The 140,448-nt window shown below is 29.0% G+C and overlaps 7 protein-coding genes across 18 annotated transcripts; 3 read left to right on the top strand and 4 right to left on the bottom strand.

Annotated features, from left to right (window-relative positions):
- Nucleotides 1–19,327: 19,327 nt before the first annotated feature.
- LOC127264981 (GPN-loop GTPase 3) lies at nt 19,328–25,768 on the bottom strand. The gene is made up of 10 exons (XM_051294601.1): nt 25,369–25,768; nt 23,450–23,640; nt 23,162–23,270; nt 22,970–23,051; nt 22,707–22,792; nt 21,791–21,894; nt 21,562–21,692; nt 21,345–21,438; nt 20,663–20,718; nt 19,328–19,661 (listed from the first exon to the last, which is right to left on the bottom strand). The coding sequence occupies exons 2-10, from the start codon at nt 23,492–23,494 to the stop codon at nt 19,568–19,570; spliced, it is 801 nt and encodes a 266-aa protein (XP_051150558.1). The 5' UTR covers nt 23,495–23,640; nt 25,369–25,768; the 3' UTR covers nt 19,328–19,567.
- A 7,061-nt stretch (nt 25,769–32,829) lies between these two features.
- Nucleotides 32,830–44,628, top strand: LOC127264780 (alpha-aminoadipic semialdehyde synthase). 10 transcript variants are annotated; one of them, XM_051294305.1, is made up of 26 exons: nt 32,830–32,959; nt 33,669–33,739; nt 33,888–34,149; nt 34,237–34,323; nt 34,397–34,526; nt 35,014–35,187; nt 35,516–35,598; nt 36,322–36,438; nt 36,581–36,656; nt 37,767–37,938; nt 38,224–38,320; nt 38,418–38,581; nt 39,214–39,271; nt 39,550–39,690; nt 40,418–40,756; nt 40,857–40,937; nt 41,023–41,088; nt 41,303–41,420; nt 41,687–41,816; nt 42,322–42,401; nt 42,548–42,706; nt 42,906–43,143; nt 43,608–43,716; nt 43,789–43,950; nt 44,027–44,096; nt 44,471–44,628. In XM_051294305.1, the coding sequence occupies exons 3-26, from the start codon at nt 33,901–33,903 to the stop codon at nt 44,521–44,523; spliced, it is 3,153 nt and encodes a 1,050-aa protein (XP_051150262.1). In that variant the 5' UTR covers nt 32,830–32,959; nt 33,669–33,739; nt 33,888–33,900; the 3' UTR covers nt 44,524–44,628. The 10 variants fall into 10 exon arrangements, with proteins under 10 accessions (XP_051150262.1, XP_051150258.1, XP_051150257.1 ...); XM_051294301.1 differs by having other exon boundaries at nt 33,669–33,745; XM_051294300.1 differs by having other exon boundaries at nt 33,669–33,758.
- Nucleotides 44,629–50,487: 5,859 nt separating this feature from the next.
- Nucleotides 50,488–57,829, bottom strand: LOC127265071 (uncharacterized). 2 transcript variants are annotated; one of them, XM_051294744.1, is made up of 6 exons: nt 57,142–57,829; nt 56,666–56,763; nt 53,161–53,185; nt 51,741–51,795; nt 51,522–51,656; nt 50,488–51,095 (listed from the first exon to the last, which is right to left on the bottom strand). In XM_051294744.1, exons 1-6 carry the CDS (start codon nt 57,632–57,634, stop codon nt 50,897–50,899), a joined length of 1,005 nt encoding a protein of 334 aa, XP_051150701.1. In that variant the 5' UTR covers nt 57,635–57,829; the 3' UTR covers nt 50,488–50,896. The 2 variants fall into 2 exon arrangements, with proteins under 2 accessions (XP_051150701.1, XP_051150699.1); XM_051294742.1 differs by having other exon boundaries at nt 51,741–51,861; nt 57,142–57,827.
- A 6,174-nt stretch (nt 57,830–64,003) lies between these two features.
- On the top strand, nt 64,004–70,987 carry LOC127264908 (uncharacterized). Its single transcript, XM_051294500.1, has 10 exons — nt 64,004–64,130; nt 64,814–64,870; nt 64,948–65,015; nt 69,136–69,343; nt 69,411–69,505; nt 69,786–69,861; nt 69,961–70,020; nt 70,104–70,154; nt 70,234–70,312; nt 70,665–70,987. Exons 1-10 carry the CDS (start codon nt 64,050–64,052, stop codon nt 70,748–70,750), a joined length of 861 nt encoding a protein of 286 aa, XP_051150457.1. The 5' UTR covers nt 64,004–64,049; the 3' UTR covers nt 70,751–70,987.
- Nucleotides 70,988–80,685: 9,698 nt separating this feature from the next.
- Nucleotides 80,686–83,554, bottom strand: LOC127264950 (organic cation/carnitine transporter 7-like). 2 transcript variants are annotated; one of them, XM_051294563.1, is made up of 6 exons: nt 83,343–83,554; nt 82,662–83,077; nt 82,185–82,422; nt 81,579–82,089; nt 81,302–81,504; nt 80,686–81,222 (listed from the first exon to the last, which is right to left on the bottom strand). In XM_051294563.1, exons 2-6 carry the CDS (start codon nt 82,928–82,930, stop codon nt 80,992–80,994), a joined length of 1,452 nt encoding a protein of 483 aa, XP_051150520.1. In that variant the 5' UTR covers nt 82,931–83,077; nt 83,343–83,554; the 3' UTR covers nt 80,686–80,991. The 2 variants fall into 2 exon arrangements, with proteins under 2 accessions (XP_051150520.1, XP_051150521.1); XM_051294564.1 differs by having other exon boundaries at nt 82,662–82,969.
- Nucleotides 83,555–122,941: 39,387 nt separating this feature from the next.
- Nucleotides 122,942–127,261, top strand: LOC127264926 (beta-amyrin 28-monooxygenase-like). Its single transcript, XM_051294524.1, has 3 exons — nt 122,942–123,979; nt 125,652–125,839; nt 126,608–127,261. The coding sequence occupies exons 1-3, from the start codon at nt 122,989–122,991 to the stop codon at nt 126,938–126,940; spliced, it is 1,512 nt and encodes a 503-aa protein (XP_051150481.1). The 5' UTR covers nt 122,942–122,988; the 3' UTR covers nt 126,941–127,261.
- A 9,315-nt stretch (nt 127,262–136,576) lies between these two features.
- LOC127264670 (beta-amyrin 28-monooxygenase-like) lies at nt 136,577–139,039 on the bottom strand. Its single transcript, XM_051294165.1, has 3 exons — nt 138,031–139,039; nt 137,038–137,225; nt 136,577–136,948 (listed from the first exon to the last, which is right to left on the bottom strand). Exons 1-3 carry the CDS (start codon nt 138,995–138,997, stop codon nt 136,649–136,651), a joined length of 1,455 nt encoding a protein of 484 aa, XP_051150122.1. The 5' UTR covers nt 138,998–139,039; the 3' UTR covers nt 136,577–136,648.
- Between the last annotated feature and the right edge of the window lie 1,409 nt (nt 139,040–140,448).

Below are 140,448 nucleotides of genomic sequence, written 5' to 3'. Positions count from 1 at the left end.
GGCTGACGCAAAGGTTTTGGATGACCTTAAGCTCATTGCACAGTGGCATGACTATATATTTATTTATTTATTATTTAAAAAAAAAAAGCGTATTGTTGCGTGATTGTTTTTGACAAGAGAAAGTAAATAATTAGAGAGGTTATAGAGGGAGTTTTTTTTAAAAAAAAAAAAAATAAAAAATACTAGAATATATTTTTTTTTAAAATTAATATAGTATACAGATTTATTATTTTTATATTATTTATATAATACTCTGTATTTTACATTAAAAAAAAAACTCTTTAAATCAAAATAAACAAACAAACAAACCCCATGCTTATTTTAAAGGTTATTTATTCCATATTTAAGTTTGTATAGTATTTTATAGATAAAATAATATAATTTTCTTTTAAATTTATAACCTTTTGATTATAAATCTATTCGCTTCTCTCACTCTATATTGATAACATCGAAATCCAAGTTCATTTTTTGTTTACCCAATTTATTTTTTAACACGATTTCTAATATATATATATATATATATATATTTTATCTCTTTGCAAAAATCAATAGTCATATTTTGAACAAGGTTTTTTATATTTCACGTCAAAAAATTTTTCAAATCAAATACTAAACAAACAAACTCATTTAGCTACACGTTGATTAAATTGATATTTTTACACTTGAGTTTATTTAATATATATAGATATATAGAATAATAAAAATTGATTAAATAAAATAAGTATTTAATATAATAAAAATATGTTGAATGTAACCATTTAAATAGAAATTAAGATCTGAATATAATATTTAAATGAATAACTCTCTCTCTCTCGTGTTAACTTATGCATAATTTATTTATTGTAAATGACAGTCTCTTCGTCCGACAAAATTTGTCCATTCTTTTTATTTTGGTCCTTCATGTATAATTTATCATTTATTTTTTTTGGAAATATAATTATACACTTTGTTCGCATTATAAAGAATTCATTATATATAATTTTTTATTTTAATTAAATTATTTAGTCATATTAATTTTAACCTTAATTTTAATTCATAACTATTTTTACTAATATATTTTTTAGTTACTTACTAATTATGCAATACAAACTCTGTACTTCAACTAAAGTGAACAAATTAGCTGAAATTAAGAGAGTATTATTCACAAGCAATTTATTAGTAATTCTTTAATAAATTTCCTATAATACTCTCACTTTATTTATTTATTTTATTTATTTATTTATTTTACTTTTATATTAAAATAGTATTATTATTTTTGTCTATGAATATTGTTATATAATTAGCTCGGAGTAAGTATATTTTAACATTGATTTATTCTTTTTTAAAAAAAACAAATTATTTATGAACGGTACAAAAACAATTTTGAAAAAATAGAGAATAACTTTAGTTTTGCTAAATAAAGTAATTCTTTTTTTCCAAAACTATAGTTTTTGTTGTGTTTGACACGATATTTAATAAATATTGATATTATATTGTTAGTGGGTAAAAATATATGTAAAAGATTTTTTTGTCCTTTGTGAGTGTATTAGTGTAAAAAATAGTGGCAATTGTTGAATAATAATAAAAAAATAAAAGTAGTTTTAAAATGGTACGATTATTTATGAAAATGAAACTATTATTTTAAGACGAATAAAAACTATAAACAGAACTATTGTATTGAGCCGTAGGATTATATATATGAATGCAAGAGAAGAAATTTATTAGACAGGATTGAATTAAAGGAAGGAAATGATGGATGAAATTTTGTTTTATAATGTGTGCATTCCATTACAATGACAAACTGTGTATTTAATTAATTTTATTTACAGGCATTAGACTGTATGATGTATTGATTAGAAACTAGTCATAACTATGAGGTGATTGGCAAATAGCTTTTTGAAAAATTTTTAGCTTATTGAATAACTTTTAGCTGTTTGACCAGTCAAAAAGCTAATTTAGGTGTTTGGTAAATTAGCTTTTTGGAATAGCTTTTTGGACCAAAAAAGTTAATTTCTGAAAAGCTAACTTACCCAACGTTTTGAAATAACTTTTTCTGTAAAAATATTTTATTCATTATATGCCCTTAAAAATTTATTATGTATTTTACACAAATAAATATATTTTGATTATTTATTAATTATATTAGAATATTTTATTATAATATAGTTTTACTTTTATAAATTTAAAATAATTAATTTTTATATAAAAATTATTTTAATAGTAAAATATATAAATTTATTAAAATCAACATAAAATAGAAAATATAAATATTAATAATTTACTTTTATATTAAAATTACATTATATAAATTTTATACTAAAAATAAATTAAATAAACTAAATTTATTGAAAATTATAAATATAATGAACAAATCGATAACTAACATAATAAATATATACACGAAAAATTTATTATTTTATATTTTACATCATTTTCAATAGAAAAAACTATTTATATATTTTAATAAAATATATTATTTTTTTAAATATAACTGTAATAAAAATAAATACTTTTATAACACTTTTACAATTTTCAATAACTAATAACAAAAAATTTTAAACATTTTAAACTCAAAAGAACATAATTGAATATATTATAAACAAAAATAAAATAAAAATGTCATCAATTGTCATTTTACGTATAAACAGCTAATATCAAACAGTTGTTTTACCAAACATTTTAATACAAATAGCTAATCGAATCAGCTAGTTAAACCAGCTAATTGATTCAGCTAACAGCTAACCGCTATCAGCTAATTGCCAAACACGCCCTATATTTAATAAAATTGAATTATGTGTTGCTTTCAAATGCATTAATATATTACTCTATTTACTCTGTAAGATTTTACCAATGATTTTACTTTTATTTTCTCTTAGAAAATATCAAATCAAATACCTAATTTTAATTTATTCTATTACACTAAAATCTAATTTTACATTCAAAACATCACATCAATACATATTTATATCACATCAAACAACTATTTCAATTCAAAATTTTACTATTCAAAATCAAATCCCAAAACAAAAATCTTACAAGTAAACGCTAGTAAGAATATGTTTTTTTTGGATGCAGAGGTGTAAAAATAATAATAACACGAAAACATCTTGAAAATATGTGTTTGGAAGAATAAATTCGGGTGGCTGTAAGTGAAGCATTGAAACTAAGCATGGCAAAAATTAACCCGAATTGATAACTCGACCTGAATCTGACCTAAAATAATTGAGTTTGGGTTGAGATTTTTGATGCAATTAATAATTGGGTCAAATCCGTTTAACCCATTTAATTAAATGGGTCAGGTTAAGGTCTACATTTTCGACCTGAAAATAACCCGTCTAACCTGTTTAATTAATATTATTTTAAATTTAAATATATTTTTTAAATTTTATCGATACAATTCAATATTTATGGCCAATTTTATAAAAATAAACAATAAAAAATAAAGGATTGTGTTGTGTATTATTATGTAGTGTTTGTTAATTCAATTCTTGAATATCGGTTTCATGATATGAATAAATAATTTTTTGCTTTAATATGTATATATACTATGCATTTAAATTTTTTTTTAGTATAAATTGTAATTTTAAATTTAAATTTAAATATTTTATATTTAAACGGGTTATATGAGTCAATTCAAGTTGACCCGATTAATAAAAGGCCAGGTTAAGGTTGCAAATATCAACCCATTTAATTAAATGGTCAGGTTCAGGTCAAGAGTTTTGTAACTCATTTAAGCTGACCTGAACCTGAACTCGACCCGATTTGATCCGTTTGCCAGCCCTAATTGAAACTGTATTTATTGATTGAAACTGAACGGATAGTAGAAATACTGGAGAAGATATTAGTTGCTGCAGCAGCACTTAAAATCATGAATTTATGTTACTTCTCTTATGTTAAAATCACCTATTATTAAGTGAATGATATTTGTAAGGAAATAATTTAACTTAACTAGAATATGTTAAAATCTATTATTATTATAACTTAGAGTTAAAGAAGATATACGGTAAATATTCGGTAACGTAGAGATGATAGAAAGAACAAATTTATTGTTTTTTTCTGTATAGTGTGTGATAGTAAGTTTAATATTAATGGGCGGAAAATTTGATTAGGTTAAAAAATTTTATTAAGATATTTATGATATGATTTTGTTGGATAAAAGAATTTACTCAAGTTAATTATATGCTTTTTTAGGTGAAAATTAAAGTTTTGAAGTGTGTTTTATACTGTATATGTGAAATATTACTAATAAATATGTCATGAGTGAATTATATATATATATAGTTCATATACATTAAGATTGTTTCCTAACTTAATTGTAGTAAAATTAGAGGATTATAAAACTTTATTAGTAGATACGCATATTTTATTTTATTTTCAATAATTTCAAATACTACTCGAAGATAGATCTGAAGAAGAATCTCCAAAAAATTATTAATACAAAATAGACAATAATGTGTTTCAAAAGTCTTACTTCTGAAAGTAATAATATATTGTATAGATTCATTCTTGGACCATATTACGCTTTGGGTTCCTCGTAAAATAGTACTTTTGCCCCTCAATTTTTTTTTTATTTTTTTATTTATAAATGTTAAACCTTTCGATTTCCCTCATTTCGTTTGAAACGAAATTGAAAGTTTTTGTAAGAGATCTAAGTTATTTATCGATATCTTTTGCAATTGTGGACATCCTAATTTGATTTTTTAAGTTGTTTTAAGTAAACCCAGGTACACCCATTTGATTCAATAGATGGTGTTTTGGTTTGATTGTTTATTTTTTACCATAGGTTGCGCGAAATAGATAGGAGAGTTTTCCCAAATTCTTTGTGTGTTTCTCGCATATTGTATGCATATTTCTCTCTTTTGTAAGAACATTTCTACTTTGTCCAAATGAGCGTGCTTTCTTGTGGGAAAATTGTTTATTTTCATATAATTTTATATCGAAACTATCACCTAGAACATTGCTTACATGTTCGCAATATCATTTATGTGATAAGGCTTAAATATTAATCTTCGATTGAATAATGTATAAATAAGTTAATGAACATGTAATTCGAACATTTAGTACCACTCATTGTTATTTTGCAAAAAAAAAAAAAAATTAATATTGTTTACATAAATAAGGGTTTTTGTTGTGAAATTCAAGTCCTACATTGGAAATTGTGAAGAAAATTACACACTTTATAAGTCCTAAGTGAACTCCACTGGTATGAAACATTTTGGAGAATATTCAAAAACAAATCTGTGCGGATTTAGCCTGTACAGTTTTAAATTACAATAGGTATATAGAACTATAAATAAAATAGGGCAAATTGAAAGTTTATAAGTAAAAATATATAAAATTATAAATAGAGAATTAAAAAGAACAAATATACTGACAAGAAAAATAATTTGTAAATTAAAAATTTTAGAAGAATTAACCTATAAATAAAAATAATAAACAATAAAAAATATATATATATATATTTAAAGAAAGGTACGATGTCCGCATCGTATGATGAAACCAATCAGAATCATTATAATAAAGTGCATTTATGGTAAAGGCCTACATAAAGTTTCTATGAACATTATATATTATTTATTTTTTATGGAAATTTGTGAAATGTCCTCAAGTCTCTTCACTCCAGAAATTGCTCCAACTGTTTATTTCTTTTATTCATAAATAAATAATAATAATAATAATAATAATAATAATAATAATAATAATATTTTCTCTATTATTCAAATTTATTTTTATTTTTTTTATTTAAATTTATTCTTATTTTTTTAATAAAAAATACCATTTTTTTTACCAAAAAAAATAAAAATTTCTATTCTTATATATATATATTTTTTAAACTCATGTTAGGTTAAATGAACACACAATTGAATGACCGAGTGTAATAATCTTGTAATGAAAGGCATAATTAATATCATCGAACTAATTTAACGAAATTCATTTAATGAGTAGCCATAAATTCCTCTTTTGGGTAATTCTTGAAGACTGACAAGTCAATGAAGGCATGTTTAACGTTGCGAAATAATTTAAATATATATTATTATTAATATATGCGGTTTTGACACCTGACTTACCTATTTTGTCCTTGTCTAAATTATCTATTTTGCCCTTGTCCAAATGGCTGAACAACCATTTGTACAGACGATCCATCGATCGTCCACTCAAGCGACCACCATCCAGTCCCTTCAATCCGCTGAATAATCATCCGTACAGACGATTTAATCGATCACCCAATCAAGCGACCAACTGACCGCCCAATCAAGCGACCACCATCCAATCCCTTCAAACGGCTGAACACCCGTCCGTCCAAACGACCGACCAATCAGTCGACCAAACGATTCATTTAATCGCCCCATCAAGCGACCAACCGACCGACCTTTTAAACAACTGAAACGCCGTCTGACCAAACGACCGACCATTCACTCACATGATTAACAGGTCGCCAAATCAGGCGACCGATTACCTGGCCTTCTTCAAATGAGCCTTTAGAAGCCCACTTTTTTTTTGACCAACCTCCATATCGGCCGTCTCATCTTTCTTCCCCCGACTTCCTTTTGTCCGACCTCCGTGTCTGCCATCTTATCTTTCTTCCCCCGACTTCCTTTTGTCCGACCTCCGTATTGGTCGTCTCATATTTCTTCGTCCGACTTTCTTTTGTCAGATTCCGTATCGGCCCTCATCTTTCTTCCCCCATCTTCCTTTTGACCGACCTCTGTATCGGCCGTCTCATCTTAATCACAGGTTTCTCCTAAAAAGACCCATTTCTTAATAACATTTGGGCCATTTGGATTATATTAAGACCCATTTAGGATCCCACTGCCATTAACAGGCCCATTGACCGTCTGGACGAATGGTTGTTCAGCCATTTGAAGGGACCGGATGGTGGTCGTTTGATTAGGCGACGAATGAAACGTTTGAGGGGACTGGATGGTGGTCGCTTGATTGGGCGATCAATGAATCGTCTGGACGAATGGTTGTTCGGCCGTTTGAAGGGACCGGATGGTGGTCGCTTGATTGGGCGACCAATGAATCATCTGAACGAATGAATGGTTGTTCAGCCGAGTGAAGAGACTAGATGGTAGTCGCTTGATTGGGCGATCAATGAATCGTCTGAACGAATGAATGGTTGTTCAGCCGAGTGAAGAGACTAGATGGTGGTCGCTTGATTGGGCGACCAATAAATCGTCTGGACGAATGGTTGTTCAGCCGATTGAAGGGACCAGATGATGGTCGTTTGATTGGGCGACCAATGAGTCGTTTGGTCTAGCGACCAGTTAGTATCTCAGACATTTTATTTTATCAAATTTGAAGATAATTTTCTATTTTCAAATTTTATTTTTTATTGTTGAAAATCGACATCAACATTTACATTAAAAAAATTAAAGTTTTTTAAATTGGTTGGTTGCACAGTTATAAAAAAAAACTATTTATATAATTCATTCTCTTTATTTCTCTCTTTTTTTTTTCAATCCCACCAATAGGTCAGTCACTTTCTTTTTATTTCAAAATATCTATATTCATATTATTTATTTATTTAAACTTATATATTCATATTCATATAATATAGTAATTTTAAAAATTTTATTAAAAATTAGAAATATATTAATAAATAAATTTCAAATTATATTATATTATACTTTTTTTTCCTGTATTATTTTTTTTTTAAAAAAAAATTGTCTACAAAATGATATATATTTCAAATTTGAATATGAATATATAAATTTAAATAAATAAAGAATATAAATATAAATATTTTGAAATAAAAATGAAGTGGTTGAGGGAATTGGTCGGTTACCACTTGAGACTGGCCCAAATTCGGATGTCTTCTATTTCTATAAGATCAACCATCCAGTCGGACTAAATTTTTTTTTTGTTTTGTGTGCCCAACAAATTCGAAAACCCCTGCATTAGTTTCAAATGCATTTTTTTAATATATCATAGATTTAAACTATTATAACTAAATTATTATATTAAAGTAAATTTTACGATCTACAAAATGATTTCCATATCAATATATTTTCTACAACTAAATCACTACAAATTAACTAATGGAATTGGAAAAACACAAACCTCAACAACACCCAATATCCCAGTATAACTGACAACAGTGGTGGTCATTTGATTGGGCGACCAATTAATCATTTGAAGGGACTGGATGGTGGTCGCTTGATTGGGCGGCCAATGAATCGTCTGGACGAATGGTTGTTCAGCCGTTTGAAGGAACCGGATGATGGTCGCTTGATTGGGCAACCAATGAATCGTCTGAACGAATAAATGGTTGTTCAGCCGAGTGAAGAGACTAGATGGTGGTCGCTTGATTGAGCGACCAACTGACCGCCCGCCCCCTCAAGCGACTGAACTACTGTTTGACCAAATGACCAGCCAACCGATCAGGCGATTAACAGGCCGCCTAATTAAACGACCAATTAATAGACCTTTCTTTTTGCCCGACCTCCTTTTGACCGACCACCATATCGGCTGTCTCATCTTTCTTCGCCCGACTTCCGCTTTTGACCGACCTCCGTATCGGCCGTCTCATCTTTTTTCGCCCGACTTCTCCTTTTGACCGACCTCCGTATCAGCCGTCTCATATTTCTTCGCCCGACTTCCTCTTTTGACCGACCTCCGTATCGGCCGTCCCATCTTTCTTTGCCCGACTTCCTCTTTTGACCGACCTCCGTATCGGCCGTCGCATATTTCTTCGCCCGACTTCCTCTTTTGACCGACCTCCGTATCGGCAGTGTCATCTTTCTTCGTCCGAATTCCTCTTTTGACCGACCTCCGTATCGGCCGTCTCATCCTTCTTCGCCCGACTTCCTCTTTAAACCGACCTCCGTATCAGCCGTCTCATCTTTCTTCACCCGACTTCCTCTTTTGACCGACCTCTGTAAAGACCCTGCTACCATTATCAGGCCAATTGGACTATATATCAATCCAATTTATAAGGCCATTCTCAAGAAACCCTATACATTGTTTTTTCCTTACATAACAATTATATTGCACCAGCGCGGCGTAGCACGCTGCGGGTACTAGTATATATATCATGACTTTATTTTAACATAAATATTACTTCCCCCATCTCACATACCATGTTCAAGTTGCCGTTTCTGTCCATCTCACATTCTATGTCACTTTCCTTTTTTGAAAAATAATTATACACTTTAATCTCATTTTAAATTTTTTAATATATTTTTTTAATTTTAATTAAACTAATTAGTTATTTTAATCTTAATTTATAATTATTTATATTATAAGATAATTATTTTCACTAATATATTTTTAATTATCTACTAATTACATCCCTCGTAAAATACTGTATCTACAATATAGCAGACACGTACGTGGGACGGAGGGACTATATTAATGTATAACATCCTTGATTTAATAAAATACATGCTCGCATATCAAACAGTATGACAATCTTTTTTCTTTCAAATAAATTATCATACCTACGAAGAGATTTATGGTTTTTTAAAAAATAAAAATATAAATAAAAATAATTGGGTGTATTCCTTTATAATACTCACACAAAGGTGTGAGTTGAATGCTATGTTAATTATACACAGAATGGAGATTTTGTGTAGATTTTTTAATATTATAATATGCAATAAATTAAATATTTCATCCGTTCGACATAATTTCTTCATATTTTTTATTTTCATCTGTTCCACGTAATTTGTCCTTTCTTTTTTTGAAAATATAATTATACACTTTAATCACATTTTAAATTTTAAATTTTATAATTTTTAAAATGTTAATTAAACTATTTAGTTATTTTAATCTTAATTTATAATTAATTTTACTAATATACTTTTTAATTATTTACTAATTATACTTTACCTAAATTATCGTGTCTACAGTAACACATCCAAATTACATGGGACGGAGAGTATATAAGATTATGTTCAAAGCATTTGAGTATCACAAGCGTTTGGATTAGAATTTATTCTTATTTGTAATGTAAAAAAAAATCACAATTGTAATGGTCCTTAATTTGTTTTTGCTTAAGATCCCCTAGATGATATGTTCCTTTTGTATCTACATATATATTACTATTTAAATAATCAGAACGCAGAAACTGTGCTGAAGCACTTAAAAATCTAATTACATGATTTAGTTTATTAAATAATATAATTAATATAATTATACAAATTAAAATATAAGTGTTCAGCATTGTGCTGAAAATTCATTTTCAGCTTGATCCAATCTGTTAAATAATTATGTTGTTTTAGCAAAACATGTTTAATGAGTATTAACTATGTATTATTTATATTTATACATTTTCTCGGTCTCAACTCAAAGTAATTTTTTTTATTATTTTCGTCAATCTCAGTCAAAAGTATTTTATTTTCTAATTTAATAAAAAGTAATCATACAATAATATCAAAATACTCATAATTTTTATCTAAATTAGCATAAAATTACATATACAATTAATTTATACATAAAATCAAATAGCAAAAACATCACAAACTTCTTATGCACATCCATTAACCAATAAAATATTGTATTAAAGTGGAACTGATGGAGTATTTTGCATTGTTTATATATGTTATTGTAAAATTATAAATTTATAATGAAATTACAATTTTTACTATTAATTATTGATTATCATTGGGATAAAAAGGTAATTCATTTATTTGTGGACAATTAGCATTGTGAAATAATTTAGGAACATTAAACTAATTGTATTCTCAAAGCATAGATAATTAATGCAAATTCAAATCACCATTATTAGTGCATTTAATTTTTTTCAACACTGATGGCGACTTTGGCATTATTATTATTATTATTATTATTATTATTATTATTAGGTTAAATTGCACAAAATCCACATGTGATTTTACGAAATTGCACGAAATTTTCCGTACTTTTAAAATTGCGTCAAACTTTCTTGTGGTTTCATAAACTCTACGTCTAACCCATCGACCCTTCTTATTTAACGTTGTTTGATCTGCACGAGCACAAAATGCGAATAAGTTTCAAAATCTTCATTTCTAAACCCTTAAAATTACGAATATAGTCATTATTCTTATTATTTGACCTTAAAAAAACAGTAAATATACTAAATAAGATAGTTATTTTTATCTGATTTTAAAAGTGTTTTTTTTACTGTTCTTTTAAGACTAAATATAAGATAAATGAATATACGTATAACTTTAGGAGTTTATAAATGAGTATTCTGAAATTCATTCGCAGTTTGAGCACTTATAAGTAAAAAACAGATAAATAAGGATGACCAAGGGGAGTTAGATGCAGAGTTTATGAAACTGCGAGTGAGTTTGACGCAATTTTAAAAGTACGGAGAATTTTGCGCAATTTTGTAAAACTACGAGTAAATTTTATGCAATTTAATCTTATTATTATTATTATTATTATTTTTCACTCTGGTTTTTTTTACAAAGACAAAATTGGGATGAAATAATCCGATTACGGTAGGTATGCTATTTAAGGTGTTGTTAAATAAAATGGGGCCTTTTGTATATATACATTTAAATAAAATCAAATCAAAGAGAAATTAATATATAATTGCCACATACTCTAGAAAAGAACATTTCTGGAAAATCATGTCTGTTTGTTACTTCAGATTTGTCCAAAGCCATCTCTTATCTTTCTTTAGTATTGTCAATGGCCCCATTTTACCTTTATTATTATTATTATTATTACATTAAAAAAAAAATTAAAACCTTAATTAACTTATCGAGTGTCGTTTTTTTTTTTTTTTTTTTTTTTGGGAACTTAATTTGGAGTGAGAAAAAATGTATACAAATAATATTAACAAAAACTATATGCATAAAACTATAACCTGCACTCACATCATTATTCATCAAGACAAATAAGATTCCGAATTGGAGACTGATGATCGGACAGAAAAAACGATAATAAAAAACTAAGAGTTTCTTTTCTTTTTCAGCAATAAGTATGAATCTTTTCTATATTTATTTATATTTTCAATATAACATAAATTATAGATAATTAAGTTTAAATATAAATTTTGTAATTGAAATTTAATTTATAATTTGCATTATTTAAGTTTGATCTACCAACAAAATCTCTTACCATTTTATTTTCAATAGTGAAATTTTAATTTGATCTACGTTTTGTTCATGAGTATGCAAATTTTAAAAGCAGTGCCCACCACAACTACGTACTTCATATTGCGAAAAAGGTTCAAAATAGCTTTCTATACCCAATACAAAATTTAAATAAAACAACTTTACTTTTTTCGAATATAAATCAAGTATCAAAATTATATAAAACACAAAATACCAAAAAAGAAAAAAATATGTATACTAGATGTTAAAATATATATTGTTTTTGAAAAAAAAAAAACAAAAAAAAATCGTTTTAATATAGATAGAAAATTTTACGAAAATAAAATCAGTACACCCTTTATTTTTTGGGCTTGAGTTGACCCGGGCTTAGTTCTTAGAACGGTTGTGTATGTACATATTGAATTGAAGTGAATATTGCAATATTTGATTTGTAGTTATGATAAAATTATTTAACTATTCGATTTGATATTTGATTCAATTAAATTTTAGTTAAGATTCTATTTGATTATAGTTTTAAATATATTTATAACAATAATATTTGAATATTTGATTAAAAATTTAATTTATTTTTTCCCTATTTGATTCGATTTGTAGCTATTTGATTATAAAATCTATAATTGTATTTTTCAAAAAATAATATCAAGAAGATTTCATAAAAAATACAAGCATATACTTGTCATGGTCTTATATATATATATATATATATATCACTACAAAAAAAAAATATTATATTTGTAACGGAATTCCGTCACTAAAGATCAATAATTCCATCATTAATTCCGTCTCTAATATCATTAGTAACGGAAAAAGTGAATTTAAAGACGAAAAATCTCGTTACAGAAATGATATTTTTTTGTAGTGTATATATATATAATATTATATTAGCAATACTTTCTTCGTCCGTCTCTAGAAGAGTCATATTTATATTTTGTGTCATCGTATTTTTAATATTAAAAGATCTTTATATTTATATAATTTTTTGTAGAAATATATTTCTATTAGTATTATAAAACACTAATGCAAGTAGTTTTGCAATTTTTTTTTTAATTTGTACTATATTTTTTGATATAATAATTAATATTTCAATATCAATATGTAAAAAAAAAAGTAAATGAGACATTGGAACCGAATGGAAATAATATATACGAGGGTGTATGTTTTAACTAACATTTGCAAACTGGCATTTGGTTGGCTGGCAGTGGACGAAATATCCTTCTCCAACTTCAAATCACTTCACTTCATTAATAATTGAGCAATTAATTAATTAGTTAATTAACGATGCCTCTCTTTCTCTCTCTTTCTTTTTCTCTCTCTATGTGGAATTGGCAATAAAGAAAAGAGTAATTGGGTATGTTTTTTGAAATAAGTTTGGGAAAATTTTGGTGATATTATTAAAATAATGTATAATAAAATATTTTGTTAAAAAAAATACTCTATCCGTCGTTCAAATCTATTATCACTTTCCTTGTTTGGTTGTCATCCAAATTTATTTCCCTTTTTTTTTAAGAAAAAATACTATTTTTCTTTACCAAAAAAAGTAAAAATTTCTATTCTTATATATATTTTTTAAAATCCGATCAAATGAGCACAAAATTGGATTACGAAAGGAGTACAAAATTTAAATAATAAAAACTTGAGGTTTAAAAATTAAAGAAACAAACCATTAATTTTATAGTACATGTAGAAGCACAGCCTCAAACTGAGAGTCTATTTGACTGCAAATGCAAATGCACTTTTTCCGACATCAATCAATCAATCAATAATCTAGAAAAAAATTATGCCCCCATTTTTTATATTCCTTCGGTCTTGTCACTGTGTATCTATTTATTTTTTTTTACGCAATTTTAAAAATATTAGTATTATATTGGGATATAATAAAAATAAAGTAGAAATTACTAAAATAATCTTATTAGTATTGTATGATATAAATATAATGATATTTGTGTAATATATTGTAAATTGTAAAGGTATTTGTAATGTTAGTTAGACAATATAGTTACTAAAAAATGAAATTAATAAAGACTAAAATAGAAAAATGTATAGTTTGTTATGAGACGGAGGGAATATAGTACTCTCTCCGTCTCAGATACGGTGTCCCGTTTACTACAAACATGAAAATTTAGGAGAAGTGTAATTAGTAAATAATTAAAATGTATCAGTGAAAATAATTACTATTTAATAAAAATACTTTTAAATTAACATTAAAATAACTAATTAATATAATTCAAATCTAAAAAAATTAAATTAAAATTTTTTAAATGAGATTATAGTGTATAATACTTTTCCAAAAACAGAAAATGACAGAATAAGTGGGACAAACGAAAATAAAAAAATGGATACGGTAAGTGAGACGGAGGGAGTATATCGCACTTGACTGTTCTCGGATGCGTTTGGAGATGATGTATTATGATACTTAAAATCAAAATGGTAAGTATTATCAAGAATAAAGTATACAGTGTGTGTTCATTCAATAAGATTTTTTTTTCATTTTTTTTTATACTAGTATCTTTTTCAATTTATACGATTATAAAAAGATAATATATATTGTCTCATACAGTGTAATATTTAATTTTCAGCACAATAATTTAGACAATAGTGTTAAATACTCCATCCGTCCAACTCCAAAGGGTAATAGATTAAAAAATAATACTCAATTCGTCCCACATAATTTTTTTTCTATTTTTTATTTTCATTCATCCTACATAATTTTTTATTTTTTTTTTTAGATATATAATTATATACTTTAATCATATTTTAAATTTTAAATATTATAATTTTTTTAAAAATCTTAATTAAACCATTTTGTTGTCTTAATCTTAGTCTATACTTATTTTTACTAATATATTTTTTAATTTCTTACTATACAACATATGAGTGTTGATAAAAATACAGTATTTCATATTTGTTCACTGTGTGTTTGTTCGAGGGTTTGTATTTTGAGTTGGGATTTGAATAGTAAAAATTTTGAATTTGAATAGTTGTACGATGTGATATAAATAGGTATTGATGTGATGTTTTGAATGTAAAATTGATTTTTAGTATAATATAAAAAATAAAAAATAGGTGTTTGATTTGTTTTTTTTTTCAGGAAAAAAAATGGGATGAATAATGTATTTAAAATTCAATCCTCCAAACAAATACACCCTTAGTGTTTTTAGGTAGTACAATTTCTTATAAATATTAATAAAAAATATAATATACATATATTAACACAATATATAATATATACTTGTTATATAAATCTATATTTTTTAACTATAATAAAAAATATTATTGCCTTTTTAAAATAAAATAATAGTATAATTTTTTTACTATAAAAATTAAAAACTATACTCTCTCCGTCCCATTTAGTTTGTCCATTCGTCGTGAAAAATATAATTATATTTATAATTTTTTTAATTAAACTATTTGTCATCTTAATTTTAATTTTAATCTATAATTATTTTTATTAAATTATAATTATTTTCACTAATATACTCTTTAATTACTTATTAATTACACAACATCTAAAATTTCGTACCTAAATTAAATAAGACAATTTAGCCAAGATGGAAAGAGAGAGAACATTAAAATTACTATTAGGATAAAAAAATAAAATAAAGCAAATAGTAAATAAAATTAAACTCTAAAAAGACATAAGCAAGCATTATCCTCTTCTTGGTACGTTCACATCAATGAAATGAAGCTTCTTTTTTTTTTTTTTTTCTTTTTTTTAAAGTTTGGGTATTATCATTATCATTATCATTATCATTATTTGACAACAAATTAAGTAATCATGTGCGTATGTAACTTTCTCCTTATTATCATCAAACGGTTCCATCTGGTACGTACAGTGTGCTGCTGTACGGTCGAGATTGTACCATATAGCTCTCTGCATTTCGGGACCGATTTTGATGTTTATTCATTTTCAATTTATTAAATATCGTATTATTTTTTATTTTTTTTTTAGTAAATGTATTATTTGTTTAACATTACAAATATCTTTACAATTTACAATATATTACACAAATATCATTACTTTTATATCACACATACTAACAAGGTTATTTTAGTCATTTCTGTTTTATTCCTACTATATCCCAATATAATACTAATATTTCTAAAACTACTTGCAAAAAGCAAATAGATACTTATTTTTGGGACTGAAGGAGTATCATTCATCTCAGAATAGATTAATCAACTTATATAAGAAATAGGAAGAATGATTCGAAACTAATTGTAATTATAATATATAGTGACCATATAATTTAAAAAATGAAAGCCATCTTATACATAGACTACAGAGAAACACAACATTGTACAAATTATAATGCTATTACTCGCGTGCGGTCCACAGCAGGAGCATGATCAACAATTGCTCAGGACCCCTATTAATTAATAAATGATCCATATTTTAAAAAAAATATTATCTACTATTATTATTAAATTTTAAAATTAAAATTTAATTTTTAGTTTATATGTTTTTTTCATAGTTATTCAATTTAATATAATTCTAACCATATATTTTTTTTTATATATCATTCTTTCTAACTACGGTTTCACCTTATCTTTTCAAATTTTATTGTTGTCTAAATTTCTTTATGTTGATATGCCTTGAATCTAGGGATATGATTTGGATATTAGGTATTATATTCTAGAGATATGATTTGGATATTAGATAATATATAATTTAGATATAATATCCAAATCATATCTCTAGGATATAATTGTTAGAATAGGAATACATGTCTATTTATAACATAAGTCTATGTCAATAATATCCAAATCATATATCTAAATCTAGCATATAATATCTAATATCCAAATCATATCTCTAGGATATAATACTTAATATAATATCCAAATCATATCCCTAAATTCAAGGCATATCAATAAATCACTTCTTGACTTGAATCCCACTCCAGATGCATCATTACAATGCCAGATGAACAGACTCCTCTATTCTGCCTCAAATTTGCTTATCCTCGGACAACTACCAAGATGCATCATTACAATCTCAGATGAACAAGTGGCAAACTAGCTTCAAGACATCTCTACCTTGACTTGAATCCCACTTCCAGATGCATCATTACAATGCCAGATAAACAAGTGACAAACTAGCTTCAAGACATCTACATCTTGACTTGAATCTCACTTCCACATGCATCATTACGATGTCAGATGAATAAGTGGCAAACTAGCTTCAAGGCATCTCCACATTGACTTGAATCCCACTTCCAGATGCATCATTACGATGCCAGATGACAGATTTCTCCATTCTGCTTTAGATTTGCCCCTCAGTTTTCCAGATAGCGGCGCCCACAAACCCTGTTGCTTCAGCAAAGATCGCATCTTGATCTGCCATAAGCCAAAACTATTCATCCCGGTGAATTTGTCAATCTTTACGTTGAAAGCAGACATTGTTGATCGACTTACGAAACCCTAACAGTGCGGAAATAAACAAAACCCTGATCGAAACGACCAGACTCTGATACCAGTTTGTTGTGACGGATTAGGGTTAATGATCGAATAACAAACAAAAAACGTAAATAAGACATATTTACGTGGTTCATAAAAAACGAGTTGGCTACCTCCATAGACAGAGTCGGAGAACAAATTTTATTGCCATAAGGCCAGGCCATGCGGCTAAGCGGCTCAAATCCTGCAATAAAATCTATTCTCCGTTTCTGTCCATGGAGCTAGTCAACTCGTTTTTGGTGAACCACGTAAATCTGTGTCTTATTTACGTTTTCTATTTGTTATTCGATCATTAACCCTAATCCGACACAACACTTTACCTCACAGTCGCATTGCGTCCACCAACTCATACCAAACCCGCCTCACATTCTCTTTCAGTCTTTGTTTTTCAAACTTTCGGACATACCATATTTCATCTTCTTTCCTCAAATTGATATTGTCCAGACAGCCACGTTCAACCTCTTGTCAAATCGACGTCAATCAGTGACATTATTTTAAATATATATTTTAATCATATGTTTATAAAGGCCTATAATTTATTTTCGCTCAGAGCCCCAAAAAAGTTCGAGACGGCCCTGGTATAACTACAAAGTAAACGTTGAGTCAAGATTAAAACAATACAACCATCGATATCATCCAAACCGTCTATAGTTGAAAGATGTTGCGCTTCTCGTCGTCTCGTACATTGACTTCTTCAACCAAAATATAGTGATATTAAAGGTCTCTCGTCCCATATAGAACAACAAAACAACTTCACCTATTTTAAATATAGATTGGACTCCATTATTTTTGCATGTTTGAACTTAGACTATATTAAAAGTCAAGATTGAGGTAATTTCTTGATCTATCAATTCTCTTTAAGCTATCGGTGGTGGGTTGAATTCATGTGCAATGCGATGTTCGAATTCTGTGTTATTTGATTTGATTTGACTTTTTTTGTTTGGATTTTCTACCATCTCATTTTTATGCTTTATTTTCCCAAACACCGACAAACAACACAAATTGTAGGAGAAATACAAACAAAAGATTAAAAAAAAAAAAAATCATGGAGAAATTGTGGATAAAGAGCATATAAGAGAATGAGTAATTATAACAAGGTAGATGGAACCCTAATTAAGGTCTAAAAAAAAAAAAAAAAAACAAAAGAATATGTATAGTGGTAGCTCAAGTGTGGCAAAGGTAACCCAAAGATATATCATATCATATCATATCATAAATGGGCTCATGCCCAACCATTAAGGCCCAAGGATGATAGGTCTACTAGCTTTCAACATTCTTCCTTAAACAAAATCTGTCACACATGGTTCGTCTAGTGTAATTTTTTCGTCGGGGCCTGATTTGCAGGAGATTAAGTTCGACCGGGGTTTACCCGTGTGCACTTTCAGATAGCGGCTGCGAGTTCCCACGTCATCAAAAAAATAAAAATAAAAATGAGTTGAAGCAACAAAAGTCTACAAATCGTCTAATTGACATCAACGAGTAATATCTTCTCGGACATAGTAACAATAAAGAGTCCGCTGAACTATTAGTAGAGATCAAAATTAACGGTCTTTTTGAATAAAATATCAAGTAGGGATCTATTATAATATTTTAATGTTAAAATAGGTAGGTAGGGATACTATGAGAAATTTGTTAAATGATTGGTAAAAATGTCGAGTAAATAAAAAGTAGTAGTAAATAAAAAAGTAGTGATCCATTAAAATATGAGTACTAAAATATGAATGAATAAAATTATTTATTATAAATAAATTGTGTATAAGTATAGTAAACAACCCAAAAATAAATATTAACACCATCTCACATTATGATTTTATGAATTGATTTGCTATTAATTGATAATGTTTTCATATCTTAAATATATATATATATATATAGATTGTACTCAGAAGCCAAAATAATTGGAGGCTATAAAACTTGTGTTTCCTCATCCGTTAGAAAAATAAAATGTAACATTGCCAAGGATATCAAATCTTCTCTGGATCAGCCAGAACAACCAATGAATGGCAGACGACACCGGCAGAAGTAGAACAATGATCAGTTAAGAAGCATCACTCCGATGCTGTACAAGAAACATGAAGACTTCAATCATCCTCGGGGTCGAAATCCTTAACCTTCACATCAGCATCTTCTCCATACTGAATGCAGCTGTCAATCTGCGACAGAATGTACTGAATGCTGCGTGTAGAGAGTAGGAAAAATATCGGATTAGTTCAAGGCCTACAATAGTCATAACCGACGCTAAAATTGTGCTTAAGATATATGGAGGTAGAGTATAGTGATCGCATGAATCATCATTTGGCAAATTTGGACAAAGTGTTGAAAGATTTTGGCTTTGTTCAATTGTATTTTCAACATTCCGTTCACCATATGCAATCAACAGTATAAATTATTTCGCACATAAAAATATCACATTCAATCTCTATTTTTAGCTCAAAGTAAATCAAATTCTAAACCACCAAAAAAGCCTAAACATCAAGATAAACAAGAAAACATACCCCAATAATTCTAGATCAACTTATATTACAAACAAATAATATAAAACATGTGACTTAACTAACCAGAAAAAAATTACCCATAAAGAACACATTCATTGCTCAAATACCTGTTGAACTGAAAATGAACTGGCCTGGGGATAACTCGTATTTCAATCAAGGAATAATAGTTACATCAAGCAGGATAACCATATTCATGTTATGACGTTGACTAGTATTAGTAATTGATCCACGCATGGTAGAAGGCAGGAGTTGACATTTTAAATTGTAGACAACTAAAGACACATTTGGTAAAACTGAATGCTAACCGTTGAATGCTTGATGCATTATGACTGTTTAGTTTTAAAGGTTATAGACTGTTTATTTGATAATTGTAATATTAATATTATACCATCCTTGAGAGTAAACATACCCTAAGTTGTTTGTATATAAATTTATTCAGTTGTTAGATGCTTTTCTCATACAGGTAACAGAACGTACCATTATTTAACTCAACTTAGTGTTGGACTTAATTTTACCTAGAAAATTCAGCCCTTTTGATTAATATACTAAGATACTTTTTTGGTAATCAATAATATTAAGAACTAAGTCACAGGTAGGATTACCGAGCAGACAAACAATTTATTTATGATACCTGCTACTACATCTGAACTATAATGTAACGTGATACAGGACTAAACTTACCTGCTCTCTTTTCTCAAGTCGAGAGGCAAGAAGCTCACCATACTGTACTGATCCACCTGATACCACAGAAAGCTAAGGCAGTTAGAAAACCTTCATAACCTACTGAAGAAGTTGAGCAGCGGTGGTCATCTACATAAACAAGCAAAAAAGCCCATCTGTACACGCTACAAACATACAAAAATTGATAAAACAATATGTAGAAGTTAAGAACGCATTGCTTGAGTTCCCAGGTGTGTTGAACTTCTTCCACCAAGTTTAACACTAGATAATTTCAGAATTGCCAAGTTCATTACAAGTTAATCACACAATGCTGGTTGCAATTGAAATTGTAGTAACTTCATTTGAAACTTACAACCACAACAGAACCTTGACTACGACGTTGAGGTTGTTACAAGAATCCAAGCAGAGGTATAAAGTTGCTATACCAAATTATTGCAAAGACATTTAAGTAGACTGACACAAACATTAAAGGCATACACGGTTCATTAAGAAAATGATCAATTATAATTGGAAAACATTCATGTTAATACTTATGCACTGTTACAGAAGTGACTGAGGTTCTGAACAATCATACCTAACAATTATGTTATTGCAATGTTTTCTGTAGATAAATTTCCAGTTTGAGAGATAAAGTGTTACTTTGCATTTTGCAAATAAATAGATATCATCTTGTTGAACGTACCAATTCAATTAAAGCTTTGTTCAGTTTCCCAAATTGTGGAGCCATGCGCTGATTTAACTCAGCCAACAGTGTCCGAGGCTCTGGATTTAAGTAACTAAGAGGTAAAAAGAACCAACATCAATTTGACAATAGTAAAGTAAATACAGATGAATGACAAATTGACAAGCTTTTTAAATTATAAGGAATATGAACTTTCTGAAATGCAAACAGCACTAACTTTTCAAGGTCCCTCTTGTTTGTCACAAGGTCCATCTTAGAGAGAATATTAACATGGGGTAGCTCCAGTTGAACCATGGCAGAGAGTGAAGCCATACAACCACTTATAAACTTGGTCACATCTGTTATAAACTAATACATGACAAAACATAACATTCTGTGAATATATAATAATAAATAATAGTATCATGCCAGTGGACAAAGGCAAACTACAATAAAAACCGACATACCTGTGAATCAAGCAAGTATACAGCACATACATTGAAACTTTTCCTGTTTAAATGCTCCACAAAGTTCTTAAGAACAGGCACATGAGAGAAGAGTTCTATCTGGCCTGTATGTAAGTAGGGGTCAGGGCATCAAAACTGCTAGCAAGATATAATTAATTAAAAATAAAACGAAAGGAAAGGAAAAGAGTGCAGAGCTGTATAAAAACAAGTGAGCACACTTGAAAATAATATGAAAACATACAAAATGGACATGAAAATACACATAAATGAGATATGATTTCTTTAGCATCTAAGCAGTATAGAAGCATTGGAGCCATCACATCATTGACAAGCATGGCCATTGACAAGGAAATTAAAAGAGGAATAAAATCTTACAAGTCGGAGTCGGTACATGTATTAAGCAATATTTCAGTTAAGGATAGTGACGTAAGCAATCAATAGGCAAACAGATGTGAATCTTTGTATGGGAATGTGTAACCAAGAACTTCTCACTGAAAATTATTTCCATAATATGAATTTCAAAATTTCACTAGTAAAAATGTTAAAAACAACAAGAATCAAATTCTTAGTATCAGACCAATCTGACGTTGGATCCAAGCAACTTCAGGAATAAATTTTATTTCTGATATTAACAAACTTGGGGGTTTCATCTCAAAAAATGCTCCCTTGTGATGTTAAATCATGTTCCAAGAAGTGTGAACCCTTTGGCATACCATTTTGCTATTAGTGCTGACTTTGATGCCTGGCTCTACGCCCCTTAGTGTTAGCTTATATCTAGCTCAAGTTAGTTCCTTCTTACTTCTAAGCTTCCTCTGTATCTTATCTTAAGCTCTCATCTATAAATAAACTTCTATTTTTCAAAACAAGAAAAAAGAAGTGTGTTGGAAATAGAGATACTAGACCAGTGATTGTATACCTGGGCAGTCAAAAACTAAATAATCATCATCCAAGTAATTATCCAACTCTGTAGTCAGCCAGTCATCCAAATTGTCTTCCAGCTGCCTGAGTACTGGTTAAGGTGTAACACATATACAATATCTTGGAACGAGGATTAAAACTGATTATCAGCTCACATCTCCGTTAAATGAAAATAGTTAAAGCTTGATTTTTAAGCACAGATATAATGAAAGGTGACATTGAAAAGAAGATAGAGGATGGTTTCACAGCACAATTGGATACTCCATACAATAAAGAAGGCCACCATTTGGACCCAATCCCAGCTCCTCCATGACTTCTTCTAGCGAAATGAATTCCCTAATATCTACAATGAAATTTTAATGGTTGAGAAAAGCCAGAATATGGCTAAGCAATAGTATAACTTTCAATACATTAATGTATACATATATATATATATATTGCCCAATCACTCACCAATAGCTACAGGATAATCAAAATCTTCAGCAGCAGGATCCAAGTTCACAATGTGAATCATTCGGCCAACAGTTTCACAATGCTTATACAAATTAGAACAGTAAGTAGACTGCAACAAGAGGTGAGTGACACAACAGTTTTAGAACAAGCATTCATTTATAATACATTAAACATTTACTGGAATAGTCATAATAATTGAATATGCATGTTTTGTGGTTCTGTAACACCTAGACTAAGTGATCCTTAGGTTGAAAAAAAATAATACAAACATAAAATTAGAGGGGCAACCTTTCCACTGCCAGCAGGGCCAATGACTAATTGTGCATAACCCATAATAGATTTTTCTTCTGGGTACGTGTGAAGATTCTCAAAATCAAATTTGAATGGAGGACGGAGAAAGTAAAGACCCAAAAGAACCCAAGAACTGCAACTAAAACGTCCCAACAGCAGCAAGAAATACCAAGCTCAGCACATTTTGCCTATAAGCAGCACCACAAAGTGAAGAATACATCAGTAAACCAGCAAAGTAACAGGTAAGAGAAAAACATAACTCAAATCATCTCTATCTTCAGAACAACTTCATGTAACATTGATATGTATGTCATGTAAACTGTTGCAAACAACATCATGCAATGACCATACATATGCTCCTGAAACAATCAAAACGACACACATAGTATTACAACAATTATTATCTGCCCAACCACTTAGTGCAAACATAGAACTTCCCCATAACAATAATAGAATTAAGAAAAACGTGTGTGTTCACCTAACCAAAAAATATACACGCTTTCCGATTAATGTTATTAAAAATATAATACTTCCTATGTCCCACTGAAAGGTTGTCATTTTCCATTTTTGTTAGTCTAAATACAAGGTTATCATTTCCTAATTTAGTAATTGTACTACATACCTAACATAATAAATACCCTTCCAACTTACACTATATTACAAAAATGCCATTACTTTTATATTACACAATAATATAGGGGTATTTTTCGTCTTTTTCACTACAACTCATTATAATACTAATATTCAAAAATCTACTTACAAAAAGTAAACGGCAACCTTGCACCGGGATGGAGGGAGTATATACATACTCATCCAATATATATACTCTATCCACTAGTAATAGCCACACTTCTGCATATCTAACATTTAAATAGAATTTTAAAAAAAAAAAAAAACGACTTCAAACTAAAAGACTAAACAAATACATAGTCTGCAAGAACATAATTTGTCTTTTAATGTTTTAATTGACTTTGATAAGCCTTTATGTCTATGTTGTAAATGCTTAAGTCATCTTATAAGTGCCAACTCTCATACACAAAACAATAAATAAAATTAAAACTACACATTGAAGACAACATATCCCCATTATGACCTAACGCATTAAGAGGGAGATATCTCCATGGATGCAAGTTCCACACTTAATAAATGAAAGTATGATAAAATGGAATAGAAACATCATTCCAATATATGAAAACCTAAAAAAAATCTGATGAATTAATTGATCTAAGACAAACTACGCCACCAAAAGGGGAGAGTAAGTGCTGGGCACATCATCTCAGATTATCACTTCTACTCTTAGCATTATATTTTAGCTATGCTTGGTAGTACGATGAAATAATACTTCGGTGATGATTCTGTACTACTATAATTTCTAGACCTAGTGCTGATCTAACAATTTTCAAGAAACCACAAATTACAGCTAACATGCCAAGCACGTATGCTCTTCCGCTAACTTTGGTAAACCAACTGAATATCAATTTTAAATTGTTGCAGTCTTGCGGAGGGCAGACTACACATTTAGCTTAGCCACATATGTTTTCGAAAGGTTAATGTTCAAAGATGTGTGAGGTCCTATCCTACGTTTACAAAACCAAAGTCGGGCTTCAGGTTGACCTCCTGATGCCATCAATGACCAAGTGATTGATTCTAATTCATCAAGATATTCCCCACTTACAAGATTCTTCTTTTCCCATTGATATCACTTGAATAGAAACAACTGAAGCATCTCTCTACCACCAAACTTCAACAGATAATAAAATTATAAGAAAGGTTCCATCACTAATGAATACAACATTACTATAACCTATTCAGCCAGAATAACTGCTCATCATCATGCAATTTAATGATGGAAAAACTTTTGAAATAGATAAATAAGTAATTTTTGCAGTTCTGAACGGCTAGAGTTGTTTACTCACAATTTTGAACAGATGCAACTCAACCACTTCTCTGACCTCACGCAAATGCTCAACACACAAACTACGTGATGAGGTGACAGTGAAGCCAACGTCCCGGCGGGCTAAAGAAGAGTGAAACGACAGCGAAGGCGATCACCGGTGGGAGTATCAGCGGGGGCAGAACAAGAAAAAAGGAAGATGGGCAAGAGACGATGGGAAAAGATGTTAAAAACAAACCCAATACACTTCACCACCGGCTAGAGCAGCAGCCGCAGAGGGGAGAAAGAAGAGGAGGGGGAAAGGAGAAGAAAAAAAGAGATGAATACGAACAGGGAAGAAGAAGGAAAAACGAAGGAGAACAGAGAAAATTGGGAAAAAGAAAGAAATAGTGAGGAAGAAGAGAGGTGAGGTGGGTAGGGGCATAGGGCTGTGTTGGGGTAGGGTTTGGGCCTGTCTTTTTTTTTTTTAATAAATATATAATTAAATTATTACTCCTGTTGTGCGATAAAATTAACCTATTTGAAGAAAAAATAAATTAAAAAATAAATTATTAAAAATGATAAAGAAAAAAAAATAATTAGAAGTATATTTCTAATTAAATTAAAAATTAAATAAATAAAAATATATAATAAAATATTAAAATTTTTGATAAATAAATATGGAATAGAATGTAATAGTTAAATTTTTGTGATTTGTTAAATTTTGTGATTTGTTAAATTTTATTAAAATAGTATATTTGTTGGTATTTAATAAAATATTATATAACAAGGCATTTTTTAGTTTAAAATGTCCTATTTTATTTTTAATAAATAGTATTTAATAAATATAAATTAATTTGATTAATTTCATAACATATAGTAATAAATTTGAAATCACTCAAAATTCTTCTATTTTAATATTTTTTAAATAAACAAATATTTTACTTTACATTTAAAATTTTCTATTTTTTTTATAAAATTAATTTATGTTAATTTATAAATATATTTTTTATTTATTTAAATTATATATTTTTTATTAAAATATAAAATTTTAAAATATTTAAATATATAGTTTAAAATTTCTAATTATAGTATTATTTTTATTTTAAAACTACTAAAAATACCATTAAATTTTTTTAAAAAAAATTACTAATAAAATAATACCATAACAAATAATATTATTGAATATAAAAAATTGGTTGTTGTTTAGCAAGTGTTGACAAACAAGCATGTTCTTTGGGGTAAGATTTTAAGAATTTATGGTGTTCATTATTAAAAGCCATTCTAATGATTCATACGAAAAAAAAAATCTCAAAAAATTCAAAAAGATTGATATTTGACCTACGTGTGGCCTTTAAATAAATGAAGGTTACTGAAATGAAAGACATATGCACAATGGCTCATAACTATTTTTATTTCAAGTATTTAATACTTTCATCTGTCTAATTTAAAATATTATTTTTATTATTTTTGTTCGTTCCGTACAAAAGTATTTATTTTTTTAGTAAAAATAATTATATGATAATACTAAAATACTCTTAATTTTTATTTAAACTATAAATATATCATTACACACATAATTACTTTATATAAATAAAGTCAAATGACAAAAATGTTAAAACTTCTTACATATTTCACTAACCACTAAAATACCATTTTTTAATATACTACAAAATTACAAAGGACCCATTTCATAAGGAACAGAGGGAATAGGAAGTAGATATTGGGGAAAAACCAAGGGTTGAGCGAATTAGTGTCTATTTTTATTGGTTTGGCGAAATTTTTGTTAATTTTTATAATTTTTGTGTTTAATTTTTAAATGGAAATGTTCTTATTTGATGGTGATGATCAGCCGTGTTGATTGGTGTATTTCTTTGCTCATTTGTCTTTAATATTGACAGATTTTTTGTCAAAATTGCAATGTTCGATAAACATCCAATTTTATAAATGCATTTTTAGGTGTACTATTTTTATTTTTTTTTTAACTTATAACTTTAATATAGGCAATTAGTTCCTGATCAATGTATAAATTTCACATATTATTGTATCTATTTGTTTGAAAAATCCACATTTTAGCACCCTCCTCGAACGTGGTTAATTATTTTGTTCCACATATGGAACGAAGAACAACATGACAAGTTTTAGAAGTATTTGTGTTACGTACCACTAATTTAGAATTTACTGTTTTTTGTAGTATAGATAATTCTTACTTTCTCGAAGGACTGAGTATTACATAAACGACAAGATTACAAAGGCTTCGTTATGATATGAATGATGGCTTTCTTTTAATTTATAAGTCTTATGCTTAAGGGGCAAAAATATGACTTAATGGATATGCATGAACATATAAACTTATATATCGAAACTAAATTTGGCAATCTCTCATTGTTATTTATGTCAAAAATAAAAAATAAAAAATGAAGATTATTATTTATATTTTCTCAATATTAGGTCCTGCCATATTGAATTGCCCCATTCAATATGTTGTGGAAAATAAATTGTTCTCAAACTTTCAAGAAGCAAAAACAATTCATGTAGATAGTGTTATAAATGGTGTTATAAGTGTGAATCATGTAAAAATAGTTGTGTTGGGAAGATGATGTCAATGAAATAAAATATCGTGCGTCTGATATGAAAAGAGAAATTTATTTCTATGAGGTAAATCAAATTCTACGTCAAGGTATTCAAGTAAGAACAATGAGATTCGATATTTATGTTCGTACTCCAGCGAAAAGCGTTAAAAAATGGCAAGAAAAATTACATAAAGTATTATTTGAGCAATTTCAATTTTTTTTTTATTTCAATATTCATTATGGTATGTGTGTTTATTTTACTTTGTAAGGTCAATTGATGCTTCTTTCAATTGACAAAGCCAACATCATTTGAATATAATATGTGATGTAGGAAGAATTGGTATAGATAAGAATGTGTAGCATAGATTTTAACATGTTATGTAGGACGGATTGCTATTAATTTTGATTGCTATTAATTTTGAGTCCATTTGATTTATGTAGTAGGACGGATTGGTATTAAGTTCAAGGGGCTTAGATTTGTGTAATTTAATTTCATGGTGTGGTACGTGTTGTTATAGTTGGATTTATATTTTAGTTTGTCTCCAACAACCGTGGTAATCATCGATTCAGTGGTGGCATCAAGTTTGTCCGGCGGCAACAGGGTAGTCCGAGAGCAGAGGGAATTTTTTTTTTTTTTTTTAATGTAAATTTGTATTTAATTTTTTTTCTTATTTTTTAATGTAATGCAAGAAACAAAGCACTATGTCGCTGGCCGATAGACACCCCATGCCAGGACTGCCTCCACCGGAAATAAGGGCTCTCCGACCAAACTCGCTCTAATTGTTGCCGTCTGTCTGCTCGGTCTTATCCTCCTTGTCCTCCTTCTCCGCCGGTCGAAGAAACAAAAGTCCAACCTCGGTCAACTGGAAGCCACTCCCGTCTGGCAGCATCAACCACATTACGCCGTCGCTGCAAGAGAATTAATCACCGAGGCGGCAACACTCATAAACGCCGCCGCCAAAAAGTCCGACCAATCCGACAAGGAGATGGCGGTGGCGTCGGAGAATGGAAGTGCCACCGTTGATAAGCTGCTGCAGATCGGTATAGCTTGCTGCGATGAGGATTTTTAGCACTAAGACAGTTTAAATAAATGGATGAGTAAATGTGATTATGGATAATAAAAGTAAATGAAAACGTGGAGTGGAGTGAAAAATAAATACGTGAAAAAATACCGATATATTTTATCTATAAATATTTTTTTGCATTTTAATTATATGTAAACTTAGATTTATATATATATATATATATTTGTTTACTTTAGATTGATTGTAACTTATACTCCCTCCATTTAGAAGAGTTATATTTACTTTTGACGCGGTGTTTAAGAAATAATAATATTTTAATTATAGTGAGCAGTTAAAAGTAGTGTAATGACATTTTTGCCCTTACTTTTTTGTGTAAACGTAATGATGTGATGTAAAATAAGGGTATTTGTGGAAAAAATAGGGTATTTAATGAAATGTATACTTTGTAATTGGACGTCCCAAAATAAAAACATGTAAATTTTGTAAGCGGACGGAGAGAGTATATTCTAAGTTTTATTAATTTTAGATAGATGTAATTTATTAAATTAGGTCACATTAAATAATTAAATAGGATATTTTTTCTTAAAAAGAAATTAATTTATAGACATTATATAATTTAATATAAATTAGTGTATGGATATAATGTCATATATATATATACTATTGGATTTGTATAAAAAAACATACATAGAAATAAGTATAATTTTGCACAAGAAAAAATGCTATTAATTTTATCCCGAAAAAATAAAATAAAAAAAAAGAAGAAATTTGTATATTATTGAAAGTAAAAAGAACACGTTGAGATTTCGGTGTCTGAAATGAATTTGATGCTCCAAATTTCAACCCCAATTGGATGGTAATTAATAAATGTAACCTCAAAAGTACTAAGAGGGACATGATCGACATGAGTAGCTCTAACCGTCATGAATACCAAGAAAGTTCCGCATCATCGAAGAAGCCATCATGGAAAATCTCACCTATTGCTTTGAATATTGATCTCCGTAGGTCTGAATCTTCACTTCATTCAAATACCAGCCATATGAACTCTAGTGCACTAGCATCCGAAAATCATGTATTCACGAAGTTCTTTCATGATTTGTTTCGAGATAATGTATACTTTCGGAATTTTTTGGTGACTTATTTCGAGACAATTGAAAATCTTTGGGTACTTTTTTGTGATTTATTTCGAGATAATTCATAGTCTCTGAATATTTTTTGTGACTTATTTGGAGATAATTCAAACTCTCGAAGTATTTTCGTGAGTTATTTCGACACAATTTATGCTCTCAAAATTTTTTCCGTAATGAATTTCGAGACAACATATCTTCACAAGTTTTTCCGTAATTCATTTCGAGACAATGCATACTCTTGAAAAAATTTTGGCGGCTTATTTCGAGACAATTCTAAATCTCGGGGGTTTTTTCCGTGTCTATGTCAAGACAATATTTACTCTAAGTGGTGTTTCGAGAGAAAGATGTAACAATGTATTGTTATGAACTAATCTTCGAAATTATGGTCAAGATAACGTGTCGCTATAATATCACAAACTATGGTTGAGATACTGATTTGTCTCGAAAAAAAATTCTATGCCACACTATTGTCTCGGTGGTTTTCGCTGAGACAATTTTCTGAGACAATGTAACGCTTTTTTGGTAGTGAAATGACAACAATTTAAATATGTAAGTCAAGAGATTATAAAAAAAAATGAATCTGGATTATGAGCAATAGGTCATAAATAATGGAATGAGTTGAACCAAAATCTAGGGCCAAAATATCAATGACGAAATAAAAGCTATAACATAAAAATTAATAATTTTTCTCACATATAGGTATAATTTTCTTCTAAATTTATTTTTATTTTTACTTTATTATGAATTGTGAATATTTATTTACAATATAGCTTTTTTTTTTCTTTAATATTAATTATGCCTATAGTTTGTCTTTTTTATCAATTAACTTTGGCTATTTTTATATCCAAATTTTATTGTCAAAAGAAAATTTATTGTTTAAAATATAAAATTAAACTAAATATCATATTATATAATTAACCATGTAGTAGCGGATTATACACTAATATTATATTAATTACTAATTTCTTACTATTTTTAAAATTCTAAAATTACAAAATCTTTAAAAAAATATTTGTCTAAAAAAAACATAAATCTCCACGTCGACAAGAAAAAGTAAATTGCAAAAAATATCCTACATTTATATCTTATTATCAATTTTGTCCTGTATTTATCTCATTGACAAAATATATCCCATATGTTTACAAAAGTCGTTATTTATATCATTTTATTGCGCGTGAAATTCACACCACGCGCCCTTACGTGCAATCACGCGAGGCCACGCGCGGTCAAATGATAAAAATAGCAATTTTTAAAAATATGTGGAATATATTTTACCAAAAAAATAAATATAAAATAAAAATAATAATAAGGTATAAGGGTGGAATAGTTTTTGCAATCTTCCCCGAACTTATCCTCTCAATCCATGAATAAATAAAGTAGTACAAAGCCCAACCCATGAATAATCAATCATACATTCATATCATATAATGCAACGACAAATTTTGAACAAAATTATTTATTATTATTACAATAAAATAACATAAATTCTTTCTAGTTTGGGAAAGTCCTTATCTATCATGTGACACGTCGTATATCATATGGTACATCCTCTACACGCCTTTATCCACAGCGTTTCGTATCCAATCAATACACGACACTCTAACAGATCATATTTATATATAAAATCATTATAAATAAAAAAATTTTATTTATCTTTAATATTAATTATTATATCAAAATATAATAAAAATTAAAAATATTTGCAAAAATATTTATACTATTAGAAGAACATTTATAGGACAAGTTAACGGACGGATAGAGTATAGCTTAGTTAAAGGTTGAACAAGTTTTCTGTTTATTTATTTATTTATTTTATTAACAAATATGTGATTTTGAGTTTGATATTTTTTTTTAAAAAAAATTAATCAATATATGTTTTTTCAATATTATATTTAATATTATTATTATTATAAAAAAAACCATTAATTTTAACTAAATCACTAAATTCAAATTTTAACATTCTTTAATAACAAAATTTTAATATTCAAAATTCAAATTTAAATTCAATACCCACAATCAAATACTTTATTTATTTATTTTTTAAATATAAGTAATGTATATATATATATATTTAACCCTAAAAAGTGTTATACTGAAGTATTTTAAATTTGAAAATACAAAAAAAATAAAATTAAAAAAAATGTTAAATACATTATTTCAAATAAAAAAATAATAGATAAAAATAGATTTGGAAATAAAATTGAAGATACCAAACAAGGTGGTTTAACTTTAATGTACGCTAAGTCATTCAAATGTATTTTTATTTTTTTATTTTTCATCTAAATTTATTTCAATTTTATTTTTTTAGTAAAAGAATATCACTTTTCTTTAAAATAAAAATAAAAATTTTTATTTTTACATTTTTCTAAAAGAAAATTCGTACCCGATAAAATAAACACACAATTGCATGACTATTATTTAATCTCTCATATTTTATGAAAAATGCAAATTTGTTCACTTATTGGTACATGCACCTAATACAATTATACAATATATATATACATAAAAATCATTATTTAATACAAAAAAAGAATATTCATATTTTTTAATAAAGTAAATTTTATTTATTTTTAAAAATAATAAAAATAATAGAAAAAACTACTTCACTCAAATATCATTTTTATAATTTAAAATAAAAATAATATTGATTTGAATTTAATTTTTTTAACATAAATTTTAATTTAAATAATATTTTTAACGTAATATAGAAACAAAAACATGTGCAAAATTTTTGGTAATATAAACACACCCATGTGTGTATTTGTGTGGTGAAAACAACTAAAAACTTTACATTTGCATAATTGGATTGCTCAAAGAAAAGCGGCTGACGCAGACATTTGGACGAGGAAATCGCATACGAATCGGAAAACTGATCCGATCATCTCTGAAGGATTCACTTTCTGCAAGTAAACCAGTCAATCTTGCTACTTTTCATGGTTTTTTATTTATTTACTCTTTTTCCTCTTAATGCTGTTCCTTTCGTATGAGTTCATTTTGGGGGTGTCTATTGGTAGTCTTTCTGGTACGTGATCGTTGCTGATGATGTGGTCGATCCTCTGAAAAACATAAGTACAGCTTGTCTTTCTAATGCTGACCCGGAATTGTAGCAGAGTACTCTTTTTGGAAGGTGTTCTTGTTGTGCAGTTTGATGTTTCGTGATTCTTTTTGCCCATGCATGTTTAATTGAGTAGCCATTCGTAATTTCCTTCTTTTTGTTGTACTGGAAAATTGCAATGATTCAGTAATTTGTGCTTCTGTTTGCCGATGTGATGCTCCGAGTGATGGGTGGTTTTTAATCATCAGAATTTTATGTTTTCCTACGAGCTTGAATTTTGGAAAGTTTTCTTTGCCTGGACTTGGAAACGGTTGATCGTTGTGGGTAATGATACGAACATGTCAAGAGATGGTTATAAATATTTTGGAGTTTTAGAATATAGGTAACATCTTTAGTACGTTTGAATTTTGGTACAGAATTCAGAAGCATGGCCGACGGTGTACTGAGATCATTTTAAGCAAGCAGTTTACAAGTTCGATTTAAGTGGACATTTGATGTTCTCAATTTTATTTTGATTTCATCCCTGAATAACTAAGCTGTTTCTATCTGCGTTACTGCAGGGTCTGCAGGGTCTGTGATTAAGTTCACTTTGGGTTTTGAGTTCATTCATTTTTCTTAATAGTAGTCTGAGGTGAAGGTTAGCAATTGAGGTGCAATTCTTGCGTTATAATGTTATGCTTCAAGAACATTTTCTTTAAATGGTGACAGATCCAGTTGGGCATCTACATGTAAAACATATGAAATTAAGAACTTAAGCTCTGATTTTCTTGTTTGCTCAGGTTGTGTTACGCCATGCTTGGGAACGGAGTTGTTGGAATTCTGTCTGAGTCAACAAACAAATGGGAAAGGAGGGTCCCCTTAACCCCGGCACACTGTGCTCGGCTTCTGCATGGAGGCCGGGGTGAAACTGGAGTTTCTCGCATAATCGTGCAGCCATCAACAAAGCGTATTCATCATGACACACTCTACGAGGATGTAGGTTGTGAGATATCAGAGGATTTATCGGAATGTGGCACAATTTTGGGTATCAAACAGCCAAAGGTGGTTTAGATTGCTGTTCCCTTTGGTTCCCTCCTCAATCCTTGTGCTAAATACTATGATAATCAGTCTAAGCTTCAATTGGTGCAGTTGGAGATGATACTTTCTGACAGAGCCTACACATTTTTCTCCCACACTCACAAGGCACAGAAAGAAAATATGCCTCTTCTTGATAAGGTGTGTTTCTGTGCAATAAATAAAAAAACTTTTGGCTGGCCTCTGCTTCAAGCATAACCTTCATATTTTGTAGATTTTGGCAGAAAGGGCCACTTTATTTGATTATGAGCTTATAACTGGAGATCACGGTAGAAGATTACTGGCTTTTGGAAAATTCGCTGGAAGAGCTGGGATGATTGATTTCTTGCATGGCCTAGGGCAGAGTAAGCATCGTAACGCTTCTTGAGAGGTTTACTTACTTTTGTTTCAGATGTGCATACTTTTTTATAGATATTTCTGCATACTTTTATGAGAGAGTTAAAGGCTTACATACATGAATCAATTTCCTGCTCCATTGCAGTCTGGCGCACTTATTTTTATCAAAGGACAATAATGCTTGATGTGGGAAGCAACCATATGATTTTTTATTTGCTTTATATGAGCAACAAGAGAAATATTCAATGTCCTCAAATGCTTATGCCCTGAAGATGACTCTTTGGGGTTGTGTTTTTGGGTTTCACAACTTGAACTTTAATGTTACCCCTGACGAGGGTAGCCAACATGTTTAAATTTTAATCTGATTTAATTCTGAGTTTTTCTATTTTTTATTTTTATTTTTAACTATACTCCCATATTAATACCAGAATCTAATTTGAGACTTGAGAGCATGAGGCTAGCATATGATCACTTCTGTTTATTTGATTTTTGCAGGGTATCTTAGTCTGGGATACTCAACACCCTTTCTGTCTTTGGGAGGATCATACATGTATTCTTCTTTGGCTGCTGCAAAAGCAGCAGTAATTTCTGTGGGGGAAGAGATATCTACAATGGGACTCCCATCCAAGATTTGTCCCCTAGTTTTTGTTTTCACTGGCTCTGGAAATGGTATGACAAACTGCTAATTTGCCTTGACAATTTTTTTTGCCTGAGAACTCCTGGATATGTATGCACCTCAACAAATATATAATTAGGATACCTTGAATCAGTACCATTTTCTTCACCACTCTTTACCATAGTTCCCTGGATTAATTTAGTTGATAAAAAAAATCAAGCATTCCTTTAATGGCCCAGTCAATCTAACGACTCCTTAGATGGCAATAGTATGTCATGATACTTGTTTGAACACACAGAGTACTGATTAAACTCATGATTTATTTATTTATTTTTTGACACTATGCTTATGTTTGTACTTAAAGTTAGTTACTTTATGCAGTCTCTCAAGGAGCACAAGAAATATTCAAGCTTCTTCCTCACAAGTTCGTGGATCCAGGCAGACTTCCAGAACTATTTGATGCAGTAATTTCATTGAATTCTGCACAGACCACATATTTTGTGTGTTATCTGCTTAATATTTCTCATAGTACCCATGCATGGAATTTTCATAATAATTTTCTATTTGAGTAAAGCACTTCAGTTCACATAAGTTCATTGAAAACCAAATCCAGGGAGTTGTTTGTAATTAACATTTAACAGCTCAATGTCAAAAGTTTCAAATAAATTGTTTCTAATAATTACACATTCTTGGCACACTCAACAGTGAGTTTTATGAGTTAATTTTCAGAATGGTGCACCCAAGAGCCCATTTGTATCATATTGTGTCTTCAGCTTCATAAGCATATTTCTAGCACTCTATTTGCAATAGATTTCATGGAGTTAGTGTCAGTAGATTGCCCTGATTTAGGTTACTTCACTTTATATAGCCGCGGCTATGTCCTGTTTGTTCTGCAATAAATCTGTTATATGCATAGGATCCTTCTATAAGACGAGACGATCTCAACACTCCCATTTCATTACCATCATTGAATTCTCTTAAAATGAAAATATCAATGATATTCTACATGATGTTGCAGATTATAACCATTGCTTAAGTTTGGTGCTTTATATCCTTGACCATATATTTGCTAATCTTTTAATTCTTCTACTTATGTTCTCCATCTCTCCTGTTTACATGATAAGGTGTTCCTCACAGTGTATACATCCCATATATTTACTTGTCTGATATTGAAATTCGTTTTGTAGGCTAATGATTCTAAGAAAGTGGGAAGAACTTCAAAAAGAGTATTTCAAGTATATGGTTGTGTGGTAACTAGTAAATACATGGTGGAACATAAAGATCCTTCCAATGTCTTTGACAAGGTGAGGTCTTAAGCTCTAGGTAACATCTTTCGCTGTTTCTTGTTTAGTTATGCATGTATTAAAGAGCTGCTCCTATTAATTTATGTTATTATAGAATAAGAGTGCACAATAAGAATCTTCTTCTTCTTCTCCATCTTGTCAGGCTGACTATTATGCACATCCAGACAACTACAGATCTGTTTTCCATGAGAAAATAGCCCCATATACATCTGTAATTGGTTGGTATCCATTACTCATGTGCAAGTATTCTTAATGAATTCATTTCTGGTATTGTGTTATTATTGCTTTGATTATTATAGCTGATGAAATTCATCGTTCAAACTGCGGGAGAAATATCTTTTATATTTATTTCCTGATTGACTAACAGTTTATAATATCTTTTATATTTCATTTTTCAAACTGCGGGAGAAATATCTTAAGCTGATAGACTATATATTTAGGGTTTCTTCATATAAAATCTGAAGGTTGAAAACATTAAAATTGTTACATATCTTTTATAATTAATCCTTATTTGAGCAATAGTAATACAAAACTAATTCTTATTCTTCTCAGAGATTCCTGTTGCTTGTTTTTCTCCTTTCATGACTCCTCCTTTCATTTTGTTAGATTGCGTGAAATTGTCTGGGCTATTTGGCAATGTTGCCTTGGAAAGAAATGCCATGGCTTCAGAGTCAATCAACTTTCTAAAGGTTTTCTAGCAGGAATTTCTGTCATTCCCCTGCTTTCTAGTTTTTCTCTATTAATCATTGGCATAGTATGGCTAATGATGTTGCTCAACTCAGCATTTAAGACTTTTAGAATCTTTCTGGTCTTACTGCATCAACATGGATTCTTTTTAATTCCAATAAGAAGGGCTGAACTCAATCATATATCTGTAGCTCAATCTCTTCTTCTGCATGTGTTGCACTCCTCTAGCAGTTAGTTGTTTAGCAGTACTTTCAGAACATGCTAAAATATATTTTCTAAACCCCATTTATGTCACAAACATTACTCTAGTCAAGTCATTGATTCTTGCCATACGTCTTACTGTTTTACTTCAACCTTTCGTGTTCTGTCTCTGGTGCCCTGAATTCATGGGAATTTTTTAATTCCCATAATTCACTCCTACATGAGTTGATGGTCATATTGAATGAGGCAAGGAAGTGCCCTTTTCAAGTCTTCCTTGGATTTAGGAATCACAGAAATCTGTAATGTATTCTTTCACTAGTCTGCATCTAACACTCTAATTTATTGCATTGTAATTTGGATTATCCCTCCGCATCCTTGTCTCAATATAAAATCAGGGAAAAATTATGTGATTAATGTTGAACTCTTATGCTCTCTTTCAGTCAATTGTATGTACTGGGAAAAACGATTTCCTCGGCTATTGACTATCACACAACTGCAAGACCTGATGAAGGGAAAGTGCTCACTTGTTGGAATCGCAGATATAACTTGTGATATAGGTGGATCGATAGAATTTATTAAGCAAACGACATCAATTGATTTACCTTTCTTTAGGTAAATATATTGACCTGGCTTCCCTCCATGAATTTCCGGGCTTCACTTTCTCTCTTGCATTGCATTTTCACTTTCCTTCAACATGAATTTAACTGTTACCCTTACAGAGAACCATGAGTATGCACATGACCATGATATCTAGCAAAGTGTTCAAGTTTGTACCGTAAAGTCAAGTTAACCTAATGTTTCTGATATGACAACTTTTATTTCCCCTCACTTTAGTTGGGTGTTAACTTTTTCTTTTCTTCTGAACTTGTTTATAATGTGTTGAAAGTTGGAATCCAGATATGATCCTCATGATAATTCATACCATCATGAGATGGACGGAAATGGCATCATCTGCTCAGCTGTTGACATTCTCCCAACTGAGTTTGCAAGAGAGGTTCCATGACTTACTGCTTGACTTTCCATAAATTTGATTCTGAAATATATTGAAGCACATCGGCTTTACAGACTTCTAACTGTATGGTTGATTATAGGCTTCCCAGCACTTTGGAGATATTCTCTCCCAGTTTATTGGAATCTTGGCTTCTTCAAACTCCTTTGATGACTTACCTGCCCACTTAAAGAGAGCTTGCATTGTTCATGGTGGTTCACTGACCTCGTTATATGAATACATTCCAAGAATGAGGAAGTCTTTGGAGTAAGTTGTAGATTCAATCTTCCCCAGAGTGTTTGCTCATAGGGCTTTCTTATCTAACAATTTTAATGGAAATTTGAATACATAAGGCCGTAATCATATTGGAAATATATATGGACCATTAATTTTCATGGAATGGAGACTCTATTTATAGAGTGAGCATTCCTATACAGCTATACAATAAATAGAAAAGGTGTTTAGCATTGAAGAACTATAGTCCTGACACTGATGATAATTTTAGAACTATAAAGTTGAAAAATAAATGTGAAAAATATAAATATATTTTCTTGTAATAGGGATATACCATGCTCATTCTCAACTGCATTACATTCTATTTTTGAGCAAACAGATGGAATCAAAATCATGAGAAGTGTCTTTTAGAATAATGGGTTATCTATGAGTTTAGTTATGTGGTTTTGATGACTTTGTCTTTATAAGGTTCCATTTGTACTTTGCTCCCGTTCTATGCTTTTAATGGTACATGGGACATAGTGGTTTTGTTGTTTGTCAGCTAGAGTGGTGATTAAGTTTTTGCTTGCTTAACTTGTTCATTCGCCTCGAGTTAGTCTCCAAACAATTGATATATATGGTTCTCCTTCTCTGGCCTTTTGTGATTGCTTTTTCTTCCTTGGCAGGGATTCATCACAAGCTCAACCATCTTTGCAGCTGGCCAAAAAGAAGCACAGTACTTTGGTAATTTTTACTTGATTATGTGTGTGTGTCATCATCTTTTCTTTCAGTCTTTTCTTCTATACCTTTCAAATCTACTTGTCTTGACTGAGAGGGTGGAAAAGTTTCCCTTTTAACATTGAAATAAAGACCAGATCCTTGTCACAATATGATGCTTGATTATTTTTATTTTCTCTTGCAATTTAATTATATTTTTTCTTGATTAAATCACTGTTTCATTTAAATAGTCCAATTCATATTTCTAATGCTTCTGCTTAGCATCGCTGTTGCTAATCCTGTAGATCTCTTTAAGCGGGCACTTGTTTGACCAATTCCTGATAAATGAGGCATTGGATATCATTGAAGCAGCAGGTGGCTCCTTCCAGTTGATTAAATGTCAAGTCGGTCAAAGCACAGATGCTATGTCTTATTCAGAACTCGAGGTATTATTATTATTATTATTAATTTATTGCAAGATGTGGCTTTCTTTCTTTGATGCTTTATGCTTATTCTGTCTCTGCAATGTTTATTCTATCCTGTAAAGTAAAAGAAATCATTACCAATACATGATAAGCAGAATCATTAGAATAATCTGAGGTGGTCCTAGACATCACATCAAAATATCTACTTAATTTGAATGTATTATGTCAAGTCTCATATTAAGGTTTCATGATTTGATTTTATTGTTTTGTATCCAAATGAAGCAACACGTTTTTTTAGGGTGTATGTACTTTGAACTTTGGAGAGATGTTGTGGGTGTGTTCTTCTGACCATTTTTCTTTTAAACTATGCAACTAATAAACAAAACATTACATCTAAACCATTATTAACAAAAAAAAAAAAAAAAAAAAAAAAAAAAAAACAATACAACATTAGATTTTGAATAAGATGATGAGATAATATTTGTATAAGTATTGAGATATATTTGATTTTAAATACTTGCTAAATCATTTTAAAAATTATAGTTCAATAAAATATATTGGATATTGATATATAAAAAATAATCAGTGAATAACGTCCAAACAGTGAATATACACTGAGGATTTATAAGATTATAAATGGTTGGGTCCCACACTGATAAAAAGTTTTTTAAGATATAGTGTGGGGTGGCATTTGAAATGCCAAAAACTTCTTTCCTGCTTAATTGACAGCTGCACACTTTTCTCACAGGTTGGCGCAGATGATAAAGCAGTCTTAGATGCAATTACTGATTCTCTAACATCTCTTGCCAATCCAAGGGAAGGAGAGAGTAAAGATAATAGAGTATCTTTCAAGGTTGGGAAATTTAGAGAGACTGATAATATGGAGGAAAATGGAGTAAAAAGGGAAGCTGTTGTCCTGATTTTAGGTGCTGGACGAGTATGTCGACCAGCTGCAGAATTTTTGTCCTCTATTGGGCGTAGTAGTTCATCAAAAAACTGGTTGAACTCATACATGATTGATGGCTCAAAAGAGAGGACACTTTTTCGTGTTATTGTTGCTTCACTTTTTCTAAAAGATGCTGAGGAGGTTGGACTAACATACTGGAATCTATTACTTAGATTTTCTGCTAGCCTCCTGGTTATTGAAGATGTCATGAAATTTTCATGTGAACTATCATTTGGAGCAGATAATTGAAGGAATTCCAAATACAACTGCAGTTCAACTTGATATTAGCAATGAGGAAAAACTCTGCAATTACATATCACAGGTAACCTTATGAAGTTGTTCCATGTCTTGATTTGGATTTTTGGTTCTTGATTTGGGATGAATGATTTCATCACAGTTGTCTGCAGGTTGATGTAGTAATCAGTTTACTGCCTGCAAGTTGCCACAGTACCATAGCAAATGCATGCATTCAGGTCAGATTCTCATTTCGTAAATATAATTATTATTCTTCAGGTGCAGCAGATAAACCTAACTATCTGGCATGCCTAATTAAACTTGCCTTTAGGTAGTCCTTTTTATTACTTTTACTGCTACTACTACTAATAAAAACAACAGCAATTTTCAGATTCACATAGTGTCACTTTCGAATTTCATTATCATCTACATTCATTCTAACTACCGATGCAGTTTGGGAAAAATCTTGTCACAGCTAGTTATGTTGACAATTCCATGTCCAAGTTGGATGAATCTGCCAAGCGTGCTGGTATTACAATTCTATGTGAGATGGGATTGGACCCCGGGATAGGTGAGTTGTGAAACTCAGACATGTTGATGTTTCAGAGAAAAATCATGTCATCTGTTCAAATGTTGGTAATAGATTCCTGGAGTCTTTCCGAGATCAATTAACCAAGTTGAACTTGACAAGGAACTTGGTTTCAAAAGATTTGAGCTAAGTTTAAAATTAGATTATATCGTTTTATGACTATTAAAATAAAATGTCTAGATTGTGTATAAATTACATTCCAGAAAATAAACATTAATCAAAGATGTACTGAAATTGTTTTTGTCCAGACCACATGATGGCAATGAAGATGATCAATCAAGCCCATGCGCGTGGGGGGAAGATCAAGTCCTTCACTTCTTATTGTGGCGGTCTTCCGGCTCCAGCTGCTGCCAATAACCCATTAGCTTACAAATTTAGGTGATTAGTTTGGAATTCGACTTCAATAGAAATTTCTTTAGTTTCTTATTCCATGCATGACCTTGTTTCTCATCTTGTCCCTAACTGTCACTATTGCTTGCATGAACATGATTGCAAATTATTTTTTAAGTGATTCAAAAATATTATAAACGATTAAAAAGTAACTGCAAAGGCATATTAATATAACTAAGATATGAGTAATTCTGTTAGAGTGAAGTGAAAGAATTATATACTTTGTTTTCATGAACTTAATCATTTATATAGAAAGATACTAGCATATTAAGATTCAATTCGAATGCAATCAAATGAGCTGAATTTATTCTTCAAATGAATACTTATCTTCTTTGCAGTGAATTGCAAACCTATTTTAGTTCCATTACCTCTTTATGTTTGCTTCTTCCTTTACTAACATACCGATGTGCTCTTGAATTAACATGTATGTCATGTATTAAGATGTTTTCGACCTATTCTGCAAACAGCATAATAATCATTACTACTTTTTCAGTTGGAGTCCAGCAGGAGCTATACGAGCTGGACGCAATCCAGCCACATACAAACAGAACGGAGACATTCTACATGTTGATGGTGAGCAAACAAGCAGAATACTGCTCTGAAGTAAATTTTGCCTGGAAATCACCAGAGTTAAACTTTTGCCTTTATTTATCTTTGAATAGAGCAATCATTGGTCTACCTTATATCCTTTTTGGTGATTCATTAATCCATATATGCAGGGGACAAGCTTTATGATTCTGCTTCAAGAATTCGGATTCCAGACTTACCAGCTTTTGCACTGGAATGTCTTCCAAACCGGGACTCTTTAGTCTATGGAGACCTTTATGGAATACAAAATGAAGCATCCACCGTCTTCCGTGGAACCCTCAGATACGAAGGTAGTGTCTTTTCTATACTTCATCTGATTAATATACACACAGAATATCCAGTGATCATATAGGAATCTTCAAATTCATGAAAACAAATCAAAGCTGAAACTTAGCATGGTTAATTGGTTGCCAGAAGGAAGACATAAAATCATCCGACTAGTGTAATAGAACTATTTGAATTAAGGTTGAAATGATGTTCTTTTTGCAGGTTTTGGAGAAATAATGGGAACATTAGCAAAAATTGGTTTCTTTAATACTGAAGAATCCTCCATTTTCAAGAGTGAAGCAAAGCCAACATTTAGAGCCTTTTTATTAGAACTTCTCCAACATTCCGGAAAAAACTTGGAAGATCCAGTTGTAAGTGAGAAATTCATTGCAGACCAGATTGTTGCTTGTGGCCTCTGCACAGACAGGGACCGAGCACTAAAAACAGCCAAAACTATTCTGTAAGTTCAAATTATGCAATTGCAAAAAAAAAAAAAAAGGCAAAACAACATAAATCCACCTTGTAGTTCATGAAAATTGTATGAAATCCCCTATTGTTTTAAAATTGCGTTAGACTCTCTTATAGTTTCAAAAGCCTTACGTTGAATCCCCATTATGTCATTAGTTAACAACGAATAACTACGAAGGTTCTTAAAAAATTCCATAACTACTGAATCATAGTTAACTAATACGAAAGAGGGGGTTAACTATAGAGTTTTAAAACCATAAGAGAGTCTGATGCAGCATGCAGTTTTAAAATAACGGGGTTTTTCCCAAAATTTTTATAAACTACATGTGAGTTTTATGTTATTCTGCCGACAAATAATGAAAACATTAGCTGTAGGCTTTATATAGATAACTTTTTTCATATAATGATTTAGATTGCTACGATGCTACGTCTCTTACACATGCTTTATGTGAATAGATTTTTGGGTTTCCATGAGAAGGAAGAGGTACCAGTATCATGCAAATCTGCATTCGACATTGCATGTATGCGCATGGAAGAAAGGCTGTCATATTCAGGTCAAGAACAGGTAAGGTTCAATTTTGGTTGCATATTACAAACACATTCTATTAAAAAGGGAGGCGATTTGTTGCGTTCATAGGATATGGTGCTTTTGCACCATGAAGTGGAAGTGGAGTTCCCAAATGGTATGCCTTCGGAGAACCACAGAGCAACCTTGCTGGAGTTTGGAAGAAGCATTGAAGACAGGCAGTATACTGCAATGGCTTTGACAGTTGGGATTCCTGTGGCCATTGGAGCTCTGGTATGCACTTTTTATTGGATGCTTAAAAACTAGAAAACGGAAAATAATCTTGTTGGAACTTTCTTTGCATTCTCAGCTCTTGCTTGGTAAGAACTTAAGATCAAAGGGCGTGCTAAGGCCTATAGATCCAGAAGTATATGTTCCAGGTAAACTATGCTCACCTATTTCTCCTCTTACAACCTTTACAATTAAAATTTTTAATGTACTTTGGGCAAAATTGTTTATAATATAATTGTGGTTTGGAAAGTCTGCACTATTTTTGCAGTTATATTTATATAAAAACCGCATAAACATTCTTGTATTTTAGAAAAAATCACAAAATTTCTTAAAAATTGTGCGAGACTAAAAAAGTTATGTGCAATAATTTTTAAAATACTAGGAGCTTCCATACGTTTTCTAAATCACGAGAAAAAAATAATACAAACTTTTTTTACCATAAATGGATTATGAGTAATTTTTCGAAATCTCAAAAAAAAAAAAAAAAATCACACATCATCATCTTAACATTGTATATTTACAGGTCTGGATATTCTAGAGGCCTATGGGTTCAAGTTGTTGGAAAAGATGGATTGATTATCCATTCTCTGTTTGGCTGTCTCCACACACTATTGATATTGATGTCCATTTATTGAACCTCATTTCTATTTCTAGGGTTTAATAAAATTATGAAAGAAATAATGTGTGTGCATATATATACTATTGGAAATTATGGTATAAAAAAACCCTATGAATATATATAATATTGGAAATTATGGAAGTCTAATAGAAAAGTTAAAAGCCCGAGAAGGCAAAAAGACATCCAACTCAAGTGGAAGTCTAATACTACAAGAAGTTCTTTCTAAAGTCCAAAAAATCTAAGAAAAAGTTGGAAAAATCTATTTTTCGAGTAAAAAGATCCATTGTTTTCTTATTTAAGCTTCTTGTGAGAGATTTTTATAAACTTATTTATTGAATCTATGTGAAAAAGAATGAACAAGGCAAAAACAATTGAATTCCAATGATACCTATGTATAAATTGAAACTTTTTTAGATGGGATCTAAAGATGAAAGTAGTGTAATATATTTGGAGAAAAGGTCAAAACTTAAGAAGCCCAAAAATGTGTGGCTATGAGAAGAAGCCCAAACCTCTTGGGCATGTAGGTTTGGATAATGGGGCAAGACTCACGCAGTCTCTTACTCGGTCTAATTAAATCATACCATTATTATTTTTTTATCAATTAAATTTAATATATATTTATATTATTATATTCATTATTCATCAAATCAATTATTATTTTAAAACTTCCCGATCTAAACAAATTTATTGACAAAAAAAAAATATAAATTCAAACATATTTTAAATTTTAAATAAAAATCAAATTCAAATCCAAAGAACTATTTAATGGATTAAAATGAAAGAAAATTCGATGTAAAATTTAAAAGGGGATTTATGAATGAAGGAAAAAGGAGACGTCTATACACATCCAAAAAATTATGATTCCTCTAATTTTGTTTGTTTGTGTTTTTATTGTTGTTTTTTATTTTCCTCTTGTATTGCATATTATTTTCCCTTTTAATTATGCAATTTAGTATTTATTTTCGTCCTTCAAATTCTACCTCTTTTTTTTTTTTTTTTTTTTTTTTACATTAATTATATTATTTTATATTATCTTTTCCCTTGTTCATCCATTCCAAGAAGACTAATTCAGAGGTTTTTTTAAGCCTTCGGGAAGCCCGAATTTCATCGACAATAGTTAGGATATTCATATCACTACTCAATTATACTTTATCTGATTTTTTTGCTTTAATTTGAATGGTAACTTTTATATAATACTTTACGAGAGAAAATAATGTATCTATGGTGATTATGTACTAAATAAATTCAAGCAAAATTCTGAATAAACAAAACCATAAATTTTATTTTATAACTATTTCTGAAAATCTTTAATTATTTAAATAATAATATTTTATTCTACTACACATTAATTTGCTCAAATAATTTTCAATAAATAAAAAATTGTATAAAGTTGAAATCTAAATAGTACGAAGTTATGAAAATTTTAATTTAAATAACTTCATTAAATTTTAAATTAAAATTAATATATATATATATATATACATATTAAAACCCAAAAAATGAAAAATAAAAAATAAAATTAACCGAGTTCATACAAATTTACTGGGTTATAATTCACTCCATTGTCTATTATGATTTGAAATGAGTTTGGTCATATAATCGTTGTTTCGGATTGTTTAATAGAAATTTGAATGTAATATTTTGAAAAAAATAATATATTTTATTTTTTTGGATATGGATGACGATGACCAACGCTAGGAGAAGTTTGATGCAGACAGTACAATAACGGGGACCACATGGAAAAGGACAAAGGTAACCCAGTGAACATGGAATTCGAGTATGGCATGCCCGCGGGTACGAGGAATTATTACTTGGCAATGTCGCACCTCCAATCGTAAAACCACGAACATGGAGACCAAAGAAGGCAAGACGAGGTGGTGTGGAGCGGTCATGGGTTCAAACCTCCGACGTCTCATGTCACTTGCCAGTAGTTTATTCATTCCATTTAACTTTTAATCAAATTTAGATGGTTCAATACCGACTCATTCACATACGAGAGTTGGCCAAACAACAGTCCAACTCCGGGGTATCACATCTTCCATCACTTTAGAATGCAACGTCCACTTTGCACTCAAGGATCGTCAACTGCTAGGCTATCAACAGTCTGGTCAATGATTGCGGGCTGTCGCAGGTCGGCTCTTATACCAACTGTGATACCCGGCCCGCAAGCCACAAGAAACTGAGAGTCGGCTCTTATACCAACTGTGATACCCGGCCCGCAAGCCACAAGAAACTGAGAGTCGGCTCTTATACCAACTGTGATACCCCGGCCCGCAAGCCACAAGAAACTGAGTGTGTCAGGATTGTACTGTGATATCCGGCCCGCAAGCCATGAGAAATCGAGCGTGTCGGGATTGTAGACTGACCCCATAAGTCAACACGAGTCTTTCTAGTACGTTTTTGTCCTCACTCATGCACACCCCGGGGTCACCCACCCTCAAAGTACTCTAAAGTTCTTTCAGTAGGACACCCGCAATCTATTTAACCTCTAATCAAATTTGAATGGTCCAATACCGGCTCATCCACACAAGGGAGTTGGCCAAACAATGGCCCAACTCGAGGGTATCACAATTATAATATAGTTTTTACATGTTTTATGAATTAATACTAACAGGAGGTTGTTACCCCTCTGCCGGAGAGAACCAAGAAAACGACTTCAGTACGGTCTAGAAAACAACAAATATGAATTAAATCCCAAGCTTTCATGATGAAGTTTTTTATATTTTTTGTGTGATGAGAATACGATTTTCCATATACAGGGACAAGAGTCTGCTGCCCCTCCGCATGTCGGAAACAAGAAGGCTTCAGTGCAATCTAGAGAACAACAAGTATGAATTAAATTTGATGCTTTCATGACGAAGATTTTTATATTTTTGTGTGATGATAAGACGATTTCCCATCTACAGGGACAAGAGAATGCTGCCCCTCCGCCGGTCAGAAACAAGAAGACTTCAATGCACGTTGCAGAACAACGGATATTCCTTAAATCCCTAGCTTTGATGACAAAAATTTACATGTTTTATGCAACTTTTTATACAAAAACAAGCCAATACAATGTCTTCTAAGGGAGAAGAATCTCAACCGGCTTCACCGGCATCGAGCAATGGGCACGAAGAGCTGTCGTGGTCTGAACGTACTCGGGCTTCTTCTAGACGCCCGAAACTTGCCTCACTATTAAAAAATGGTCAATTCTCCTATAGACCGAAATTGCAGCATGACTCGTTGAAGGGAGCTGGCCCTTTGAAATGGTATTTACGTAGTATGGTGCGTGTCCGTAGCCGCAGTTTAACCGGGGAATATTTCTATTTTTTGTAGTGATCTTACAACTTATGAACCTGCATTATGTAATTGTGTTTTTTTTTTTTTTTTTTTTTTAATTCGACACACTGAATTATCCATAGCTTTTCATGCTTGTGTACTGTCTGTTGTTGAATTTTGTTGGTTGTGTTTCATGGAAACAAAGTGTTAGAATTGTAATTGATTGTAACAAAGAGCATCCATTGCTTGTTGGTGTACATTTTATTCACTTAGTCAATTTTGGTTGTCCATGACATGACAGTGCATTCATACAATTATCTTAACTACACAATAAAAAAGGGGCAATAGAATTGTATTATGTACCTATTCATTTACATCCCTTTTACATTAAGCAAATTACTGCAAGAAAAATGGTAATAATCATGATAAAGACAAGAACACTTGATCATTTTCCAAACTTTTTTGATACAATCATAATAAAGACACAAGATTTCATACAAACAAGATTACCTAGAGAAGTCCCTAATGGATGGCCTAGTGGTGTAAAAGTTGAACTTGTGACCGTGAGGTCATGGTTCACGACAAAAATTTCAAACCCTACAAATCCATTTGGAGAAAATTATGTCAATTATGATAATTTGTTATTATTATTATTATTATTACTATTATTATTGATCTATAGCTAGTTAGTTTTTTTTTTTTTTTCATAAGACTCCTTGTATTTTTAAAATATGCATAGAATTTTTTAAAAAGAGATTTTGTGTAATACTTCGAAAATACAAAAAAATCTCATATAATTTTGAAATGATAAATAAGAATGGTGAAGGCTTTCAAACCACAAGCTGGTTCTAAGTAATTTTACATTATTATTATTATTATTATTATTATTATTATTGATCTATAGCTCATTCTTTTTTTTCTTAACCTAAAATTTTAAGTAAAAATATATTACTTTTTAATGCAAAATAAATTTCGTATAGATGTGTATATATATTATATTTTGTATATAAATTTAATTGGGAATAAAATATTTGAGTGAATATCCCTAAAATCAAAAGATTATTTAAATTAAATTTTACGAAAAAAAAAAAAAAAAAAAAACTCAAACACAAATCAAACTAACTAATTATCTCTATTTTAAAACTTGTAAACTTTACAAATAAAAATGAAATAAGTTTGTACGAATAAAGTTTTAAAATTTTTGTAACTTTTAATATTTATATAAATTTCCAATAAGGATATATACAACGGGGAAAAATAATTACAAATTGAAACTCTTGAAATGAGAAATCTTGAAAATAAATAAATAAACCATAGAAACAAACCAATCAAAATTTGAATAAGTGTTTAGTTTTGTTGAAGTAAATTTTTCAACAATAAAAAAAATTAAAATTCGAAAATAGAAAATTATCTTCTTCGAATTTGAATAATTAGTGTGTGAGATTAGGAATCTCTAAACACTATACGGTACATAAGTATACTGAAAAATAAATGCTACAGACTGAAAATTAAATGATGATCCCCGAATCATTGACTTTGCTGCCGTTTGAAGATGATCGAAGATTGCTGACCCCAATCCTTAAAGATTCCTTAGAAACTGGAACCGTCGCCCGAACGATTACAACGCTTCCTCTCAACCGTCTACTAATTCCTCTTTTGCTGACACGTGTTTTCAACCGTCTTATCAACCGCGTAACCCAACCGACCAAGCTACTGTTCTCACTCGATCTCCGCAGCATCTGACCTCCACAGCAGCCAACTTGCTCATCCGACCGCAGACCAATCGACCTGCCTGTCCAACCACGGACCTTTCGACCTTCTTATCCGATTGCGGACCAACCGACCTACCCGTCCAACCGCGGACCTTCCGACTTACTTATCCGACCGCGAACCAACCGACCTGCCTATCCGACCGCGGACCTTCCGACTTGCTTATCTGATTGCGAACCAACCGACCTGCCTGTCCGACCGCGGACCTTCTGACTTGCTTATCCGATTGCGAACCAACCGACCTGCCTATCCAACCGCGGACCTTCCGACTTGCAAACTGTCCGACCCGCGGACCATCCAACCTGTGGACTGTCCGACTTGCAGACCATCCGACTTACGGATCATCCGACCTGTGGACTGTCCGACTTGCGGACCATCCGACTTATTTAATTAATATTACTTTAAATTTAAATATATTTTAAAAATTTTACCAATCCATCTGAAATGTTCATAGATCATTTTATAAATATATAAAATATAAAATATAAATTTTAAGCTAAAATCTTTCAAAATTATAGTTAAACAAAGGAAAGATTTTGAATATTTTTTTTAATAGATAGAAAAACAAAATCCATCATAATATAAATAAATAGTTTTTGTTTTTAATATATATTATGCATTTAAAAATTTTATTATTAAAAATTGAGATTAATAAAAAAAATGATGTTAAGATTATAAATATCAACTTATTTATTTAAATAAGTCAGATTCAAATAAAAGATTTTTTAACTATCCTCTGCCGGTCCTATGCATACTGTGGCCCACAGACTCACTAATAAAGCAAAAGTTGATAAAATACTTACTTGAAATCGTAAATATTATACATAAATAAATTGAAAAAAGAAATCTAAAAAGTAACCACAAGGCTGATAATTAAATGGAAGATCGATAAATGTAAAAACAGAAACAGCCATGCTATAATACAATCGGATTCATCAAAATTTGATCAAAATTTACCAATCTCACCCACAAATTTCAACTCATCTGCAATCGTGTAGTAGTCAATCAATTATATGAATGGAAAAAGCTACTAAGTAATGCTGTCAAAAATATATTCCTACAAATACTTCCTATTTATAAACTGTACAAATTCATCAATGGAAAAACAGGGAGAAATCGAACTTCTACTTAGCACCATGGCACGGATCATTTTTTTCTGCTCGATCCGAAAACTCAGTGGCTTCAACCTTCCAAACATTAGAAGAAAAGTTGTCCAAGATACGGATGCTTTTACCATTGTCACATTTTCATGATTCGACCTCTTGGCAACAAAGTTAGATGTTCATTTCGTCAAAATAACGCCTAGCCAACAGCTGCTGAGGCTAATTGATCTTCCACTTCTTCCCAATTGTAGACTTTTGTTACAAGAGGATGTTTAGTATCTACCTTGCACCAAGGATATGAATTCTCATAATCGAAAAGGAGAACCTTTATCCCGGCTTCTGCACACTCTGTAGCATATCTTGGGTTATCATCAATCAATATTTTTGCTCCCAAGGACCTACGAAAACGACGAATTAAAACTGAGGCAGTCAACAAAGCATCCTTGTTCTTGGTGATACATTAATCAAGTCATGATAAGTACAGTTGGGAATGTGAAAAAAATAAGACAGAACTGTTTATAATCCACCCGTGATTTGGAAAGTTGGCACTATATTCCTCTATGATTTAGAAATTCAACAATGCTCCCCCGTGTTTTAAAAATATTGCACAGAATCTTCGAAAAATTGCATGATACACTCTTGCATTTTTGGAAATATTTCATAGAGTCCCTCTAGAAAAGGGATTTTGTGCAATATTTCGAATATACAAAAGAGTCTCGTACAATTTTTAAATCACAAGAGAGAATGATGTAAACATTTTCTCAAAAAATAATGAGAAATGAATAAAAATAAGAGAGAGGGGGGCATGGTTATAAAGTGAGTACTTGCACATATCGGATTTACGTCTAGATTGCCCATCTAAAGCAAAGTGGTTTCCAAAATGGATCTCCTGAAATAGCCCTGGATAATGCTTCTCAATCCACTCAATTGTGTGATCTTTAATTGCATTCTGTCTGGAGCTGTATAGAGCAGTGACAAAAATTATTTGCATAGAGTAATACACGATGAAACTTGAAAATCAATGAGGGGTTGTGAGAACATACGTGACAATGCATAAGTTATAGATTTCCGATAACCTTTGCAAAGCCATTTGAGCACCTGGAATTGGATATATGCCATTCTTGAAGTAAGGGGTCTTAAAGAATTCATGAACGCGAATATCAGCTGTCACAAAGAAAGTGAATATTTCATTCAATTTCCAAGTGAAATTTCGGCTGCAAAAGGTGTATAACATCTACATACTTAATTATAAAAAGGAAAAAGTGAATCAAAAAAATTAATATAGAAGCATAAAAAGGTAGGAAAAGATGCTATTACATCTCTGTAATATGAGACTCTGTAAATCCTGATAATAAAGATAAAAGATAAAAAATTGAAGAGTATTTTGTTCTTGAGAGGATGGAGTGATTATTGGAGCCTGGAAGACCTATTTCCATAAGAACCAAATGCTGATTATTAGCTAGAGTCGTTAATGAACCAAACTATTAATGTTTCAGTTTGGCCAGTTTCATAATTTTATTTCATTTTAATTTATACATTTGAATTTAAACTAAGATTCAGTTTAAGTTATTAATTAATAATTTCATTACTATTTCTGTCATCGAAAATTATGCCTATTTGATTATGTATGAGTTTTAATAAAAGTGAATAATAATGATTATTTTTCCATTTTATAGTAAAAAAATACAAAAATAATATTTTCTTACCCAAAAAAAAAGCAAAAATATTTCTTTGATGACAACACAAAAAAAGTGGGCATAAATTACAGAAGAAATACTATTTATAAAACAAACAAACTTCAAAAGTAACATGTATTATTATAATATATACTTTACTAAGATATAAACATATTGGTTTATTCTCTTACAAACACTAAGGAACATCTTGAACAAAAAGAGCTAAATTTTATATTTGTGTTTGTTCGGCCCATCTTCAAGCAATACGACATAATGATCATCTAGAAACTTAATATGACCACGATGATTTCAAAACATAAAATCACAACATATTTAAAGTATTTCAACAAATACATATATAAAATGTATATTATTATGTTTAGTTTATTTATGTCAGGGTTGGGTCCAGGATTGTACCCTGAAGCTGGACACCTGGAAATTTTATTCCATACCCAACAACCTAGTATAAGGATTATTGGTCCCAGCCCCAATTAAATGAGCCAAGTCCGGGATAGGTACGTCATCCCTAAACCCAATAATACTTCAGGATCAAGGTGTATTCAAACTAAGAGCAGACTGCGCAACTATATATCGTACCAGCACAGAAGAGCATAATATCCCAAAACATAACATTCATGACAAGAATATTCTGCATGCTTACCTTAAGAAGATAATAGCTAATGGAAAAAGCTTATAAATAAAAAATGCAGCTAATATGTTCAAGTTTTATTTAAATGCTAGGTGTAAATAAATTTATCAATTTTTATTTTTTTATTTAAATCAATACCTTCATCACGTGAGCAGTTCCATATCTGCAGGTAAAACAAGTGCATCAAGAAATGCATTAACAAAATGTTCTTGAACACCATTAAGAAAAAAAGTAATCATCCAATTAACCAACCACACAACAAATTTCAGATGTGTCACAGAAGAAATTCACATAAGCTTTCCGATTATGCAGCCTAAAAATCCATACAGGAAGTTCACAGCACAAAAATGATGCCATTCCTCAAATACATAGCGACTGGAGGAATGAAAAAATGTCATCAAACAAGTCAATCTTATGCTATTGATAGTCATCAAAAGTATAGCAAAACCGATGAGGTTGGAATTATTGACTGATCCATTTGAAATAAACAATAAAGCAGATTATTTGAGTTGACAAATAAACAACACTTACTTCAAAGGCCATAGAATGTTGGAATCAAAAGTACCTCGATGTATATAGCTTATTCAAATTAGAGCAAATAAAGGATTCATTTTCCATTCTATAAAGTTGAGAATGAGATGAAATAAAATCCTCAAAAGAAAATTCCTTAACTATTATGCAATCTGTCTCCAAATTTGAGTCTTTAAATTTTGTTTATCTTTGTCAAAGTTGCATTCAAGACAGCTATATTATATCATATTGGTGATATTCATTCTGAAACTATCTTTTATAATGAAGCTACCTAGAAGCATGCATTGCTATAGATTTTCTTTTAAAGTCGTCATCATAATATCAAATGGTCATAGATCCTGTTAGTCACTAAATGTACAGCCGCTTCTGTGGAAATCACTACAAAAAGGTTGCTAAACCAAAGTGGATATATCAGAGAGAAGTCTGATCCACTATGACCTTGGAGATGATTAGTACGGAAACACCTGCCATCATTTCATTTAATTTTTGGTGTTGCTCTTCAAGGATCTACCAATGAAAACAATGATACTCATCTGCTTGTCAAAGTTCAGCATTTCACAGATTTTCCCACATTAATCTGAGGAGGGATTTTACATTTTAACATTGCATCACATCTTTAGGTTTTCCTAAAATCTAACATTTGACTTCAGAATAATTGTAGCACAAACATAAAGAAAGGGATCAAACTTCTTGCTGCCAAGCTTGCCTCACTTGTTTTGCTTATAAACTCTGGATGACTTTACAACTTCAATACAAATTGACTAATCCAGTCTATTTTCCATGTACATAGAAGTGCATCTATGTTTTAGCTATATGAATATTATATATTATGGGCATTTCCAATAGTATCGAGTCTCATGACTATAGTACTTTCTGTTTTTTTTTGGAGCGGAGACATATTACTTATATGTTAAATGATAGGAAGGATACAACCAATAGAAAAAAGCGACAGAACGTAAAACCAAGCAGCTGAATCTAGGGCTTAATAGAACCAAAATGTATGAAGAAAGCCTGCTCCAAACATCTATAACCAGACTAAAAGAGAGGCGCTTCCACTTGCTCCACATATTGCAAACAAATAAAAAATAAAAAATCTGCCAAACCATTTGCGCTAACATAATGGAAGATAACGAAGAGAGTAATGGATATGTAGAGGCGGAGCTTGTTAATGTTGAAGTTCAGTTTCCATATGGAGCTGGTGCCAAGAATCCATCTAAGAGCATTTTTTAATAGCTCTCCACAATAATTTGATGTGAAGGACAAATTTGGGTCAAAGTAATGTATTAAAGGATTGCCTAGTCTACCGACCCAACATCTTTTGCTAAGATGAAGATGTTAACCAAGGTGATCTCAGATGACAGCTACAGTACCAGTTATCTACGTTTTAATAAAATCTGAACCATTTGTGCTGATATTCCACCAAGAAAGCTTCTCTATGACCCCAAGAAATTTACTTTAAGACTTCTTTTTTTTTGCACAAAAAAGAAAAACGTATTGGGGATTATTAATCAAAGTAGCCAGGGGAATATTAGTGCCAAAAAAGTATGCACGGTACCAATCACCAATAGTTAGACGAGTTCTCAAGTTGATCCAGTCTAATGAGAAATCCTCATTTTTAGAATAAAAGCTTTCCAAAGAATAACCTTGAAAACTCTAAACCAAATTTCAATACTAATAGACTTATTAGCAAGGTTATGCCATTGGAGGAAAAAATATGCAAGATGGCCAGATCCAAAAGATTCTCTATAAACCGAGAAAGTGGTTCCGAATAGCAATTGGTGGGGGGAAATGCAAAAAACAAGTGGGAGGCTGATTCTCTCTATAGGCAACAAAAGGGCATACAACATCATCAACCGAACATCCACAGGATGCGAAATCTTTGTCTGGAAGAACATCCCTTGCTAACTTCCACAAGAAGGTGTTTCGATTATGATGGCTCATCTCCAAATGACTGAGCCGGGATGCCAAACTAGGAGCAGCAAGAGTTTGAAAGCCACTGGAATGACTGGCAACAATACAATCCATTAGAATTAGATTTTTTATATTACATTATCAGCATCTTTATCCAAAACAATGGTTGAGTCTAGCACTTTCAAGAAATATTCCCATAGTCTACTTTCCCAATCAAAAGTTCTTGGAGATCCTTATCCCAAAAAGAGAAAACCTTGAATGGTCCCTGATTTCAAGTGAACAAGAGAAAATATGTGCGGGTGAAATAGTTTCCAAAGGAGGTGAAGTTGCTCACCAAGGATCTTCCCAAATCCTTAACTTCTTATATCTTTGATCCAACACCAAAAATTATACGCTTCAGGGAAATCCCACAACTTTCGAATATTGGTCCAAAATCCAAATAGAACCTTATCAATCAATTGGAAAGGCCAAATAGTGCTACGATCTATTTTTTATTTATCATACATGATTTTCCTCCACAAAACAAATATATATTGAAATTGCTACTCTCATTTGTTAAGAAGGGCTTTTTTAAGTTATGGAGCAAGATAAGGCCAATACTTCTCAAATTTAGTTGTCCTGCGGAGGGAATTTTAGATTGGAACTTGTAAGTGCATTTCTCTACCCAACAAAGTGTCACCCCAAATTAAGTTGTGAAAATTTCCTTCGAGACAGTATAGGATTTGTTTCCGAATCTTCAAAAGAGATAAGAAGTAAAAAGGTAGATTCGTCAATACGGGCTAAACAAAAGAAACACAACCACTAAAGGATCCACTTAGTCTCAAGTCAACCTTTTCAAGGATTGGATTCCAAATAGATAACTAGTTTCTTTTAGCACTGATATTTGCCCTATGTAAACAGAATAGTCTTAACAAGGCATTTGATTGCTTTGGCTAAGCAAGATTTAAAATGACACATGCATCAAATATTGTTTGCCTTTCGTCTTCTCATTTTCTATAAAGCTGAACCCAGCCCCGTAAACCATCCTCAATCAAGGTTATGTCAATGTGAAGAATGAAACTTTTTATTTCTTAAAGAGCCCATACATTGGCAATCTAAATTGAGGTAAAAATATCCATACTTATCTCTTTCAGGATACAGCAATAATCAAATGAATTGCCATAAATTATATGCAAATTGTATTAAAGGCCGGATGTAGTACCTTGAAAAATTCATAGACATGGTATTCAGAAACTGAGCATTTGAGGGAGTACCGAGCTGCAATAAACTGATTGAGAGCCGACACAAAGTTCCCAAGAACTGCCCACAAAGTCAAAGAGAGAAAGCAAAACTAAGTTAAGAATGTCATCATATTGACTCCAATTAAATATTTTGTGATCTATGAATAAAACAAATGAGTCGAAACGTCAGCAGCAAGGACCAAACTATTCTCCACCAAATCAACAGAACAAAATCGTGAATTCCAAAATATACCCCCTTGCAAGGAGAGAAGCAGCACAAGAAAATACTTGTTTAATTGCCCAATGTCATCACAAAGAATATGCCCTCAATCAGACACCAACATCGACTACTTTGTGCAAAAACATAATACCCATACTAACAGATTAACAAATTGTGACAAAAAAGAATGAATCGAAGGAAATATATCTACATGAACTAAATCAATCAAATAAATACCTTCATCAACATCAACTGCAACCATGATTTTCTCGGACGAATCTCCCCGGAAATACCCTTTACGAGAAGCACTGCTTCCATTAACAGGACAAAATCCAGCATTAAGTTGATCCCTAACAACCTCATTAGAAACACCCAGGGCGCAAGGTGCGCACGCCGGATCTTCCCGCAACCCGGTATCAATCCGACGATGAAGCCTAAAGCTATCATTATTATCCCTCAAGGCATTGCTATTTTGTCCAGAGCTGCTGCTGCTGCAGCCCCTGAGCCTGAACCCATTCCTGCCAAAACTTCGGCTGCTCAAACCAATGGCTGAAGGAACGGAGGCATTGGAAGAAAGCTTTCTGAGAGACATAATCTGAAAATCCCTTTGCCCCAGCGCAAAATTGGAGGCAGCCGCCATACAACAATCGCCCCGAAAATGGCGAAAACGATGGAAACAAGCAATGCTATAGGAAGAGGAGATTGGTATGGAGAAACGTCTTCGTATCATGCCGGGATCGATGATTCCCAAAGAAGTGCCATGCCCACAACTACTGACAATAAATATATGAATGCAAACAACAAGGGGCGGTGGGGTGGCTTCGAAAATAGGAAAACGGAAGAGAAATTACTAAAACAGAAAGAAAGAATGGAAGATATTTGGAGTATTGAATATTTATTGATTATCTTTTCCTTTGAACGAGGAAAGACGGTTCTGATGATGGCCGGAATAGAACCAGAGCTTAATTTTAAGGGTGTGTTTGTCTGGTCGTTTGAATTTGAAATTGAAATTTGTACATTAAAAATTTTGAATATGAATAATTATATGATATGATATAAATAAATGTTCAATATGATTTTTTTAATATAAATTTGACTTTTGGTATAATATAATAAATAAAAAATAAATATTTAATTTGATTTTTTTAAAAAAAAAAAATGATTAATAATAAAAATATGTTAGGATTCCTTCGAACAAACATACCCTTAATGTGTTTGAGTTGCAACAAACAAATACAAAGCTTCCAATAATTGGTTTAAAGAGCACCAAGAATGGCCCTCTCTCCTCCACATGCCATCATCGTTATTTTTTATTTTTTTTAAAAAAAAAAAGAGAAACAAAACTATATTATACTACTATTATGATTAAAAATTGAAGAAAAAATTTTTAAAAAAAAATTTAAAAATATTTAAATACAATTATCTTTAACAATAAAAAATAATAATTCAAGCTGCGCGCGAAAAGTATAGTACAGATATATTTTATTTATTGAGAGTGAAATATACAAATATTTGGGTATGTTTTTTTATCCTCAAAATTCACAAGTTTCTATGAATTTTATGTATTGTCTCTTACAAAATATTTCATCATATTTTATTTTAATACCAAATCTAAATATTTTTTTTTTCAAATTTATCAAAAGAAACAAACCTTGAAGTGATTTATTTAGATAAAATAATTTAAATATTATTTTTTAAATAAAACAAATAAAAATTGGTTAATCATTCTTTTCATATTTTATAAAAATTAAATTACTAGTTTATCCCCAATAAAAAGATTAATTAATCTAGATATATATTTAGGCTGTGTTCGTTTCATGAATTTGTTCATGATTTTACTGTACAAACACTATACATAATTAGAATTCAAAATCCGAACTCTATATCCTATGTTGCTAGACCATAAGCTTCCCTTCATGCAAAAATTGTCGTGAGAATCTCTACGACCTGTCAACTCCAACTCTGATTGACGGACTGACGAACACACCCAACGGTAGGATTGGTAGGTGAGGCAATAAATCATCAACATTCTTATTTATGGCATCTCGACTTCGGATCTGTGGTGTAATCAACACCGGCGTCTTGGGGTTTTTGTGTATTTTCCTGAACCGGTATTCCGGCGAGAGTCTTTCTGCCACTAGATTTAGTTCGACTGGTCTTTGTTAACCGGTGAAAATGAGTGGCTTGTTTACTAACCGAGATGATTCCGATGATCTCTATTAAAGTAGAAAGTTTCCTAAGTATTGCACTTACGAGCTACGAGGGGGGAGTGTCAATTGGTTCACGTCTTACACACACTCCAAAAAATTATTTTTAAAATATCAATTCTAACATCACTTTACTTTTTTATGTTTATTTTTAATTAACAATATTTAAATATTATTCATTTCAAACTATCACATCAATACATTACTTTTTTTCAATATAATAATACTCCCTCCGTCCCAGATACCGTGTCCGCTACACTGTAGACACGGTATTTTAGGAGGAGTGTAATTAGTAGATAAATGAGAATGTACTAGTGAAAATAATTATTAAAAAATTTAAAATGAGATTAAAGTGTGTAATTATTTTCCAAAAAAGAAAAGTGACATGATATGTGGGACGGACAGAAACGGCAACATGAACATGGTATCTGGGACGGAGGGAGTAATTTCTTCCAACATAATCATTACAAAATTCAAACCTTAAAACAAACGCAACTTAAAAATCCATACTTGAAAATCCTCAAAAATCCAAATTCAAAATCCAAACCCCCAAACAAACACACCCTTAGAAAATATGTACTCCCTCCATCTATTAAAATTAGCCATTTGGACTCGGCACAAGAATTAAGAAAAATGAATATTTTATTGAAAAAGTGATAGGTAGTTGAGGGTATTTTTGGAATTTTAGTTAAAAGATAAAGTAAATGAAGAGAGAGAATGCAATAAGTATTTGTTGTAAATAAGTGTTGAATGGAGGATAATAATTAAATGTTGATTTGTTGATTTTGTCAAAATTAGTAATGAGATAAATTTGGTGAAAGGATAAAAAGAAAAATGAGAATAAATTTAACAGACAGAAGAAATATTATATTTATGATATGTTTACATATATGAGATTAGAATGCATAGTATTATTTTATCAAATATAATCTGATATTTACTTTAACACTATATAATTAAAGACTCAATACAATTATATTAATTTATAAAATTATTAATATAATTTAATTCTGTAATATTATTTAATCATACTTAATAAAATATTTAAATTATCCTTCCCTTTAGACACTTAGAGGCATTTTATATAAATATAATAAAAAAAATTATTTAATATATTTTGATTTTAAAATATTTCTTCCGTCCGTTAAAAATAGTCTATTTGGGTCGGGGGTACGGAGTTTAAAAAAAATAAATATATTATTGAAAAAGTGATAGATAATTGGGGTATTTTTGGAAATTTAGTTAGAAATAAAAGTAAATGAAGAGACCCAATGTAATAAAGTTAATGTATTTGTTGTAAATAAGTGTTGAATGAAGGGTAATAATTAAATGTTGATTTATTAACTTTACCAAAATTAATAATGTGATACATTTAGCGTACATACTAAAAAAATTGTGAGAATAAATTTGGGGGACGGAGGAAATATAATTTATTTAGTTTTTAAAAATTTTTAACCAATAATATAAAATGATAAGAATAATATAAAACACAATGTATTCCTGAAACTAAATTTATAATTTTAGGATAAAATTAAATAATTTAATAGAAAATAAAAAAATATCTCAAGATATATATGTATACTGAGTCCGACTTTTTCAATTTTTTATAATAAGTATTTAAAGTTTTTTTTAAAATTTTTGACTTTGATATAAATCATTTTGTATTTTTTATTATTATTTTTTAGGAATCGTAATTGAAAATTGATGTTTGAAGAACATAGCGATTATGTCATGATAATACCATAATTAAATTTTAATATATTGTTATATTATTGTATTGCTATAATTAGAATGAAAAACGTATAAACTAAATTATATTACTATAATTAATATTAAATTATTAAGGGTATATTTGGCAAGAAAAAATGACCATATCATATAATCAAACAAAATAAATATATGATTCGTTTAACAATTAATTGGTAGGTGATTCAATTAGCTGATTCAATTAGGTGGTTTGATTAGCTGATATTAAAGTGTTTGGTAAAACAACTGTTTGACATTAGTTATTTATACATAAAATGACTATTAAGGATATTGATATGTTATTTTTTAAAATATTTAATTTTGTTCATTTTTGTTTGAAAATTATGAGAATTTTCGTTATTACTTATTGAAAATTATAAAAATATTATAAAATATTTATTTTTATTTTTATTTATTTAGATTTGAAAAAATTATTTTTATTAAAAAATAATAATTTTTTATTGAAATGATGTTAAATATAAAATAATAAATCTTTCATTTATATATATTTATTATGTTAATTATTGTTTTAATATATATATATAAATAAATTAATAATTTTTTTAATTGATCTAGTTTTAAATATTTATATATTTATTATGGTAATTATTGTTTTAATATATATAAATAAATTAATAATTTTTTTAATTGATTTAGTTTTAAATATTTATATATTTTACAAATAAAATAATTTATATGTAATAATTAATAATAGTAATTATTTTAAATTTACAAAAATAAAAATATAATTTAATAAATTAAATATATTAAAATAATTAATAAATAGTGCTATAAAAATATATTTATATGTATAAAATAAATAATAAGTTTTAAGGATAAATAAAGAATAACCAAAATTAAAATGAAAAAACTCTTTCAAAACGTTGGGTAGATAAGTTTTTCAGACATTAGCTTTTTGGGTCTAAAAAGCTCTTTAAAAAAGCTAATTTACCAAATACCTAAATTAGCTTTTTGACTGATCAAACAGCTAAAAGTTGTTCAATAAGTTAAAAGCTCTTAAAAAAAGCTATTTCCCAAACACCCTCGTAATAGAACTTTATTTAATATTTAATCACACAAACTATACTGTTCATCTAACTTTTTGTATGTTAATTGCGCATATTGACTATAAATTTGCATAGTTTCTATTGATTTTTAGTCGAATTGGATTTTTTTGTTATGAATGAAAGAGATTGAAGATATTTACAAAAAAAATTTTAGATTATTGCTTTGATCTAAGCATGTCCATGCCGAGAAAGAGTTTTGATAAATCAATACTTGAATAATAAAATTGAAATTTTGCATCAAGAAGAATTTGTGGAGCAATAAAATAATAAAATATTAAAGCTTAATTCTAGGTCTCGACGTATTTGACATCACGAAAAGAGAAAGAATTCAAAAAGTCATCTCGGAGAATAAACAAAAAGCGGAGTGATCAAAAAAATAGCTGGTCAATCCAGCGTCATTATCTGTCAAGCAGAATCATTTGTTTTGAATTTATAGTTATGTTTATTGGTTAGGTTTCTTATTATAGTATAAGGTTGGACTGAATTCTTGGATTATGGATTTGTGAGATAGTTTTGTTTTTAATCGAATATTTCAATTAATTGGTATTTGTGTCATTTCTGTGTACCGTATTCACAATCATTAGATGCGATTTATTATTGTGGCCAAGTTTTAAGTATGTCTATTGATTGTGTGCTAATTGAATAACTACATTTGTAATTGTGTATATATTCAATAAAGTAGTAAATAGGTTACCGCACTTAGCCTAGGAGTTGCACGACCGAATAGAATATCTTTCATAATTGATTTGATATTCGAATTGAGTTTTTCTTGTGCTATTTTCAATTGAACAATTTCTACTACGGTCGTACCTAGTTAGATAGTGGTCAATTGGTAGTACTTTGCCACAGATAAAGTTAGGAAAAATTGGGTGTTCGATCGTATCAAATACCTATAACCAATTTATCAATAGATTTATTAGTTTACTTAATTCAATGATCAAATCTATTACCTGATTTTTCATACAATCCTTGGATTAGAGGTTTTACTTCTTGATAAATTATTTTATTTATTTTCTTGATTACTTGATTTTCTTTAGTCTAATTGAATTCTCTTAGTATAGTTCTAAAATTCCTCAAATTAAATAAATAATCAACTAAAGAAACACAAGACTGCGGATAAACCATGTTTTCATTATTCTACAATTTATTAAAAAATTGCTGATTACCATTCAGACCGTCCATTTAAATATATTCATTTTTAATAATTTTCTTTTTTATCTTCTATTTTTTTTATAAAAAAATTGGTTTTTAGAAAATAATTAATTTCGATTTTGATTTTATTTAAATATATATTTATTATGTATTTATAGTATAAAAATGAAATAAATAATACTCCCTCCATCCCATGTATTTTGGGCACGTAGATACAAGAATTTATGCAGATATAATTAGTAAGTAATTAAAAAGTGTATTAGTAAAAATAATTATCATTTAGTAAAAATAATTATAGATTAAGATATAACTAAATAGTTTAATTAAGATTAAAAAAATTATAAAATTTAAAATTTAAAATGTGATTAAAGTGTATAATCATATTTCAAAAAATAAAAAAACAAATGATGTGAAACAAGAAAAAAATAGAAAATATTAGCAAATTACTGAGGACTGAGGGAATAATTAATTAAAATTTAAATTACTAAAATAAATAAATTTAATAATAATTAAATTAAATTTTAATTCAAATTAAATAAAAATAAGTTATAAAAAATATTGATTTATTAAATAATAAATTAGCTTAAATTAAATATGATTATATAATAGAAAATTACTATAATATTTAATATATAAATTTAAAAAATAATGATTTATTTTTATTAATATTAATATTAATATTATCTTTATTTTTATAAAAATTTAATACTTCTATATGAAATGTTTAACTACAAATATATTATTATCATAAAATACTCCACAGCCCGCACGGTAGCAATAGGTTTCTCCTCTTTATTCTTCTTCTTCCCTAATTCTTTAATTAAATAAAAATTAAAGGTCGAACCCGGTTCAACCGTAACCACCGGTTCGAAAAAACCGGAAAGCCTGCGGTTCGAACCGACGGTTCCGAAGGCAACTCTACCTGCAGATTCCTTCTCCTGCCCGATGAAATTTAGGTTGCAATCATCTGCAAATGTCGATGGAGCCACCGCCCTTTGAGGAAGCCTCGCGTTGTGATGTCTGTAAGTGCAGCTTCTCCACCTTCCGCCGCCGGGTAAATTATCTAAATTCTGATTCACAATTGAGTTGAATTCAATTATCTTGATTTGTCGATATTTGGTGGGCTTCTTCACTAGCTTTTAGATTATGATCTAGTTCTAGAAGTAGCTGATCCCTTCAACTTTGGAGTAAGATAAATGTGGAGTTGTAGCATGATTTTGGTCTTGTGGAGAGGTGGGATTGATCGCATGGCACGGTGATCGGTTAAAATTTTTTGGCGGAATAGTCTACCCGATTGTGAAAAAAAATGCATGAATTTTAGAGTCATCTGTAGATGTTACATCCAAATTTATTTGCTTTAATACCGTAAATCATTCAAGATAATGTTCCGAAGCTTCTTTAATGGTTAGATCCATCAATTGTTGTATTAATCTGAACATTGTCCGTTAAGCATGTCCTTCAATTCTTGAAACCTTTATTACTTATAATAAAGTTTTTCTTTATTGTCTATTGTATTTCTGATGCTTAAGCTGATTCATTGTTTCATCCTGCATGATTGAGTGATGATTAGTATAATTTTTACAGACATATTAGGTTCAGTGTTTAGTAATTTTCAATATTAAGCTTTTGTATATGACTTCGCTGACTAAGTTATTTTCTATTGGGATCTATTCAATTTTAATTTCATTCTCAATGTGTATATTTTATGTTGGACTTTATATTGCATGTAATTTGCAGCATCATTGCCGTTGTTGTGGACGGACTTTATGCGCTGAACATTCATCTGATCAAATGGTATGTGCTTTAATGAACAGATTTCTAACTTTTCCGCAAGCATATGAACTATTGCTAATCTCTTTCCGTTTCTTCAGGCCTTGCCACAGTTTGGTATTCACTCGAATGTCCGAGTTTGTGCTGATTGCTTTAACAATGGCTCAAGGTAACGTGTTTTATTGACTTTTACAGATCCTCAAGGTCAGCACACTTTTTAAAAGAAATACTAATAAGATGTTTTTATTTTACCAGAGGGATTTGAATTAGTTCCTTCCAACTTTTCTTTTTCTCTTAATAAATTTTTTCTATTGGTTTTCAAGTTTTATCTATAGATTGGAAGTTCCAAGTAATGATTTTTAAAAATGATTTTCTACTTTGTTTATGAGTGCAAACTATTCACTGACTCCGGGTAAGTCAATATTTATATAGCATATGAAGTAACTTCTTTGTATATACTTTGTTATGTTTGTCATTACTATATAATTCGTGTAATAGTTAAGATGTCAATATAGGTCTCGACACAGTTGATGTAGGCCTTATATATATAAAGTTATCACACCCTCTTTTTAGTTTAATCTGGCATAAAATTGGATGGTTACCAACAGGAGTTTGTATCTTTTCTTTCCTTCCAAAACTCTGCCAATCTGTTTAATTCAAATTTCATCCTTCAATCTTTTATTTTCAATCACACAAGTTAGCTGACAAACTATGCCCTGTGGCTGGTACAAGTTCGAGTTCTTAATGGCACTTCAAGTTGTCTTTTGTGTGACCATGATGAATACCTAAGTTGGTTTCAACTTGACCAACTCCTTAAAATTCTTTGCATCAAGAAATTTGATGGATGTTGCTAATTGAAAAATGAGTTTTTAAGGGGTGATCTCGTCCCAAGTCTAAGTCGACTTCTTACTAATTTCTGAATGCCCTTTCTACACCCTATTAGACTCATTTTTGGGTGATTTTTTAAGGAAGATCAAACACTTAAGTAATGCAGAAATAAATGCTGCTTAATAACTAATGTGCACACGTATAGATACATGTTATTAGTGATAGGGCAAAAATAGGGGGGAAGGACTAAGGAAATCACGATGCAAATAAGACATGAAATAGAAAAAAAAAGAGAGGAAACAATGGAAGGTCAGGCCTTATCTCTTTTATAAAAAAACTTCATAAGTTTGTGCATAAATATATATATATATATATATTGGAAAGTAAAATTTATTTTATTCATATAAGAAGAGATACCTAAGGTTATACAGAAAAGTTTCTAGATGAGAGATAAGAGTACCCACAACCAGATAGATAATTAACATTGCCTCTAGCATTGATCTCAGGAAAATACTCAGCCAAATCATTCATACTTGGGATATTCTGAAAGATAATGAGAAGGGAACTTTAAAGTAGAAAACCAAAGCTTATTTATATCAAAGTTTAGAGATCACGGAGGTGTAGAACCAAGGGTCCAACCCAGAGCATTTCTGGAGTTGCATTCAAACACAATATTTGTAAGGGGGGTGGGGGGGGGGGGGTGTATTAGCATTGGAGAACTACCTCAAGAGTGTGCACCACGGAAACAATTCTGCCACATTAAATCCTTGATGCCATTCTATTTGGAAAGGATAAAAAGGATGTGACTGTGGTGATCTCTAGTGACTGCTTGAATTCAGATTGGGGGTTTACCATATGCTGAGTCATCTGTGCTGCTCTTTCACCAAGGAAGATCCAAAGATTTCCAAGAAATTGCTAGCTTTGTCTTTGGTGTGTTTATGATGATACTTGTTGGTGATGGCTTTAAGATTGTTTACCAGAAAGGCCAAGGGAAGATTCATGTTGGTAATATGAGCTTTGCACTATTTACTGAGAGATGGACTCATAGAATGACCCAATCGATAGTGAGGATTGCAATTTAAAAAACAGCATTTCTAGATTGCTTAGTGAAGGTGACAAAGAGGGCAAAAGAACACATGAGGTTGGGCATTCTTGACTTTGTGGGGGTGTTACACCTTGGAAGACTAAATAACCTGGCAACCGTGGCCATTGTTGATACTAATTTGAGTCAAGTACCCAATGAAAGAAATTGAAAGAAAGGATTTTCTTATAATTTTGTTTCCATATATAATTAATTATATGATATTTACTCTTGCTTAAATATTTTAATATGTTTAGCTAAAGTCAACAAAGAACAACAAAATGGATCCTTAGTCAGCTATATTTATATGTGTGTATATATTGCCTAATCATTATAATAAAATAATTCAACCATGACTTTTTGTATTGTTTAGCGTAGTGTTTGTGTATATATATACTTATATACTATATATGTATAAATTTCTTTAGGAAAACCAATAAACGAAATAATTAGCTATCTCCATCCCCTGTAAGCTTGGCATTAATAGTTCAGATGCCATAAATGTGACATAACAATAAGAATTCTAAAATAATAATACTCACTATACCTACACATTTGATATTGTTAAGATATATTTTAGATAGTTATCGAACATGCCTATAAATAGAGCTATATACTGGTAGTAGAATTCTAAAATAATAATACTCACTATACCTACACATTTGACAATATATTGTTAATGATTAACTCAAAAATTTCTCCCAAAATGTAACATTATATTAGAGCTATATTTTCTCCGGATACATTCCTTTAACCCGACGTGTACTTGAATGACCTCCCGAATTTGAGATTCTCTACCACTACAAAAATATCAAAGCCACACTTAAATATATTGAATCCATTCTGATCAAGTCTGTTAGTCACTTTTCCAATGCATCCAACTTACTCCGCCACTGTGTTCCTGACTCTGAGACAACACTTGTCATCAAAAGAAGCGCAAGCAAGCTAGCTGTGCTGGTCAATGATTGGTCAACAGACGGTCAACATTTTTTTGTTCCTGACTCCGGCCGCCCTTGGAGGTGCATCCGGTGTTCAATTGCTAAAATTTTCTTACAACAATATACTGAGAATATTTCCAACCACACCCACCATCGAGCTGTCATGTATCCTTTGAGTATTCTGCTTTCTAATGGTTTGGCTTCACTCTCCAACTTCCTGAATCCAGTGTAGTTCATCCTGTATTCCATGTCTTGCACCTCAACAAGGTCATCAGGGATCTCTGCTTGAGCCTGAGGTGATTCTGGCCTGCTGCCTGCTGCCTGCTGCCAGTACATACAACCAACAAGTCCTGGTTCAATGGCGGGGGCTTACGTGAGACAATGCCTACTTGGATGAATCATGAATGCTGATGACATTGACCAGGAATTCCTGGAGTTCTGCCTTGAGGACAGGGCCCTTTTTGGAGTGGATGGGATTTAATATGGACCAGCATGAGCCACCACTTTTGGGTCCATTCCAGATAGGCAAAGCATGGCCCACCTTACGCGGGCCTTGTTGTTGCCCAGACTTGAGTTTCGTTTGCATGTTTAGGTAATTATTGCTTAATGGTCTTAGGCTTGTAACTAAGGAATATAATCAGTAGCTCATAGTAGGGAACATCAAGGTGGTTTCTGCACTAGAATTACAGCTTAGGCTGGGACAAAATAGTGGTTCCTGTAGAACTTTGATTCGTCAATTGAATGAAGTTCTCTCATTTCTTTCAGTGGGCATCACATCAAAAGCCTCAAATTCAGTCTAGTTTCCTGAGGCTTTTCATCAACTAAATGGCATTGACTATTAAAAAACGTTCAGTCATATGTAAATTCTGCAACGATTGTTTGCAATCTGTTTATTGCTGTTTCTAATTTTGGGTTAATTGGTGGCTCAAGGTAAATAATGCCTTTCCCTAGTGTTCTTGATTGTGATATGTGCATGGCATAGCCCATTGGTATATATTTACAAATCTTCGAACCTACAAATCCCTGAATGAATGTTCAAGTCGACTCTTATGAGCTGGGTTTCAATGCATGTTTACTTTTCTTCTAGCACATGGATCTATTTCTGCTATATTATATCTTACTTTATTCTTCCCCTCATATCCTTCCAGTCTTCATCTTTAAATGACATCATTGTCACTGAACCTCCTTACTCAGAGTGTTAAATTACTGAATTTCATGAGTGTAGTTTGTTCTCTGTAAGAATTTTTAACTCTTGATGTTCTTGCTATCTTCTTGACCTTGCCTATGTATTCTACTACCGGTTGCCTCGTGATATAACCATTGTATGTAGAGAATGTTCTATTTATACTCTTTTAGTGAGTTGTAACCGGTATCACTGCATGACATGAAGCTTGTCTTGATTCTTTTTTAAGTATGTTAACTTGTTTAAAATTTTTTCTTAGATTTAACAAGGATGGTTTCCCAGCTACTCCCACTGAAGTTAACGTGGCTTCAGATTCGATCTCAAGATTAGATTTAAATAGAGTTTCAGATACCAAAACCAATATCAGTGCCGACAATAATTACTCTTCCGGCGTTTCAGAATGCAAGTGTGGGATGCCTTTGTGCATTTGTGAAGCACCTGCTCCTAAGGAAGCTGTGTTACAACAGGCAAGATCTGTTTTTATTAACCAAATAACCTTTTCTGAAATTTATAGTCAAGAAATTTTTATTGCAGCCGCTAACAACTCCCTACAACCCACTTCACTCATCAAAAGTGAAAAAGGCGGAGCCATCTAAGAGTAAAGGTTCTACATCAAACAGCAGGCAAAGGTATGCACATGTGATGATTTCAAGTTGGCACCAATTATCACTTCATTGTCTCTATCCAAGTCAACGCCCAATTCTAAAGAAAGTAGTGACTAATGTGTGAAAGATTCCCTAAATTTAATCACTTTGAGAAGGTATTTATCTAGCAAACCTTTGTGTGACTTTGTATCTATCTATATGGAAGCACTGCAGTAATAACTCTCAGTCGAATCATATATCAATTTTTCTAGTTATCTTTGCTAGGCTTCCTCTGTCAAGTGTTGCATTATGAATTCTTATGCAGTACACTTACCAATCCCGGCCTAGCCGTCAACAGTTCCATAAAAATCTCATCCATTGATTATGAAGTTACTGGAGAGGTATATAAAGCTCAACATGTTTCTTTTGGGAAAATCAACTACGAAGTGTCATTTTATTCCTGTTACATCATTATCTACCATTTTCTGCATAATAAATAGGGTTTAAGAGAAGCAATAAAAAATGGTGATGTGGCTGCTGCTAAGAAGCTTTTGAGTCAGGTACCCCCCTTTTGCTTCTTTTTCATTTTATATTTAACCTTGGGGTGAGTTCCGGACTAATATTGAAATATTGATGTGTTTAGGGAGTGGATGCAAATTACTGTGACAAGCAAGGCTCCTCATTATTGCATTTGGTATCCATTGTCGCACTCCTCTAAGAATCCTGATTCACATCATTTTATTTCATCATTTTTTGACTTGATATCAATGCAGGCTGCAGTTTTCAACCAAACTGAGATAGTCTTTTCTCTAATGGACAATGGAGCAAGTTTGGATTGCAAGAATGCACAAGGTGATTGATTTCAGCACTCTCTTTCTTTTCCATTGTATACTTTAGTGGAAGAATAATCTTTGGAGCCGAATGATACACAGAATACTAGTCCATAACTTGAAAGGAAATGGTAATGGTGACTGTAACTATGCATTCGTCTCTCTGGGTGCACATCAATTTCAGGGTTCATCAAACTATTAAAATTTTGATTTCACGGTCATGAATCTAGTGTAATGTGGAACTTCAGATATCGCTGGATACTGTTTGTTTGGTCCTACATTTATTATTTAGGGAGATGTCAATGTTTTCGCTTAGTGACCTAAGAGCTGGATGTGGTGTATTTCGCCGACATTTTCCTTCCTGTCTTATTCAGGTGAGACACCTCTTGATTGCGCCCCTGCTATGCTGCAGTACAAGATCAAAGAGAAGATGGGTGGAAATGTGCAATTCGATTCCTAACATGCTGTGCATTGATGTTTCTTCATTAAACTGTATACATTCAGTATGCTTCCATCTGTAATTAGTGGCTATGTTACAACTATACTGTCAAGATTGAATGTTGAATCGTATTACAATTTATGTTCTCGTCTTTTTGATATAGCTAGTTAGGTGGTGAGGTTTTCTGTAAGATGCTGACTTTCATGTGCCAAACAGATATGGTTCAGAGCTAATGGCACCTTCATTATAATATCTAAAGTAGTCGCTTGCTTTTATCTTATTTGGCAATTCCGTTTGTTTCTAGATATTTCATGCTTGATTTGTAGACAAGGGGAATTAATAATTTCTCTCTTATTAAGTGTACTATAGCCCAGCAAGAAGTGTAGGCTGTTACCTAGGGTATTAAATCGATACAATAGTCAATATAAATTTTGGCGGTGGTGTATAAATCCCACCTTCTTGGCTGTGTCTTGCTTATCTGTCTTTTTGCATGCATGTTCTTTAGGTGGATAAGGTGTAACGACAACCATTCTTCATGTGCGGATGCATACCTACATTTGGCTTAGTACGGAATAGAATAGTATTTTACCGAATTTTTAGATTTGTGTGTCGTCATTATAGCGTCTACCTAATGCACATAGGGTATTCTTTGCCTGAGGAAAGGAGGTGGCTCGATGAACATAATCTGTCGTTATTGATAACTTGCGAGATGAACACGGTAGGTACCTGGTGGGTGTGATGGATAGCATTTTGAACATGATTAAATTTCTGTATGTATAATTAAATTTCTTGCTTATGATAATTCTGTATGTATAATTAAATTTCTCGTATTGTTGTGAACATGATATGATGGTTTGGCTGCTGTCCTTATTTGATTCTTGATCTCGAGATTTAACCATTTTGTAGCTTCCCACCATTTTTGGTTCTTATAGAGTTTCATTACCCTATAAACTATAACGACAAACACATTATTTACCAAAACGCTACGAATTTTGTATCATTAGGTTGGATCATATTCTAGTGATATTATCAAGCTTACTTTTCAAATATCCTATTTGCTATATTTCGCGTTATTGTGTATGATTAGATGAGATTATTTGACTGTTGTGCTCCGTGAAATTACCAAGCAAACGAATTTTGTATCATTGTGTCTGTGTTATATAGAAATATGGTACAACACTCTATCACCCAAATAATATAAAAAGTTCAACAAATGAAGTGCTTGAAAAACATATTACAAAAACAAGAAAGAACAAGAGAAAAGACTAAGAGTAAAAGAAAATAAATGGGGCAAAATATTTGGTGTGATGATCCTTAAATCCCTCTCCAAATGTCTTTTTCCATTTTTCTTTTAACACATCTTCTCATTAAACTTCTGTAAGTATTGCTTAATTCATTTCATAAGTATTTAATTTCTTCATAAGTTTTGTTATTATTATTTTTTTTTCTTTTCAATGCTATGAAAGACCTGAACTCTTTCACCTCCCACATTGTTTCCTTCATCAAGAATCTTCAATAACACTTCACTAATCCATTGATTATTAAAAGCTTTCAAAACCCTTCATTGAAGATCATAATTCTCATTAAGTAGTTTACTTACTAATCTCACTAAAATGTCTTCTCTTGTTGTGCTTTCATGTGCTTTTATTTAGATAGGTATTTTAGTTAATATACTTGTTAGAAATATATTTTAGATAGATATTTTAGTTGATATTATTTAGATTTGTTTGTTATCATATAATCGTATTTATTATATTAGGTTGTTATTATGGTACTAGATTTTGTTATTATTATTTGGCTTTATCCTTTTGTATAAGGTTTATAAATAAATTTTAATTTTATTATCAATAAATTTCAATAATTTCTCTTAAAATTTTTTTACAAGTACCAGAGCCTAATTTTTCTCTTGGAATAGATACAATCTACTAATTCACGTTTTCTTAAGGTATATCTCGTAATTAGTGACGGAACTAGCTTTCAACCTCCGGGAGACAAAATATTTGTAAAATTTTTTAATATTTAATAAATAATTAATTAATAAAATTAAATATATATAATAAATAATAAAATAATTTTACCTTCAACAAAAGTTTAACATCATAAATCGAAAATATTAAGTAGAAGGCAATTTATATTTTCGATGCCTCATACTCTGAAATTGCCTCGTAATGACTTCATTTTCAATTTTCACAAAAAAATTCTTTCTCAATGTAACATACCAAACAATCTGTCAAAAATTCATCTCCTATTTTGTTGCGCAAGTCATTCTTAATGAGTTTCATCGTGAAGAATGATCTTTCAACTGTAGCTATCGTAACAGGTAAGATCAATGTCAACTCAATAAATCGATACACTAACCTATAAGTTGTAAGTCATTCCATAGCCACCATAATTTTTGCCAAATCTTCAATATTTTCCATTCCCAAGAAAAGTGGAAATGATTTAACAAATGTAAAGAACATTGAATTGTTCTTCCCATTTGAATTTTCTCTTGAATTGAAATTATCCGAATATAATTTAGTCAACCGAAGTATCGCTTTTGATCAAAATTTGAAAATGAGTCTTTAGGGCATAAGAATGCTATGCATATAAGCAATTTTGAACTTGACTCCGTAAAGCGAGTATTCATCTATTGGATGAGATGATCAACAATCTATCGTGATGAAAAGTAAACAATGATTCACAGAAAAATAAATAAAGACATATATGCTAATATCAAATAAAGGGGAAAAAATACCTCCAAAAATATATCAACATAAAAATAGATTGTCATCAACTGTTTTACCTCTTAATTCGAGCCGGGCTAGACATCTTCCATAGTAGGCACACAAATATTATGTTTCGAACAAAATATAGTGACTTTTTCAAGCAACTCACTCCAAGAATAACTATTCCTATAATTTTATAAATCATTCTTCACACCTTCCATAAGAACCAAAACATTTCTTATGTTTTGATTCTTTTGTTAAAAACTCTTTGCTAACATATTTGTTTCTTACAACAATTGCATCACTAAATGAGCAATGAATACAAAATCAAATGTTACCATTTTCTTAACCAAACTCAAAATGTTGGATTTACTTTTAAGATCAACTCCTCCATCATATATATATAACTTCAAGTACCTCAATCACTATATATCATATATCCAAAACTCTTGAAATTGTTTTCAAATGCGATCCCCAACGAGTATCCCCGATCGAGCTAAACTTTTTTCTTGATTTTTGCCCTTTCCAGTGTTAATCTCACAATATTTCATACAATCAACAAGTTTCTCATAATGCCTTTGTAAAAGATCATCATTTCTTTTATATGATGCCCCAACTACATTCACAATCATACTAAGATAATCGAAAAAACTACCGACTATTTCATTATTCTTTAAAGATGTCACAACCACTAATTAAAGTCGGTGAGAAAAATAATAAATATTAGTGTGATTGCTTATCTTCATCCAAATTTTTTCGCTTTAAACCATTAATCTCACAAATCATATATAAGGCTTCATCATAACCTTGACCTCAAACCTTAGACAACGAGAGTGCATGTTTTGCAAAAAGTTCATTAATTGTATTTTTCAACGAATGTGTAGAAGTATTAGTGATTTGCACCACTCCAAGAAATCGCTCTATCATCTCCCCACAATCATTAACATTTCTCAAAATTATAGACATTTGCTCTTTTATTGAACTATCTTGGGCTTAATCAATCAAAAGTGAAAAACATTTGCTACAAATCTCATTAACAATAGTTTGTCTTACCTATGTTGCATAAGTATTAGTAACTTTCTTTTGGATATTGGAAGAGGTCATTTGACTATTCTCCGGGATATTTAAGTTCATCAATGCATTTATTTGTGGATGCCGACGACACTCCCATTTCAAGAATTCAATAAAATTATCTATAAATAAATTAAGAATGAGAAATTTACAATATAATAATTAATATAAGAAATTATATAATTGTTGAGCCACAAAAAAAATTTAAAAATTAAGGTTTCAGCCCCTGGGCTCAGAAGATGAAAATAAGTGTCCGAATGCCTAGTCAATTGATGCGGGTTTGATGGGCCGATGGGCTGCCTGGTTCTTTTTGTTGGGCCATTGGGTGACGAAGTCAGGAGCTCAAGACTATTTGGACAGTGCGTCCGAAAACCCGTGAGCTGCACTAGCATAGTGAAGTGGTTGATTTTGGGGGGTTGAAGGTTCTGTTATAGTCCGGTAATCGAATCAAACCATCCAAAACGGATGTAGACGAGCTCGTATATAGTCGGATGCAAAGATGGAAAGAAGAAGTCGGAATACTTTTTCCAGAATAGAACTCTGCGACGTTGTTCTGGATTGTTTTTTTCTTTTACGTTGCTTAACTTCAGTATTATCCTGTTTAGTGTTTACAGATATGTAATCTAAGGCACAACTTATCAAGATCCATTTTTGAATTTTACTTTATTTTTATTGAATTTCATACAACAACAATAATAATTATTTACGTGAATGTATTGAATTATCCGGTTTGTCATATCCTCTACAAGCCAAACTTCCCTTCAAAAGGAACCAAACTACATCCACTATCATTGCTAATCTAGCTTGGTAATCAATCTCATCTTGTCTACTTTGTTGTCAGATGATATAATCAATATTTTGTCATTAACTTTTAAACTCAAGATATAGAACTTTTGTATAACGATGTATGTTACCTTGACCCCCTTAATGTCGCAAAATTTATCTTTACTTTATTTTTTTTTCTAATTTCTAAAACTAATTTATGTAAACACATAGTCTCCAAATTTACCATCTTTCGTAAACAAGTAACATACTTGACAAAATATTGCATCTTTAGCCACACAATATTCCAACCAATTAAATTCTTAAAACCACTATTTTCAAAATGATCTCATATCTCTACAAAAGTTAGTTTGTGGATAAATAAATTCATGCGTTTGACAAGAACCTTTTATCAAATAGCATCTTTTTAATTCATCTTTTATATTAACTGGATAACTTTCAATCAATTTTTGAATCCAAGATATCCAATAATATCATCATTTGACAACTCAACTCCTATTGAAAATTTGACAGTCTTTAACATTGCGAACTACATCATCACATGGAGTATTAATATTATCTGAGGAAGAAGATACACTCTTCAACCTTTTAGAAATCGGTTTAATATAGCTCTTTGTTCAAATAACCTACCACTAAAGTACAATAATTACAATATTAAAATATAAAAACTATAAATACAAAAAGTTCAATAAAAAAAATAAAAATCCACTTGTTGTTTCACTTTCAAGACATACAACAAAAATAATAAAAAATATAAAAATATAATCAACTAATTTTTTTACCTATCCAAAATTCCACTTGGTGGTTCTTCGATATGTTTAAGAAGATAAATAAAAGAGGCAAACATAATTGATTTAATTTGGATAAAAATAAGAAGAAAAAGACGTGATGTAAAAGGAAATTGAAGAAATAGGTATTGTTGCGCGGTGGTGGGGCTGGGAGGAGTTTTAGTTTAGGTTAATTATATATATATATATATATTAAATTTTAATTGACATAAATTAAAATAAAAAATCAGTAAAGAACAAAACGGCATAAGTCACTTTATCATTCATTGACTAGACTTGGAGTCAGTATCATAATTATAAATATATATTTTATTCTTTATAATGAAAAAAATAATATAAAATTTGGGGGTCAATTGAACCTACGTTTTTATTTGGGTCCGTCCTTACACGTAATGTAATTTTCTTTCAAATCTGAACCGTTATCGTATTCCCAATTTAGAAAACATTTGCACCAAATATTAGCATCATCGGAAACAATATGTATTAGTTACTAACTGTCAAAAAATTTGGTCAATGCTGCCGGTCAACATGGTTAACAATTTCATTGCCGTCGACTTTGGCTGCATGTGCAACTGCATTCGATGTCCAATTGCTAGAATTTTTCGGTAACAACATACTGAAATATTTTCAGCCTATCCATCAAGTTTTCAGTTTTGATTAAATTTTTAATTTGGTATTTAATTATTTATTCAAAGTTTTTGCCTATGAGAACTTAATTTCTCAGGATTTAGGGCTGCCGCAGCGACAGAAAATCGCCGGTGCCGCCGTGATAGAGGATTGCCGTCATCAGAAATACTATTTTGATGTTGTCGCAGCGACGGAAGATCGTTGCCACCGCCACCACAATAGAGGATCGTGGCTATTAAAAATCCTAATTTTTCCAAAACTTTAATTTATTAAAGTTTCCACCGTTGTGACATAGGATTGCATGCGCTAGCTTGCGACAAATGATTGATGCCACTAAAAAATTTAATTTGACCAAAACTCTAATTTATTAAGATTTAACGTCCTCATCACGACAGATAATCGATTTGAATTCTGATATTCAGTTATGAAGTCCGTCCACATTCAGCCACCTCATATTTCTTTTGTCAAACTCGAGTTGGCTTTTACATCACCAACTTGAGTTTGAGGCGCGGTGTTGAAATATATTTTGAATAGATTCTTAAGTTGATATTATTTAAATTTGTTAGTTATCATATAATCATATATATTAGATTAGGTTGTTATTATCTAGACAATTTAGCTTATCCTTTTGTATAAGGTGCATTAGTTTCATTATCAATAAATCTCAATAATTTTTCTTAGATTTTTTTTTATAAGAACCAATTTTCTTACACACATTTTCCATTGTTTTAGGCTAAACTCAACAATATCCCCCTTTCAAATACTCCATCCATCGTAAAAAAAATATGCAAATTTGATTGGACACGAATCTTTAAAAAAATAAATAGAAATAATTTTTTTTTCTTTTATAGTAAATTAAAAGAAAAAAAAAGTATTTTTTATTGAAAAAAAAATAAGAATATTTTTTTATGACAATTTAAAAGGAAAAAATAGATATAAATTTAGATTACAGATGAAATAGTTATATTTTCACCTTCCATTAAATTGTATGATATTTTTGTCAATTATTTTTAACGATGTCTCTTCGCATAGCCGATCATTATCTACATTATAACTAACAATGAAAAAACATTACAAAATCAATATTTTTTTAAGAAAAAATACCCTCAAATCGCTCGAGAATGGACTCACTCTTTGCTTCACATCTTCTAAATAAAGAGATTTAAGGCGTTTATCTCCCAAGGTAGTATCCCAACGGAATTAACTATAAAAAAATTTGACATTGATTTTAATTAAATTTATTTTCAAATAATTGATGAAATAATTTTTCGATATCTTGTTAATGAAACTTATAAAGAATATTTTTACTTGAAAATTAGAATTTCAAATGCACATGAGTAAATATGTCAATTCTCCACTAATAAAGTTAGATTTAGATGTTTATTTTGGTAGTCGTCAATACACATTTGACACGAATGCAAAGTTTGATATTTTAAGTCGGTGAAAAGAAGAATGAAAATTTTAAATATTGTCCAAAAAAGACAAATTTACTGACAATTCCATTAAATATGGTGGCTTCGAAGTTTAATTTTATATCAATTGACACAGTGAAAATATTACTTTGTGCTAATGATTAAATAAGAATTTTACATCTACTAACAAAAAGTAATACGACAAATATATTGAATTTTAATATTTATTTATATATTTGTTTAACATAATTTTTTAATTTATAAGCTTAATCATATTAAAATCTTTTATAGAGTCTAATTAAGATGAAATTTTTTACTCCCTCCGTCCCACATAATTTGTCTCTATTTTATATTTTTGTCTGTCCACATAACTTGTCCTTTCATTTTTTTTTAGAAATATGATTATCCACTTTAATCACATTTTAAATTTTATAATTTTTTTAATCTTAATTAAACTATTTATTTAATCTTAATCTATAATTATTTTTACTAAATAATAATTACTTATGCAAATACATTTTTTAATTACCTACTAATTATATTTTATCTAAATTCTCATATTTAAAGTAATAGATCCAAAATATATGGGACTGGAGGGAGTATTAAAAAAAAAAAAAAGTTACTATTTTTTATTGAATTGAAAATATATATTAGTTCATGTACATTACCTTTTATTTTCTATTATATTTAACTTGTTTTACTTTTTAAATTTTAGTATTTAATTAATAACCTTCTTTAGAAATGCAAGTAGTTGAACTTGGAAGAAATAATGTCAAAATGTGTTATGGGTCTACTTGGATTTGGGTTAACAGAAGTAAAAAATGGAAGTAGAAGTTAAAAGTAAAAGTAATTTGATTGTGTTTGGATGTATTATTATAAAAATAGGTTTCTTAAGAGTTTCAAATAACATTTTTACTATTTTTGCCAGTTTTTTTCAAAAGTATCAATTTTTTATTTTAGTAAATATATCGTATATTAATACCAAAATATCTTTTTAACTTTTATTTTAATTTACAAACATACTATTATACATACAATTATTTTATACATAAAGTTAAATATGACAAAAATGTTAAAACTTCTTACATATTTCAACTAACAAGAAAATATTATTATATCTTAATCTACTACAAAATCTCAAGAGTATACATTCGAGTGGAACGATAGGAGTATATATTTTGACGTAATAAAATTAAAAATATTTTTGAACTGTCGTATTTATTGAAAGACTACTATTAGTATTTATTGAAAGACTACTATTAATGTAAATTTATTTTTCTACTAAATTTCATAATTTGTTTTAGAATTCTAGAAATATATTTTTAAAAAATTAGTTATCTAATATAATTATTAATATATAAAATAAATTCTTTATCTTAATTATATTTTTGAATTTTGAATTAAATATGATATATAAATTAAAAATAAAAATACAATTTATTTTTAGGTACATCGATGTTTGTAAAAACTCTTTAGCTTTAAAAATTACTTCTATTTTTAAACAAAAATCAATACAAACGGATATAAATTATTTTTTTTAAAAAATAAGAAGTCAAAGCCTATTAAAAAGCTAATCCAAATATATATACATAATAATTACTAATTTTTATAAAATTTGTATTTAATTGTGATTTCAAATTGAAATACATTATTTATCCAGCACAATTTTAATAAAAATACATTATTTTCTTATCACAAAATATTACATAAAAAAAACTATATAAACATAAATTCGAATCAATTTCAAATCGTAATCAAATAAATATTTGTATTATATTTGGTTATTTAACTATATGACGAGAGTGTTTGAATTAAGTTGTTGATGTTTGCATGTTTGTTTGCTTTGTATTTATTTAAAATGACTTGTATTAATTATGTTGCCAATATTTTTTTTCCAATTATTTGTGACTAATAAATATAATTTTTAATTTTTATAATTTTTTAAATTAAGCTAAATGAACCAAATTCAACCTCAAATAGACTTTTAATTTAGCTAAACAAGCCAAACCCTAGTTCTTAACAAAGCCAAATTCAAAATACAAATTTTAGCTCTTTTACAACAAACAAACAAACACAAACGTCACATTCAATTATTATTTCTTTAAATAAACATCAATATTGAAAAAAACAGATACAAGAATATATTATGCATATACCTCAAAATTAATTATCTTTGTATGTTTTCTTCTATTCTAAGAACAAGCATGGAATAAGCCACATTCAGAAATGTACTAAATTGTTTTCATCCAAATCTTGTTATTTAAATTTTCTCTCGTTTTTTTTTTTTTTAGTAAAAAAAATACCACTCTTTTAATTTATTTTTTTTACCCTAAAAAGTAAAAAATTATATTTTTACCTATTTATTTAAGATCCATACCCAGACAAATAAACACACAGTTGAATGACGAAAAGAATATGTACTACAACTGTAGTTCTAGTGGTTAAGCACTCCTTGACATGTTTGAAGTTATAATTCTAGTAAAATGTTCGTAAAAAGGAAAAAAGAAAAATTGTTTGAGGTTCAATTCTTGTAAAATGTTCGTAAAAAGAAATAATAATAAAAAAAATAAAAAAAAATCGAATCGATTTCAACAAACACTTATATAGTAGTAGTAGCAACTTCACAAACAAAATAAATGTAGCATTGTTCAATCAAATAAACAAGGTTTCAGCTACAGACTACCATCTCTGCAACGGAAAACTGTGCTCCACAGCACCATCCATAATATATAACATCAAAATAACTTCAAGAAATATATATATATACTGCTACACAGATATAATTGGCATATTTTTCATGCTACACAATAATCTTGAATGAAAATTGTGCCCATTATAAAAGAGGGGCACCTGAGGGGGCCTGAATCTTTGATTCATTGCTCGCTAGCGACGACATCGGCGAGTCCTCTCTTCCTCATCTCCAATGGGAAGAACATGACAAAGATTCCAGACAAGAATGTAACCACCCCAAAGAGGATTACAGACAGTGTTTGATGGCATCCCCTCACCAATCCTACAGCAACCAGAGGACACAACATTCCCCCGATTCTCCCAACTGCGCTAGAAATTCCGAAGCCTCTAGCCCTCACAGAGGTTGGATACACCTATAATCCCATTTCAATCAAATTTCTGATGCAAGAAGAGACACAACACAAGTGATTGATTGATTGCAGCCTCCCTTACCTCTGTTGAATAGACACATAATGTCTCGAATGCTGCTGAAAGGAACATTCGACTGCAGATTAGTAAAGATGTGGTCACTAGTCCACCTTGTGGCCACAGCAATGGTACCATGAAAATGAGGGATAGGACTGTAAGGACTTCCAAGCAAGGCTTGCGGCCTATTCTGTCGACAAGAATCACTGCAAGAAGCAGCCCAGGAAGTTCTGCAAGGACAATGTAGAATAATGTTAATGGAGAATAATGCGCATTTGGAATGGGGAGGGTGAAGGAGTGATACCTGCCGAGCAAGTGATGAAACCGTTGATGTAGATACCGGTGTCCATTGTGTTGAATATGGAAGGAGTTGACTGGCAATCGTTTTGCCTGCTGCTCAAAGCAGAGACCATCAATTGAATCCCATAGTATGCGAATGTGTAGGCGAAATTCAGACCCCACAAAAGGAGGGTGGTTACATATAAATCGGGTGCAAAGAGTTCACAAATAGATTTAAGGGATTTCTCTAAACTTCTTATCTTGCTGGTGCTTGAAGTGAGAAGTGTAGTTTGCTCCGAAGGGACTTTCTCTTCGTCCACCTGCACATTTTGATCAGCAATAAGATATCCATTTGGAAGCTCCTTACGGTTGATCCTAGCAACTTTTTCTAAAATTCTCATTGCGTCATTTGTCTTTCCGGCCGTGAATAGGTATCTGGGGGACTCGGGTGTGAAATTTGAAATGAGAAAGAGTGTCAAAGATGGGATAGATGAAAAACCAAGCAACCATCTCCAACCCAGTCTTGGCATTATAACCTGCAAGAAGATACTCAGAATTCTGGAATTAGAACCACAACTTAATCTGAAGTTTAAGGTAGAATGAGAAAATGGATCAAAGAATTTTGATTTACCCAAGCAAGTGAAGCCTCCAACATTTCTCCAAAGATCCAGGAACATGTCATAACAAGCATCCAAGTACCTCTGTTAGAACTCGGCAAGAACTCAAGAAACCAAGATAAAAACACATGCCCACCAGCAGCACCAAATCCCATGAAAAAGCGAAGAGCCGCCAATGTTTTATAATCAGGTGAAAAGGCACTCAAAAGGCCAGATCCAAACATTCCTAAGCTTACAAGTTGAATTGCTGTCCTGTTGGGGAAAACAACATTACTTCCTTATGTGATCCACAAACAAGGGACAATTCTCTCTTCTACTTCAACACCAAGAAAGCTAACAAAAAAATTGAAGAACGATTCTCTAAGGAGCTCTGGCAACATCGTGTTCCCTTACAACAACAAAAAGCTCTCCATGGCAAGGAAAACTTCGAAACAGCTAAAGCAGTAAACACCAAAACTGTTAATTAAGATTGGAAATCATGTAATTTGTACCTTCTGCCATAGGCGTCGGATATGAAGCCCCAAAAACATGCTCCGAAAAGCATTCCACCAAAAACAGTAGTCGAGAGAAGGCTCTCTGCAGTAGGCGACAGAGACCATTCCGTCGTCAGGGCTGGTCCTATGAAGGAGAGGAGACTGACTTCCACAGCTTCCGAAAACCAACCGATCCCCGCGAAAACTAGTGCAAGACCCTGGAATGTCCCGAACCCCACCGACGTAAGTGCTTCATCTAGCGTGTATCCAAGGCTATGATCCCTCATGACGCAGAGAACTCCCCTTTAGCCGTTTCCTGTGTATATCTGCCCAAGGAGATGATGAACACGGTAATTCCTAGTTGTTAAGAACAACAAATAATCGACAATCGAAGCAATTGTTCGTGCTTGTGCGAAATTGGCCCGCGCTTGCGTCTGTAAACCAAAATTTTACAAAAATAAATCAACAACAAAAAAAAAAAACCATTTTAAACTATTACTCCATATTTACACCCGCTATCAACAAATCAACATTTCCTATCTGTGTCCCCCTTTCATTAATGAAAAATATTCGCATTACTTGAAATAATCCGATCCGAATTCAAATCCAGATTAATCAATCCTAAATCAAATATATCCAGCGGAAGAAGAAGAAGAAGAAGGCGCACGCAAAGTTAGAGTAGAAATTTAACTAACAAACCTCCGAAGAAGCCGCGGAAGAAGAAGACGCCAATTTGACGACGACGATCAAGCTGTTCCGGGACGGAATCTGAGAAGAAAGAGGCGATGGGGATCGAAGAAAAGTACGATGAAGCCAGGGAAGAAGAATGCAGAGAAGGAATGGAGAGGAGAAGAGAAGAGAAGAGAAGAGAGGAAGACGAAGGGTGAGGAATTGAGGATTATACTGTAAATGTATTTTGTACGTATTTATATATTATTGTTTTTTTAATTTCTTATTTTTTTATTTTAAAAAAAATTATAATATTTTTTTTAATTTTTGTTACTATGATTGGGTGCACGACCACCACAAAATCTTGTGGCAAATGTTCACCGCACAAGTGTCACATTTCTAAAATATCTTCCCCAGGGGCTTTACTGTCTTTTCACATCCATCTATTTATCGCTTTTGCTTTTATGAGTTATTTTATTTGATATCTTTATTTCGCCCGTGTACGTTTTTTTTTTTTTTTTTTAAACTTTTCCTTCGGGTGAAAATAGGAAGTTAGGCCAGACGGCGTTACAGTGATCCGGATAAAATCTGACTTGGTCTGATATATTTATTTTTAAAAAATTATTTAAGTTTATTTTAAATCTATTTAATTAATTAAAATATATTTATATATTTTTTAAAATGTAAAGAAACAAGTTGGAACGAGGGATTTGATGAAATCGTTAGAAGTCTGATATTCAGAAGTAGGGAGAGATAATGAACTTTGTCATGGCCAATATAATGGCGAGCAAGGTGATGGACAATTTTCACGTGCTTCGTATGCTTATGAAAAATATCATTGGTCAAAATTATCATTACATTTTTACTATAGCAATTAACAATAGCAGCAGAGAATTAAGGCACACTAAGGTTAGCCAACAACCAACAAAGCCATAGGAGCTCAATAGTAGTATCAACAATGGCCCAATACTCAAATTCCAACATTGGACTATGATACAACAATTTGTTTCTTGTTGCATTTAGAAAAAAAAAAAAAAAAAAAAAATCACCAAGAAAAAAAAAAAGTTAATAGTCGATTGACAATCAATAGGGCCTCCAGCCCAATTTGCATTAGAAAATACAGTCAAAACCAGGGATGCGTGAGCCGAATATTGAAAACTATGCAAGAGCGTCTATTTGATGTAGTGAAGGATCTGTAAAATAGCATAGTAATGAGTCATCCGAAAGGCTGACATAAACTGATTGACAATATGAATGGCATATGTAATAACATGACAAGTAACAGTTAGGTAGATGAAGCTCCCCACCAATTGATATACAAGGTAGGATCGTCAAGAGAAACTCTATCCATCGGAGTAAGGCAACAATCAAAATCAAGAAGTGTATGAGCAGTTTTGGAGTCAGTGAAACAAGCTCGGGATAGTAGATCAATGCATACTTAGCATGAGAAAGGTAGCACCCATCGGAGGTGTCAAAGATCTCGAGACCTATGAAATATCAAAAAGGTCCCAAACTCTAAATCTTAAAATGCTGGTGTAGATGATCCTACGGTTCAAAGATACCGGAATGATCATCCTCTGTGATGATCATGTCGTCCATATAAAATAATATAATAGTAATGCCAGTTGACCACGACGAATGAATAGGGCAGAATTGTGATAATTGGATGTAAAGCCAATGTGGAGCATAATAGAGCTGAATTTTGCAAATCACACGCGGGGTGTCTATTTTTAAACCATACAGAGCACGACGAAGTTTACATACCTTAAATGATAGAGAAAAATCATGGAGCGGAAACATATAAATATCATCGGATAGATCACTATGCAAAATCGCATTATTGACATTTAACGGAAGAAAAGGTCACCATCAAATGGAAACAATAGCCAACTGGCAACAAACAAAGGTAAGACGTATAGGCAGAGCAAAAGTCTCCTCATAATTAATACAAAACTCTTGTGTATAGTCTTTAGCAACCAAGCAGGCCTTGTACCATTCGATAGATACATCTGAGTGTGTTTTAATTTGGAATACCCATTTAAAATCAAAAGGTTTCTTTCCCGGTTGAAGATCAACCATATCTCTCACATATGTGTTTTCTCCAAGGCCTCTAACTCTTTAGACATAGTCTGCCGCATAAAAGGTCTATATGCTTCATGGAAGGACTTGTGCTCATGCTGAGACAAGATGACAAAATAAAAATGATAATCAAGTAAATAAGTAGGCAGGTGATTAACCTGAGTGGAGCATCGTAGATCAGGATCAAGGAAAGGAGACTGAGCAGTGTCAAACTCAGGTAGTAGTGTTGGATCAGACTCAAGAGATAGCGTCGGTTTAGGAGGTGCAACCAAGACAAATTCAGATGTTGGAAACGGTGTCGCATCGTCAGAATGAAACAATGAAAATGATGATAAGGTAAAGAAGGGAGATGTACGATCAAAGAAAACTCAAAATTTTGACTATGAAGTAAACTTAGTATGCTTTCATAAGGTGACATAGTGAAAAATACGTAACTGATTATAGATAAGATCTCAACAATGATAACTGTTATGTTCTAACTCATTCCCCAAGAAATAGTATAGATGTGCGAGAAGTTCTAACTTAGTAAACTCATAAGGCGAGAAAATGACAAAATTGACACATCCGAAAGGACGAAGGAGATTATAATCAAAACATTGATGGAATAATTTCTTGAAATGACTAACATTATCCATAATAGAAGAGGGAAAATGGTTTGTAGCGTGAATAGCATTAAGTGCGGCTTTCTCCCATAAGTGATCTAGACAAGAGGCAGACAATAGAAGGGTATGGATAATATAAAAAATATGATGGTTTTTACGTTCAGTGCGACTGATTTGTCAGGAAGTATATGGACATAAACGTTAGACAACTGTATTTCGATTTAAGAGAAAATCGAGAAAAATAAAATCCATACTCAAAGGCATTATTGGTGCGAAAAATTTGGATTGTGCAAAAAAATTGAGTACAAATCATTTGAACAAATTGTGTATACATAGAAGAGAGTTCGAAACACTGTCACATGAAATAAATTAATTTAAAACAAAATTAGTCCGATAAAAAATACGAAATAGTGAAAATTATTGATAGAGGCAGCAAGAGAAAAGTCCCAAAATTTTAAGAGTGAATCAATGCAAATATACATAAAAACAAATCCATGAAATTTCTACTCAATTATCAATTTACCTTCATTCTTATATATATTTATCAAAATATCATTATACATTTTATCTTACTAAGTGAAGATACTATTTTAGACTCTTATCACACTAATATAATATATTTATCTTTTAATAATAGTAATAAAAAAAATAAAAAAAATAAGGCATATTGGTGGACAAAGGAAGTGATAAGATTTAAATAAAAAATTATAATTAATTAATGAATTAATGAATTGATAATGATGTATCACATCCCATCATTTGTAATTTTTTATTATATCATTTTTCTGATAGTATTATATTTTAAATTTTGTTTCTTGACAATTCATTTTTTTCCAAATTAAAAAGTATTTTTTATTCAAGACTTTTCAAATTTCTACACCCAGTTGTTTTTAAATTATTAATATATGTAATATTATTTTATTGTTGTGAATATTGAAATTTCTTGTGTGCAATGGTTAGAGGTTACTTATTTAAGCAATCAATATTTTCTCCCATGTGTTTGAAATATATTTTCCCATTATTTTTTTTTTTTTGAAAAAGTCTAATATAATACTATCTTTGTCCCATTGGGTGTCTTAGTCACCGTAGACATATAAATTTAGGATAAATATAATTAGTAAATAATTAAAAATGTATTAGTGAAAATAATTAACTTATAACATAAATCATTATAGATTAAGATTAAGATAACTAATTAGTTAATTAAAATTAAAAAAATTAAAATTAGAAAATTTAAAATAAAATTAAGATGGATAATTATTTTCCAAAAAAAAGTAAAGTGACATGAGATGTGGGGCGGACAGAAACAGCAACATGAATATAATAAGTGGGACGGAGGGAGTATCAATTTTTTGAAATATAAATATATAATATTATGCATTCAAAAATATTGACTTCGTTTTTAGATATTTTTGAAGTTTTGAAAAAATTTAAAAGTAATAAAAGATTAGGATTTAATGTGATAATTTATAATAAAAAAGATGTTATGACTGTTTTTTAAAAAGTTAATTTAGATTAATAAATAATACTTCATTCGTCTTACTTATTTTGTCCACATTTTTATTTCTGTATCACTTTTTTTTTTTAAAAAAAAGAATAATACACTTTAAATTTTATTTTAAATTTTTTAATTTATATTTTTTTTATATTTTAATTAGACTAATTATTTATTTTAACTTTAATATAAATTTGTTTTTATTATACAATAATTATTTTCACTAATATATTTTTAATTATTTATTAATTATATTTTTTTCAAATTCACGTGTCTACAATAAATAGAATACGATAACCGAGAAAAGAAAGTAATAAAAGTTGTAAGGGTGTGTTGATTTTACTAGCATATTTAATTAATACGATTTTCAATAAATATCATTTAAAAATTCAAATCAATATTTACTTTCACATCTATTTTAAAATAGAACCAAATGCTTTGCTTGTGTATGATGATTAATGTTTGTTTAACCATAAAAATAAAAAAATAAAAAATAAAATAAAAAAGTAGAAATTTATTTTTTCTTTATTCTTGGTACAGCAAATTTGCAGCCAACGGCTGATGTGAAATAACTTAAATTACTGCATATATATATATATATATTTATATATATATCAACATCAAACCTAATGGACACCATAATATATATATAATAAATTTAAAATAAAAAAAAGTTCGTTACGCAATCTCCAACAGCAAAAACACTACGGACGGAGGAGTTGTTTTGTGTTTTGAAGTTGAACTAATTATTATTTTTTTCATCTTAAATAGTCCATTTTTTTTCGGAACTATAGTCTTAATTAGATTGAGCACGATATTATATTGGTTGTTGGTAAAAAGTATAGATAAATTTTTTTTTTTTACCCTTGTGAGTGTATTAATGCAAAAAGTAATGGAAATTGCGTAATAAAAATGAAAAAGTAAGGATAATTTTATGGTGATATGATTATGAAATAAGACTATTGTCTTGGGACGGACAAAAATAGTAAACAAGACTATTGTCTCATTTATCTTTTATATCATTGTACTTAACATTATAAATATTTTTATATTTGTATAATTTTTTGTATAAATATAGTATTATAATAGTATTATAAAACACTAATAAAAATATTTCTGCTATTTTCTCTTGATTTGTACTACATTTTCATATACTCCCTCCGACCCACTTAATTTTTCTACTATTTCTATATTCGTTCGTTCCATATAAATTTTCTATTTTTTTTGGAAATATAATTATATATTTTAATCATATTTTTAAATTCATAATTTATATTTTTTTAATTTTAATTAAACTATTTAATCATTTTAATCTTAATATATAATTATTTTTATTAATATTTTTTTTAATTATTTACTAATTACATTATACATAAAATTTCGTGACTCGGTTAAAGTAAACAAATTAACATGGACGAAAAGAGTAATAATTAATATTCAAAGATCAACATGCAAAAAAAAGTAAATGAGACTTTTGGAGTCGAACGAATGTAGTATTTTACATTGAGTTATTAATTTTTATTTTTATTTTTTAAAATAAAACATATATATCATTTATATGAAAATGGTTACTACCCTAATATGGAGAAATAATCACCATGCTATTTATTCAATCAGCATATGCAAAAGTACTATAACACACATAAAAAAACAGTCATCACATGTTGTGTAAAAAAAATAAAATCACATGTTCTTTTATATGTCGTGGGAATCCGCATTCGTAACTCGAAAGTTCACATCGGGTAAATCTCCAGCCGAACCTAATATTCTCCAAAGTAGGCCCGATAGGTAAATCACACTAGGCAAACCATGTGTGACTGGTGTTGTATGTGTTTTTACTTCATGTGATTTATTTATATTATACTAATATAAATAATATGATATCTATAATAATATTACATAGCGTCTCTTAGGATGTGATAGTTGTAAAACATCTCCAATTTCTACTATTAATATATAAAAAAAAATTCTCTTAAAATATTAAATCAAACATCTATTTTTATTTTTTTACATTATAGTAAAAATTAATTTTATATTCAAAATATCACATATAACTATTTATATCACATTACATAACTACTCAAATTCAAAATTTTTACTATTCAAATCCCAATTCAAAATTTAATCCCTCAAACCAACAAACCCTTAGTGTACGATACATTGTCAGTATTGTGCTGAATTTTAAAAGTCAGTACCCTAATCGTTTTCCATTTATAGTGTAAATATGTATATCATCTTTTTTATAATAATTGCTGAAAAACGTGTTATTTTTATGATTTTAGTAAAAATATGTTCTTGATATTGAATTAAAGTATGCATAAAATACTTTCTTTGTCTAAAATTGTCTTTCATTGTAAACACAACTACTTTAATATGCAAGTTTATATAAATAAAAGAAATCAAACATCTTAAATAGACTTATTTGAATAAGAAAGTAATAAATAATTTATAAATTATATTCATAGATACGAAAATTTAAGTAAAATATAATTAGTATGTAATTAAGAATTATATTAGTAAAAATAATTATTGTATAACAAAAATAATTATAAATTAAAATTAATATAATTAAATAGTTGAATTAAAATTAAAAAAATTATAAATTATGAAATTTAAATTTCGATCAAAGTGGATAATCAAATAAAACGGCAAATTATATGAAACCAACATAAATAGAAAAAAATGAACACTTTACGTCATGGCACATAAGAAATATCAACTTACTATTTAAATCAAAATTCAAATAAAAATATCGAATCGAACCTAAATCTCACATCAAACATGATGATGATTACTATGATGTTGATATATATTCTCCTACAAATCAAATTCCAACACCACTAAGTATATATCAATTATCCAAATGTAAAATCAGTTAACATCATTCATATTCCTAGAACCTCCTCTAACTTTTACTTTAAATTTCATTAAATTATTTTTTTTAAAATAATAATCATAAACAAATGCACTCTCAAAAAGCAATCCTATAATTTTCTTGCAAATGGGACAACATGATAGGAAGAAATTCAATACTATTCTCATTGTCATTTTGTGAATTCAGATATAAAATATACATTTTATTTTTTAACAAATAGAATTTACTATAAGTATAAATATTCTAAAATTTATATTTGTTTACACGAATATTATTATATCGAATTAAAATACAAAAATAAAACAGTCTAGTATGTGGTTTACAATATATTTTTAATTTTAATTTCATAAAAAAATATTTCTTAAAGTCTCGGTCTATTCAAAATATTTTACTTCTATCCATTTTTAAATACAAATATCTATTTATATATATTCAAAAAAAAAATGTTTTTTAATAAAATTAATTTATATTGATATACATACATAAACTTATATATTACTTATTTCTATTACATAAATTTTATTTCTTATTAAATTGTATATTTTTATTGAGGTGTAATTTTTTAAAATAAATTTAGTATTCTTCTGATGTTATACAAAATTCAAAAGCATTCTAATTTTTTGAATTCTGTTGGTAATATAAAAAATTAATAAAAGATCTTTAATTTTAAAAAAAAATCAAATTAGAAAAAATTATCTCAACTACTTATAATATATTTGGGATTAAGTTAATCCTAAACAAAGTAAAAAACGTTTGCAAATAATTATTTTTCAAAATTGTATATATTCAAAATATAATAATGTATACATGGTCACAAATAAAGTCTCTAAAATATTATTACGATGTTTTATTGTGAAATGCCTTCTATATGTAATTTACTCAAATAATGTCTAAATAAATGCATTATGATGTATTCACTTAACTCGCGGATTATTTATTATAACATGATAAATTTGACTTTATGTTTCCTAAAATACAAGATCTTTTCACCATTATGTATATATGTATAATATATAACTACAATAAATATGATATATACATCAGAGTTAAATGATGTAAGTTACCTATAGAAATGATGTACCTATAATATAGATTGATGAAATGCATTGCATGCAGCTCAAACTACCATTATCTTTTATATTATTTTAAATGTGATTTGTTGTTTTTCAATTATTTTATTTCATCTATGACATATTTATATATGTTGTATTATTAATACATAATTTTATATTTTTACATATGTTAGTATTTTATATTCAAACTATATTTTGGACGATAATTTGCTAAATATAAAACCTTTCTTTATATGAGTCAATTTAAACATGGTATTCTCATGAAGGATTTTGTAAGGATAAATTTATTTCACAATGTTCATTGTTGTTTGCACCATTGTTCCCATTTTCTCTTAGTTGTCTGCTTTTTCTCCGTCTTTCTGTGTTGATGATCGACATAATTTTACGAATTCTGCCCCGTTGTTTGAAATTCTCGGACTGCATTGTTTGTTCTGCATTCAAGATGATGTTGGTTGGTTTATACTATGGTGTATGCATAGACCGAATGATACTATTGATACGTTGAATGACTAATATGATTATGATGCATATATATTTAAAATATGATATTCAGATCGAAGATAGGAATATAATGTAATAAAAATTTGTCAGTATGTTACTCTCGCAATTGATAAAAAATAGAAAAAAATTACTGCATTCTGCAATTTGTAGAGCGTTATCTTTGTCCACGGTACACTGAAACTAACCCGAATGCACATAATTTTTTTTCATCTTTTTCTACGCTCCGGTTTCATTATTTTATTTTACTCGATGGACGTCGGTGACAGAATATGGAGTTTTTTTTTTTTTTTTTAATGTGAACTGATTCAGAGACCAACATATACAGATTTTCAAACCACAAGTGAATTATTAAAAAATTTATCCCACTAAATCGGTCAACTGCTTTTCTCAATTATCGTAGGGCATCAACTCTTTAACTGCCCGATTTATTCTATAAAACAAGTAGAACTTTCATCAATCATCTGATTAGCCTCAAATAAATCGATTAACAAAATTGTAGGGATTAGATTGAAAAATCACATACAGAAAGTAGATTTCATATCTTCCCCTATTTATAAATACCCTCATGGCAATCTGAAAATCAAAACAATAATATTTTTGTAATGAAGAATAGCTGGAAATGAAAATTATTTTCTAATTCACCAAACATGACAGTGAATCACCATATATGGTCTATGGTAGACGCATTATATTCATCAAATAATTTGTGAAAAATTAAGTATACAAAGTTCTTGGCGAAAGGTGTTCGGTGAATATCTTTTAATTTTTATTTTTTTTTTACTTAGGCCAATTAGCCATTTGAGTGTTCATGTCATAATATATATTAAAAACTTGAGCCATATCTTTTGGCACAATTTGTACTGTGGAATGACTCGCACTATTTTTGGACTAAAAGTCCTTTCCTTCGTATCCAATATTTCTTTTTTTACTCTCATTTGAATTCGGCTTATGAAGAGAGTTTTCTTCTCATTTGCCCCAATGACATATTATTTAAAAAGTAGTAGGTGTTTTACCTTCTTTTTTTTTTTTTTTGGCCTATTAATAGGATTGAAATGTTCCCTGCCTATATGCACACTTGTAGGAATTGTCTTGTGTACGAATGATAGCGTACTAATATTAGGATGATTTATCGAGAGAGACATTTGGTTATTATAGGTGGAGGCGCTATTTGATTTTGGATCATTAAAGTGAGGCAATGATTCATCTTATTTTATATGTATTACATTTTTTCAACCTAATCCTCTAGGATGAGGATAAACAGTGATTAAAAATATCTATTGATGTGAGAATAGGAACCATAGATGAAGAACTCAGTGTATATGAATTAACCTTTCTTCTTTTGATGCTTATTTTTCATAATCAAATGCAAATTGATGAATTTTTTAATTTAGGATTTGAAATCCTACTATTTTTACTTTGGTCGTCAAATTGTTAAGTATATAATGTAACAATAAAAAGTAAAATTTTGGCCAAAGACTCAAATTTACTTTTTATAACCCGAAAACTTTGAATTTTTCTTTTTCAATTATGGAAATATATAAATAAAAATTAAAGTATAAGAAATTTAAAATAATGATCTTCATATAATTTTTCAAAAAAAATTATTGTCGATTGACATTGCCTTGAAAATTTGCAAAGTTATTGGATTTTTATAGACATATTTCGAACTATTGCAATTAGTTTCAAGAAAAATGTCATATTAGACTTCATGGGGAATAATTGCAACATATAGGTTAGACCAATTAAAAATTGTTAAGGTGAATGTACAAAAAAATTGATCAAAATTGAGGTGTATGATTTGGAAAGTTAATAAAAATGTATATTTTTTCAACGGCTGAATTTTACACATTAACACAGAGAATGTGTATATTTGATTTTCATTTTAATTTGAGTTTTTATTTGAATTTGAATTTAAATAATATTTTGATAAAAAAATACTATATATATATATTTTAAAAAGATATATATTGAATAATGCTGATTTATGTTTCAAATAATAATAAAAAAAAAACAAACACTTACATTCAATAAATTAGTACATGTGTTTACTTGTGATGTTTTGATTTTGAGTTTTGATTTAAATAACAAAATTTTAAATTGAAAAAAGTTATTTGATGTAGTATAAATATATATTGATATGATATTTTGAATGTAAAATTAAATTTGAGTGAAATATAATAAATACTAAATAATAGATGTTTAGTTTGAAACATGCATGTGTTTTCAAGAACACGGCCGTGAGAAAAATTTGGAAAAGTTTTTTTGACACCAAACTAGTCAAAAAATTTTACTACGACTCCGACACTACCAACAGCTCATCCACTGCCAACGGACACACCGATCCACACTCCTAAAAGAAGACAATGAAAAAAATAAGAATAATAATATGAAAGAAGACAATTCATGAAGGTTTTCTACAAATTGATTGCCACTGTTATCAATATGTCATCGGAACAAAGAAGTTGTATGGTGTTAATTTTCAAAAATGGGGAAAATTCACTACAAAAATATTTTGGGATTTATCTATGAGGATCGAATTTGGCTGGGGACTTTCAATACTGTCGAGGAAGCTTCCATGGCTTATTTCTCCGAGAAGCGTGAAATCAACAAGAAATTAGAGAATATAAGAATATTTGGTAGAAAAAATTTCTCTTCCGGAAGTTCTTCACTTTTTGGCATTAACTATTACAAAAATATGAAATTATTATCATCGCCTTTCGAAATGGGCACCTGATCGGAGCGGCCCTTTTGATGGGGAAAATAAATTAGTTGTGGCAAATGAACAAGATTTCAACTTCAAATTTTTAAATGAGATCTAAGTAAGCAATAAAAAAATAAATATTTTCAACTTCAATTTGATTTCAGCATCAACTTCGAGGGAGATGAGTCCGTTAATTACTAGTTAATTTGGGTTTTTTTTTTAATTATCTTTGTAAATTTTAGTACTTAGCGTTTTGTAATAAGCTATCAACAATCAAATAAGATTGCTTGTGACTTTACTGTAAAAGATTAAAAGTGTGATATTATTACAAGTGAGCATTGTATGGAAGACTAAAAGTTGAAGAAGACGATGAAAGAAGTTAGTAACAGATGAAGATATGACTGTGTTCTTGAAAACAAAAACGTGTTTTGTTCAGATCAAACACCACACCGGCTTTTGTTATGTCCACGTCAATCTTCGTTACGTTCACTTCAGCATATTCCGTTGGAATTTTAACGGTGATACTAAAAATAATAAATAATCTTTTTAAGTAGAACTAATTTTGATGCATTTTTTAATGAGCCTAAAAATATGAAAAAATAGTTTTAATAAAATCTTTTTTTTTTCGCTCAAATTTTAATGTATATTTTAAATTTTATCATTTAAAATAAATAAAGGGTGTGTTTGTTTTGGAGAAAATTATTTTGATGTGAGGTATATAAAATTGTATAGATAATATAAAAATAATGAATATATGTAAATATTAATTTTTTTTAGGAGGTGTGTTAGAAAATCTTTGAAAAAAAACTAAATCATAATTTAATACTAATACTATCACCGAATAAAAACAATTTGAAATATATAAGTAAAATATATTCCCTTCGTCCCACATAATTTGTCATTTCTTTTTCGGAAAATTGATTATACACTTTAATCATATTTTAAATTTTAAAATTTAATATTTTTTAATATTCATTAAAATATTTAGTTATATTAATCTTAAACTATAATTATTTTTACTAAATAATAATTATTTTTATCAATACATTTCTTAATTACTTACTAATTATACTTTACCTAAATTCTCGTATATAAAGTAAATTGACCATCTTATCTAGGACGGAGGGAGTAGTATTTTTCTCCGTTAGCTAAAATTATATTACTATGATTTTTATCAGTTAAATTTATTTACAATTTAATTATAATAAATTATTTTATCTATCCAAAATTTTCTTATTCATACTTTAACAAATAATAATCAATTTTTCATTATATTTTTGCTCATCTCATTATTTTTTTTAAAATTTTTTTAATAAAGTTCTCATAATACTTCAATTATTTATGTTTTCTTTTTTTAAATCTATCTACATTAATATGAAATATTGTTACTTTTAGTTTAATGCCTCTTAACGTTTGTTTTTGTTATTATGTACTACTATCTTATTTTACGGGTGTGTTTATTTTGTGAAATTTTTTATTTTTTTTTATTTTTTTTATATGAAGTATAGAGAATTATATAAAAATAATCAACGTGAGTAGTGTATTAATTTTTTTAAAAAATTTATATAAAAAAATAGAAAGACTAGAGCTAGTATTTTATTTAAGTAATAATTTTATTAAATATTTATATGAAAAATAATATATGTAATCATAATGACTATGTAATAAAAAATTTGAAATTAAACTTTCAAATGTTCATGTTTCATATGAGCAATATAGGTGACATGTACATCATAAAAAAATATATATATATTTCGCCAACTAACTTTTTCATGTATTGGTAAAATTTTTATTTAAGTTTGATATTAAAATAATGTATGATAGAATATTTTGTGAGAGAAAAAATATGTAGTTTTTAAGAAAACATAAAAACATAGAGTTTGGTGATTAAAGAAACAAACCCGAAGTTTCTTTTTTTTTTTTATTTTTTTTTCAAATCCGTTAAACGGACTCTGTTACTATATTTAAAAAAAAAATAAAATTAATACTTGATTATCATATTTCATTTAATATTTATTTACATGAAATGTAATTTTATTATATTATTTTTTTCATTCTTTTTATTGCTAATTAAAATTTCAAAAATACTTTCGATTATCTTTTCACTTTTTCTAATTCTTTTAATAAAATATTTATTTCTTAAAATTTCGTACAGAGTTCAAATGAGTTAAATATGGCGGAAGGAGCTAGTATATATATATATATATATGGTTAAATTATACAAAATTCACATGTGATTTCACAAAATTGTGCTAAATCCCTTGTACTTCAAAAGTGCATCAAACTCGCTCGTAGTTTTATAAACTCTTCATCTAACTCCATCGGTTGTCCTTATTTAAGGGTGTTTGACATGCACGCACAAAAAATCAAATAAATTTTAGAATTTTCATTTTGAAATAATTGAAATAACAAATATACTTATTATTTTTATTATTTAATCTTAAAAAAAAAAAGATAAATATACTAAGAAGTAGTTTTTTTTTATCTATTGTTTTAAAAAAAATTAAATATTTTTTTAGGCTAAATATAAAAAAATTAATATATTATTAAAAAGAATATTCTTCTTCTTCTTCTTTTTTTTTTTTTTTTTTTTTTTAATAATTTGTTAAATTGAGTAAGTTATTGTATGAGGTCTACCCAATGCTAGATGCAGAGGCACATAATAGATCGATATGAACATCACGAGCTGTCTCGTAATAAAACCAGTTCTTGCTGATACCTTTTTTTTAGTTCCTTCTTCCATAACCTCAGCACGTAGAAGGAAGAGATAGGAGGACCCTATGGAGAATGTGGTTAGAAATCCATAATAGAGTCCAACCATAACGATCGAATTGATTATTTTCGTGCATAAGATACCGCTATACAATTATAATATGTTTTTGCTCAATAGATACAAAATACCCACGCCTTAGCACCCAGTGCAACGGCAAGCACTAGTTTAACCTGGGGGTGGTGATTTAGTAGCAGTGGGCGGCAAAGTGACTTTGTTGCCTATTTCGTCAGGAACCATAGATTTTAAGAGTTTAAAAATTAATATTCTGAAATTTATTCATAATTTGAGCGCGTATAAGTCAAACATCATTAAATAAGGACGATCAAAAAAGTTAAACAGAAAGCTTGTGAAACTACAAAAGAATTTGACGCAACCAGAAATTTCGCACATTTTGTAAGATTAGGAGCGAATTTTCTACAATTTAACACCCCCTGTATATACGGTGATAGGTGGAAAAAGTCATTAAAGCCCCTCAGAAGAATTCTCAGAAATATGACACTTGGCCTGAGTGCATTTGCCACGGAATTTGTGGTGGTCGTGAAGCAAATAATAATAATAAAATAATAAATAAAAACAGGAAAAAACATAACATATAAAACAGTACTAATAATAATAATAATAATAATAAAATACAGTAACTTGTCGCTTTGCATTATTATTATTTTATTAGAGATATAAAAATAAAATAGAAAATGATTACGTTATCCATTATTAAGGGGAACACGAATACCAAATGGCACGGACCAATTTGCTCATCAAAATAATAAACACATAATTGAAAAAAGTAATCTGGTTTTGTTTGTTCTTATTATCATTATTATTATTATTATTATTATTTTATATTATTATTATTATATAGAGTTGGAAAAGCATACGGAAGCGTGGACCAATGAGACGCCAACACAAACGTTTTCCATGTGCACAAGGCCCACACACACACTCAACTATCTGTATCTATCTGTATCTATCTATTCTTCACTTGACTTATCATCAACTTGAGATCAGTAATTGATCGTATCCTTTTACAGCCTTCGTCCCGAAATTAAATATTTACTCATTTTTTACATCTAATTTTAAAATATTAGTATTATATTGGGATATAGTAAAAATAATTAAAATAACTTTATTAGTATGTGTGACATTTGTGTAATATAATGTAAGCTGCAAGAGTATTTATAATATTAGGTAGATAGTACAGTTACTAAAAAAAAAAATTGATACTTTGTTATAGGATGGATTAAAATGAAAAAATGAATACTTTGTTATAAAACAAATGAAGTATTTTTTTTCAATCTCATATATATCTATCTGTTCGTTTTTTTTTTCCCGCTATTTTAGAAATATTAGTACTTTTTCTCTCGTAATACAATAGTTTTGTTTACTATTTTTGTTTGTCCCAAAACAATAGTTTCATTTCCATAAATAACCATATCACCATAAAACTACCCTTACTTTTCATTTTTATTACTCAATTGTCACTACTTTTTACACTAATACACTCACAAGGGCAAAAATATCCTATACCCGTACTTTTTACCCACTACCGATATAATATCAATATTTCTTAAATCCCGTGTCAAACATAACCCAGACTATAGTTCTTGGACGGAGGGAGTATTATATTAGGACACAGTAGAAATAAAATAAAAAGGATTAAAATATTTTATTAGTATTATGTGATATAAAAATAATGATATTTATGTAATATATTATAAGTTGTAAGAATTTCTAATATTAAATAGACAGTACAATTATTAAAAACAAAAATTATTATATGATGGACTTAAAAAAAAAAAAAATGAATAGCAGATATAAAGTTTTCAAATATACAAAAGGGCTTGAGAATTTGGGTTTAGATTCTATGTGGAAATTGGTAATTATTGATTTGGTAAATATTAAATTTAAACTATTTTAAATTAAAAATTTTGAATATTCTTTTTTTTTTATATATATATAATGTGCGAATCCGCAGTTACTATCCAAAAGTACATACTGAGTAAATCCCCGGTCGAACTTGATACCCTGCAAATCAGGCCCGATGATTTGTTTGGTGGTAGGTTTGGGAATTGTATTTGAAATTGAGAATAGTACTAGTATTCAATTTGAATAATTAATTGGTGGGGGTATAAATGAATTTTGATATTAATATTTTTAATATAAAATTAATTTTTAATAATATTAAAAATAAAATAATGAATCATAAGGGTTGGGGGTAAAAATCACAAATAAACTTGTTTTTGTTAGAATTTGAAATTGATTTGAAATTAAGTATTAATTTGAGTGTTTACTTAAATAATATTTAATTTAATATTTTGTAAGAAAAATATTATGGTTGTATTTTTTGTGAGTTTTACCATGGGTTTGTAGTATTATTTACATTCTTTTTTTTTTTAAGAAAATATTACATCAAATAATTATTTTTCCTTTTTTTTTTATATTATACTACTCACCTCGTCTCACATAATTTGTCTATATTTTCTATTTTTGCATGTCTCACATAATTTTTTATTTTTTTGGAAATATAATTATACACTTTAATCACATTTTAAATTTTATAATTTTTTAATCTTAATTAAACTATTTAGTTATCTTAATCTTAATCTATAATTATTTTTATTATACAATAATTATTTTTACTAATACATTTCTTAATTACTTACTAATTATATTTTACCTAAATTCTCGTGTCTACAATAATGCGTTCATATTACATGGGACAGAGGGAACACAAATTTATTTTACATTTAAAATATCATATCAACCTCTATTTATATCACATCAAATAATTATTCAAATTCAACTCTTTACTATTTAAAAATCCGAACCCAAAATCTAAAACTCACAAACAAACACACCATATATTTTTATTTGTAACAATGAATAATATTTACTTGAATTTGAAATCATAAATAATACAAGGTAATGGTAATATTAAAAAGACTATTTTGCATTTTATTAATAGCTAATTTATTTAATAGTAATTTTATCATATAATTAAGAGTATTTTAGGAAAAAAATTTATAATCTTATAGGAGTATAATAATCTAGTAAACATTGTACTATTTCCGTCTCTTAACAATCTATTTATTTTTTCTATTTTGATCTGTCCCATGACAAAGTATCTGTTTCTTCTTTTAGTAATTGTACTATCTAACTAACATTACAAATATTCTTCAAATTTACAATATATTACATAAATGTCATTATCGTTATATCACACAATACTAATATGATTAATTTAATTTTTTTACCTTTATTTCTACTTTATCATAATATAATATTAATATTTCTAAAACTTCGTACAAAAAACAAATGGATATATAGATATGAAACGGAGGGTGCATTATTTTATCATTAATTGAATTTTATATAATCATTTTTGGTTAACATTATATATTTATTGAAATCATTTAAACTAAAAAGGTTGACATTACCTACCTATGATGTTGTTATGTTTAACAATTTATTTTAGTACTCCCCCTTCTTATTGGATTAATCTCATTTTATTTGGACATAAAATTTTAAAAGTATTTAATTTTATAGTTAATTAGTTTGATTTAATATTTGTAATATAATTTTATTTTAATTATTTTTTATTTGATAAAGAGAAAATAAAATTTGAAATTATATTTATTTAATTTTTTATATCAAATATTTTATGTAGTAAAATTAATTTTAAAGAAAAAATATTGTATCATATATAAATTAATACAAGCAATTAAATAATAAAAAAATAAAGTAATTTTATAATTTAAATTTAGTTAACAATAAAAACAAAATGTAACTATAAAAGTTTTAATCTAAGCAATATTTTATATGATATCCTCCAAAAATTGTACTTCTAAAATATGAAGATAAATGTGATGGATGAGTATTTTATTTATTTCTTTTTATTTTTTAGAAAAGAAATTGAATTCAAATTTAAATACTCCACTTAATACTAATTTTCTACTTAAAATATTAAAATAAATTTTTATTTTTATTTTTAGTATTATACTACAACTTAATTTAAAATTTAAAATATCACTCCAATATTTATTGAAAATTTTATTATTTAAAATTCAAATATGTATTTATTTTATTTTATTTTATTTTATTTTTGGGAGAAACTAGGGGTGTGTGTTTGTTTGGGAGTTTAGATTTTGAGTTTAGATTTGAATAATAAAAATTTTGAATTGCAATAGTTATATGATGTGATATAAATAAGTATTAATATAATATTATAAATGTAAAATTAATTTTAGTATAATATAAAAATAAAAAATAAGTCTTTCGATTTGATGTTTTTAAGGAGAAAAATTAGATAAATAGTAGATTTGGGGGAAGTTCCCCCAAAGAAACACACCCTACAATTTTTTTTACTTTTTTATTTAAAATATCAAATCAAATATCTATTTTTTACAGTATTTTTTTTATATTTCATTAAGATTAAATTAACATTTAAATATAATGTCAACTTCTATTTATATTATTCACATTAAAAAAAATAAAAAATACGTTTATTGTCTTTATTTATCTCTGAAAAATAATAAGCCTTCTTTTAAAAAATAAAAATTTAAACCATTTTTTTATTATAATTAAAATGTAAAAAGGACACACTATATTAAAATCGATTTTCAAATTAAATAAATTTATTTTTATGGGGTATAATGGAAGGACAACATCAAATAATTATTACAATTTAAAATTTAATTATCTAAAACTCACATTTGTAATTTCTTTTAATTTTTAGAAGAAATACAATTCAAATTCAAATTCAATTGTTTATTAAATTTTCTTTCAAAAATTTCAAATTAAATACTCATTTATATTTTGTTATGTTACAGTAAAAATTAATTAAACATTCAGAATATTATATCAATACCTATTTATATTATATATAATAATTATTCAAATTAATTTTTTATTATTTAAAACTCAAATCTGATTATCAAACAAACCCTACATGTATAACAAGCATTTGTAATTATAATATATAGTTAAGTTTTTTTCAGTCGGGCCTAGTTTGCAGAGTATTAGGTTCGGCCGAGGGTTTATCCAGTGCACACTTTCGGATAGTGATTGCGGATTCCCACGTCATAAAAAAATATATATAGTTAAGTTTTTAATTTAAAGTATTGATTGGTAATTATTATTATTATTTATTTATTTTAAAAAATAATAATTTAGTGGGACAAAAAAAAAAAAGAATAATTTCATAGAGCAAAAGGAGAAATATTTATTGATATACACACGAGCTTATATATATATATATCTTACTTTTTCGTCCGCGAAACTTATGCATTTTATATGAAGATTAAACATAATGATATTAAAAATAAAAAGCATATAAAAACTAAAGTGGAAATATTAAGATAATATCATTAAATAATTAATAAAGAGATAATAAAAAAAAACGAAAAAATAAATAAATTATTATTTATTAAAATAAAACTAATAAATTTATGAATAAATAAAAATTGTTTACTATATATATTTTTAATGGACATAAAAATAATAATGCAAATTTGATTGACAAAAAAAAATACTATACAACTCTCACCATTTCTTATAAAAATCTTTATTTAATAAAATATCATATACTCAATCAGTATTTAAATAAAATATCAAACCTATACTACAAATTAAAATACAAAAAGAATAAACTCATATTTGGTTTGATATCATATTCTCTTGACAAGTAATAATACATTTTTTTATAATACATAAAAATTATTATTGAAAATTATTCAAAAATAAATCAAACATTGTATGTTTGTTTTGTGTTTTTGGTATTAATATATACTCCCTCCATCCCAAAAAGTATAGTTTTACTGTGTTGGGCACGAGATTTAAGGAATATTGATATTATATTGGTAGTTGGTAAAAAGTAAGGATAAATTACTTTTTGTCCTTGTGGGTATATTAGTGTAAAAAGTAGTGGTAATTGTGTAATAATAATGAAAATGTAGGGATAGTTTTACGGTGATATAATTATTTATGGAAATGAGATTATTGTTTTGGGACGGACAAAAATAGTAAACACGACTATTGTATTGGGACGGATGAAGTATTTTTTTTTCTATGAGTTATAAAAAATTGTATAAATAATATAAAAGTAATAAATGTGTATAATATATTAATTTTTTCGATAAAAATATGTTGAAAAAATTTTACAAAAGAAACACAATTTATATATATATATTTAATTTGTTCACTTAAACTTTTTTGACACAATTCCTATACATATAATACTCCATCCCTCTTTTAATTTTGCTTAAATTCTTTTGGCACATATTTTAACATGTGGAGTTGTGATTGAAATTTTTTGGTATTTTTTATTTTTTTATAATAAAAATATAAAAACTAGTATAATTATTTACTAAATAAGAAAATAAAAACATTTTTAGAAGCCAAAAAAAAAAAAAGTGAACACAATTTTAAGAGATGAAAGGAATACATATATTATATTTTATTCTTTCACAAAAAAATTAATATTTAATATAAAATATTATCTTTTATATTATTAACATGATCCTTCATATTTTACATAACAAATACCTCAAACTAACATACTAAAGGTGTGTTCTTTTTGACAGAAATACCCAACACATTTCTCCTAAAAAATAATACTATCTCTGTCCGGCTCTAAATGTCACATTTATTTTTTAAGTATTGATATTTGAATATGAATTATTATATCAAAATATAGTATAAATAAATGAAAAATGACAAAAATACTTATATTAGTATCTTGTTATACTAATAGAAAGATATTTGTACAAAAAAAATTATATAAATATAAGAATATTTTTAATGTTAAGTACAATGATGCAAAAGGTAAATGTAACCTTTAGAGGCGGACGAAGGGAAAATATATTACACATTCATTATTTTTACATTACATACATAATTTTCTATATCTTATTAAAAAAATTCCTTCAAACTATATATACAATCGGGCCTTGAATAAGTTGGGCTTACTCAAGATTTTAACTTATTGAATGGGCCCATTCCAATAAGATATTAACAATATCAATTAAGGTAAAATACATTAATATTGCAATAAAAAACATGTGAATGACGATCATAGAAAATCCACGTCTCAAAAGAAATACTACATATGTCCGGCTCTAACGGTCTCATTTATTTTTTGTGTGTTGATTTTTTAATATTAATTATTATATGAAAATATAATACAAATTAAGGGAAAATGGTAAAAATATTTCTATTAGTGTCTTATAATACTATTACAATGACATTTATGAAAAAAAATTATACAAATATAAAAATATATTTAATGTCAAATACAATTATGCAAAAGATAAATAAGATAATTGAAACCGAACGGAGGGAGTAAATCAAATCAAATCACACTTATGAAAGAGATGACCCACTGGTATAAAGTAAATTTGTGACCGTGAAAAATAATATTTTTCATTCAAAACAAATGACAAATTACAATATCAAACATCGTAATTATCCAAAACTTCCCTCTATTACATATAATTTTACATGGAAAAATTGTAATATTAAATAAATATATAGATTACGGTTTATATTGATTAAATTTTCAAATAAGTAATAATATATCAATTGGAATATGGTGATTTCAACAAATATCTCCTTTTGGTGCTATTTTTATACAAAGTCTACAATAATTGTTTAGTGATAATATTATTAAAATACAATTATAAATAATACTTTATTAATAAAATTGAATAATAATACAAATTAATTTATCAATAAATCATGACTTATATATAAATTTAATTAGATAGTCAATTAAACTATATTAAAATTTTAGGGATTTTTTTTTTTTTTTATTGGTTTGAATTTGAATTTTAAGAAGAAAATGAAAATTTATTGATTTTATTCATGATGAATATTGATATAATAGGTAATACATGTGTTGATTCAATAGTTTTGAATATTAAATTAAAATTGGATAAAATTTTCCAACATATTCTTACACATAACATAAATATACCAACCGCTCATGCATTTTAATCGTAATAATAACAATAATAATCTATGAAAAATTCAGGACTCCTAAGTCTCGGCTAGCTATAACACTACTGGTCATGGCCGGTGGCTGAGGACAAAAATAAAATAAAACAAAAAACCTTAAATATATAAAAAAATATTTGTTTATTTAAAAAAATATAAATAATTACATAAAACAATTTTTGTTTTCTAAAATAAAAAACTTCAAGCATTTAAATATGTGATTTCATTATCACAAATTCGCTCGCACACACTTCCAAATCATCTTGTTGTATTTTAAGTATATAAAATAAATCCTATACATATAAAAATTATATAGATATAATCAGGGCTGGTTTTGACTTTTGAAGAATTCGGAGCAAAAATATATTGGTACATAAGACCTAATTAAAATATAATTGTAGACAATATATTGGTACATAAAACATATTTAACAAATGTATGGATCTAAAAGAATTTTTCGTGTTAAAACTTACAATTCAGATAAGTAGTTGATGAGATTTTAATTAGGGATGTCAAGTAGAGCGGGTTAGCCTCGGATTCACCCCGGACCCGGTCTTAATGGAGCGGGTTCGAGTCCAAAAAATTTGGTTCGGGACGGATTGTGGATTTTGAGTTTTAGATCCAGCCGGGTTCGGGGTGGGTAACGGGTTTTACTATAAACCCGCTCCACTCCGGACCCGGATTCGAACCCGGATGTTTTAATAATTATTATAATTTATTTATATTTTTATACAATATAAATTATATTATTTATTTATTTGAAAAATTTTAAATATAAAATAGAACCTTAATTCTAAATCAATTTATCTTCCCATTTGTTTCTCCTACAATTCTCTTTATAATCGGGACAACGGCTGACATTTGTGTGATATAAAAGTAATGACATTTGTATAATATATTAGAAGTTGTAAGGATATTAATTATGTTAGATAGATAGTACAATTACTGAATTAGAAAATGATATATATATTTTTTTTTATGGACAAAAATAGAAAATGATATCATTTTTATGAGACGGTGGGAGTATTTCATTTGATATGAAATGATCTCTCCTAAATAGATGTCTAATTACTTCCTCTATCCTAATACAATAGTCTTGTTTATTATTTTTATCCGTCCCAAAATAATAGTCATATTCTCATAAATAACCATATCACCATAAAACTACCCCTACTTTTTCATTTTTATTACACAATTGCCACTGCTTTTTACACTAATACACTCATAAGGGCAAAAAAGTCTTTTATTCATACTTTTTACCCACTATCCATATAATATCAATATTTCTTAAATTTGGTGTCCAACGCAATTAAAACTATATTTAGGGACGAAGGGAATACCATTTTACCAATTGGATTAATCTTGACTCTCAATTTATTTTGTGATTGAATGACCATGATTAGTTCTAACATGATACTGAATGATAATTATAATAATGACCAATATATAACATACAATATAGTATATTCTATAATAGTTATAAATATCACATTTTAAATTTTAAATTTTAAATTGTAATCATTATCTATTAAAAACTTTGAATATATAATCATCTTCATAAACTTGGGCTTTCTAAGGTAAATGGGCCATTTTGGGTTTAAATCATTATTTTAACAATGGAACAGAATAAAGTCTATGATCTCACCAAATCAGTTTATATACCAATTTCTGAACTCATACTTTTGACAATTATTTCAATTGAATTTGAAATACATGCTCAACATTAAATTAAATCTATTATGATCTAGTCAAATAAGAGTGTGTTTATTTGGGGTTTGGATTCTGACTTGGGATTTGAATAGTAAAAATTTTGAATATGAATAGTTGTATGATATGATCTAAATAGATGTTGATGTGATGTTTTGAATGTAAAATTAATTTTTAGTATAATATAAAAAATAAAAAATAGGTATTTGATTTGATATTTTTGGGGGAAAAAATAAGATGAATAGTGCATTTAAAATCCAATCCCCCCAAACAAACACACGTACGTATCTGGCTTTTCTTACCAAATATTTTATGCCCTAAGGCCCGTTTGGATTAACTTCTGTAAGGTGATTTTGGTTTCTGCTTCTAAAAAAATATTTATTCATGTTTGTATTGGCTTTTTCTTAAAAGCAGAAGCAGCTTTTAGGCTCCAAAAGTGATTTTTTTTAGAAACACCTGAGGGGGTGGTTCCGGAAAAGATAGAAGCAGCTTTGCTATCTAAATTACAATAATAATAATAATAATAATAATAACAAATTAAATAATTATTAATTTATATATTTTATTTTAATTAAATTTAAAATTTATGATTGAAAACATCAAATTTTAAAATTTTAAATTTGAATTATATAGTAGATAATTTAATATTTTTAAATATAATTTATAAAGTTAAAATAATTTGTAGAATAATATTATTTAAATTTAATTATATTTTTAATTTTCATTTTTATAAAAAAATAAAAAAATACAAATATAATTTACACATAAAATTTAATAAGTATATTTTCAATTAGTTTAGATAATTAAAATTTTTAAATATAATTTATAAAATTCTAAATAAATTAGAAAATTTTAATCAACAATATACTATTTACATTACTATATCCTATTTGATAATTTTAACACTTTAAAAGCACTTTCAACTTTATTATATCCAAACATTTTTTTGATAAAAAGCTCATTTTATAATTATTATCCAAACATAAAATCGAACTTCTTTTGCTTTTGGCTTCTCATTGTGCTTCTATTTTTGACTTTTTGCTTATTTTTTAAACTAATCCAAACGGGCCTAATTATAAGTTCATTTTAACCTATAATTTAATTAACACACTTCCATCTCACTTACCGGTTAATTAAAAATATAATATTTTTATTTTACAAAATATCATATTAAAATATTATTTAAATACAAACTCAAATTAACGCATTATTTCAAATTAATTTCAAACTATAATAAAAAACAATATTATTAACTGATTGCCAATAATACTACTACTACTACTTTCTTTTCTTTTTTTTTTTTTTTTTTTCTAAGAATAATTAAATAGTTTTTCACACTAAAGTATGATGAAATTAAATTTGACACTTGCTCAATAATGTTGAAAAAATTTACATGGAAACGGGATTTGGTTTGGTAAGGCACTTACCATTAGTTACTTTTCCATTACAAATGATCACCTTAATTGACTTGATACACAAATAGTGCGATGTACGATTTTTTTATATTTTATTTTTTTAGGTAAACTGTTTTTTTAGTTTCGTAACTGAACCTCCTTATTACTTTAGTCCTATAAGTGGAACATGTTGCAAACTAGTCTCATAAGTGAAAGATTTTCGCTGTTTTAGTCCTTCGGCGCCGGAGATGCCTGCATGGCTCACCGGAGGTGACGTGTCCACCAGGTGTCACTGACCTGGCAGACACGTGGATTTTTTTTTTTTTTTTTAATTTTTTTAAAACTTATTTTTAATTTTTTTTTCATTTTTTTGTATATTTTTTTAATTTTGTCTAATTAAAAAAATTTAAAAAAATTAAAAAAAAATTGAAAAAAAAAAAAATCCACGTGTCCGCCAGGTGTTGCTGATCTGGCGGGACACCTGGCGGACAAGTCACCTCCGGCGAGCCACGCGGGCGTCTCAGACGCCGAATGACTAAAACAGCGAAAATTTTTCACTTATGGAACTAGTTTGCGACAGTACGGGACTAAAATGATAAAAGGGTCCAGTTACGGGACTAAAAAAACAATTTACCCTATTTTTTTTATTATCTTTAAAAATATATTAATTATAATTTTATCAATTATGATATACTTAATATCATTTAATACATATTTATTTTATTTTATTACAAAAATCAAAATATTAAAAAAAATAAAAATTAACAAAAATAATAAAATTGATAAAATGGACCCCACACCGATCTATAGATAATAATAAGGTCAATCTTTTGATTAAATTAATTAAGCAAAATAATTTGTTAGGTAGAAATAAATGGGCAGCCCGCGGATACACAAAAACTTGTTGGTCAAATCGCGTTGTAAAACGAAAGTCAACTTGAAAAAGCATGTGGGAATATATAGAAACTGAAAAAGTAAATATGTTCTAAGAAATTCCACAATTTTTAAACCATAATTTCCAAAAAGGAATGCACTATTTGAATTTCTTTTCGTGAAATATGTTAGGTTTCACATTTTGTAATAAAAATTTTGAATTTGGATATTTGTATCATGTGATATAAATAGGCGTTAATGTTGATGTGATATTTTGAATGTAAAATTAATTTTTAATATAATATAAAAAATAAAAAATAGGTGTTTGATTTGATATTTTTGTAAAAAAAAAAAAAAAGAAGGATGAATAGTGTATTTGGGGGAGAATCCTCCGAACAAACACAAGAGTGTTTCATTTACCTATAATAATAATAAAAAAATAATAATACTATCTCCGTCCTGAATAAAGAACAACATTTGTTTTTTATACGTAATTTTTTTAATATTAGTATTAATTCCTCCGTCCCATAACAAAGTATTTATTTTTCTATTTTAGTCCGTCCCATAACAAAGTATCAATTTCTTTTTTTAGTAACTGTACTATCTACCAAATATTACAAATACCCTTACAACTTACAATATATTACACAAATGTCATTACATTTATATCACACATACTAATAAGGTTATTTTAGTTATTTCTACTTTATTCCTACTATATTCCAATACAACACTAATATTTCTAAAACTACGTTGAAAAAACAAATGGATATTTAGTTATGGGACGGAGGGAGTATATTGGTTTATAGTAAAAAAAGACAAAAAATGTGTTTATTAGACTGTGATATAAAAATAATGATATTTGTATAATATATTGGAAACTGTAAGGGTATTAATTATGTTAGTAGGTAGTATAATTATTAAATTAGGAAATAATATATTTTTTTAGACGGACAAAAATAGAAAATAATATCATTTTTTATGGGATAAAGGGAGTAATAATAATTAGAGTGGATAAAAACTACTGCGATATACAATAATAAACATGTTGGGTTAAAATTGAGGCTTTCACACAATAACATGTTTATTATATGCTTCCTCCGTCCCAACTAATTTGTCATATTTAGCTTAGGCATGAAGTTTTAGGTATTGCGTAATTAGCAAGTAATTAAGAAGTATATTAATAAAAATAATTATGATTTAATAAAAATAATTATAAATTAAAATTAAAATGATTAAATAATTTAATTAAAATAAAAAATATAAATTATAAATTTTAAAATATGATTAAAGTATATAATTATATTTTTTTTTTTTAAAAAAAGAACAAATTATGTGGGACAAAAATAGTGGATAAATGAAGCGGGACAAATGAAGTATATATTAATATAATTCAATGTATTTTTATATATGTAAAATAATACTATTAATCTTTTTTTTTTTTTTTAACTAATTACTCACTCTATCATTCAAGTCATTTCTCAAACTTTTCTTTTGTCCTGTTTCCATTTCTGCTATTTTGTTTGGAGATTGGATTTTAAATATATTATTCATCCTATTTTTTCTCTCAAAAAAAATATCAAATCAAATATTTATTTTTCATTTTTTATATTATACTAAAAATCAATTTTACATTCAAAACATCACATCAACATCTATTTATAACACATCATACAAATTCAAAATTTTTACTATTGAAATCTCTACTTAAAATCCAAACCCCCAAACAAACACACCTTCAAGTAAAAAAATACCACATTTTTTTATTTTTTCTTTACCCAAAAAAGTTAAAGTTTATATTTTCATCTATTTTTCTTAAAATTCATACTCGGTTAAATGAATATACAATTGGATGACGGATGAAGTATTACTCTGGAGGAGTATTTATATTTTTACTGTTTACTGAATCATTGGATTTTGTATTTTTTACTTATCTTGCTGGATCAATTTGTCCTTATTCGGTACTCTTCGATGTCTTGCTAAATTCTCGTTACTTGTCTGGCATTATTATTTAATTTTTGAATTTTTAATTTTAGAAATGATTTAAATGAATATATGAGTCGATTTCATGTTAGTTGGGTCGAGTTCGTGTAAAGTTTTCTAACCTATTTAGAAAATTATTAAACGAGCAAATAAATTATTTTCGAGTTAGACAAATTTGAGCAGATCAGATTTTTTGACCCATTTGAATAAACGGGTCGATTTAAAATCTGATAATTCGATCTATTTAAAAACTCAATTCGATACAAATCCGATACGAGCATTGCCAACTTTATTAATAATATTGTGATGAAAAATGCCATTTCATCGCACACCCTTTGCTCTTCTCGTTTCACATTATTTATTTATTTATTTATATTGTGATGTATTGTTGACATTATATATACATAACAGTATTTATTTATTTATTTATATTGTGATGTATTGTTGACATTATATATATATATTGATGTCAAGTCAACTGGAAATATTAGGTTTTATTTTTCATTTTTGTGTGTATGTTAAAACATATACTTCATTCATTCGTCCCATAACAAAATATTTATTTTTTTATTTTGGTTTATTTTATAGTAAAGTATCAATTTTCTTTTTTTTAAGTAAATATACTATATATCTAATATTACAAATACCCTTATAATTTCTAATATATTACACAAATACTATTACCTTTATATCACACAATACTAATAAGGTCATTTTAGTCATTTCTACTTTATTTTTATTTTATCCCAATGTAATACTAATATTTCTAAAACTCCGTACAAAAAGTAAATGGATACATAGTTATGGGACGAGATACATAGTTATGGGACGAATGGAGTATTTTCTTTTGTTTTTACTCATCACAATGATATACTATTTCCGTACGGTTCTAAGAATCTCACTTACTTTTTGTGTATTGATATTTGAATATTAATTATTATATCAAAACGTAATACAAATAAAAAAAAAATTACAAAAATATTTTCATTAGTGTCTTATAATACTAATAGAAGGACATTTGTAAAAACAATTATACAAATATAAAAATATTTTTAATGTTAACTATAATGACGCAAAAAGTCAATGCAACTTTTCAAGACGGACAAAAAGAGTATAATTTTACTCTTAAAATAAGTTCCTTTATTAAAATGAATAACAACATATATAATTATATTTCGTTGGTTCCGAATATATTCTCACATTTTCGATTTTTATACATCACATACTTTATGCCATTTATTTTTGGAAAAAAATTTAAATATTTTAATGACATTTTAATTTTATAATTTATAATATTTTTAATTTTAATTAAATTAATTAGTTATTTTAATCTATAACTATTTATATTAAATTATAGTAATTAATTTTATTAATACATTTTTACTTATTTACTAATCGTACTTTTTTTTAAATTTTCGTGTCTATAGTAATCATAATATATATAATATCCGAAACGGAGAGAGTAATATGAAATTGTTGTAAAAATAAAAGCCAAATATAAAAAAAGAAAAAAATAAAATAAAATTACGAGGTTCGGCAAAATTGCCTACGTTTTCGGAGGTGTCTGTTCTTGTTCCTTCTTGAAGATAAATTATCTAATAGCAGCATTAATTATATATATATATATATATGTAATACCGTGAAATTAAATAATCTTGATATAACTTTGCTTTTACTTGAAATATTAATGGAAAGCTAAGTAAGACTTAGGGTGTGTTTGTTCGGGGATTGGATTAGATTTACACTATTCATCCAAATTTTTTCCCCCAAAAACATCAAATCAAACACTATTTTTTATTTTTTATATTATACTAAAAATCAATTTTACATTCAAAACATGATATCAACACTTATTTATATCACATCATACAACTATTCAAATTCAAAATTTTTACTATTCAAATCCCAACTCAAAATCCAAACTCCCAAACAAACACACCCATGTTTAAGAAAATACTTTGCCTTACTTTTTTATATATATATATATATATGCATATACTCATCAGTTCATAAAAGACCGTTATTTTTTAAATTTTGAACATTTTAAATAATTACTAGATTTTAGATTTGTGCCTAAATAATATTATAAGATTTTTTAGTCATAATGCAATACAGAGCTAAAATCTAAAACTAGTAAGAGTGTGTTTATTTGGGGAAATTGTTTTTTTTAATTCCGTAACTAAACCCTTTTATCATTTTATTTCCGTAAGTAGAACATGTCGCAAACTAGTCCTATAAGTGAATTTTTTTTGTTGTTTTAGTCCTCTGGCGCCGGAGACGCCTGCGTGGCTTGCCGGAAGCCACGTGTCCGCCGGGTCAGCGACAACCTGGCGGACACATGGATTTTTTTATTTTTTTTAATTTTTTTTTCAATTGAATCAAATAAAAAAAATTTAAAAAGACAAATAAAATTAAAAATAAATTAAAAATAAATTTTTAAAAAAATTAAAAAAATTAATAAAATCCACTGACCTAACGGACACGTAACCTCCGGCGAGCCACGCGGGCGTCTCCGGGGCCGGAGAACTAAAAAAGCGAAAAATCTTCACTTATGAGACTAGTTTGCGATATGCTCCACTTACGAGACTAAAATGATAAGGGGTCAAATTACGAAACTAAAATAACAGTTTACCGTGTTTATTTTGAATTTCAAATCCAAATTAGTATTCAGTCTGTATAATTTTCGATAATAATACACTAGCATGTGTTTGGTTTGAGTCTGTCGTGGATTTGGGGGTTTAGATTTAAGTTTGGATTTTATTTATTTATTTATTGGTGTAGTAAGAGGATAAAAAACGGTATTCACTTTGAAGATATTTCACCTCATCATTAAAAAAAAAAAAAAATTATTCGCCGAGATGCGATGAAAATGCAACTTTTTTTTGTTTGCCACGTGTAGGGGTGAGCATTCGGTTTTTTAGTTCGGATTTTTCGGATTTTGCCAAATTTCAACCGATCCGAAAATTCAAAATTTTTGAAAAAACTAATCCGAACCGAATCGAAATAATCGAAATCCGAAATCCGAAAATTCGTAATCCGAACTAGAAAATCTGAACCAAACCGAAAATCTGAAATTCTAAATATTTTTATTATTATTTTTTCAATTTTTAAATTTCTTTTAAATTTTATTATTATTTTATAATATTAAATATATATAATATATAAAAATTAAATATATTAAAATATAATTAATAAATTTGAGTTCTTTATATTAAAATATAATATTTTTTAATAAAAAAATATATTAAAATGTTATATTTCGGATTTCAGATTGGTTCGGATTTTAAGTATACCGATCCGAAAATCCGAAATTTGTTAAAAATTCAATCCGATCCAATCCGAAAATCCGAACCAACTTTTAAATTTCGGTTTGGTTCGGATTAGATTTTCGGATTTCGAATATTTTGCTCACCGCTAGCTATGTGTCCCTATTTAATTAGGACACATGATAAATAAGAGTATATATAATTATTATATTGTTTTTTTTATAATTTAATCTAATTATATTATTATATTTAAATTTTATAATTTTTTTTACTGTTAATAAAAAAATTTTTCTATAAAAAATAATACTAATAATGAATATGTTTTTTTTAATTATTTTTTAAATTATATAAAAATAAAAATAAATTTATTTTATTAAATAGATTATCATTTAAAAAATTAATGATTTTCTTTTTAAAAAGTTTAAACACTATAAATAATGTAAAATTATAACAAACAACAAATATAACTTCTAAAATAATTTTTGAACAATTTAGTATTGACAAATTGATTATGTTAAATTATCTTTCTCTACTAAGAAACCGAATGCGGCTTCGGGACAGAAAAATAGATCAACAATTCAAATTAAATTTGATAGAGCACATATGACAAAAGTTTGGTTAATTTATTTGTTTTCATTCTAGTATTAAAACGTGTATTGTATTTCAAATATATTGTTTAACATCTGCGGAATTTTCAGCATGTTTATACATACCATTCGGCAATCAGATCGAGCAAAAAAAACGGATGAACATGTAGCACACAATATCATCATAAAGATACAAAATGTAGCGGGTATAAAAAAATAGTACTTGTATATATATAAGGGCATGAACTTCCAAGTGGCTACATATAGCATAAACAATAGTTTCGATGTCGTTAACCTCGTTCCTAAACTATGCACGAAATGCTGCTATTTGGGTATTGATACAATCCATTCGCATGCAATGCAAATGGATGGATCATTCGATTAATTACGTGTGGCGTCGTTTGTGCTAGCATCTAACTTAGGGATGATCAAGTTGGCCCCCTTGCCCACTTCGATGGATGATTCTAAATTTCAAGTTGTTTGTCCGAACACTACTTCTAGAAGAACTTGGTGTGTTTGTTTTGTGTTTTGATATTTTTTACATGAGGTATGAGAAATTGTGTAGGTAATATAAAAATAAAAAATATTTGTAATATATTAATTTTTAAATTTGAAAAAATATGTTGAAAATTTTTGTTAAAAGAACAAAGTCTTAGCGAGCCCAATATGGGATAACCCTACTCTATACTATTGTTGGATATAAGTCCAAAAACACCTTAATATGAAAGAGGCTTCGCCAGAAGTAGAAATAGGAAGAGGCTTTAGGACTCCGGAGAAGACCAAATCCCCCTCTAGGCAAAGCCTCCCAGTCTCTCGAATCGCTTCAAAACGGGCGAAAGCCTTTCGAAGCCAGAGCCTCCTAAGCCGTCGGAGCCCTCTACTCACTAGACAACAAGGCTTCAGTGGATGAGGCTCCAAAGGATCGGGCTTCAAGAGAAGCGGCTCTAGAAGATGATGCTCCATGAGAGGAGGCTCGAAGACGAAGGCAGAGATGGCGCCCTCAGGCCGCGGAGCCGTCTAGGAAAAGGGCCTAAAGTGGGCTACGATCAGTTAAGTTCTAATCTCAACCTTTTGCAGCATGGAGGAAACAGACACGACGTGGGGTAATGGAGGGAATTAATTACTAACCCACGCCCTAAAATCTAGGAAGTGGACGCACACACAATCATTAGGTTATATATAATAAAAACTCAAAAAAATAGACGACAACATCTTATCCAAAAATCTAGTTTATCCTTTTATTTCCAAGTAGTTTATCCATAAATGTTAGTTTATCTGGCAGACACGTCACCTCCGGCGTTGGAGGACTAAAACAGCGAAAATTTTTCATTTATGGGACTAGTTTGCGACATACTCCACTTACGAGACTAAAATGATAAGGGGGTCAGTTACGAGACTAAAAAAACAGTTTACCAATCTATTAATGATATAAAAAAATTGACAGAATTTTAGTGTTTATATATATTTACATTTAATTTTTTTAAAAAGATTTATTTAGTCTATTTTGCTTATTTTTCAAAAAATTTTAATATATTAAACACTTTTTTCTGTCTTTTACTAGTACTAGTACTGCAACAACTACTATTATTATTATTATCTCGTTCATTCTCTTTAATTTCCACACTTTCTTTGCTTTTTTTTTTCTTCACTTTTCACAAAATTATTATCAATATTTTCTTTCACTCTTTTCTTTTAGTGAATTGATCATGTCATATTTTCATTCCAAATGTATGAATTACTATATCACTGCTCTCCAATTATTTAAAATATAATTATAACTATGAACACAATGTACCAATGTCAATGTGCTACTTCTAATTTCAAGCTTCATAGTTGTATTAGTATTTTCACTAAGAAATGTAGCCATAAGTCCAATATTGAACACCTCATGGTTAAAAGAAATTGACTATCTTTGTTGTACATTATATATCTTATTAAACCAACTATTTTCCTTAATTACATAATTAACACCTCAAGTCTAAAAGAAGTTGACTATATTTTTTTATACATTATACATAATATTAAATGAACTCTTTTCATTAATTCCATAATTAACCACTATCTCTTGTCATATTTTATCTCAAATTCTTCTTGAGAATTACAAAAGCTCATACATTTTCTTCGTAACATTATTATACTTTGGGTTAGAATTTAACATTCTAAAATAAGATAGAGCGTTTTGATTAATATGCCACTAATATAATCTATGACTAGCCAAAGGAAATTTGTTGTCGAATACATTCATGACTGTTTGATTCAGATCCGTAAAACAAATCCCGATTATTTTTCTCCGACTAAAGAAGCATGTCAGAAAGCCATTCAAATGATGTTTTACACTCATTGAATAAAAATACAAAATGAAACATAATATTTTCTTTGTAATTGTTATCCAACGAATGGAGCACACACAAATTCATACGTGTTTGTTATGTATGTTGTATCGAACGAGACATTACCAAAGAAAGCATAGTCCATCAAACATGTGGAATCTCTGAAAAATATAGTTACCATCGTAATATCATCTTCATCTACCTCCATATTTCAATAAAAGTATAGTTCATAAGTGACTTCTTCTTAAAGTATTGTACTACCGGAAATGTGTCACTTTCCTTAATATTTTGTTTATGTATTTTTCTCTAAAAACTTCATCCAATATATCTCTGAGTCAATATTAAGTTTTTCTCTTTTTGTGTCATAGTCTCGTTAATTTATATGCTTTAGTAGGTTGTATACTAGCATTCACAATGCACTATAGACTATTCTATGTTCTTCACTTAATCTATGGTGAGACATCGATAAATATGATTCATCAAGGGGATATACAATTTATGGTTGTGTTCACAATAAAAAATGTTATTTTCGAAGTTTTTTTACTCGCTGTAAGAAATTTTTAATTTATAATCACATTAACATCAAAAGTTTATTTTTCTTTTTTGTAGTTGACCACTTTTTCTATCGAAAATTTGTTATTTTTTTCACTTACACAACAATAATTGTACTATATTCCTATTAAAATCATGACTTCATTTTGTTATACACAATCTTTTCTTTGTTAACTCAAAAATATTTTGTATTGAGTTTCAAGTATAAAATAAAAGCAGTTGTTTTATTTGGTATAGTTTAATCCGAAAAATACTTATTTTTCATCTCTACAAATGACATTTAACTTGTCTCATTCATTTCAACTCAAACTTTGATCTCGTAATGCAAATATGTTTAATCAACTTCTATACGAATTGTTGATGTATTTTTTCAACAATAAAAAGTAAAATCCGAAAAAAGAAAATTATCTTCGAATTTGATATGTTTAGTGCCTGAGATTAGGAATCTCTAAACACTGTATGGTACAGAAAATAAACCGGAAATAAAAGACTGAAAATTTAAATGATGATCCCCGAATCACTGACTTTGCTGTCATTTAAAAATTATTGAAGATGATCTGCCAGTTGCTGACCCCAATCCTTAAATATTCCTCAGAAGAGACGTTTTTCGGAACCGTCGCCAGCAACCGCCGTCAACTGCCCACAACAAAACGTTTTGAAACGTCGTCTAGTCAGTTACGGCAACCATCTTGCCAACTGCATAACCCAACCGACCAATCCAGAGACTAATTGATCGCTAGACCAAATGATTCCTTGGTCGCCTCATCAAGCGACCACCCTCTGGTCTTTCCAGACGATTCAATGGTCGCCCCAACCAAGCGACTGAACTACTGTTCACTTAATTAGGCGACTAATTAACAGACCTTTTTCGCTTGGTCCAAACTCCGTATTGGCCGACTCAACCGATGGCGGACCAACCGACCACTAATCAACCGACTGCAAACCATCTCATCCAACTGCAGACCATCCGACCTGCTTCCGACCTGCCTATCTGACCGCGGACCTTCCGACCTGCCTATCCGACCGAGGACCAACCGACCTGCTTATCCGACTGCGGACCAATCGACCGGATCAACCGACTGCGGACCAACCGACCTGAGTGCATATTTTCTTCTTTTCCGCCCGACTTCGTGTCCTAACTTTCTTTAAAATCCTATTATTTTTATTATTATTATTATTTGGGCGTAACACGAATATTCAAATCTAAATCTATTTATGTTGTAATTGATCAACTATAAAAGTAAATAAATAAATGATATTTAGTATAATATTATATAGTATTAAATTATAAAATATATAATATAATAATTATTATAAAATATATAAACATATATCTATATATCTAAGTGAACAATACTTATTGGATGATATATGTATACTAATATATATATATATATATATACAACGTGTGCGTTTATATTACTCGCCTCGCTCATATGTTAAATTTATCTCATTAAGATACTTAAAAAATTGAAAAAATTAATATTTAATTATTATATTTTATTTAATACTTATTTAGAAAAAATATCACTAACTTTATTCCATTATATCTCTTCATTCTTTTTAATTACTAACTAAATTTAAAAAAATACCGTCCAACTATCTTTTTATCTTTTTTATTTTCTCGATAAAATATTTATTTTTCTTAATCTCAATCCCAAACTCATATGGGCTAGTATTGCGGCCGGAGAGTATTATTTAAGACAGAATATGAAAATATTTATTGATGATCTAAATTGATTTAGATAATGGCCTATTACATTTGTCATATTACATGGCAAATTGCATGCTTATAATTATATGAACAAAGACACCTATTAATATGACTCATTATATATGATGAGTCATAATATTACAATATATTTATAATAGACAATATTTACAAATTCATTAGTATAATATTTTTTTCTTACAAATTCAATACTTTTGTCAATAAGCTGTATTTTTTTTATGTTAAATATCCACTTTTCATACATGTTTTTTTAAAAAATTAACACATTTATTATTTTTATGTTACCTACACAATTTTCTCTATTTCATATAAAAAAAAATTTAAATTATTTCACAAAATAAACACAGTAATCTTTTAACAATTTACAAATGAACTATTTTTTTTTTTATATTAAATCAAATAAAAAATTATAAAAATCACATAAAAGATGTTTATATATATTTTTCATGAAAACATATAATAATTTTCTAATAATAACAAGATAATATAACTATACAAAATTATGTGTAGTTGTTATTTTTATTATTATTATTTTAAAGAAATCTATAAATCATATATATTAAAATAAAAAAAATGATAAGTGTAAAAACAAAAAGATAAAATAGAAACTTACGAAAAAAAAAAAAAAAAATCTGCTAATTTTTGTGTCTATTACTTCTCTAATTCATATTTTTATTAGCTTTTATAGATTGAAATATGTATATATATATATGATATTTTTTTAATAAATAAATAATTAATATATAATATTAATATCAACTCAATAAGTCGATATATTAATCTATAGTTATGTGTCATTTCGTAGTAATTTTATTTATTTATTTTTGTTAAATCTATAAATTATTTAAGCCCGACAAAAGTGGAGATAATTTACCAAATGTAATGAACATCTTACGTTGGTTTTTCAATTCACATTTTTCATTTGAGTTGAAATCATTCGAATATAATTCCATCTATTTTTTTCGATTAATACTTGTACATCAAACACAATGATAGAAAAGAAGACGATATATATACATATATATTTATTTATATGAAAGATAGAAGAAAGATAAAAGACAACAACTCTAAATATTAGGGTTAAAATTTATTTCTTATATATACCCTCTCCGTCCTTTTTGAAAGGGACTTTTTAGGGTTTTTGTAGTAAATTAAGAAATAATATTAATATTTTATTAGTTAGGGAAAATATTTAAAAAGATTTGATATTTTTGTCATTTGACTTTACATAAAAACTGAGTGTATATGTAATGATATATTTGTAATTTAAATAAAGGCTAAGAGTATTTTGGTATTAGTGTATGATTACTTTTACTAAAAAAAAAATAAAAAGAAATACTTTGAAATGAGACGCACGAAAATGGTAAAAAGATACTTTGAAATGAGAAATGTTCATATTTTCTATTTTGTTATATTAATATATTTTTTAATTAGTTATTAATTATATTTTACCTAATTCTCGTAACTACAGTAACATGGACAAAAGAACAAGTACAAATATAGTCTGTTTTTTTTTTACCCAAAGCTCCGATTTTTTATTATTTGGACTCTCTGTTTTCTCGAAAAAAAAAATATATATTTTTTTTACAAAATATTTAACCAAACATTATTTTAATATCAAATTCAAATCAAATTTTCTTCCAAACCAATAAAAGATAAACACACCCAATTGGATCCACCTACGGATGAATTTTCATGAATGAGGGCAAACTTATATAAATACTTAAAACTTTAATTTTCTAACACTAAATAATAATAATAATAATAATAATAATAATAATAATAATAATAATTGGCTTGTTTTTCCTGCTAGAAAAATTATTCTCGACGCTTAGGAAAATAATATTTTCGTGATGTTTTGTTTCCAGGTATATTATATGTACGTGCATGTAGTTAAATCGAAGAATATGAAATATTCTATGGATTAATGGTTAGCACACTGCTTTCAAATTTATTTATTTATTTTTTCAATTGAAATTTACCTATAATGTTTTTCTTAAATTCAATTAAATATTTAGTATTATATTATAACTCAATTACAGTAAAAAAAGAAAAAAAAAACATTTATTTCAATCCAATTTCCAAAACAAACAGCTAAACTGACCGTAAATTAATTGTCATAATTCAAAATAATGCAATAACTGGATCCCAAGTACACGTTCCAACAAGGTAATAATCATGCTGTGTGAATCACTTTCGTCCACACGTATATGCTTTTGAATTAATTAATTATTTATTTATAAAACCCTTTGATCCTAGTGGGAATGTGGCGTGGTTAATTCAGCGTAGTAGTGGTACGATCAAATCAATATATATTATAGGAGCGATCAACTTATATTTATAATATAATATATATTATATTACAATAGTAAAATTGTTTATAATTTTTCAAAAATTTAGCATAAAATATTTTTATATTTAAAAAATTGCATTATATTCTTTTAAAAACGTTTGTATAAAATCTGACAATCGTGAAACTTTTCTTGTGTGATGAGAAGATGATTTTCTATTTATATGTTTTGCATGACGAGGGACTTAATGCAATATTTTTTAAAGTATAAGAAGACGTCATGCAATTTTTAAAGTACAGTGGAGATTTACGCTAAGTTTCGAAACTATAGAAGATTTTCATTAAATATTTATTAAAGTATAATGAAATGAATGCTATGCAATTTTTAAAGTAAAAGAGATATTTATGTTGAATTTCACAACACAAACGAATTATCGACAATTTTGTCTATTATAACTTAATATATATTATCTGATGCTACAACAATTACTAAGATATATATATATGTTGATCATCTACATGACATAGATCAAATTAGCATTATGCTGATTCGATCGGATCAGCACACAATATGCTTTCCAAAATTAATTTATCAAATTCAAAACTCCCAATACAAATATTATTAAGTTTCAGACTACATAATTCATTCTCTAATTCCCTACCAAATAAAGTGAAATAATGCTGCCCCAAGTGGACTTCTCTCTCTCTTCTCTCTCTCTCTATATATATATCTCTATCTCAATTATTTAATAATTCACTATGTTATTGTGTGCCTATAAATATGCCTAACAATTGCCCTTACACATACATTCACATAAAGAGCACTTTTTCCTAAACGCCTTTAATTTCGCCCTCAATAATAGACATATTCCAAATGGACTTCTTCTACGTCTCCCTCCTCTCCTCCTTCACCATCTCCATTATCCTCTTTCTTCATTTCCTGTTCTACAAAAATAAAAACTCCGGTGGCGGCGGCGGCGCCGCCGCCGCCGGAATCCCGCTCCCGCCCGGCCGGACGGGGTGGCCGGTCGTCGGCGAGAGCCTCGAATTTCTCTCGACCGGGTGGAAAGGCCACCCGGAGAAGTTCATTTTCGATCGGATCGCCAAATACTCGTCGCACGTTTTTCGGACCCACTTGCTCGGCGAGCCGGCAGCCGTTTTTTGCGGCGCGGCGGGAAATAAGTTCTTGTTCTCGAACGAGAACAAGCTCGTGCAAGCGTGGTGGCCAGCGTCGGTCGACAAGGTGTTCCCGGCGTCGTCGGGGCAGTCGTCGTCGAAGCAAGAGGCGATCAAGATGCGGAAAATGCTCCCGGGTTTCCTCAAGCCGGAGGCCCTCCAACGGTACGTCGGGATCATGGACGACGTCGCGCGGCGGCACTTTTCCGGCGAGTGGGACGGCAGGGAGACGGCGGTCGTTTTCCCGTTGGCGAAGAATTACACGTTCTGGCTGGCGTGCAGGATTTTCGTTAGCGTCGAGGACCCGCGGCACGTGGCGCGGCTGGCGGAACCATTCAATTTGCTCGCGGCGGGGCTGATCTCGATTCCGGTGGACTTGCCGGGTACGCCGTTCAATCGGGCGATAAAGGCGGCGAATTTTGTGAGGAAGGAGCTGGTGTCGATTATAAAACAGCGGAAAATTGATTTGGCGAAGGCGACGACGGCGGGGGCGACGACGGCGAAACAGGATATATTGTCGCATATGCTGCTCACGTGCGACGAGAGTGGGAGATTCATGCATGAATTGGATATTGCTGATAAAATTTTGGGGCTGCTGATTGGGGGGCATGACACTGCCAGCTCAGCATGCGCTTTTGTGGTTAAGTATCTCGCTGAGCTTCCGCACATCTACGAGGGAGTCTATCAGGGTACGGACATACCTGTCTCATTAAATATATATATATATATATATAGACAAAATATTATATTTTCTCATTCTAAAAACAATAATCTTATTTAATCATTTTCATCGGTTTCAAAATAATACTCCATCCGTCATGCAAGTTAGTATTCATTTAACCTGACACAAATTTTAATAAAAGTGAGTAATAATTATACTTTTTTTTATAGTAAAAAAAAATAAAAAAATGGAATAATTTTTTACTTAAAATAAAATGAGAATATTTTTTGATGACAATAAAAAAAAAAGTGAACATATATTTGAATGACGAAAGGAGTAGTTAAATTTTCATTTTTGGTAACTAACTTCCTACATTTTTATAAAACTATCTTCACTTTTTACAATAATTACATAAAATAAGGAAATTTTAGACTTTTAGAAATACTTTTACACTTATTATCAATATAATAATAATATTATTTAATTTACGTGCCAATCCCAAATGTCTTTATTGTTTTGGGACAGAGGAAGTATTAAATATTATACTACCTCCGTCCGGCTTTAAGGGTCTCATTTACTTTTTGCGTGTTGATATTTGAATATTAATTATTATATCAAAACATAGTACAAATTAAGAAAAACTACAAAAATACAGTGTCTTATAATATTAATAGAATGACATTTGTACAAAAAAATAATATAAATATAAGAATATTTTTAATATTAAGTATAATGACACAAAAAGAAAATGCCACCCCCGAATATTACATTAGATACCAAATTTTTATTATTCTTAATTTCCTAAAACTTCAAAATTACCAAAAATCTCTATGTAGACGAGATAGATGAATGAATAGTAAATAAGTGTGGGTTTGGTTGGAAGTTAGGATTTTAAATATAAAATTATCTTTTAATAGAATATTAATAGTAAGTTGTTCTACCTCTACATAAGTAAAGGATTTCCTTCTTTGTGCGTCATTAATTAACTTCTTTTGAGTATAAATCAATAAGTCTATAATAGGTTTTAAATAGAATTTTTAATAAAAAAGAAATACTCCATCTGTCCAGTTAAAAAAATATACATATTTTTATTTTGGAACGTCAAATTACAAAATAACCATTTCATTAAATAGCATTTTTTTTTTCACAAATACCCTTAATTTACATCACATCTTTACTTTTGTACAAAAAAAAATTAGGGCAAAAATATCATTACATTACTTTTAACTACTCACTATAATTAAAACACTATTATTTTTTAAACTTCGCGCCAAAAATAAATGTATACTACTAATACTATAATTTAGATAGTACCCAAATAATTTATAAAATGGCTTCATCACTCCTTTACCGCTTATTAGCGAATATATTGTATTAGGGTTTGCATTTTTAATATATACTTTGTCCGTGTGCCTCTAAGGGTCACATTTTTACTTTTTGCGTATTGTACTTAACATTAAAAATATTCTTATATTTGTATAATTTTTTATACAAATATCATTCTATTAGTATTATAAGACACTAATTGAAGTATCTTTTCAATTTTTTTTTTTAATTTGTACTATGTTTTGATATAATAATTAATATTCAAAATTAACACGCACAAAGTAAATGAGACCCTTAGAACTGTACGAAGGCAATAGTTAAAATTGCAAATTAATAAATGAAAGAATTGATTATTGATGATATATATATCTCAGAGCAAATGGAAATTGCGAGATCGAAGAGGGCCGGAGAGACGCTGAACTGGGAGGACATTCAAAAAATGAAGTACTCGTGGAACGTAGCATGTGAAGTGCTGAGACTCGCCCCTCCTCTTCAGGGCGCTTTCCGAGAAGCTCTTTCCGATTTCACCTACAACGGTTTCTCCATCCCTAAGGGTTGGAAGGTACGTATTTACGTATCATACGTTGCAACTTGTAAATTTAAAAATAAAATAAATTAAAAGACTTGATATAATAACATAAAATACTAATGTTAATAGAAATAGAAATGTATAATTAATGATACTAGAAAAAAATTAATAATATAGTATAATAATTTTTTGTTTATGTAACGTTTTTAATTGAATTGAACTTTAATTAATTAATAATTGTAATATTTTAAATTTTAAATAAGACACTATTAATTGAATAAGGGTGACATTTCAAATAAAAATTGGGGTATAAAACTTTTTATTTATAGAACAATTATTAATTGATAAAGCATTCTTTTATCGGAATAAAATCACTGGTGGGCATTCCACCATTGAACAATGACCACGTTCACTCCTGCCATATATTACTATATAATATCATATATTCATCCATATTCTAATAATATAATTCCTTTGTTCGATAAAATTATGTCCTCTTATTTTAACACATAAATTAAAAATAATAGTATTTTAATGTAAAAATAAAGTAAATAAAAAATAAAGTAGGAGTATTATAAGGATTTATTAATGGTATGATACAAAATTAATAAGTAGATAAAAAAATAGAGGCAAAATAAATATTATTTGTTACAGTAAGAATAATAAAATTCTGCTCTACGATAAATGAATATAAATATGTATAAATTTATCGGACAACATAAAAAAAAATAAAAGAAAATTTGTGGTAATATTGATAGATAGAGAAAGTATTCATTTCAATTCAAATAATTACATGTTCAGATATATTGGAGCGCAAATTCGACACACAGAAATGCGGATTGTTTTCCGGATCCATTGAAGTTCGATCCGAGGAGATTTGAAGGGTCAGGGCCGGGAGCGTACACGTTCGTGCCATTCGGGGGAGGGCCAAGAATGTGCCCCGGAAAAGAGTACGCTCGGATGGAGATCTTGGTTTTCATGCACCATATCGTGACAAGATTCCGATGGGAAAAGTTAATTCCGGATGAGAAGATTGTGGTGAACCCGATGCCCATACCGGCCAAGGGTTTGCCTATTCGACTGATTCCTCACACCCATACATTGCTCACTACTTCTTTTTCTTCTTCATCTTAATACATATATACATATTATCGATATGCTTTTTTTTTTTTTTTTTTTTTGTGTGTATTGCATTTAATTTTCAACTTTGTGAGATATTTTTTGTTTTTGTTTTTGTTTTCTTTAATTTTATGTGTATGTACACTTAGCTATGACGTGATTCACTTCTTTTGGTTACAAGATCTAGACATGTATAATTAATAGATAAGCAATGTAGTATGTATAAAATGAAATATATTTCAAAACCCTAGTTTGATCTAATTAGACCTTTATAGTATTGTATGGTTGTTGACAATGTTGATTATTCTTTTAGGGTTCATGTTAGATTTACATTATTTTTGTGCAGTGAATTAAGATTCATTTATATAGAGACTTTTTTTGGAGATTTTTTAAAACTTAAATTTTATTAATAGTGAAAAAATAACATGTAATGTAATGTTTTGTATATATAAAAAAATATATTAAATGTGATATCTTCATAAATTTTTTTAATAATTTCAAAATGTCAAAAATATTGTATGAACGCAATATCAAATACTAGCTATAAAACTAGCATGCAACTATGTGCTTTATACTAGGGAGATATGTGAAAGTTGCCCTATAATTAATATATTTTGAAATAATAAATCAATAAAAATATTACCTATGAAACAAATAACAACAAAAATGCCTGTAAAATATATTTATTAAATTTTAAACTTTATCAAATTATTTATACAATTAAAAAGTTAAGTGTCTGTTCTTTTGTAATTTTAAACTGAAATCAGTACTCTATACAATTTTTAATAAAAAAATTGTATTATTTTCTTTTATAAAATATCCGATCAACTTATTATTTGAACAAAAATTCAAATCAATTAATATCTCATTTCAATAAAAGTCATTCTTAGTTTTAAAAGTTAATGTAATTGCATATTTCTTCGTAGAAAAATTAAGAAGACTAGACTCCGCTGCTGGGTGATAGCTAGTTTAGGCTTCTTGGCTAGTCTCCCCTACATTGTGTTAGCCGGCGACCACGAGCATTCTGTTCAATGCAGTCCACTTGGAGAACAAAGCTTTAAATAATTTAGGAATTAATCATAATTAATAGGATAAAATATAGAAATAAATTACTTTTTAATTTTATCGGTAAAAGAAGTACTCGCAGAATATATTTTTTTTTCAAATTATTTTATATACAATAGAAAGAAAAAATAAAAATAAAAATAATGTTATTTATGTTTTATGTTATGTTTTAGTTTTAACAAATTTATATATATATTGCAAATAGAATTAATTATAAATAAAATTTAATTATTTTAAAATTTATAGAAATAAAAATTATAATATAGTAAATAAAATATATTAAAATAATTAATAAACTAATGCAATACAAATATATTTATATGTATATAAAATAAATAATAATTTTTAACGACAAATAAAAAATAAATAAAATAAATGTAAATAAGTTCTTCTGAAACATTGTATTATAATTTTTCAAAAAATTAGGTTTTCAAAATAAAAACAAACTCACTCATTAATCTTTGTAAGAAGGAAATAATTTAATAACAAGATATATATATTTTTTTTAATAATGTGAATTTGCACTACAGCCTTGTGGCTATGACTAACAATAGTCGATTAATTAAATCATTATATATATATATATATATATATTTTTTTTTTGGTGTTGTAATAAACGCCCAGGTGGACTTCTGTCCAGAATGCCGCAAGGCCTAACTAATAAGTAAACGATACACACTAGTTAGTGGAGCAATAATTTAGACTAATTATAAAAATTTAGACTAATAATAATAATAATAATAATTTAGACTATTTATAAAAAATTAGACTATTCATAATAATAATAATAATAATTTAGACTATTTATAAAAATTTCTCCCATAGAAAGTATTCTTTCTATCCCATATATTTTGTTCATATTAAGCGTAGATACATAAATTTAACTAAAATATAACTAATAAATAATTAAAAAATGTATTAATAAAAATAATTATTGTATAATTAAAATAATTATAAATTAGTATTAAAATAATTAAATATTTTAATTAAGATTAAAATAATTATAATTGTGAAATTTAAAATATAATTAAAGTGAATATTTTTTTAAAGACAAATTACATGGGACGATAGGATAAAGAGAGAGAGAGAGTAGAGTATTATATTCAAATTTTCTTTCTTCTTGTTCTTTTGTTTTTTTTTTTAAAAAAATTAAAATATACTTATTTAAAAAAATTAAAATATACTTATTTATTCAAAATATTAAATCTAACGTGTATTATTATGGCATCTATTTGTGATATTGAAAGATATTGAAGATAATGTTTTGAATAGACGTTACTTTTGAATGCATTGCTATAAATGAAATAATTCGTCCGGGCTTTTACATTATATTATTAGGGCACAAAGATTAATAAATTATAATACTTTAATATAAGAATATGGTATATACAAAATAATATAAACAAGTAATATACTAAGGTTATTATAGAATAATTATTAAAAAAATATAAACAAATAATATATTAAGCAGAGAAAAGTAAAGATAAATTGATTATTACGTTCTAAAATAAAATAATAAGTCACGTTTGGTATAGAGAATGAAATTGCAGATAAATAAGAATAGAGAATGGAATCGGAGAGAAATAAAATTGAGTAGAGAATGTGAATTAATTCTCTTGTTTGTTTGGTAAAATAGAGAATTCAATTGAGAAATGTATAAAATATGAATAAATCAAATAAGAATAAATGATTAATTGGATAAAAAAAAAGAGTTATAACTAATGAAAATTCATAAAAAATATTTTTGGTGACTTTTTTTTTTGAAAAATTATAAATTATATACAATATTTTATATTTTAGTATATTTTTCTAAAAAATCGTAAAACTTAAATACTATAACAATAAATTAAATTTGATTTTTGTAAAATTAAAATAATATATTAAAAAATATATATATGAAAATTAGATAGTAAAAAAAGATTTTAAAAAATTTAAAAATATAAATACCGCTATATCATTTCTCTCTATTTATCTGCATATAGGATATGAGAGAAATGAAAACAGAGAAATGAAAATGATTTATCTCTGAAGTTTCATTTCTCTAACTAAAACAAACAAGAGAAATGAGACTTCTTAGCACCAAACACACCCTAAAAGTATAAGTACATCGAATTATTAACTATAAATAAATTATTTATAAATTTGCGGATAATAATAAGAATTGACTAAAATATCCGGAGAGAGGAAGTATAATTTTTTAATGCAATATTTTTTAGATAATTTTTTTTAATAGTACAAAATATTTATAAACACATAATTAGAGCTGTTAAATGAGCTGAACGAGCTCGAACATTGGTTGTTCGAGTTCGACTCGAACTTGTTAATGGTACAGGCTTGATTCGTTAAGAGTTCGAGTCAAAATAGTGCCTCGAGGTTGGTTTGTTAGGCTTAAATTCAAGTTTGAGCTCGACTCGTCCGATTTAATATACATATACTATATATTTTTTAATATATAAATTAAATATATTTAATTATATTCATAATTTTTTACAATAAAATATTTAAATTTTAATAATAAATATAAAATTTGATATAAAATTACATATTATATTAATATATAAATAATATAAATATATTATTACACTACCGTAAAAATGGCAAAATTGAATCCACGACAATAGTTTTGTTACAAAAAGTGGTTTTTGTTACGTTTTTGTTCTAAAAAAATTGTATTGGTCAACTTTTTTTATTATTTGTTTCGATAGTTATTCCGTAACAACTACAAATATAACGAGTTGCTGTCATATTTATATTTGTTATGTATATCAAACCGTAACAAAAAGTCAATATTATAATTATAAATAAAAAATTAAAAAAATATATAAAATATTTAAAATACTTAAAAAATTTAAAAATAATTAAAAAAAAAATCAAACTTTGTTAACAGTTTCCCAATATATATATAATATACAAATAGACCCAACACTTTATTCCGGCCTCTGCTTTACGGTTGCCTGATCGAAACTTGTGTGGTTGTTCCCACTTTATCGCTTTATCGAACGGTAAGTTAAAACTAGGTATTTTATTTCGTAGCTATGAAAATCAATTTTTAAGTTCTTTAGTGGATTTTTGAATAATCTTTCTTGTAGACATTATTTCGTATATTTAATGGGTATACGAGTTTAGACCAATTGCCTGAAGCTTTCCTTGTAGTTTTGTTCGTTTGCAAGGTCTGAGTTTGGAATATAAATTTAGTGTTCAATTTGTGTTCTTGCCTTGTTGGGGGAAAAATGATAATGAGAGTATAAAATAATTAATTTGTGAATTTTCATTTGGATTTAGGGTTAACTGTGGCCATGCATCTGATAATGAAAATTGTTTGGGTATTCTTAATAGTTTTTAATTTTAATGTTGTGGAAACAAATTCTTCAATCGAGAGCTTTCATTTGTACTTATTTCTATTCCAAAATTTTATTTTGACTTTTGTTTATTGAGCCGTCATCGGCAATGTTGGGGTTGTTGGTCAGACGTGTTTTTTGTGCTGAAAAAATATATGTAATTGTTAACAGCCTAGGTAAGATTGCAGTGATATATATTAGATAATTGAATTTATAAATTACTATTTCAATGGTTGTCAAAGGATTTAAAAGAGACACCACAATTAGGAATACTAATTATTTATTTTGTTATTTTGGTTCGGTGGTATAGTTAAATAAGATAAATAATTGATGGACTAACACAATGATTGTAAATTTTGTATTTTTACTATATTTTGACAATTCATTTATTTTCTAAAATTTATATTTGAGCTGTAATTGATTGAATGATTGAATCAAGTAAATAAAAGAGTAAGCGTTTTTAACGGTTGGAAATATTGAAACTTGAGATTTATTTCAAACACCTGCAATGTAAATTTGTGTCATTTCAACTAAAGGGTTATATACTTTGGTGCCTACTGTGGGTTTAATTTAGATTTGTACTAAGAATTTGAAGCATTGAAGTTTACAATGGAGTATTATATTTGATGATTTTGATTATAGTTAACAACTATTTTTATTTCATATGTTTATCAATCCAATAAGCTTGATTATGTGCTTTGAACCTAGTCATAATCTATATTTGAGGCTTTCTATAATGCTTGATCCTGTAGACATATATTGGTACATGCAAGAACTTTTTCCACTAAATTACACATAAACAAAAATTTAATTATTACGATGAGATGTTATGTGATCATAATTAATTAAAGTTTAATAATTTCCAGAGGTATCATGGGATGTTTGAACATTACATTGAATTTTGTTACTTAAAATGAAGATAGGCATGTGCAGTGATTTAGCTACTTATATACAAAAAATAGGTTTCTTAATAAATATTGGAACTAATTTAATTATAAGAATAAGAATGATATTCATTGAAATTTGGTAAATGGTTTCCTTATTATCTGCTTAATTTGTTGGTGAGCACATAAGGTTTTGTAAAGATTATTGTAATCTGTAAATTTAATTAGGAATGTCACATAATAATTTTGATTTTTCTTTTATTGTATATGTTATTGACGTTTAAGAATATATATTGTGTGTTACTTATTTGTCTCTTAACATTTATAAAATTTTTAAAGAATAATTTTTTGCATGACGTAGGTGATGAGTTTACTATCATTTTATACCTATTCGGCGAGAAAGAAGAAAAATTATTAATTTTCTTATCGTCATTTTTCTCATGTTAGTTTGGAATTTGAAAACAAAAAATATCAATACATGGGTGGATCAAATTTAAATTTTAATTAATTAAAGTTTAAATTTGTTTTTGAATTTGAAATTCTAATTTCTAAGATGTTAGATGTTATATTTGGGTGGATTCAAATCTCTTATGTGTTCTTGAAAGCTTTATATTGTGAACATAAATTGTAGCCGTATACTAAAATAACGTTTGATTTTTAGACTAATTATTTTTTCAAAATGAGTTCTTCATTAAAATCTTAGGATATCTAGGTGTGATAGAATACTGGAAAACATTCAGATTTGATTCCAAATAATTTCAGTTAAACAATATATAAAAGTTTGAACTAATTGTCTCATGATTTACTCAATCAATTGAAGCTTGTTGACTTGAATTTTTTTTTCATTTTTTTTATTTCTCCCTTTAAAATATAGTTCATAAGTTTACTGTGATTTGTAGATATTTATATAGTCGGGCATTCACACTATTTTTCCGATTCTCCAATAGGAATGGTCCACCTCAGAATCAAAATTTATGATTGAAGATGCATAAAGGTCCATAATATCTTCGATATCATATACTTGAGAGGACCATACCTTCACCTGTGCCTGTTTTTCACTAATAAGTACTATAAGCAATACATTCCTCATCTTTTTCTTTAAAGGGGTTAATTGATGCTCATAAAAATGGGACAATTATAGTGGTTGAGCACCATACTTAGGATAACAACTCTTTGTTTTTATGTAACACTTTACTTGAGTAAATCAATATGACTATTCGTAGGAATATAGGAAAAGTGGGCAAGACTCTTACTTCGAAACATATATTTTTTAACATGAGAATAGTCATTTGAAATTCATTAGAAATTGATTTTCCAAGCACCTTATAGATCATCCGTTCATAGGGTAATGAGATTTATGCCGACTATCTTTCTTAGATGGATAGAAGTTGGATAGACGAAACAAATCACACTTCATCTCTATACTTGAAGGGCGTGTTCCAATTCTTAAGCTATGTTTTCCATTGGAAAAACATGGATTTGGTTGTGTACTGTCCTTGTAGGAGTTGCTTAAATCGTGCCACTAACATTCGCCGGGAGATCTTGCTCCATTGCATCATACACGGGTTTGATTCCTCATATAAGGTCTAGACTTCTCACAGGGAATATGGAGGTCAATCAAAGAGCAAAATAGTCCCCGAGGTTTGGACAGGGCATTGGGAGGATGAGCTAGATGTGTTGCTACGGGAGTGTCAGAGACCCGATGAAATCGTTGAGGAGAACAATCAGAATAAGACTACTACCAGAGAGGGTGAAGAAGGGTTGGGTAGCAACGATATAAGATGGAGAAAAATATTAGAAAATGTGCATAATGGCCTTATACCGGACGGAAAGAAATTGAGCCGATAAAAGAACCCCGGCTGCACAAGAAGCTCTGTATCAACGTGCTCTTGGGGGAAAAAGAAAAATGAAGACGACTATTGATAGTGCAGCCAGTTCTGTGCACCCACATAGTCAATCAACGGGCATTAAGATGTCCAAAAACTTGGAGAGGAATTTAAGGAGGGCCTTGTTGAGTTGAGGGCGGTCATGGCTGAGGTTTGGAAACATGCATGCCGAGTATTCTAGTTGGAAGAACTCTCCTAGTGAAACATCAACAGGAGCCCCGGTAAGGAAGATACAAATGTAAATTGTATGACACTTTCTATCCTGCTGATCTACTAGCGATTCAAAAAATTGCTTAATTGCTTGTAGGAATCTAGCCGTACCCATAGAACCTCAGAGACTCCGGTAAGGAAGATACAAATGTAAATTGTAAGACACTTTCTATCATACCGATCTATTAGCGATTCAAAAAATTGCTTGTAAGGATCTAGTTGCACCCATAGAACGTCAGAGACGCCGGGTACCGAGGTACATGAACCACTGCAGGTTAACATAAATATGTTATGGAGTTTTAACTTAATATCTAAATTCAATTACGTAGCATTATATTTTTCTTATACTTCGTTAGTGTATAAGAATGTTATTGATAGTTGCAAACACCCTCATATAGGTTGCGTCCCGTGTTCTTTTGATGTCCCGGAGCTTGGTAAAATATGTTGTGGAAGGGATCATGTTGTCCGCCCCCTTCTAGGTTTGTTATGCAATTTAATACGTGATGACTCTGAATTTATAAGTGTTTGCATAATATTTAAGGCGTACTTCTAGTTTATATATAAGTGGGGCCTCACACAGTTATGTTTTGAGATTTAATTTTTTTGGTCACCATTTCTTCTTTTTGTTGATTTTAGCTTATTTTTATTAGGATTGTTGTGTTTTTATGTTCTTAGTATTTGTTTAAAATTTATCTATTCAGTAGGCTGTGTTTGGATTTTAAACGTAATTAAGTGTTTTTTTTTGTGCCAGGGATATGCAGTGCTTTTGGTTGTTGTATATTGTTTACTAGGCATTATTGTTGGTGGACCATGGGTGTCATTGATATTGAATATGTTCGTCAATGCATGTTCATTTAAATTGTGCGTATTCCATATATGTGTATCATAATTTCGATATTATTATTATTATAAAGAGCTAAGACTTCGGTGAGCCTTAGATTATTATTAGATATTTTATTCATAGAAAAACTTACAGGTGATTACTGCGGGTGGACAGCGCAATAAACTCTTCTGGTTTTGTTATATGGTTAATTATATACACGTTTAGTAGATGATATGGACATAAATTTGATGGTTTTCCTTTTTGTCTCTAGCTTGTTGTCGTATATGCTTTCATATGAACTGACCTGTAGTAGTTGTTAAGTAAAAGGAAAATTTCTCATTTGCCAACATTTCTGAAACATATTCGACCATCTTCGTTATGTATAAAATACTATTGATGATTTCTCTTATTATTAATTTTATTTGTAAACTGCTCGTTGAAATCATAGTTTATTTTCATGAAAGCAAGTTTATTTATATATAGGTGATATGCTAGCAATTTTTAAAGTCTATGTAACTGCTGCTACGGTTCCGGAGACCGCACTTATTCTTCCAACAATTGTTGGAGCACGTACCCTCAGTGAGGTAGTCACTGTCGAGCCTATCGAGTGGACATAAAAACATGTATGTAATTTATCTTTTAAGGTTAATTGGATATAGTAATTTATGTATTTTTGTAATTAAATACTCATATAATATACTTATTCATTGCAGTTGGTTCTCCATACCTGAGTTCCTCCGCCGTACTTTTTTTGTCGCATGAGCATCCACGCACCATGTTTATGTGTTGAACTTGGACTGATATCTTACGTGTTTTAATATAATAGATTGAACATTATCGCATAGAACTATGACGTCTCTACAGCTTACTAGATAATCATTTTGTGCATAAGTACGTCATTTTGGCTTTGCTTGCCCTTTATGTAGTCGTGCCGTGTGTAGAAAAAAATTATTATAACGGACAGGTGATCCATTTTTTGCAGGAATTATGGAAAAAAAGCTTACATGTTAATTGTCACGAACTTGATGTTGTTATAAAAATCATTACAATTGTCTTTTCAAGTCGTTTCAAAATGTTATTATAACGGACAAATGATCAATTTTTTGTCACAAAAAGATGTTACAAAAACTGTTACTAAAAGTTATTATGCATGTCAGAAAATATTCGCAACATATTATTTGTTACGACTACGCTTTGTTATAAATAGAGTTTTAATTTTTGTCACGAACAAGTATCCGTAACAAAAACTTATACGAAAATATTTGTAACTGTCAAAAAACTTTTGTACCGCATCATTTGTTACAGATATGGGTCATTACAAAACCACGAGATAATCAATTAACTATAAGGAACCAAACATGAAATGCACACTAGAATTGAATTTATTAAACATTTTATTAAAATTATAAATAAATTAAAAATAGATTTATTAAAAATAAAAGAAACACACAATCCATGGTCCTTTAAATCCATGGTCCTTTTAGTAAGATATGCGCGAATGTATATAAATATATATGTTAGGGTTTATGTGGGAAAAGGCGAATAGGAAGACCCTTAGCCGGAATAGGCATTGGATCGACCACAATTTTCTCGTCGGCAATGATTTTCTCCCATTTGAACCTCTTGACGAGGTGGTGCATAAAAACAAGTATTTCCAGCCGAGCATACTCTTTCCCCGGGCACATTCTTGGCCCCCCTCCGAACGGGACAAATGTGTATGGTGCAGGCCCCGATCCTTCAAACCTCGAGGGGTCAAATGTTTGTGGCTCTGGAAAGAATTCTGGATTTTTGTGTGTCGAGTTTGCGCTCCAATATAACTGCATCAAATTTCGATTTTATTTTCTCGAACAATTTTAAATCACATTATTATTATTATTATTATTATTATTATTATTATTATTATTACCTTCCATCCCTTTGGAATAGAGAATCCATTGTAGGAGAAATCGGAGATGGCTTCTCTGAAGGCTCCCTGGAGGGGCGGGGCGAGTCTCATTACTTCGCAAGCTACGTTCCACGAATATTTCATCTTTTGTAAGTCTTCCCAGTTCAATGCCTCGCCGGGAGCTTTCGAATTGGCGATTTCCATTTGTTCTACATCCATCATCGATTTATCAATATTTGAATTATTGACATTTTTTTTAATATCATGAAAATCTGCCACCGCTATTTGTCGAGTGTGGCTGAACCTAATAGTCTCACACTAGATGAATTATGTGTAATAGTCAAGACCGAGAAATATTGAAAATTTGAACTCATGATCTCACGGCTACGAGTTTATTCTACACCACAAGGTGGTAAGGACTGAATTATTAATTTTCTTTTTTTATATATAAAAAATATATTTGATTAAAAATAAATTTAAAATTTATATTAAAATATCAGTTTATAACATTAGCAAAATTTGATTTAGTAGATTAATTTGAGTTATCTTTTTATGTGGCAAATGAAGAATTATCTATGTAATATAGAAAATAACAGTTTATACAATTAAAAATATTTGAAAATATATAGAACAAAGTAGAATTAAATAGGAGAAATTTTTAATATATATATATATTAATTAGAGAGATGTCTCATTTTATATATATTCAAAGTTTTAGAATCTTAAAAAAATTAAAAAATAATAAAAAATTAGTATTTGATACTATCTCCGTTATTTAAATTTGTGCTCAATTTTTTTGTAAAATATAAAGAAAATAAACATAGATTTTGATATCGGTGAAAGTTTTAATATTTTATAAGAGAAAAATATATTTAAAAACTTGTTTTTGTTTAAAAAACAATTATTGATGGATGAATAGAGCTAAAACCTCTAGAAAAAGGTGTCGTTGTAAACAATCTTGAAAGCGAAATAAATTTTGAAATAATTTTTTGTCATGTATGTGTATAGGCTCACCCTTATAGACTCCGTCGTAAATCTCCGGTAGCTCGGCGAGATACTTGACGATGAACGTGCAGGCGGAGCTGGCGGTATCATGGCCGCCGATGAGCAACCCCAAAATCTTGTCGGCGACGTCTAACTCTTTCATAAATTTCCCATTCTCGTCGCTCGTAAGAAGCATGTGTGACAAAATGTCCTGTTTGGGCGTCGCCTTTCCTTCGGCGAGATGGATTTTCCTCTGCTTGATGATCGAAAGAAGCTCTTTCCTGATAAAATTCGACGCTTTTATCCCCTTATTGAATGGCGTTCCCGGGAGGTCGATGGGGATCGAGATCAACCCTGCGGCCAAACGGTTGAACGGCTCGGAAAGCCTCTCGACCTCAAACGGATCCTCGATGCTAACAAAGAGGCGGCACGCGAGCCAAAAGGTGTAATTTTTTGCGAGAGGGAAGACGACAACTTCGTTCTTGTTGTCCCACCCGTCGGAAAAGTGTCGCTGGGCGATGTGGTCCATGATCCCGACGTATCGGTGGAGGGCTTCGGGCTTGAGGAAATTCGGGAGCATTTTGCGCATTTTGATCGCCTCTTCTTTCGAAGAGGTTTCATTCGAGGACGGGAAGATCTTGTCAACGGAAGACGGCCACCACGCTTGAACGAGCTTGTTCTCGTTCGAGAACAAGAATTTGTTTCCGGCCGCGCCGCAAAAGACGGCGGCCTTCTCGCCTAAAAGATGAGTCTTGAATACGAGCGACGAGTACTTTGTCATACGGTCGAAGATGAACTTCTCCGGATGGCCTTTCCATCCCGTCGAGAGAAACTCGAGACTTTCACCGATAACTGGCCACCCCGTCTTTCCCGGCGGATGGGCGGCGGCGGCGGCGCGTGGCTTTGATTTGTAGAAGAGGAAGTGGAGAGATAAGAGGATTATGGAGACAAATAGGCAAAGAATGGTTGCTAAGAAAACCTCCATTTTTGAGAACATATACTTGATTGATTGTATAAGAGAGGATCCCTTAGCTGTATTGCTTTCTATATTTATGTTTAAGTAGTGAAGTTTGTATGGTTATTTATAGGTAAGGATTAATGTATATAAAATATGCTCTTTTTTGAAGTGACCTTCGACCCAAAAAAGTGGATTCACACTATTAGCAAATTCAACTTTTGAAAATTTGAATTAGACCAAGATGTTGAAATTCCATTGAATCCATGCAATTTTATTTTTTAAGAAAAATTTGTATTAATAATAATAATCTTAATTAATTCATGTTTGAAATTATTTGACTTTTAATTAATACTCTCTCGATCCAATTTATCATGTATATCTTTCCATTTTCAACTTATTATATATTACTTCCGTCCAGCCACAAAGCACACAGTGGTTTTTTTTTTTTTAATTATTATATCAAAATATAATACAAATAAAGAGAAAATGACAAAAATACATCCGTCTCTTATAATACAAATACAATCATATTTTTTTAATAAACTATACCAATATAAGAATATTTTTAATGTTAAATAAAATTGTAGATGGTGTAGTACATATTTACATTTTCTTCTGTTTCACTTATTTTGTCACTTTATTTTCTTAAAAGAATCATACACCTTTAATTTATTTTTAAAATGTTTAATTTTTAATTTTTTTTAAATTTTAATTAGACTAATTAGTTATCTTAATCTTAATCTATAATTATTTTTTATAATACGATAATTATTCTACTAATTTATTTTTAATTATTTATTAATTATATATCTTTTTTATATTCTCATGTTTACAGTAACGTGGAAATAATATCCGTCCAAACCCTCGTCAGGTGATAATCAAATTCTGATAATATAATGGGTTAAATGAGTGGTTTATTATCATATCTATTAAAAAATGGTGATAATGGAAGTTTAACCCTAAACTACATTTGACTTGACTTAATTGAAAAGAAAAAAATATTTTAATAAGTTATTGGAGCGAGGTGGAGTTAAGAGGTGGAATATTTTTGCATATCTAATGTGTGTGAAGAAATCGAAGTGATTATTTACGATTATTTATTATTATTATTATTATTATTATTATTATTATTATATTAATATTTCTTTAATTTTTTCACCAGCTTTTTAATAATGGACGGCAGATAGATCGTCGATCGGAACAAGCAGCAGAATCTTTATACGTATATATACATATTGTTAAAGAAAGGAATTTTGGATTTCTATCCTATAATTAAAATTAATTAATGATATATGGGAGACACTACAAAAAAATAATATATTTGTAACTGAATTCCGTCCCTAAAGTTCACATAGCTAACCTAATTTCATTCCTAATTCCGTCTTTAATGTCATTAGTAACGGAAAAAGTAAATTTAGAGACAAAAAAGTTTTGTTACAAAAATAATTTTTTCTGAGAAGTTGCTATTCAACCTTATATCCAAAGCAGTT

The sequence above is a fragment of the Andrographis paniculata genome, unplaced genomic scaffold (assembly GCF_009805555.1).
Source record: "Andrographis paniculata isolate CXL003 unplaced genomic scaffold, ASM980555v1 Contig71END, whole genome shotgun sequence".
In the NCBI taxonomy this organism is placed as follows: domain Eukaryota; kingdom Viridiplantae; phylum Streptophyta; class Magnoliopsida; order Lamiales; family Acanthaceae; genus Andrographis; species Andrographis paniculata.
The sequence above is the reverse complement of the archived record's forward strand: the minus strand, read 5'-3'. Positions and strand labels throughout refer to the sequence as shown.

Coding starts and splice junctions, on each gene's coding strand:
- LOC127264981 (XM_051294601.1), bottom strand. CDS start 23,494: ATGGGTTATGCACAATTAGTCATTGGCCCTGCTGGCAGTGGAAAG. Junction 23,271..23,449: donor GCCCTGCTGGCAGTGGAAAG/GTTGCCCCTCTA, acceptor CTCTTGTTGCAG/TCTACTTACTGTTCTAATTT. Junction 23,052..23,161: donor TGATTATCCTGTAGCTATTG/GTGAGTGATTGG, acceptor ATTTCATTGTAG/ATATTAGGGAATTCATTTCG.
- LOC127264780 (XM_051294308.1), top strand. CDS start 33,901: ATGCTTGGGAACGGAGTTGTTGGAATTCTGTCTGAGTCAACAAACAAA. Junction 35,188..35,515: donor TTTCACTGGCTCTGGAAATG/GTATGACAAACT, acceptor TACTTTATGCAG/TCTCTCAAGGAGCACAAGAA. Junction 43,951..44,026: donor CTGTGGCCATTGGAGCTCTG/GTATGCACTTTT, acceptor TTGCATTCTCAG/CTCTTGCTTGGTAAGAACTT.
- LOC127265071 (XM_051294742.1), bottom strand. CDS start 57,634: ATGATACGAAGACGTTTCTCCATACCAATCTCCTCTTCCTATAGCATT. Junction 56,764..57,141: donor TGCAGTTGATGTTGATGAAG/GTATTTATTTGA, acceptor CTTTGTGGGCAG/TTCTTGGGAACTTTGTGTCG. Junction 51,096..51,521: donor CGTAAATCCGATATGTGCAA/GTACTCACTTTA, acceptor TCGTTTTCGTAG/GTCCTTGGGAGCAAAAATAT.
- LOC127264908 (XM_051294500.1), top strand. CDS start 64,050: ATGTCGATGGAGCCACCGCCCTTTGAGGAAGCCTCGCGTTGTGATGTC. Junction 64,131..64,813: donor TCTCCACCTTCCGCCGCCGG/GTAAATTATCTA, acceptor TGTAATTTGCAG/CATCATTGCCGTTGTTGTGG. Junction 70,313..70,664: donor GGATTGCAAGAATGCACAAG/GTGATTGATTTC, acceptor TGTCTTATTCAG/GTGAGACACCTCTTGATTGC.
- LOC127264950 (XM_051294563.1), bottom strand. CDS start 82,930: ATGAGGGATCATAGCCTTGGATACACGCTAGATGAAGCACTTACGTCG. Junction 81,505..81,578: donor TTTCATCACTTGCTCGGCAG/GTATCACTCCTT, acceptor TTGTCCTTGCAG/AACTTCCTGGGCTGCTTCTT. Junction 81,223..81,301: donor TATGTGTCTATTCAACAGAG/GTAAGGGAGGCT, acceptor ATGGGATTATAG/GTGTATCCAACCTCTGTGAG.
- LOC127264926 (XM_051294524.1), top strand. CDS start 122,989: ATGGACTTCTTCTACGTCTCCCTCCTCTCCTCCTTCACCATCTCCATT. Junction 123,980..125,651: donor CTACGAGGGAGTCTATCAGG/GTACGGACATAC, acceptor TATATATCTCAG/AGCAAATGGAAATTGCGAGA. Junction 125,840..126,607: donor CCATCCCTAAGGGTTGGAAG/GTACGTATTTAC, acceptor TTACATGTTCAG/ATATATTGGAGCGCAAATTC.
- LOC127264670 (XM_051294165.1), bottom strand. CDS start 138,997: ATGTTCTCAAAAATGGAGGTTTTCTTAGCAACCATTCTTTGCCTATTT. Junction 137,226..138,030: donor TTACGACGGAGTCTATAAGG/GTGAGCCTATAC, acceptor TGATGGATGTAG/AACAAATGGAAATCGCCAAT. Junction 136,949..137,037: donor CTATTCCAAAGGGATGGAAG/GTAATAATAATA, acceptor AATTTGATGCAG/TTATATTGGAGCGCAAACTC.